The 109,385-nt window shown below is 44.5% G+C and overlaps 1 long non-coding RNA gene across 1 annotated transcript; it reads left to right on the top strand.

Moving 5' to 3' along the window:
* The first annotated feature begins 44,914 nt into the window (after nt 1-44,914).
* Nucleotides 44,915-88,530, top strand: LOC147017357 (uncharacterized). Its single transcript, XR_015049460.1, has 3 exons — nt 44,915-44,986; nt 63,241-63,431; nt 82,909-88,530. It is a non-coding gene; the product is annotated as an uncharacterized LOC147017357 (long non-coding RNA).
* The last annotated feature ends 20,855 nt before the right edge of the window (nt 88,531-109,385 follow it).

Here is a 109,385-nt window from a genome sequence, read left to right as displayed (position 1 = left end):
TTTGTCCACACTGTTAGAAGTTTCAGATAAATTACAGTCCTTTTTGGCATCGTATATGTATTATGTATTTACTGAAGCTCTGTTTTATGGAGGGAGAGAGGGAGTTAGGGCTGGAAGAGCAGGGCCAAAATTTCTGCCACATTTGCCTCCATAATAAACAGATAGCCCTTTTGAGCACAGCTCCACCAATAATACGGAACTTTTGAAATGACGTAATCCGCCCAAAAACGCTCAGTGTGCATGCACAGAAGCCCTCAGGAAGCTGAAGAGTTTGGGGCAAAATAAAATGTATGATGTGTCTGGGATAAGGAAAGGATTGTTACTTGGAATGGCCCACCAAGCTTCTGAAAAAAGCCAAAATACTTGGAAAAATAACTCAGAGAAAGGGCTGTCCCTCTGCACAACAAAAGACTTGGAGAACTTTCTCAGCTCACCGAACGGGTAGTTGCTCGTACTGCAAACTCCTGACCATGTGGGCTGATACAAGGCCCGAGTGGACGGTCATTTGTTACACAACACCCCGACAGATCGCTACCACTGAATGGACTCTGTTTCTGGATTAGGTTCTTTTGAACACTGATGGGAAGGACATATCTGGGGCTTGTGCATGTACAGGTTAAGATTAAAATGATATTTACTGTTAATCATATGTGGAGGGGGGAAGTGAGAGGGACTGGAGCAGTGAGGGATTTTATAAATATACCAGTGTAAACCCGTCAAAATTGACGGGATCAAGAGCACCCTCAGTCCCCTTCCATCACCACCATCACAGGTCAGGTCAGGTATGGGAGCATGTGCCAGAACAGCGCGTCGCTGCGTCCACTTTCCGCCGGTACTCCAGGGGCCTCCGTCTGGCCTTACTCCAGGCAGATGCCAGGCCCATCCCCATCTCCTTGAGATGCTGGTCAACCTGCTGCAACCACGAGGCACGTGGTCGGCCCACTGGCCTCCTCCACTCACGAGACTCCCTCGCTGAGAGAATCTGGTGAGCAGGATCAGCGTCAGGAAAACGAGCCGCAAGTCCATACAGCCGCAACTGACGCTCACGGACCATGCAGGTAACAAATCTCATCCGAGTCTCTCTCAGCAACCGCTCGTTGGATACAAAATCTGACCAGCGATAGCCAAGGATTCTCCGAAGAGACCTGGTACCAAAGGCATTAAGTCTCCGTCTCAGATCCTTGGTCCTCAGGTCTCAGATCTCAGAACCAAATCATGACCTTGGTCAGAGTCCAAGTCTCGCATCCATAGAGCAAGACTGGAAGCACCAAGGACCTGAAGACTCGGACTTTCGTCCTCCCGCACAGGTACCGGCAGCGCCACACCCCATGATCCAGTGAATCCATGACTCCCCAGGCCCGACCCAGACGTCTATTGACCTCTGCTGGCTGTGAGTCAGAGGTCAATAGACCATCACAGCACAGTTGTTTAGGAATATAATTCACAGGCTTGTGGATTTACTTTTGTTTCATGAATAAAAGTATGATTATGTTAGAAATATATTTATTTTCAAAGTGCTAACGGAATTGCAAATGACTGAGTGAAATTACTCACTTGTATATGTTTTTACTGCAAATAGAAAGCCTGGTGTTGGCGTAACAGTTAAGATGGCTAGTTTAAGATCTTAAGTTCTTGAGTTCAAGCCGCTGTTGTGCCATTGAAATAACACCAGGTGGGTTGATTTAGCCTATCATCCGTCTGAGGTTGGCAAAATGAGTACCACCTTTCTGGTAAGAGGGGCACTAAATCAGTGTCACAGCCAAGCTTCCAGGAAAAACGATGTAACCAGCAGCCACAGGCTGCCCACAAAACAACTGGCAATAAAAATGACGAATGTCTCACCTCTAGTGTTGTAGTTGTGAAAACAATTGGAATGGTGACACAATCAACCCAAATTCAGATGTGTAGAGTAAAAGTTTTGGATGGCATAAATTCATCGTTCCTGAGTGGAAACAAAATGGTGAATGGCGCCAACACTCATATTGCATGTCTTTCGTTTCAGTGATGAACGTGAGGTCACCTCCTCCGTGACAGAGAATTTTTTTTTTGTATACATTGTCGAGGCTCATATGAGAGCGAACACACAATGTGCAGAAAGGCGGGCATGAGACAAGAGGGCTGGGAGAGGTAAGGACAAAACTGTGGGGGAACAGAGACATTAGGAGATCTGTGGAAGGGAGAGGGATGGGGATTTGAATTGAAGATCTGTGGAAATGAAAGATAAATTACATGAGATTTTTGCTACCATTGCTAAAAATTGAAGTGTGTGTGTGTGTGTGTGTGTGTGTGTGTGTGTGTGTGTGTGTGTGTGTGTGTGTGTGTGTGTGTGTGTGTTAAATATTAATGGCCGACGCTAGAATGTACTAACAGGAAATGGTACAAACCCGACACCTCTCAATCAAGGATATGTCTCATTTTTCTATATCTCCCTGAGATTTGCATTCATGAACACAACAATTATGGTTAACCATTCAGAAATTTCCACTTTATTTTTTACATCACACATTTTTCACGAGCATTGGCATGTTAAAAGTGCTCAGCCTGGCCAGCACCTTTGCTCCCTGTCCACTGTGTAATACCTGGCTCCACCTGATTAATATTTTTCTGGTTGAGCCAAGGATTCCAGTATAGTCTGAGAAAATCTCCGAGTCTGCTCGTTTCGTTTTAAACCCATCAGGAACCTGTAACTCTGTCTTCCTTTATTTGGCCGAGCAAAGGGAGGCCGAGCCCATTTATTCCTCATGTGTGAAACACCCTGCAACCCACATTTGCAGAAAACACACTTTTTGGGATACCGGCAGCATTTTTCGTCCAATAATCCTGTGACTTTGTTAAAACATTCTCCATGCGTCATCGCTCCTATGCTGGAAGTTTTGTGTCAATCGTTCAAGTGGTTCCGGAAAAAAAAACGAATTTAAAAGCGAACTAGAAAGAGCAATCGGAGAATGCAGACCCTCGACAGAACTAGTAATGTGTGGTGTATTTTGTGTGGTGTTTGTGTACTGGTGTGCTAAGAAACTAATAAGAGACATAATTAGAACTGCCAATTTGTAACTGCTGGCAGTGATGACCGGGTACCAAGACGTCCCGCTTTGATGCAACCCCGCTCTGATTAGACACCTGTTCCTGACCCATGACGTTTATTATTATTCTTTTGAATTTAGAATGGGATTAAAATAAATTCAATTCAAATCAAATGGAAAACCAAATAGGTACAGTCCTGCATTGGACTAATCAGAAGGAACCCAAACAAGCAAAAAGAAAAGATGAAGTCATCAGGAGGAACCTGGATAGGATTCGCACTTCAGCTGCTACTCCTCCACCCATCCAGGTGCAGCCAAGTGAGCCTTATTCAAAAAACCCCAAAACATCAAGAAGAACCCAGATCAAGAATATCAAATAATTATGGCTGCCAAACCATGTGTCTGATCAAGTTCAAATTTAAAACATGTATTCCCCATCACTACTGCATCATAATTGTGAAGTATTATGTTGATTGATTAAACATTCCAGAGAAACATAATTTAATATTTTTGTTCAATCCAATATGGCTGCCAAACGATGTGTGTTCTTTAACAAACTTGTACACGCATTGCTTGGGGAACATTTCCGTGAATTTTACCCTCAATCTGTCCAGCTGTTCTGGACAAGAAGATTTTTTTTTTATAGGTTTGAGGGTAAATCCAATATGGCTGCCAAACCATGTGACCTATGACATCATATGTGTGAACCTTTTGATCCTCATGGATAGGTGGTCATACATGTAAAGTTTCACCTCGATCTGTTCAGCCACTTCAGCGAAGAAGATTCTTGAAGGTTTTTTTTAAAAAAAATAAAGAAAATGGCTGCTGACTCACATGACCGTTGACATCATCAAATTTATATTCTTTGGACCATTTTATCCCGAGATGATGCTTAAATGTTTTCTTACTAATTGGATGTAGCGTTCTACGTATGCAATTATGACGTCATAACAAAGGCACCTATGATGTCCTGAAAATATCACGCACATTCCCCGTGTGCCAAGTTTCAATTTTTTCCTTGGTGCAGTTTCAGAGATACAGAGGTCCAAATTTTCCCGTTTTTCCAACATGGATGCCACACCACGTGATCTATGACGTCATAATTATCATTAAAGCATTCCACATGGGTAGTCGCACCAATGGTGAAGATTTCGTCTCAATCCGACAAACGGTTGCAGAGAAAAACACGAAAGTTCTGAAAAACACAAACAAACAAAGGGACCCAAATGCAATATCCTCTCCTTCGGCGAGGGTAAAAATCAATGAATTTGATCCAAATGCATGTTGTGTTGCAGAAAATCTTTCCAGCTTTATGTCTCAACGATTATTGCAAAATGATCAAATATAAGTCCCTTCTTCACTGCTATGGGACCAGGAACTGGCCATGCCGCATCTAAACAAGCTCACCAATAGGAAGTGTCGACCACGCACCATCAACCTGTCTGTGATCCACACAAGCATCATGGTATGGAGGCAGCCGGTACAATTTCCCATTCTATAAGCATAAGCTCTTCCAGCGTTGTCAGCCTGCACTAAGCCGGAAGAGATAATGCTTTCCAATGTATTATTGCAAGTTTTAGGTTTGGTGCTGAAAACAGTCCCCAAAACAACTTTTAAAAAGCTTTTCATCCAACTTTCCCCTTCCTTTGCAAGGCACGCAACATTCATTTTGAAAAGTATCAAATTTCCGACTCCAGTTGTTTGATCCTCTGTTGTTCTCAAATTCCAAATAACTGTAATCAGCCAACTTGTGGGTAATCATTGTTCAGTCCGGACACCCTTTATACCATAGTGCGTGTTTGAAAAGCTGCAAATTACGATGCTGCCTATTCTGCCAAGGGCACAGGCTGTAAGAGGACCAAATTTGATCAGCACTCATCAGGACAGGTCAGAGTGAACTCAACGACCCACATGAGCTTGCATCATGGTAAGGAAACGTTTTTGCTTTCTAAAGACACAAAAGCATGCAGAACTGTTGACAGGTGGACATCAACAACAATGATTTATGCAACAAAGCACGCATATAATTGTCCCTCTTGCCCAGCAATTTGTCAAAGGCCTTTTCTTTTTATCCAAGAATGTACGATTTTCACTTTTATATTTTTACAATGCCCATATATGCACGTAAGCTTGCAGGGTATAGTCATCTATGAGCAGACTAGCCTGGGTTTGAATCTCAACCCAGCAGGAAACTGTCACCCTGGTGTTTCACAGGCAGGGTGAGACATCAATATTCATGACCTCCCTCCATTGGAAGAACATTAAGCCAGAGGACCAGCCTGCCAGCACCAGTCACTGGTGGACGTTAAACATGCCATTGTGATTTCTTTTGTGAAGAGCAGTGGAGTTATCGTCAGAGGCCGAAGCAAATTACAAATTTCTCCTACCTTCAGTTGATTATCCAATGACTTTGTGATAATATCCATGCAGGATTGTTTCTTGGCTTGGAACGTTTCTTGACTTGTCATGAACTCCCCAAAGGTCTATGAAGAGTCTCCCAAAGCTCTGGGAGAGCAGCCATTCTGGCTGGTACCCAATTGATTTAAGGAGTACAGTCCAGGATAGGTCGCCACTCTGACACAGGTTACACCAAATGGTTATTACCCCAGTAAGCTGGTGTTCATTTCACCAACCTCAGAAGGATGATAGGCTGAGTCAACTCCATCTGGTGTTAATTCAACGCTAAAAAAACAGGTTTTGAACTCAGGACTCCAAAGTGCCAAGCCAACCACCTTAAGCACTAAGCCAACACCAGGCTGTGTTCCTATTAATATTATTATTATTATTATATATGTGCATATCATTCTTCCTTACATGAAATTCCACAAACTTTGTGAAATTCGAAAAGAGTAATTCTCAAATGATCAAACATCTTTCAGCAAAACACACAACCAGTTGCACAGAAGACCAATGTGTCCGAGCTCAGAGTGACTCTCTTTTGCTGGAAGTTTTCTCTTTGGGAAATAACCCTTCCTGCCAAAGGTGGAAATATTAGTGTTATGGTTATGTCTAACCCTAACCCTCACCTTAACAGAAAAAGTGATTAAAAATTTTTTTTTCTATGTTTATTCTTTCCTGTGAAATATGAAGAGGCCGGTTGGTCGATCATTTCTTTGCTGTATCCACGGCTCATAAACTTTATCATTTCACCCATTCTCTCCGAGCAGGGGCTACCCTGCACTGCCCGGCTGGGTGAGCTTTTCTCGATGGTGGTTTTGGGACGTGCTGGAGATTGGAAAGCTATGGAGTTGTCGGCCTCATGGTGGTTATTTTTTGCCTGCGGTCTGGCAGCACTGGTTGATCCCACATCCAAATATACACTTTGTAGTGGCCTTTGGTGGCTTCAAAACGGATGTCAAGGTCAACGTGCGGTCGCTTAAAACCTTGCCGAGATTCTGAAGTAGACCCAACATTTGGGGCCTCATGGTACTATGGTTCGGCCGTGAAAGAATACCATACAAACGCACAAACAAACACTTGAAAATATTTACAAGATGTACGGACCTCATTGTTACTACTACAGGTAGGGTTATGGAAAACCACCGATTTGATATCCTTCGCCATGAGACTGCTTTGAAGCACCAATTGCTCTTGAAAGAGTATCGACTCCTGGCCACCAACCTCATTCTTACCATTCACTTAATCTACTTAACATCATTCTATTATCATTTAATGTACTATACACAAGCAGGGATTTCAACCAGCTTGTTGGTATGCAATGGCCTACTTTTCTCAGGAGAGAGCGACAGTAATGGATATCCACCATCCACAAACTAAATATTGGTGGGACAACTGATGTTACGTTCTCAATCAGTGGACTACTGTTGCTCACAAAGTTAAAAGTGCAGGTGGGAATTTTTGTTTCTTATACTACTGGATCATTTTTTTATGGTGTTTTGCTCTGACCAAATCCTTTTTCGATTTTAAGGGATAGAATTCTGGAAAATAGAACAAGATTATAATGCAATTCGCTGATCTCCATTTTAGTTCCAATTTTGTTTGGTGTCACGACAAAAGTGGAGAGTTACCCGTTATATTTGCCAGATGGCCAGCAGTGTCGTCACAGTGCAAGTGGTACAGCACAACCAAGAAATACATAATTATCCAGTGAAAATTGCCGGCAGTGATGCTTGACAGAAATGAAACCACGTGTAACACTTTTTTTTTTAATCCAAAGATGGCATGCAAAGTCCCTGTGAAGATTTGCTTCTGGGATGAAGCAGACACCGAAAGCATGTGGCAACCACATGGCTGCAACACTTTGATTCCACCCCCCTCTCTCCCTCTCTCTCTTTCATGACTAAGAACTGGGATGAAAGTACTGGGTCTGTGCAAACAGAAAATTAAGACCTTTTGGGTTTTTTTTTTTAAGCTTGTGGACCACATTTACCCTGCACCTGCCCGTTTTTATGTTTATTGATTGGCCATATCTTTAGAAGTCCCTTCTGCACCTATCTCTGTTCGTTTGTTCCCATATTTTTTCACTTTTGGAACTTGCACTCGTATCTCTTCCAGCTTGGTGCCTCTGTTCGATTCTTTCAATCCTTCTGCTGTGTCCATCTTGTTTGTTTTCCTTACTGTCCTCACATCAGGAAAGGTTCAAGGTCTTGCAGAACCCATGATGAGGAGGAACACTTCACTGTGGTTAGAGAGTTGTCAAGAAAATATGAAACTGATAAATGACACCGACTTAATGTCACCATGATGGGTTAGTGCTTGAGCATCACGTCTTCGTGAAGAACTATAGTTTTCACTTATGGTGATCACATACCCTTGACGGAGAATCGTGGCCATTCAGGAATGGTGCCCACATCGAGTGAGAAAAGGCCAGTTGTCAATTCTTTGGCGTTTTCATGTTTTAGAAATAAAACACCTCATCTGTTGATACCTTTACCATGATAAAACGAAACTTGTGCAGAATAGTGACCTTAAGGATGGTCCTGAAGAAATCAATTCTTCGGTATTCTGTGGACCTAGGAAGTGATACCAAGCTTAGGCATGGGGCCAAAACAGCAACTCTCACCGCTGTACTCCCTAAACCCTCAAGCATTACTCTAATCTCCTTTCCAAACCGTCGGAACATGTTTTCTCACAATAATACTTGTCCGTAAAATCACTTGCCTGCTGCAAACATTCGATGGATATGCCGAGATGCCTTGTGCCACTCGTCCTTACAACAAGATGGATGGGGCGACATGCCCGAGGCGAGAGGTCTGCATGGTGACAGCTTCATTATTCATGACTGTCGGGGTGGCTGTGCAAATAGTCATTTCAGCGTCTGCTTGTAATTATCCCGGCTTGATATACATCACCCAAACATGCGTCTGCTGGACAAAGCGGCTCCAACGATCGATTGTCATGAACATCATCATTTTATGGACCAACTTTTTTTGAAATTGCCATTCGCCAGCCTTGGCGATGTAATGATTGGATCATCCACTCTGGGTCTGGGGCGTCAGCAATTTGAACCCGGACTAGGTCATACCTAATACTTTAAACATGGTATGTGCTGCTTTCTTGCTTGACATTCAGCATTTGAAAATGATACAGCACAGACAAACAACCATAAGTCGGTAATAACAGCACAGGCTTTGATGGGCCTAATGGCTTCCTCCTGCATCATGGTTCCTTGCAAGAGAACTCATATTATATTATTAACATCACGTGTCTTGACTTCATGAGGAGCATGCAGCAATGCAGCATCTACCAATATTGCAGAATTTATGAGCCCTGTGAAGTAGGTTGCACATTTAGACAAGAGACAACTTGCACAGCCTTTTTATGCAGTGACAGATGGCTCGAGTGTGGGACTAGTTGCTGGATGTAGTGAAAACAGTGTCTGACTCGGAACATTTCAATGGACTCTGTTATATCATGTTGTATTTTCTCTTTTTACCCCACGCGCATAAAGTGAAAAGCAGGGTTAAGCAATTGGTTCACTTTGTCGGTCTGTCTGTTTGTTTGTCTACAAATGCCAATTTATGATTGAGGAATAACCAACTCTCAATTGAACGTTATATATTGAACACAAATCGGACCATAAAGCGGAAAACGAACCTGCAGTTTAGCAGTACTTTGTCTCTGAATTTGGCCTGATCGCACATACGCAGAGAGAAGTGAGATAGTATTTTTACTCTCTCTGTTTGGAAGTCAAACAAAATTGAAAATCATTCCAAACAGGAAACTTACTGCTTTTAGGGATATCATAAAGGGCACAAACAACAAGTCTGAATAACCAATTTAACATGATAGATAGGGTGGTGGGGAAGTCAGTGGATCAACGGCGGTAAACTTCCGAAAAAACGTTTTCTTTTTACAACTTTTTCAATCTTTATCTTATTTCAATTTAATTATATAGTTGAACACTGGAGAACACCAATCGCCTTCTTGTCACTTTCAAAACCCTTTCGTTTAGCAGTTATTGGACAAAATAATTTAGCATTTTTACATCATCCCAACCAATCAAACTTGCCGTTCACAGACCCCGCTCCTATCCTTTTTATCAAGACTGTGTGGGGTTAGGTGATCTTTCAACTGTCGGTGTTGTTTTGTTTTTAATCATTATACCTAACCTATTCTTTTAATGTGGGGTGTTGATCTTTTTGTTGATGTATTTCATGAGTGTTTATGCAACTCATGCAAATAATTCATGAACCATCATAAATAGTGCAACAGCACAGTTGTGTTACATCTTACAGTATGTGAAGGTCATGGTGGAGCTCGTATAGTACATATGAAATGTATGTTATAGGAATAATTTTATTCGATCCATATATTATATACGGAAGAATTTCTGAACTTCTTGAAAACTCCTGCAATTTCCCTGAATATCCCTTGCTTCCATAATATTGTTGTGGTTGACGAAATTCGCAAACCACCATTCAGGTCCCTTAGGTGAGATATCTCGGTAAGTATATGTGTAGTTAGGCCCAAACCCGTTGTCTAGAGGGAATAAATGTCATTCACTCGGGCTGCGACTCTTCAGGATAGCCGTTTTTCTTTTACTATCTTTATTTTGGACCAGCCGCCATTATTACCACCACCAACCACGTCTTCACAACCATCACACAACAACCACCAACCACAACGCCGCTTCACAACAACAACCACCAACCACAACGCCGCTTCACAACAACGACCACCAACCACAACGCCGCTTCACAACAACAACCACCAACCACAACGCCGCTTCACCACAACCGCCACGACCTTTACCGTCACAACTCGCCACCATCGCATCCACACCATCTCGCGCCACTCGTGGGCACCGATACTGGACTCGTGCGGGGCGCGCACCGAGCAGCGTGTTCAGAGACATCACAGACTTTCCGAAGAAAAACGGATCAAAAACGACTCACGCCCACTTCTGTTCCGTCCTATCGGTGAGCGAGGGGCGATTTGGCCCCGCCTCCAGGGCGTTGGAGGGCGGTCGCTATATGCAAATTCATGGACCAAAAAGCATTCACGCCCACTTTTCCTCGGTCCAATGGGGAGCCAGTTAGAGGTGAAGGGTCGGAGGCAAAGGGTCAAGGGTGAAAGAGCGAAGCCACGGGGCTTATATAAACGGCTGCGTTCGTCAGGCAGTTGAGTTGCAGTTGTGCGGAGTTCAAGAGAGTCGTCGGTGGAGCTGGAAAGAAGTGGGAGAAGTCAAGAGTGAAGAGTTGGGACGAGCCAAGAGAGGAGACGGAGAGGGCGAGTAGACGGAGCTGTGGAGAGGTGGCGGCGGCGAAGGCGGACGAGGGGGTGCTCGCGTCGGTGCCGGGAGCTGCAGAGGGAGAGGCCAGCAACGCGACCGAGGTCGAGGAGGAGACGCTCGCCGCGGGACCCGAGACAGGGTGATATCCTCCTTCCCCCGAGCATCAGCAACCCCCTCCTGTTTCCCCCCGCGCTGAGATAGTGCGACAAAGGGGGCCCCTTTCCCACCCCCTACCAGACACTGTCCGTGAGGCCCGCGGAGTTGAGGCACCACCGCCGCTCTGCATCTCATCATCAGACGGGTAGGCCCGACACGGTCTCGGCCCCAGGCCCGCCTACCCCCCTCATCCTGGAGGGTGGTTCTCTTTTCTTTTGCTTTGGGAATATGTGTTGTCGGCGCCGTCTGTGAAGTAAAATTGTATAAGTGTTGCCGTGTGCTCGGTAGTCGGATAGCTCTGCATTGTGTTTCCTCTTTTATATTTGCTTTTTGTGTAATATTGCATTGTCTTCTTCTTTTACATGTGCTTTTGGTGGAATTGTATATGTGTGCTTTCCGTTCATCGTGAAATAAATGTAAATTATGTTGAACTGTTTTCCCGCTTCGCTTCGTCTTTTCTTTCATTGAATCTCCATCTTGCTTCACGTAAAGGGTTGGTCGTGGGCTAAAACGCCCGATAATTAATCGAACCGTCGAGGCCGACGAATAACACCGCTCGGTTATCCCGATAGTACGGAACGGGTCGCTTAAAGTGGCCCGTGTCCGAAGTCGACCTGCGGCGAGGTGCGATCGCCCGGTCTACCCTCCGTGTGGGTACTTAGGTAGGTCGAATTTGGCGAGCAACCCTATCCCACGCGGGGGCCGATTGGCACGATCGTGGTGAGACCGAAAGGTCCACCCGTGACTGGTTCCCGGCGTTAGTCCGAGAGGGTCACGACTGGATTGTCCGTCCGGTGGGCGACGTGCCGCGATTCGAGTTACGTGGCCATCCGCATGCCGGCGGGCGCGAATCCGCAACAATATCTTCCCCAAAAATGTTTTGTTCAATGTTTCACTCACCCAACACCTCCCTCTCCCACTCCCACCAAACCGAACCCCACCGCCTCCCTTTTGTGTAACATTATTGGCGAATGGCCCCAAAGGCAGCAAAGCTGAATAGCATTGATTTCATTAGTTGATTGCTGGAAAAGTAGATGCAAACTTGTAATCCCCATGCTTTTTGAAACAAACAGGGGGATATTGTAATTGGCTCCGTCTGTCTGTGTGTCCATCCGTCACACTATCTCCTAAAAGGTGGGGCAGAAATTCACCAATCTTGGTAGTTATAATCTCCGCATGGCGAGAAGGTGCGAGAGCAGTATCATTTTGGCCCTTCCTTCTGGGGTAGGGTCAAAGCGTCAAATAACGAAAAATGCAATTATGGGTACATTTTAAAATGAAATTACATATAATACAATCAATATTTGGAGACGCATGAAATATGCAACGATTTTTTGGGGATTTGACTCCGGGTGTTGGGACTTAGGGTTACAGGGTCACGGGGTCAAAACAGGGAAAAAATATATAACTCAAAATTTGACATTGGGTCATTCCTGGTGGAACTTTTGCCATCTTTCAACTTTGCTATTGGTGGAAAGCATGGGGATCTGTGATGGTCCCCATTGACTTCGCTGTAGTGTAAACATATTTTCTGATGTGATGGTAGTAAAGACATTCTGTCCTTTAAAACAGATGTTAAGTCAGCCCTCCCATCTGCATTTAGGTGAATATAAAAGAACATGTGGTGCTTTTTGCAAGAGGACGTCTTGCGGGTAACATCATGGGCAGAACTCGGCCGGTAGATTAAAGCAATGTGATGTGGGTGTAACGCTGGTACAATAGGCCAAACGTTTGCCACATTTTCTTGTCTCCCGTTGATTAAAATTTATTGTGTTCATCAACAAATTCACCCTTACCTCAGTCAATAAGTTCATCGGTGTTATGCCCTTTAGTTGACAACTGCTTTTGATGAAAACGAATGCACAGTCACCATTTGAGCATATACAAATTTAGCATTTCCAGATATAACAGAAGGAACTGGAAAAAAATTAATTCCAAATAGTCTTTTCATTTCAATGAGCAAGCAATAAAGGTTTTAGTTCCCTTACCTAAAAATATTTCATGCGAAACCTAAAACAGTTTTCTCTGTTTTATTTATGAATAAAAAAAATCAAAGCTTTCTTTACATTAAAATTTCTTCCTTTAAAATAAAAAACCAAAAAACTAGAGAGTTCACAGAACACATTATCCTGCGTAGTCTTGAGAAACAAGAACATGGGCGGGGTCGACAAACAGCAAATTTGATTGGTCGTGATGACGTAAAATGCTGTAATGTTTTGTCCAAGTCCTGCTTAAATGGAAGGTTTTTGAAAGTGCCAAAAATGTGATTTGTGTTCTGCAGTGTTAAAGTATATAATTCAATTGAAATAAAATAAACATTATAAAGGTTGCAAAAAAAAAAAGACTTCGGAAGTTTACCGCCGTTGATGCAGCGTATTTTACACCACTTTATTGAACACATTCCATCAGTTAACTGTGCCAGTTTTTGTGTCCTTTATGACATCATTAAAAAAGATTAAGTTTCCTGTTTGGAAATATTTTCAATTTTGTTTGATTGCCAGACCAGGCAGACAAAGTAAAAATATTATCTCACTCCTCTATTAATATCTCAATATTAATATGCATGTGTGATTGGGACAAATTCAGAGACAAAGTACTGTTAAACTACAGGATTGTTTTATGATTCATGTTCAAAATATTACATTCAATTGAAAATAAATTGTTCCTCAATCTTAAACTGATGTTTGTAGACAGACAGACAGACAGAGTGAACCAATTGCCAACTCCACTTTTCACTTCACATGCATGCGGGTTAAAAAAATACTTGCTACTAACTTTCTATAACCTTAGTAATTACAACTTGTGCTATTTTAATATCTTACAAACACATAAATTGACATAATACTGAGCAAATAGCGTTGGAAATATTTTTGCAATTTTTATATAAATTAAATAAATTTTTATGTAAATTTTATTATATCTTCCACTCAATTGATCATTTTAACCCTGGCCTATCTACAAGGTTCTGCTACTATGACTACCACCAGCAGCAACATCACTCAATTATTCCCACCTTATTGTTAGATCGGTGAAGGAACGTTTTGTCTTATGTCTTTCACGAACCGGCTGGCCAAGCCTGACCTTTGACTGAAGGTGACAGCTGTTTGTATTTAGATAATAGTGTCTGCGATAACTCACCTACTCTTCATAAAAGACCATGGAATCTTTAATGCCCACCAACGCCCGGTGCTGGCAGACGGGCCTTCCAGCTCAACGTCGTTCTGATAAACGGTGTACACAATCAATGCCAAACACCCTGCTTGTGAAACACCAGGGCAACAGTTTATAGCTGTGGCGAGATTCAAACCCAGGCTAGAGAGCTTAAATGAGAGAGTGCAATTCATCCAGAGTCTAGGCTATCCTGACAGCCCTCCACAAAGTTCTACCCTGGGAATGAAAAGTCATATTGGGTTGCAGGTCATAATTTCAAGTGTCCTCGGTGAGAAGAAGCTTCAAACATCCAAATACAGGCCAGTCCCTCATAAATCTCCCATACTTACTCGACAAGAGTAGACTGCTGAGTTTGAGCTTCAAATGGAGAAAATGCACCGGTGAACTATTTATATTTGATCATTCTCTGCACAACAAGTCTACAGATACTTCATAAAATCCTGGCTATTACATTACAGTGAAGCCACAGAGCCTGCAGCAGATAAATCGTGTTACACAAATCAGACAATGATTGGAGTTGTAGCACAGCAAGCACCACCATAATCACAGCACTTTGGGAATCTCGGGAAAAGTCTCAAGACACCTCTAGCCATCATGGAAGCACACACAGATGGTGAATCCGAATACCAAACGTACCGTTTTTCAGCATCACCCTTGCAGAGGAATGCTGGTCAGCAACAATGACCCCCACAGCTATAAAGGTCAAATGTGCGTGGTATTAACCGTTGTCTGACCTTTTAGTCCCTGTTGGTTGATGAAATGCTGTTCTAATGGATTGCTGCAATCATATAGAGGCAAACTTGGCTTCCTGCTGCTTGCACTCCCTTGCTGTGTTCAACTCGAACCAGCATGTAATATTTGAAAAATATAGCATTCCAAGTATTCAGCATGTCTGCTCACATAAACACAGCAAATAATGCTGTCCCTTTACTGAATCACTACAACACGGCCAAACGCTGTTCATCCACAAAGAGACAAGCCATGACTGCCTCCACCAGGTAGATATATCAAATCACTTTCTGGTTCTCTTACCTCCATGTAATCGCCTACTCCCCCAACAATAGCCATTGGGGATGTTGAAAAGTGCAAGTTCTGCCTCAATTATTAAGGATAGTCTTGAAGATGATGTGGTCAAATTATATCATGAGCTGTCCACACGTATCTATGGTCATGTGGTTATCCTTTAGTAGCAAGATAAGTCCATTAAGAAAAGACTATCTTCATCAATCTCTTGTGAGCAACAAGAATGTGAGCAACAAGAATGTGAGCAACAATTCTGGGGATAGTTCGAGTGAAAGTTACACTTTTACAAACTTTATGAAAACCCTGATTATTCGAGAGTATAGTTCCATGCTCCAAATGCCAATGTACACTTCTTCAGTGAGATCTCTCACTTGCAGGTAACCTCCATAGCATCAGAATTCATTTCATCGCTTCTTCTGCTTTTGATCCCCGAACCGCGTCTCCACCACCCCCAACTCAGCCTTCTTTTATTAGACTGGCACCGGGAAGTTCATTGTTATCAATACTTTAATTATCTAATTTAAGCTAACCAAACTATGTTCCAGGCCTGCAAATAATTTTGTGGAATTTGCCTTCCTTGTCGCAAGAAACGGTGTCTGTTTTCACCATATCCTGAGAGCACCGACACCATGGGCCTCGATATTCTTTACAGGACACTTCAGTGCAACTAGAGATGTGTCTGTGCTCATTGGGAAGACGTGATGTTGCAAGCACCGCCAGGTATCAACAAGTGCCACTTTCACTCAAAACATGACCTCACGGCATTCAGTAATGTCAGGATTCAAAATTAAACATTTTTTTTTCTTCATTTAAACACACACAGATGAAAGTTGTGAAGTCTCCTGCCATAGTGGAATGCCTTATCATCTGATTTATGGAGTACTCACCCTTTTAGGCTCAAAAAAACATCACCTTGATGATGCATCAATTGAAGTTGGTGAATAAGGATTATCTGTCTTGGCTCTTGTGAAATAAACATGGATTCCGTTTTTCATCTATAAAGTGTGCCGGTACATTGTTTTTCTGCTTCCGATAAGGATTTGAGTTTTTCTGCAGTGCTATAAGCTTGGTCGGCATGTGGCCGTGGCTCGAGATAAACCAAAGGCTTTGCTTGCGTGTGTTGGTTTCTATTCGGCGCAGAACTTGATATCTTAGACATAAACACAGAAAACCTGGAATAACAAAGAAACAAACATATAATTGACAGAGCTAAGCTCGTCGTGGCACAGGAATCTCCTTGCACTTGGCTACGGAAAGTAAAAAGAGGTCACAACCTGTTTTTTTTTTTTTTTCAATCTGCAGGTGCTGAGGGAGGGGAAAAGAAAGGTCCATGAACAATAGAGCCGGGTGTAACTCAACGAGTTGGGGAAGCACTTACTCCATGTATTAGATAAGAGAGAATGATTATACTTTTTAAAAGTCTATTGGTTGACAGGTGTAAGTGTTCTGTTTCCTGACTTCCAAGACAACTTATTAAAGGAAAGTGTCTTTCCATTGATGAAATACTTCCTCTGCTCATTTTGAGGCACCAATGATGATGTGTATGCGTGTGTGTGTGTGTGTGTGTGTGTGTGTGTGTGTGTGTGTGTGTGTGTGTGTGTGTGTGTGTGTGTGTGTGTGTGTGTGTGTGTGTGTGTGTATACACACGACCGGTCAAAAGTTTTACAACACCCCCATTTTCCAGTTTTTACTGAAATTTAAGGAGTTCAAGTCCAGTGAATAACCTCAAATGGTACAAAGCTAAGCGGTAAACTCCCAGAGGTTAAAAAAGTTTACGTTACCAAAAACTGAAAAATAATGTAAATTTCAGAGTTTTTAAAAAAGGCCCTTTTCAGGAAACAAGTAATGGGTTAGCAACTGCAGCTGTTCTGCAGCAATGGAAGTAAATTAAGCCTTGAAAGTTGATGCAAACAATTCCTCCAGGTGTCCCAACTTTTGTTGATTAGTTACAAACCCTCTGTCTGTATAAAAACAGTGTTGGAACAGTCTGTGTTGCTACACCCTCTGAAGCATCACTTGGAAAATATTGCACTGCAGGAAGTAGTATATTGCTATCATAATGATGAAAAAAAGACAATTAACAAAGGAAGAGAGACAGACCATTATGACCCTTAAATGTGTAGGTCTTTCCTTCAGAGAAATTGCAAAGTAAGCCAAGGTGTCAGTGAGTACAGTTTCCTCCACCACCAAAAGGCACTTGGAAACTGGAGGAAACTCTGACAGGAAGAGGTCTGGCAGATCCAAAGCCACAACACAATCAGAAGACAAGTTTCTGAGAGTCAACAGCTTGCGTGATAGGCGGCTCACAGGACAGCAGCTTCAAGCACAGCTTAACACTGGTCGAAGTAAGGAAGTCTCAGTTTCAATTGTGAAGGGAAGTCTTCGAGCTGCAGGTTTGACAGGTCGAGTGGCAGTAAGAAAGCCATTGCTAAGATGGCAAAATAAGAAAAAGAGGCTTGCCTGGGCCATGAAGCACCGCCAGTGGACAACTGAAAACTGGAAGAAGGTGTTATGGACCGATGAATCAAAATTTGAAATCTTCGGTTCATCACACAGGGTTTTTGTATACCGTCGAGTAGGCGAAAGGATGGTGCCTCAGTGTGTGACACCAACTGTCAAACATGGAGGAGGAAGCGTGATGATCTGGGGCTCTTTTGCTGGATCCAGAGTCGGCGACTTGCACAGAGTGACTGGCACTCTGAACCAAAAGGGCGACCACAGTATTTTGCAGCGCAATGCAATACCCTCTGGTCGACGCCTAGTTGGTCAGGGGTTCATCCTACAGCAAGATAACGACCCAAAACATACCTCCAGGCTATGTCAGAACTACCTTAGAAGAAAAGAACAAGACGGTCGGCTTCAAATCACGGAATGGCCAGCACAGTCTCCAGACTTAAACCCCATCGAGCTGGTTTGGGATGAACTGGACAGAAGGGTGAAAGCAAAGCAACCTACAAGTGCAACACATTTGTGGGAACTTCTGCAACAGTGTTGGGAAGAACTTTCCGAACAATATTTGATTTCCATTGTAGAAAGAATGCCAAGAGTATGTTCGGCTGTGATATATACAAAAGGTGGCTACTTTGACGAGTCAAAATTTTAGGTGAAATTTTGTTCAACAAAAAGATTCCATGGTTTTTTTTTTAATCTGAAATTGTTTATTTGTTCTATTCTTTAATTTCATAGTACATTGAAACATTAAACTGCTTAAATTTCAGTAAAAACTAGAAAAATGGGGGTGTTCTAAAACTTTTGAACGGTGTGTGTGTGTGTGTGTGTGTGTGTGTGTGTGTGTGTGTGTGTGTGTGTGTGTGTGTGTGTGTGTGTGTGTGTGTGTGTGTGTGTGTGTGTGTGTTACTCCATCCCACTCAGTTTGGGAGCACTAGGACACCCTGACTGGCAATGAACGTTTTCAGAGCTGCAAAGTTGCCCTCAATATGTCACCACTTCATCACCAGGTGTTGTTAAAACAGCCCTAATTAAATAAGGGAACCGGCATGCATTGGCCTACTCTTTTTGAACAGTGCAGTTGGTTATTTGACATCCCCAAGAAAATGCTTGCACGTCGGACAGCTAACTCGATGTTTCCTCTAAGGGACGGTGCAGTCATTGATGTAACACCTCACCTGCGAAGCACCAGAGTGACAGTTTACAACCGGGTCAGGAATGGAACATCGAACTGACTGCTCATGGGCGAGCATGCTATCTGAGATATCACGTCATCCCACTGGTTACATTCCTGTGAAACGTCAAAAAAATCGTTCTGTCGAATTAAAATGAGCCTCCCTTATAGAGTACCAGAAGCATTCACAAACTGATGCATGACAAGGTAAACAGAACAAGATATTAGACAGAAACATGTGAATATCATCAAATTTATGCAAAATAACATTTCCAAAGGGCAAAACCTCATATAGCTCTTACTTTCTGTGAGTGAGAGAGGAGGAGATTGGGACCATACTCTGTGCAGAGCGTTGGTGCTGCCGAAGCAGTCTCCTTGGCTCTTGGGCACAATCCTGGACGGGACGCCACTCCGACACAGTGAGTGAGGGAGGAACAGTAAAAGATACCGGAGGCCTAAAGTTGGTCTAAAATCCAATTCCTGGACTTTATGTCCTCCTTATCCAAGACTTGCCGGCTTCAAATCCAGTTCTAAGTACACCTCCAAACATAAAACGATAGGTTGTCTCCAAAGTTGACCGTAGATGAGTGACAGACCTTCAGCCATATATTAATCCCACTCGGTGAACTCAAGGTGGACCACCCATATAGGAAAGTCCTGGAACAATGCAAATAAATAAATAAATAAATAAATAATACTACCGCCAGTAACCTATGGAAAGCCTTACGCCACGGAAATCCGTGTACTCGTAACTCACAAAAAGTCATGTAATGAAGTAACAATGAAGCTGATAAAACCAACCCAGCATTCCAGAATCACCTCGCCTGAGTGCAATCAAAACCTGCCGAGACCTCAAACAGACGTCAAAACATTTTACACGCTACCTTAAACCGGGGCCTTTATAACGAGGGATTACAGCAGAGCCTTTGAGATCTCAGTTAATGACCTGCCAGGCGACTCCTTGGCCCACTTGGTAAGCAGCTTTCAAGCAAGCTGAACTGGCTGGGTGGTCGTTCTCGCGAGCACAAAAAAGACTGCTGAAGAGTTTCGAAGGTCTCCTTTGGTCCTAAAAGATGGTGCGTCTTGAGATGCTTTTACACACATCATATACTTCACCATCAGCACTGCAATCGTGTACAACGTGTTGGTAACTTGTCGAAAGGACGTGACGTGATGATCAGAGTGTGCATGTGCAGGGCATTGCACATCATGTGACTCTCCCACTGATCTGTATAACATGGATAGATTAAACACTTGGCGAAACCACCCAGCCGCCATCTTAGCCAGCTCAAGGACACCCAATCGACTATTGATAGAGGTCGTTTAGCATCCCATTGGTGGAGAAGGGGAGCGGGATAGTTCTCCTTTATATGCCTGCCTCACTGTGAAGAGAAAAGTGATGCCACAAGATGGCGTCACCACAACCCAGAATGCACTGGGGAGTGCGGTCACTTCCACAAAGGCCATCAGCTGTATTTGTCTGAAGTCAAGTCAGGAGTGTGGTGTTTCCTAGTGTCTGTCTGCATGTCACTGTTCCTGTTTGAGCATTGGAACATGTAAAACAAGCAAAAGCGAACAAAGAATGTACTCAGTTTTTTTCTTACTCTGGTAATTATACCTTAATAGTATGTTCATGTTACCTCTGCCATCAAAGGTGGATGGAGGTTATGTTTTCACCCTTGTTACCTCCACCACCGAAGGTGAACGAGGTGATGTTTTTCCACTTTCTGTCTGTTTGTTTATCTGTTTGTGCACAGGATATCTCAAAAAGCTGTGGATTTATAAGGATGAAATTTTGTGCACAGGTTCCATGTGAGACAAGGACAAACTGAGTAGATTTACGTGAAGATCCGGATCCAGATCCGACTACGAGAAATTTTTTTTAATGATTCTTCACCATTGAGAGGTGGGGCCAAAAACGATGTATAGCACGATATCTCAAAAAAAAATTTTGGACGGATATGGATTAAACTGGGTGGACATGCTGGGTGTATCGCAAGGCCGAATTTAATCGATTTTGGTGAAGATCGGAATCCGGATCTGGAAATGAGAATTATTTAATTTTTAAATTGATTCTTCACCCTTGAAAGATGGAACCAAAGAACGATATAATCCGAAATAGCATGATATTTAAAAAATGTATTGGGCCTGATATGATCTCGTGGATCAGGGTTTACGTGGCGGAGGTATGCGCTCTACCGAATGACCTTCTAGTTTGTTTATTTGTCTGTCTGTGAGCATGATATCTCAAAAAGTTATGGAACAATTTGGATGAAACTATGATGAAAGGTTGGGTATGTGATAAGGACGGTTTTAGTTGGGTATGTGATAAGGACGGTTTTGGTTGGGCATGTGATAAGGACGGTTTTGGTTGGGCATGTGATAAGGACGGTTTTGGTTGGGTATGTGATAAGGACGGTTTGGTTGGGTATGTGATAAGGACGGTTTTGGTTGGGTATGTGATAAGGATGGTTTTGGTTGGGTATGTCAGAAGGACGGTTTTGGTTGGGTATGTCAGAAGGACGGTTTTGGTTGGGTATGTCAGAAGGACGGTTTTGGTTGGGTATGTCATAAGGACGGTTTTGTTTGGTTATGTGAAAAGGACGGTTTTGGTTGGGTATGTGATAAGGACGGTTTTGGTTGGGTATGTGATAACGACGGTTTTGGTTGGGTATGTGATAAGGACGGTTTTGGTTGGGTATGTGATAAGGACGGTTTTGGTTAGGAATGTGATAAGGACGGATTTGGTTGGGTATGTGATAAGGACGGATTTGGTTGGGTATGTGATAAGGACAGTTTTGGTTGGGTATGTCATCAGGACGGTTTTGGTTGGGTATGTCATCAGGAGGGTTTTGGTGGGGTATGTGATAGGACGGTTTTGGTTGGGTATGTCATAAGGACGGTTTGGGTGGGGTATGTGATAAGGACGGTTTTGGTTGGGTATGTGATAAGCACGGTTTTGGTTGGGTATGTCATAAGGACGGTTTTGGTTGGGTATGTGATAAGGACGGTTTTGGTTGGGTATGTGATAAGGACAGTTTTGGTTGGGTATGTGATAAGGACGGTTTGGTTGGGTATGTGATAAGGACGGTTTTGGTTGGGTATGTGATAAGGATGGTTTTGGTTGGGTATGTCAGAAGGACGGTTTTGGTTGGGTATGTCAGAAGGACGGTTTTGGTTGGGTATGTCAGAAGGACGGTTTTGGTTGGGTATGTCATAAGGACGGTTTTGTTTGGTTATGTGATAAGGACGGTTTTGGTTGGGTATGTGATAAGGACGGTTTTGGTTGGGTATGTGATAACGACGGTTTTGGTTGGGTATGTGATAAGGACGGTTTTGGTTGGGTATGTGATAAGGACGGTTTTGGTTAGGAATGTGATAAGGACGGATTTGGTTGGGTATGTGATAAGGACGGATTTGGTTGGGTATGTGATAAGGACAGTTTTGGTTGGGTATGTCATCAGGACGGTTTTGGTTGGGTATGTCATCAGGACGGTTTTGGTTGGGTATGTGATAGGACGGTTTTGGTTGGGTATGTCATAAGGACGGTTTTGGTTGGGTATGTGATAAGGACGGTTTTGGTTGGGTATGTGATAAGGACGGTTTTGGTTGGGTATGTCATAAGGACGGTTTTGGTTGGGTATGTGATAAGGACGGTTTTGGTTGGGTATGTGATAAGGACAGTTTTGGTTGGGTATGTGATAAGGACAGTTTTGGTTGGGTATGTGATAAGGACGGTTTTGGTTGGGTATGTGATAAGGACAGTTTTGGTTGGGTATGTGATAAGGACAGTTTTGGTTGGGTATGTGATAAGGACAGTTTTGGTTGGGTGTGTGATAAGGATGGTTTTGGTTGGGTATGTGATAAGGACGGTTTTGGTTGGGTATGTGATAAGGACGGTTTTGGTTGGGTATGTCATCAGGACGGTTTTGGTTGGGTATGTGATAAGGACGGTTTTGGTTGGGTATGTCAGAAGGACGGTTTTGGTTGGGTATGTCAGAAGGACGGTTTTGGTTGGGTATGTCATAAGGACGGTTTTGTTTGGTTATGTGATAAGGACGGTTTTGGTTGGGTATGTGATAAGGACGGTTTTGGTTGGGTATGTGATAACGACGGTTTTGGTTGGGTATGTGATAAGGACGGTTTTGGTTGGGTATGTGATAAGGACGGTTTTGGTTAGGAATGTGATAAGGACGGATTTGGTTGGGTATGTGATAAGGACGGATTTGGTTGGGTATGTGATAAGGACAGTTTTGGTTGGGTATGTCATCAGGATGGTTTTGGTTGGGTATGTCATCAGGACGGTTTTGGTTGGGTATGTCATCAGGACGGTTTTGGTTGGGTATGTCATAAGGACGGTTTTGGTTGGGTATGTCATAAGGACGGTTTTGGTTGGGTATGTGATAAGGACGGTTTTGGTTGGGTATGTGATAAGGACAGTTTTGGTTGGGTATGTGATAAGGACAGTTTTGGTTGGGTATGTGATAAGGACGGTTTTGGTTGGGTATGTGATAAGGACAGTTTTGGTTGGGTATGTGATAAGGACAGTTTTGGTTGGGTATGTGATAAGGACAGTTTTGGTTGGGTGTGGGATAAGCATGGTTTTGGTTGGGTATGTGATAAGGACGGGTTTGGTTGGGTATGTGATAAGGACGGTTTTGGTTGGGTATGTCATCAGGACGGTTTTGGTTGGGTATGTGATAAGGACGGTTTTGGTTGGGTATGTCAGAAGGACGGTTTTGGTTGGGTATGTCAGAAGGACGGTTTTGGTTGGGTATGTCATAAGGACGGTTTTGTTTGGTAATGTGATAAGGACGGTTTTGGTTGGGTATGTGATAAGGACGGTTTTGGTTGGGTATGTGATAACGACGGTTTTGGTTGGGTATGTCATCAGGACGGTTTTGGTTGGGTATGTGATAAGGACGGTTTTGGTTAGGAATGTGATAAGGACGGATTTGGTTGGGTATGTGATAAGGACGGATTTGGTTGGGTATGTGATAAGGACAGTTTTGGTTGGGTATGTCATCAGGACGGTTTTGGTTGGGTATGTCATCAGGACGGTTTTGGTTGGGTATGTCATAAGGACGGTTTTGGTTGGGTATGTGATAGGACGGTTTTGGTTGGGTATGTCATAAGGACGGTTTTGGTTGGGTATGTGATAAGGACGGTTTTGGTTGGGTATGTGATAAGGACGGTTTTGGTTGGGTATGTGATAAGGACGGTTTTGGTTGGGTATGTCATAAGGACGGTTTTGGTTGCATATATGATAAGTACGGTTTTGGTTGGGGATGTGAAAAGGACGGTTTTGGTTGAGTATGTCATAAGGACGGCATTGGTTGGGTATGTGATAAGGACGGTTTTGGTTAGATATGTGATAAGGACAGTTTTGGTTGGATATGTGATAAGGACAGTTTTGGTTGGGTATGTGATAAGGACAGTTTTGGTTGGGCGTGTGATAAGGATGGTTTTGGTTGGGTATGTGATAAGGACGGTTTTGGTTGGGTATGTGATAAGGACGGTTTTGGTTGGGTATGTCATCAGGACGGTTTTGGTTGGGTATGTGATAAGGACGGTTTTGGTTGGGTATGTCAGAAGGACGGTTTTGGTTGGGTATGTCAGAAGGACGGTTTTGGTTGGGTATGTCATAAGGACGGTTTTGTTTGGTTATGTGATAAGGACGGTTTTGGTTGGGTATGTGATAAGGACGGTTTTGGTTGGGTATGTGATAACGACGGTTTTGGTTGGGTATGTGATAAGGACGGTTTTGGTTGGGTATGTGATAAGGACGGTTTTGGTTAGGAATGTGATAAGGACGGATTTGGTTGGGTATGTGATAAGGACGGATTTGGTTGGGTATGTGATAAGGACAGTTTTGGTTGGGTATGTCATCAGGACGGTTTTGGTTGGGTATGTCATCAGGACGGTTTTGGTTGGGTATGTCATCAGGACGGTTTTGGTTGGGTATGTCATAAGGACGGTTTTGGTTGGGTATGCCATAAGGACGGTTTTGGTTGGGTATGTGATAAGGACGGTTTTGGTTGGGTATGTGATAAGGACAGTTTTGGTTGGGTATGTGATAAGGACAGTTTTGGTTGGGTGTGTGATAAGGAAGGTTTTGGTTGGGTATGTGATAAGCACGGTTTTGGTTGGGTATGTGATAAGGACGGTTTTGGTTGGGTATGTCCTCAGGACGGTTTTGGTTGGGTATGTGATAAGGACGGTTTTGGTTGGGTATGTCAGAAGGACGGTTTTGGTTGGGTATGTCATAAGGACGGTTTTGTTTGGTTATGTGATAAGGCCGGTTTTGGTTGGGTATGTGATAAGGACGGTTTTGGTTGGGTATGTGATAACGACGGTTTTGGTTGGGTATGTGATAAGGACGGTTTTGGTTGGGTATGTGATAAGGACGGTTTTGGTTAGGAATGTGATAAGGACGGATTTGGTTGGGTATGTGATAAGGACGGATTTGGTTGGGTATGTGATAAGGACAGTTTTGGTTGGGTATGTCATCAGGACGGTTTTGGTTGGGTATGTCATCAGGACGGTTTTGGTTGGGTATGTCATCAGGACGGTTTTGGTTGGGTATGTCATAAGGACGGTTTTGGTTGGGTATGTGATAAGGACGGTTTTGGTTGGGTATGTCATAAGGACGGTTTTGGTTGGGTATGTGATAAGGACGGTTTTGGTTGGGTATGTGATAAGGACGGTTTTGGTTGGGTATGTCATAAGGACGGTTTTGGTTGGGTATGTGATAAGGACGGTTTTGGTTGGGTATGTGATAAGGACAGTTTTGGTTGGGTATGTGATAAGGACAGTTTTGGTTGGGTATGTGATAAGGATGGTTTTGGTTGGGTATGTGATAAGGACAGTTTTGGTTGGGTATGTGATAAGGACAGTTTTGGTTGGGTATGTGATAAGGACAGTTTTGGTTGGGTGTGTGATAAGGATGGTTTTGGTTGGGTATGTGATAAGGACGGTTTTGGTTGGGTATGTGATAAGGACGGTTTTGGTTGGGTATGTCATCAGGACGGTTTTGGTTGGGTATGTCATAAGGACGGTTTTGGTTGGGTATGTGATAAGGACAGTTTTGGTTGGGTATGTCATCAGGACGGTTTTGGTTAGGTATGTCATCAGGACGGTTTTGGTTGGGTATGTGATAAGGACAGTTTTGGTTGGGTATGTGATAAGGACAGTTTTGGTTGGGTATGTGATAAGGACAGTTTTGGTTGGGTATGTGATAAGGACAGTTTTGGTTGGGTGTGTGATAAGGATGGTTTTGGTTGGGTATGTGATAAGGACGGTTTTGGTTGGGTATGTGATAAGGACGGTTTTGCTTGGGTATCTCATCAGGACGGTTTTGGTTGGGTATGTGATAAGGACGGTTTTGGTTGGGTATGTCAGAAGGACGGTTTTGGTTGGGTATGTCAGAAGGACGGTTTTGGTTGGGTATGTCATAAGGACGGTTTTGTTTGGTTATGTGATAAGGACGGTTTTGGTTGGGTATGTGATAAGGACGGTTTTGGTTGGGTATGTGATAACGACGGTTTTGGTTGGGTATGTGATAAGGACGGTTTTGGTTGGGTATGTGATAAGGACGGTTTTGGTTAGGAATGTGATAAGGACGGATTTGGTTGGGTATGTGATAAGGACGGATTTGGTTGGGTATGTGATAAGGACAGTTTTGGTTGGGTATGTCATCAGGATGGTTTTGGTTGGGTATGTCATCAGGACGGTTTTGGTTGGGTATGTCATCAGGACGGTTTTGGTTGGGTATGTCATAAGGACGGTTTTGGTTGGGTATGTCATAAGGACGGTTTTGGTTGGGTATGTGATAAGGACGGTTTTGGTTGGGTATGTGATAAGGACAGTTTTGGTTGGGTATGTGATAAGGACAGTTTTGGTTGGGTATGTGATAAGGACGGTTTTGGTTGGGTATGTGATAAGGACAGTTTTGGTTGGGTATGTGATAAGGACAGTTTTGGTTGGGTATGTGATAAGGACAGTTTTGGTTGGGTGTGTGATAAGGATGGTTTTGGTTGGGTATGTGATAAGGACGGTTTTGGTTGGGTATGTGATAAGGACGGTTTTGGTTGGGTATGTCATCAGGACGGTTTTGGTTGGGTATGTGATAAGGACGGTTTTGGTTGGGTATGTCAGAAGGACGGTTTTGGTTGGGTATGTCAGAAGGACGGTTTTGGTTGGGTATGTCATAAGGACGGTTTTGTTTGGTAATGTGATAAGGACGGTTTTGGTTGGGTATGTGATAAGGACGGTTTTGGTTGGGTATGTGATAACGACGGTTTTGGTTGGGTATGTCATCAGGACGGTTTTGGTTGGGTATGTGATAAGGACGGTTTTGGTTAGGAATGTGATAAGGACGGATTTGGTTGGGTATGTGATAAGGACGGATTTGGTTGGGTATGTGATAAGGACAGTTTTGGTTGGGTATGTCATCAGGACGGTTTTGGTTGGGTATGTCATCAGGACGGTTTTGGTTGGGTATGTCATAAGGACGGTTTTGGTTGGGTATGTGATAGGACGGTTTTGGTTGGGTATGTCATAAGGACGGTTTTGGTTGGGTATGTGATAAGGACGGTTTTGGTTGGGTATGTGATAAGGACGATTTTGGTTGGGTATGTGATAAGGACGGTTTTGGTTGGGTATGTCATAAGGACGGTTTTGGTTGGGTATGTGATAAGGACGGTTTTGGTTGGGTATGTGATAAGGACAGTTTTGGTTGGGTATGTGATAAGGACAGTTTTGGTTGGGTATGTGATAAGGACGGTTTTGGTTGGGTATGTGATAAGGACAGTTTTGGTTGGGTATGTGATAAGGACAGTTTTGGTTGGGTATGTGATAAGGACAGTTTTGGTTGGGTGTGTGATAAGGATGGTTTTGGTTGGGTATGTGATAAGGACGGTTTTGGTTGGGTATGTGATAAGGACGGTTTTGGTTGGGTATGTCATCAGGACGGTTTTGGTTGGGTATGTGATAAGGACGGTTTTGGTTGGGTATGTCAGAAGGACGGTTTTGGTTGGGTATGTCAGAAGGACGGTTTTGGTTGGGTATGTCATAAGGACGGTTTTGTTTGGTTATGTGATAAGGACGGTTTTGGTTGGGTATGTGATAAGGACGGTTTTGGTTGGGTATGTGATAACGACGGTTTTGGTTGGGTATGTGATAAGGACGGTTTTGGTTGGGTATGTCATAAGGACGGTTTTGGTTGGGTATGTGATAAGGACAGTTTTGGTTGGGTATGTCATCAGGACGGTTTTGGTTAGGTATGTCATCAGGACGGTTTTGGTTGGGTATATCATCAGGACGGTTTTGGTTGGGTATGTCATAAGGACGGTTTTGGTTGGGTATGTGATAAGGACAGTTTTGGTTGGGTATGTGATAAGGACGGTTTTGGTTGGGTATGTGATAAGGACAGTTTTGGTTGGGTATGTGATAAGGACAGTTTTGGTTGGGTGTGTGATAAGGAAGGTTTTGGTTGGGTATGTGATAAGGACGGTTTTGGTTGGGTATGTGATAAGGACGGTTTTGGTTGGGTATGTCATCAGGACGGTTTTGGTTGGGTATGTGATAAGGACGGTTTTGGTTGGGTATGTCAGAAGGACGGTTTTGGTTGGGTATGTCATAAGGACGGTTTTGTTTGGTTATGTGATAAGGACGGTTTTGGTTGGGTATGTGATAAGGACGGTTTTGGTTGGGTATGTGATAACGACGGTTTTGGTTGGGTATGTGATAAGGACGGTTTTGGTTGGGTATGTGATAAGGACGGTTTTGGTTAGGAATGTGATAAGGACGGATTTGGTTGGGTATGTGATAAGGACGGATTTGGTTGGGTATGTGATAAGGACAGTTTTGGTTGGGTATGTCATCAGGACGGTTTTGGTTGGGTATGTCATCAGGACGGTTTTGGTTGGGTATGTCATCAGGACGGTTTTGGTTGGGTATGTCATAAGGACGGTTTTGGTTGGGTATGTGATAAGGACGGTTTTGGTTGGGTATGTGATAAGGACAGTTTTGGTTGGGTATGTGATAAGGACAGTTTTGGTTGGGTATGTGATAAGGATGGTTTTGGTTGGGTATGTGATAAGGACAGTTTTGGTTGGGTATGTGATAAGGACAGTTTTGGTTGGGTATGTGATAAGGACAGTTTTGGTTGGGTGTGTGATAAGGATGGTTTTGGTTGGGTATGTGATAAGGACGGTTTTGGTTGGGTATGTGATAAGGACGGTTTTGGTTGGGTATGTCATCAGGACGGTTTTGGTTGGGTATGTCATAAGGACGGTTTTGGTTGGGTATGTGATAAGGACAGTTTTGGTTGGGTATGTCATCAGGACGGTTTTGGTTAGGTATGTCATCAGGACGGTTTTGGTTGGGTATGTGATAAGGACAGTTTTGGTTGGGTATGTGATAAGGACAGTTTTGGTTGGGTATGTGATAAGGACAGTTTTGGTTGGGTATGTGATAAGGACAGTTTTGGTTGGGTGTGTGATAAGGATGGTTTTGGTTGGGTATGTGATAAGCACGGTTTTGGTTGGGTATGTGATAAGGACGGTTTTGGTTGGGTATGTCATCAGTGCGGTTTTGGTTGGGTATGTGATAAGGACGGTGTTGGTTGGGTATGTCAGAAGGACGGTTTTGGTTGGGTATGTCAGAAGGACGGTTTTGGTTGGGTATGTCATAAGGACGGTTTTGTTTGGTTATGTGATAAGGACGGTTTTGGTTGGGTATGTGATAAGGACGGTTTTGGTTGGGTATGTGATAACGACGGTTTTGGTTGGGTATGTGATAAGGACGGTTTTGGTTGGGTATGTGATAAGGACGGTTTTGGTTAGGAATGTGATAAGGACGGATTTGGTTGGGTATGTGATAAGGACGGATTTGGTTGGGTATGTGATAAGGACAGTTTTGGTTGGGTATGTCATCAGGATGGTTTTGGTTGGGTATGTCATCAGGACGGTTTTGGTTGGGTATGTCATCAGGACGGTTTTGGTTGGGTATGTCATAAGGACGGTTTTGGTTGGGTATGTCATAAGGACGGTTTTGGTTGGGTATGTGATAAGGACGGTTTTGGTTGGGTATGTGATAAGGACAGTTTTGGTTGGGTATGTGATAAGGACAGTTTTGGTTGGGTATGTGATAAGGACGGTTTTGGTTGGGTATGTGATAAGGACAGTTTTGGTTGGGTATGTGATAAGGACAGTTTTGGTTGGGTATGTGATAAGGACAGTTTTGGTTGGGTGTGTGATAAGGATGGTTTTGGTTGGGTATGTGATAAGGACGGTTTTGGTTGGGTATGTGATAAGGACGGTTTTGGTTGGGTGTGTCATCAGGACGGTTTTGGTTGGTTATGTGATAAGGACGGTTTTGGTTGGGTATGTCAGAAGGACGGTTTTGGTTGGGTATGTCAGAAGGACGGTTTTGGTTGGGTATGTCATAAGGACGGTTTTGTTTGGTAATGTGATAAGGACGGTTTTGGTTGGGTATGTGATAAGGACGGTTTTGGTTGGGTATGTGATAACGACGGTTTTGGTTGGGTATGTCATCAGGACGGTTTTGGTTGGGTATGTGATAAGGACGGTTTTGGTTAGGAATGTGATAAGGACGGATTTGGTTGGGTATGTGATAAGGACGGATTTGGTTGGGTATGTGATAAGGACAGTTTTGGTTGGGTATGTCATCAGGACGGTTTTGGTTGGGTATGTCATCAGGACGGTTTTGGTTGGGTATGTCATAAGGACGGTTTTGGTTGGGTATGTGATAGGACGGTTTTGGTTGGGTATGTCATAAGGACGGTTTTGGTTGGGTATGTGATAAGGACGGTTTTGGTTGGGTATGTGATAAGGACGGTTTTGGTTGGGTATGTGATAAGGACGGTTTTGGTTGGGTATGTCATAAGGACGGTTTTGGTTGGGTATGTGATAAGGACGGTTTTGGTTGGGTATGTGATAAGGACAGTTTTGGTTGGGTATGTGATAAGGACAGTTTTGGTTGGGTATGTGATAAGGACGGTTTTGGTTGGGTATGTGATAAGGACAGTTTTGGTTGGGTATGTGATAAGGACAGTTTTGGTTGGGTATGTGATAAGGACAGTTTTGGTTGGGCGTGTGATAAGGATGGTTTTGGTTGGGTATGTGATAAGGACGGTTTTGGTTGGGTATGTGATAAGGACGGTTTTGGTTGGGTATGTCATCAGGACGGTTTTGGTTGGGTATGTGATAAGGACGGTTTTGGTTGGGTATGTCAGAAGGACGGTTTTGGTTGGGTATGTCAGAAGGACGGTTTTGGTTGGGTATGTCATAAGGACGGTTTTGTTTGGTTATGTGATAAGGACGGTTTTGGTTGGGTATGTGATAAGGACGGTTTTGGTTGGGTATGTGATAACGACGGTTTTGGTTGGGTATGTGATAAGGACGGTTTTGGTTGGGTATGTGATAAGGACGGTTTTGGTTAGGAATGTGATAAGGACGGATTTGGTTGGGTATGTGATAAGGACGGATTTGGTTGGGTATGTGATAAGGACAGTTTTGGTTGGGTATGTCATCAGGACGGTTTTGGTTGGGTATGTCATCAGGACGGTTTTGGTTGGGTATGTCATCAGGACGGTTTTGGTTGGGTATGTCATAAGGACGGTTTTGGTTGGGTATGTCATAAGGACGGTTTTGGTTGGGTATGTCATAAGGACGGTTTTGGTTGGGTATGTGATAAGGACGGTTTTGGTTGGGTATGTGATAAGGACAGTTTTGGTTGGGTATGTGATAAGGACAGTTTTGGTTGGGTGTGTGATAAGGAAGGTTTTGGTTGGGTATGTGATAAGGACGGTTTTGGTTGGGTATGTGATAAGGACGGTTTTGGTTGGGTATGTCATCAGGACGGTTTTGGTTGGGTATGTGATAAGGACGGTTTTGGTTGGGTATGTCAGAAGGACGGTTTTGGTTGGGTATGTCATAAGGACGGTTTTGTTTGGTTATGTGATAAGGACGGTTTTGGTTGGGTATGTGATAAGGACGGTTTTGGTTGGGTATGTGATAACGACGGTTTTGGTTGGGTATGTGATAAGGACGGTTTTGGTTGGGTATGTGATAAGGACGGTTTTGGTTAGGAATGTGATAAGGACGGATTTGGTTGGGTATGTGATAAGGACGGATTTGGTTGGGTATGTGATAAGGACAGTTTTGGTTGGGTATGTCATCAGGACGGTTTTGGTTGGGTATGTCATCAGGACGGTTTTGGTTGGGTATGTCATCAGGACGGTTTTGGTTGGGTATGTCATAAGGACGGTTTTGGTTGGGTATGTGATAAGGACGGTTTTGGTTGGGTATGTCATAAGGACGGTTTTGGTTGGGTATGTGATAAGGACGGTTTTGGTTGGGTATGTGATAAGGACGGTTTTGGTTGGGTATGTCATAAGGACGGTTTTGGTTGGGTATGTGATAAGGACTGTTTTGGTTGGGTATGTGATAAGGACAGTTTTGGTTGGGTATGTGATAAGGACAGTTTTGGTTGGGTATGTGATAAGGATGGTTTTGGTTGGGTATGTGATAAGGACAGTTTTGGTTGGGTATGTGATAAGGACAGTTTTGGTTGGGTATGTGATAAGGACAGTTTTGGTTGGGTGTGTGATAAGGATGGTTTTGGTTGGGTATGTGATAAGGACGGTTTTGGTTGGGTATGTGATAAGGACGGTTTTGGTTGGGTATGTCATCAGGACGGTTTTGGTTGGGTATGTCATAAGGACGGTTTTGGTTGGGTATGTGATAAGGACAGTTTTGGTTGGGTATGTCATCAGGACGGTTTTGGTTAGGTATGTCATCAGGACGGTTTTGGTTGGGTATGTGATAAGGACAGTTTTGGTTGGGTATGTGATAAGGACAGTTTTGGTTGGGTATGTGATAAGGACAGTTTTGGTTGGGTATGTGATAAGGACAGTTTTGGTTGGGTGTGTGATAAGGATGGTTTTGGTTGGGTATGTGATAAGGACGGTTTTGGTTGGGTATGTGATAAGGACGGTTTTGGTTGGGTATGTCATCAGGACGGTTTTGGTTGGGTATGTGATAAGGACGGTTTTGGTTGGGTATGTCAGAAGGACGGTTTTGGTTGGGTATGTCAGAAGGACGGTTTTGGTTGGGTATGTCATAAGGACGGTTTTGTTTGGTTATGTGATAAGGACGGTTTTGGTTGGGTATGTGATAAGGACGGTTTTGGTTGGGTATGTGATAACGACGGTTTTGGTTGGGTATGTGATAAGGACGGTTTTGGTTGGGTATGTGATAAGGACGGTTTTGGTTAGGAATGTGATAAGGACGGATTTGGTTGGGTATGTGATAAGGACGGATTTGGTTGGGTATGTGATAAGGACAGTTTTGGTTGGGTATGTCATCAGGATGGTTTTGGTTGGGTATGTCATCAGGACGGTTTTGGTTGGGTATGTCATCAGGACGGTTTTGGTTGGGTATGTCATAAGGACGGTTTTGGTTGGGTATGTCATAAGGACGGTTTTGGTTGGGTATGTGATAAGGACGGTTTTGGTTGGGTATGTGATAAGGACAGTTTTGGTTGGGTATGTGATAAGGACAGTTTTGGTTGGGTATGTGATAAGGACGGTTTTGGTTGGGTATGTGATAAGGACAGTTTTGGTTGGGTATGTGATAAGGACAGTTTTGGTTGGGTATGTGATAAGGACAGTTTTGGTTGGGTGTGTGATAAGGATGGTTTTGGTTGGGTATGTGATAAGGACGGTTTTGGTTGGGTATGTGATAAGGACGGTTTTGGTTGGGTATGTCATCAGGACGGTTTTGGTTGGGTATGTGATAAGGACGGTTTTGGTTGGGTATGTCAGAAGGACGGTTTTGGTTGGGTATGTCAGAAGGACGGTTTTGGTTGGGTATGTCATAAGGACGGTTTTGTTTGGTAATGTGATAAGGACGGTTTTGGTTGGGTATGTGATAAGGACGGTTTTGGTTGGGTATGTGATAACGACGGTTTTGGTTGGGTATGTCATCAGGACGGTTTTGGTTGGGTATGTGATAAGGACGGTTTTGGTTAGGAATGTGATAAGGACGGATTTGGTTGGGTATGTGATAAGGACGGATTTGGTTGGGTATGTGACAAGGACAGTTTTGGTTGGGTATGTCATCAGGACGGATTTGGTTGGGTATGTCATCAGGACGGATTTGGTTGGGTATGTCATAAGGACGGTTTTGGTTGGGTATGTCATAAGGACGGTTTTGGTTGGGTATGTCATAAGGACGGTTTTGGTTGGGTATGTGATAAGGACGGTTTTGGCTCGCTATGTGATAAGGACGGTTTTGGTTGGGTATGTGATAAGGACGGTTTTGGTTGGGTATGTCATAAGGACGGTTTTGGTTGGGTATGTGATAAGGACGGTTTTGGTTGGGTATGTGATAAGGACAGTTTTGGTTGGGTATGTGATAAGGACAGTTTTGGTTGGGTATGTGATAAGGACGGTTTTGGTTGGGTATGTGATAAGGACAGTTTTGGTTGGGTATGTGATAAGGACAGTTTTGGTTGGGTATGTGATAAGGACAGTTTTGGTTGGGCGTGTGATAAGGATGGTTTTGGTTGGGTATGTGATAAGGACGGTTTTGGTTGGGTATGTGATAAGGACGGTTTTGGTTGGGTATGTCATCAGGACGGTTTTGGTTGGGTATGTGATAAGGACGGTTTTGGTTGGGTATGTCAGAAGGACGGTTTTGGTTGGGTATGTCAGAAGGACGGTTTTGGTTGGGTATGTCATAAGGACGGTTTTGTTTGGTTATGTGATAAGGACGGTTTTGGTTGGGTATGTGATAAGGACGGTTTTGGTTGGGTATGTGATAAGGACGGTTTTGGTTGGGTATGTGATAAGGACGGTTTTGGTTGGGTATGTGATAAGGACGGTTTTGGTTAGGAATGTGATAAGGACGGATTTGGTTGGGTATGTGATAAGGACGGATTTGGTTGGGTATGTGATAAGGACAGTTTTGGTTGGGTATGTCATCAGGACGGTTTTGGTTGGGTATGTCATCAGGACGGTTTTGGTTGGGTATGTCATCAGGACGGTTTTGGTTGGGTATGTCATAAGGACGGTTTTGGTTGGGTATGTCATAAGGACGGTTTTGGTTGGGTATGTGATAAGGACGGTTTTGGTTGGGTATGTGATAAGGACAGTTTTGGTTGGGTATGTGATAAGGACGGTTTTGGTTGGGTATGTGATAAGGACAGTTTTGGTTGGGTATGTGATAAGGACAGTTTTGGTTGGGTATGTCATCAGGACGGTTTTGGTTGGGTATGTCATCAGGACAGTTTTGGTTGGGTATGTCATCAGGACGGTTTTGGTTGGGTATGTCATAAGGACGGTTTTGGTTGGGTATGTGATAAGGACGCGTTTGGTTGGGTATGTCATAAGGACGGTTTTGGTTGCGTATGTGATAAGGACGGTTTTGGTTGGGTATGTGATAAGGACGGTTTTGGTTGGGTATGTCATAAGGACGGTTTTGGTTGGGTATGTGATAAGGACGGTTTTGGTTGGGTATGTGATAAGGACAGTTTTGGTTGGGTATGTGATAAGGACAGTTTTGGTTGGGTATGTGATAAGGATGGTTTTGGTTGGGTATGTGATAAGGACAGTTTTGGTTGGGTATGTGATAAGGACAGTTTTGGTTGGGTATGTGATAAGGACAGTTTTGGTTGGGTGTGTGATAAGGATGGTTTTGGTTGGGTATGTGATAAGGACGGTTTTGGTTGGGTATGTGATAAGGACGGTTTTGGTTGGGTATGTCATCAGGACGGTTTTGGTTGGGTATGTCATAAGGACGGTTTTGGTTGGGTATGTGATAAGGACAGTTTTGGTTGGGTATGTCATCAGGACGGTTTTGGTTAGGTATGTCATCAGGACGGTTTTGGTTGGGTATGTGATAAGGACAGTTTTGGTTGGGTATGTGATAAGGACAGTTTTGGTTGGGTATGTGATAAGGACAGTTTTGGTTGGGTGTGTGAAAAGGACGGTTTTGGTTGGGTATGTGATAAGGACGGTTTTGGTTGGGTATGTGATAAGGACGGTTTTGGTTGGGTATGTCATCAGGACGGTTTTGGTTGGGTATGTCATAAGGACGGTTTTGGTTGGGTATGTGATAAGGACGGTTTTGGTTGGGTATGTCATCAGGACGGTTTTGGTTGGGTATGTCATCAGGACGGTTTTGGTTGGGTATGTGATAAGGACAGTTTTGGTTGGGTATGTGATAAGGATGGTTTTGGTTGGGTATGTCATAAGGACGATTTTGGTTGGGTATGTGATAAGGACAGTTTTGGTTGGGTATGTGATAAGGACGGTTTTGGTTGGGTATGTGATAAGGACAGTTTTGGTTGGGTGTGTGATAAGGACGGTTTTGGTTGGGCATGTGATAAGGACGGTTTTGGTTGGGTATGTGATAAGGACGGTTTTGGTTGGGTATGTGATAAGGACGGTTTTGGTTGGGTATGTGATAAGGACGGTTTTGGTTGGGTATGTGATAAGGACGGTTTTGGTTGGGTATGTGATAAGGACGGTTTTGGTTGGGTATGTGATAAAGACGGTTTTGGTTGGGTATGTGATAAGGACGGTTTTGGTTGGGTATGTGATAAGGACGGTTTTGGTTGGGTATGTGATAAGGACAGTTTTGGTTGGATATGTGATAAGGACAGTTTTGGTTGGGTCTGTGATAAGGACAGTTTTGGTTGGGTGTGTGACAAGGACAGTTTTGGTTGGGTATGTGATAAGGACGGTTTTGGTTGGGTATGTGATAAGGACGGTTTTGGTTAGGAATGTGATAAGGACGGATTTGGTTGGGTATGTGATAAGGACGGATTTGGTTGGGTCTGTGATAAGGACAGTTTTGGTTGGGTATGTCATCAGGACGGTTTTGGTTGGGTATATCATCAGGACGGTTTTGGTTGGGTATGTCATAAGGACGGTTTTGGTTGGGTATGTGATAAGGACAGTTTTGGTTGGGTATGTGATAAGGACGGTTTTGGTTGGGTATGTCATAAGGACGATTTTGGTTGGGTATGTGATAAGGACAGTTTTGGTTGGGTATGTGATAAGGACGGTTTTGGTTGGGTGTGTGATAAGGACGGTTTTGGTTGGGTATGTGATAAGGACGGTTTTGGTTGGGTATGTCATAAGGACGGTTTTGGTTGGGTATGTGATAAGGACAGTTTTGGTTGGGTATGTGATAAGGACGGTTTTGGTTGGGTATGTGATAAGGACGGTTTTGGTTGGGTATGTGATAAGGACAGTTTTGGTTGGATATGTGATCAGGACAGTTTTGGTTGGGTCTGTGATAAGGACAGTTTTGGTTGGGTGTGTGACAAGGACGGTTTTGGTTGGGTATGTGATAAGGACGGTTTTGGTTGGGTATGTGATAAGGACGGTTTTGGTTGGGGATGTGATAAGGACGGTTTTGGTTAGGAATGTGATAAGGACGGATTTGGTTGGGTATGTGATAAGGACGGATTTGGTTGGGTATGTGATAAGGACAGTTTTGGTTGGGTATGTCATCAGGACGGTTTTGGTTGGGTATATCATCAGGACGGTTTTGGTTGGGTATGTCATAAGGACGGTTTTGGTTGGGTATGTGATAAGGACAGTTTTGGTTGGGTATGTGATAAGGACGGTTTTGGTTGGGTATGTCATAAGGACGATTTTGGTTGGGTATGTGATAAGGACAGTTTTGGTTGGGTATGTGATAAGGATGGTTTTGGTTGGGTGTGTGATAAGGACGGTTTTGGTTGGGTATGTGATAAGGACGGTTTTGGTTGGGTATGTCATAAGGACGGTTTTGGTTGGGTATGTGATAAGGACGGTTTTGGTTGGGTATGTCATCAGGACGGTTTTGGTTGGGTATGTCATAAGGACGGTTTTGGTTGGGTATGTGATAAGGACAGTTTTGGTTGGGTATGTCATCAGGACGGTTTTGGTTAGGTATGTCATCAGGACGGTTTTGGTTGGGTATATCATCAGGACGGTTTTGGTTGGGTATGTCATAAGGACGGTTTTGGTTGGGTATGTGATAAGGACAGTTTTGGTTGGGTATGTGATAAGGACGGTTTTGGTTGGGTATGTCATAAGGACGATTTTGGTTGGGTATGTGATAAGGACAGTTTTGGTTGGGTATGTGATAAGGACGGTTTTGGTTGGGTGTGTGATAAGGACGGTTTTGGTTGGGTATGTGATAAGGACGGTTTTGGTTGGGTATGTCATAAGGACGGTTTTGGTTGGGTATGTGATAAGGACAGTTTTGGTTGGGTTTGTGATAAGGACGGTTTTGGTTGGGTATGTGATAAGGACGGTTTTGGTTGGGTGTGTGATAAGGACGGTTTTGGTTGGGTATGTGATAAGGACAGTTTTGGTTGGCTATGTGATAAGGACAGTTTTGGTTGGGTGTGTGATAAGGACGGTTTTGGTTGGGTATGTGATAAGGACGGTTTTGGTTGGGTATGTCATCGGGACAGTTTTGGTTGGGTATGTGATAAGGACGGTTTTGGTTGGGTTTGTGATAAGGACGGTTTTGCTTGGGTGTGTGATAAGAATTGATTTGATTTTGGTTGGGTCTGTGATATGAATTGATTTGATTTTGGTGAAGATCCGGATCCGGATAGTATATTTTTTTTAAAATTTGAAGTGATTTTTCACCATTGAGAGATGGGGTCAAAAACAATATATGGCATGATATCTCAGAAGGTTGTCGAACCATTATGACAAAAATATGTGGATGAGTTTGGGAAGGTAACAAGAACAAACCGATTAGATTTTGGTTGAGGTCCACCTGTAGATCCGGCCTATCAGACTGATAAATAATGTAAACTGTTCAGCCTGGCGGAGGTGTGCGTTCGACTGAATGCCGTTTTAGTTTGTGTCTCAGAAGTACAATGATGCAGTATAGCAAATCGAATAGTAAAATAAGTGAATAGTTTTGATGACACGAAACAGCAGTAGTGCAGTATGACGAATGAGTAACTGCATTGCACACCTCACTGTCTTTTGTCACCATTAAAGCCATATATATTGTTGTGGTTACCAAATTCGCAAACCACCATTCAGGTCCCTTAGGTGAGGTATCTCGGTAAGTACATGTGTAGTTAGGTCCAAACCCGTTGTCTAGTGGGAATACATGTCATTTATGCGAGCTGCGACTCTTCAGGATAGCCGTTTTTCTTTCACTATCTTTATTTTGGACCAACCGCCATGATCACAACCACAACATCAACCACCGACCACAACCACCGCTTCACCACAACCGCCACGACCTTCACGTCACACCTCGCAACCGTAGCATCGCCACCGTTCTTGCCCCGCTGTGGGTACCGGTGTTGGATTCGTGCAGAGCGCGCGTCGAACCGCGTGTACAAAATCACGGATTTTGTGCTTCAAAAACGGATCAAAAACGACACACGCCCACTTTTTGCCGTCCAATCGGTGAGCGAGGGGCGAATTGGCCCCGCCCCCAGGGCGATCGATATATGCAAATTTGTGGATCAAAAAGCCTTCACGCCCACTTTTTCTCGGGCCAATGGGGAGCGAGGTGAAAGGTCAAAGGGAGGGGGTCAAAGGCGAAGTTACGGGGGGATAAAAGGACGGTGTTCGTCAGTCAGAAAAAGAAAAAGGAGAACGAGAACGAGAAGGAGAAGGAGTCGGAACGGAGGGGACGAGTGTGGAAGTCTGGAGCCCGAAGCCTGCAGTGGCTGGAGAAGCTGAAGAGAGTCGGACGAGGGGGTGCTCGCGTCGGTGCCAGGAGCTGCACGCCCGAGGGAGGCCGGCAGCGCGACCTGGCCGAGGTGGAGACGCACACCAGGGATAATAAAGATCCTCTATACCCCGAGCATCAGCAACCCCCTCCTGTTTCCCCCCGCGCTGAGATAGTGCGACCAAGGGGGCCCCGTTCCCACCCCCTACCAGACACCGTCCACGAGGCCCGCGGGTTGCGGGGCCATCGCCGCTCCGCGTCTCATCACCAGACGGGTAGGCCCGACCCGGTCTCGGCCTCAGGCCCGCCTCATTCTTGAGGATATTCTTTTCCTTGGTTTTGGGTATGTGTTGTCGGCGCCGACTGTGAAGTAGAATTGTATAAGTGTTGCCGTGTGCTCGGTAGTCGGTATTAGCTCTGCACTGTGTTTTCACTTTTATATTTGCTTTTTGTGTAAATGGAAGTGTTTTCTTTTTTTTGTGTGCATTTGGTGGAATTGTATTTGTGTGCTTCCCGTGTGCCGCGAATAAATGTGCTTTATTGTTGAACTGTTCTCCCGCTTCGCTTCGTCTTTTCCTCCATTGAATCCTCATCTTGCTTCACGTAAAGGGTTGGTAGTGGGCTGAGTACGCCCGATAATTAATCGAACCGTCGAGGTCGACGATAACACCGCTTGGTTATTCTGATAGTACGGAACGGGTCGCTTAAGTGGCCCGTGTCCGAAGTCGACCTGCGGCGAGGTGCGATCGCCCGGTCTACCCTCCGCGTGGGTACTTAGGTAGGTCGAATTTGGCGAGCAACCCTATCCCACGCGGGGGCTGATTGGCTCGATCGCGGTGAGACCAAAAGGTCCACCCGTGACTGGTTCCCGGCGTTAGTCCGAGAGGGTCACGACTGGATTGTCCGTCCGGTGGGCGACGTGCCGCGATTCGAGTTACGTGGCCGTTCGCACGCCGGCGGGCGCGAATACCGCAACAATATGTATATATGTGTATATATATATATATATATATATATATATATATATATATATATATATATATATATATATATTTCTTCTTCTTCTTTCGGCTGCTCCCGTTAGGGGTCGCCACAGCGGATCATCCGTATGATCCGCATCGTGATTTGGCACATGTTTTACGCCGGATGCCCTTCCTGACACAACCCTGGTCACCTCTTACGACACAGGGATATAGTACACCTATTTTAACCGGGGTATACACCGGCCCAGTATACTGGTACTCATTTCGTCGACCTCGGAAGGATGACAGGCTGAGTCAACCCCTTGGTGTATTAATTCAGTGGCCCAACGGGGCTTGAACTCAGGACCTTTTGGATCCCAAGCCACTGCCCTAACCACTGCGCCAACACCAGGCATATATATATATATATATATATATATATATATATATATATATATATATATATATATATATATATATATATATATATATATATATATATATATATATATATATATATATATATATATATATATATATATATATATATATATATATATATATATATATATATATATATATATATATATATATATATATATATATATATATATATTGGTATGGCCACGGGTTTGCCACCGGACACCAGTTTGTTACTCAGGGGGTTTAATCCCCAGTTGTCCTCCGAAGAGCCGGACTTGGGGCCACTGCTCACAATTAACGTTGTGGTGTGGTGGGTTGCTTTAGAATAATGAACGCCACCTAGTTAACCACGAGTTGTCCGTACTTGAACCCCGACCCGTAATAATATTTTATATATATATATATATATATATATATATATATATATGTAGTCACGTCCCCTGGGGGAGCTACGAGGGAGGGGCTGTCCCTAGTTCCTCTCTGGACTTACCAGGAATCGCAGGCTGTCACACACGAATAACTTCGTGTCGTGGTGGGGTCGCGAATCGACCGCAAACACCATTAACTTTACCACGCGACCCAGTGTCCTCCGTCTGACAACCGTTTAACTAGGAATTCGTGGTCACGTTATCGGTGAATCACGCCATCGATGCGAACTTGCTTAACCGACCGTATCAGGTGCAGCCGAGTGGAGCTGTCAAGTACGCACTGGCGAAGAAGCAGATTTTGGGGTATAATGTCCCTGCTATACTGTGGTGTGAACCATGCTAGAACAATGGAAGAAAATACAAAAACGAATTGGGTACATATTCAACAAAGCAAGGAAAGTTATGTGGCACAGTGAAGGATTTATTCACACATGTACAGCAGGGGAAGGAAAAGAATTGTGGGTGTAGCAAAAGAAATGCAATAATTACAAAAGAAGAAGGCACAGTTCAGAGTTACTCCAAATATGCTTCTGCAGTCTTAACTTATGCTATGACAGGTGCCATCACACACACACACACACACACACACACACACACACACACACACACACACACACACACACACACACACACAAACCTGAGGAAAGTTAGAGATAGCCCAGAGAGATAAGAAGCAGTGGAGGATTATCAACCTCTCAATACCTGGCGTGGTCAGCGGACTTGCGCAATCTAAATGCTTGGGAAGGGGGAAGGAGGGAGAGATACTGAGTGTGTCTATGGTGTGGGAGTGTGAGGTGCGAGTGTAGTGCAACGTGGGGTGGAGTGTGGTATCAGAAGAAGATGTGAGGTGCGAATCAATAAGGTTCACTCTGCCACGAATGGTGGCTTCACTCTGGTCTGACATCTCCGAGGTCCTCCAAAGTCTGTCTAATCTGAGCTGAGTTCACTCTTTTTATGAGCCCCTTGTGAGGAAGGAGCTCAGAACTGGATCAAGTGGGGCTGTTGGTGATTTCTAGCTTCCCTATTGGCCCATAGTGATTGTCCTGCACTGTAGCCACGCCCTGCCAGGCCCCGAACCGAATAATGGCCTCACTTGCTGGCTGACTACCCATGCATCGGAGCTTGAAGATGAACATGGGGCCAGAGCTTTTGGAAGCACTCTCTGGCCCCAAACGTGCGCCGGTCTCCATTCAAATGTGGTATTTTAGGGAAATCCCCATGCTACCTGTACGTCCTTGAAAGAACTCCAGCGCACGTTTGCGCTTCGAGTCATGCCCTAAAATAACCTGACTCTCATTCCTTCAGCGTCCTTCGAGGCTGTGGTGAGTGTTCAACGAATCGGTGGCAGTTGCGGCGGTTGTAGAGAGGTGGGAGTGCGTTGTGGCATTTTGTCGTGAAGAGATTGTAATGTGGCGTTGCGGCAAAGAGGGAGAGGTTTGTTGCTGTGGTGTTTGTAGTGAAGATGTGAACGTAAGATGTTGCAAGTATTTTTTGGGAGACATGTGGAATTGTTGTGGTGAGCATGGTAGAGTTGTGGAGAGCAGAATGGTCTGAGGTGAGATGGAAGTTGGAAATTGGCGTGCAATTTTGAATGGGAAATGGCACGCAGATGCAAATGAGCCTCACGGTGCTTTGCTTGCTTGGTGTCGTTGTTGTTGTCTGTGTGTGTGTGCTTGCTTGCGTGGTTCGTGAGAGAGACAAAGCCGGGCAAAAGAGTGGAAGAAGTGCAAGGATTGAAGATAGGAGACCGAACTAAAGGAGCACTACACAGCACATCTTTCCCATTTACCCACTAGACATATGGAAAGGACTAACTAAACAAATACTATTGAAACAACTGCCTTGGGACCGCTCGATGTTGTGTGCCATTGCCTCGGAGGAGTGCAGTTTTACAGAACTGCAATAATATTATATAATATCTGTACTAGCGGGTTATGCTTACACATTGTAAGCAATGAGCCGTGCTTCCCATTGTCTCAGCTCACTCACCTGCATTTGATTTTTCATTTATTCATTTTATTTTATTTATATTTTCATTCACGAAGGCCTTCCGTAAATTCCCAGATCAAATTTCTGTAAATTCCATAAATTTCCGAATTTACGCATCTTTTCCTATTGACATTTTTGTGATTTTTCCTGGTGCATTGGCTTCGATGTCCATCAGCACGCAAAATTACCGTGTTTCTCCATTGTCTCGGGCCGCTCACTTGCATTTGATTTTTCATTTATTTATTTTATTTTATTTATATTTTAATTTCTGAATGCTTTCCATAAATTTCCAGATAAAAATTCCGTAAATTCCATAAATTTCCGAATTTACGGATCTTTTCCTATTGACATTTTTGTGATTTTTCCTGGTGCATTGGCTTCGATGTCCATCAGCACACAAAATTACCCTGTTTCTCCATTGTCTCGGGCCGCTCACTTGCATTTGATTTTTCATTTATTAATTTTATTTTATTTATGTTTTCATTTATGAATGCTTTCCATAAATTCCCAGATCAAATTTCTGTAAATTCCATAAATTTCCGAATTTATGGATCTTTTCCTATTGACATTTTTGTGATTTTTCCTGGTGCATTGGCTTCGATGTCCATCAGCACGCAAAATTACCGTGTTTCTCCATTGTCTTGCGTCGCTCACCTGCATTTGTTTTTCATTTATTATTTTCACCTATTATTTTCATTTATTTATGTTTTCTGACGGTTCTGTGATTTTCCCCAGTGTACTGGCTTTGATATCCACTGGCATACAAAATTTCAGCTTTCTACATTACCCAGAAGATACCGATCTTTAATATCAGTCAGTCAGTGAGTCAGTGGTTACAAAGAGCTTATAATATTTGATTATATATATATATATATATATATATATATATATATATATATATATATATATATATATATATATATATATATATATAGTCAAAGATGCCTCACTGATAGGGAATGGTAAGATCCGAAATGAATCCTGGGGCAGCAAAACCTGACTGCCACTCTAGCACAATGTCTTTCCCCACCAGCCTCCAACAGGGTGTGTTGCAGTCAAACATCTATGATGATAAGGCAATTTAATGCATAACACGACACATCAAGACCGTCGTGTCCTCTTTCATTGCAAAGCAGAAATGCATTTCACCATGACTCTCGGCTCGCAGTGCAAATTATGATTGTTACCGGTTGATGAAAAGGCGAAGCTACCGACCGGTTTCAGCCTTGTTGGCCCATCATCACGGCAGCAGATCACATTGCCAACCACTAAATGTCACAATGGTTATATAGGAGGCCATTAGGCTCCTCAAAACATTGCAATGATTGTTTGTCCATGGTCTATTCTTTTAAAATATTGAGCATCATGCAAGGAAGCAGCACGTTCCATCTTTAGTCTTTGGTATGACCCAGCCATGGCTCGAACCACTGACCTCCTAGACTCAGAGTGGATGCTCGAAGTATTCTTGATGCCTTCTTTTATTGCAGTTGAAAGGCTCTATGAAATACAATTTGTACTTTGGTATTCAATGTGTTCCATTCTCTTGTGAGATGTTGTTGCCAATGGCCGCCCTTCCTATGACGTGTTTACAATTTCTCTTCAGTGATCTCATCTCGTCAATCACCTGCATTCCTTCTCTCCCATCTTCTTTTGCTTATGGAATTCCCTCCCTCTCTCCGTTAGGGTCCTGCCTCCTGCCCCTGCCAAAAGTCATTCAAGCAAGACACTCATTGCACCTGTATCTATACCCGACCTATGGTAAGTGGATATTTACACTCCTTAAATGGTTATGTCAAATAACTCCTCAATGACAACACAAGATTTATCCATTTTATCAACCGCACAGTCTCTTGGGAATGTCAACTCGCACAGGGCATGCTACATGAAACAGGTGTCGATATAAATATATGGAGGAGTTATACTTATGTCTGCCCGTTTGTCTGTGTGATCTCTTTGCCAGGAACCCATGGTTGCAGATAGTTTTGTACAACAGGACGAATTGGTATTTCTTTATACGTGACATAAAGACCCTACAATGAAACTCTTTGTATGAACGCAATAACAAACGCCCATTCTCTGGCATTGGGTAACTAATATGGAATGCACAGACTGGTTTAAGTATTTTTAGTTTACAAAGGGATCATTTAATTCAACTCTCAAATTCCTAACAACGCTCCAAGTTTGGAGCCTTTTAAGGATGTCCAAGAAATCTTTCCTCCTCCACTTACAAAGGTGCACATACCCTTGGGCCTCTCCAATATTGTGCATCCTTTTAAAAATGCTTTTAAAAAAATGTTCCTTTGTGCCCTGTAACATACAACTATAAATATACTGTCGTGGCGATGGGTCTGACTAACGTCACCCATCGTGCCAGGAGGTTTGGCTACTTCTGACGATCTCTGATCTTACCAAATTCACACTGTGTTCAGTTTACTGTTCTTTACCATTTACTAAACCCCAAGGATCGTCCCAATCCAAGGCCAAAATTGGTGCTGCAACGAGCGTGAGGCAAAAATGCAAGGAAATGTCTCATAATTAAACTGGTTTTGTTCAAAGAGAATATGGGAAAAGGGAAGATAAGATGCTATTAATAAATAAAAGGGGACAGACCAGGTGCTCAAAGGACAAGCGATTAGGGAGGCACACACACTTATGCACAATCAAAAGAAACAAATATAACATACCCCACTAATGGCACCAAATACCAGGAATCGCACACCAATGGGGAGTGAGTGAGGGCTTGGGCAAGACACAAGCTAGTTGTGGGTCCAGCATGACCCGAGCAAGCTGGTGGGGCACAGGGCTGAAGGATGGCGACGAGGAGAGGGATGCTGCTTCTACAATGGTCCGATTACAACTCCAAATGCCATGTGCAGCGCACAGCAAGGCTACGGCACTTTTAAACCTTGGGGCTACCCTCATACAGGACGAGTCCCTCTCATTGGCTGCCTGCTAGTGTGGGTGTCACCTTCGTTCGCACCATCCCACCCTGCGGGGCAGGCCCCATTAAAAGTGTTCTTCACTCAGCCAGGGCTCCACAGCCGACTTCGCCACCATTGTCCGTGTGCTGTTCAAACAGTCTGTGCTGTTTCATCGTAAAGCGAAATGCACTTTCTGGTTGTCCCTTTGTGCCCAAGTCCTCACCAGGCCTCACTCAGGCCGAAGTCACATTTGCTCTATGGCTAGGATATGGCGGTTGTACCCCCCTGAATTTACAGAAACGTGCGACAGCCGCAGAGTTTCTGAGGTGGCCTCAGGGTGGCTATATTTTACAGGCCGTAGGGGTCGCCGTGGAATTATAACACGGAGTTATAACTTTTTGGATTTCTATGTTGGCCATAGCAATTCGTCATGCCGTAGCCGTGACGTAGATGTGTTCCACGTCGACCGTACGTAGGGCGTACGGTGGGCTTGTGTTATTTGTACAGCTGCCGTAGGCTCTTATCAATGAAAAATGAATTTTGCCAACCCCCAAAAAATTGTGGTGGCCGCACTATTTCCATAGTCGCCGTACGGTGGCCTTGCGATCTGTGTGACTTCCTGCGGGCAACGCAGGGTCGACCGTGCGTCCACCGTGCGCTACCGCTTGAAATCGGAGTATAGGTGTTTGCCTATACAGTGGTGCCCCCAGAATCCGAATTTAATTCGTTCCAGGAGGCTGTTCGGATTGCAAAAAAGTTCGGATTCCAAAACTATTTTCCCAATAAGAAATAATGGAAAGTGAATTAATCCGTTCGTGGACCCAAAGAAAACCCACTTTCAAGACACTTTAAACTGAAATTTCCCATGTTTAAGGTAAAATAAGATGAGTAAATGACCTTCGGTGGCGGTGTATTGTATGTAAACTGGTACAATCACCGCATCCAAAGGTCCACACAGGCTCGTGCTCCGGCCTGGGTTCCGATCGCTCGCACACTCTGCGAGAGCGCTGCCCCCCGGGGCAGCTCGAACATGATGCCCCCAGAACCACAATCACTTTCATCAAACGCATCGGGCTGAGGTAATCATGGACATTCCAAAATACAACCGGTTTTTCTGTGAAATTAAATCCTTGCCCGACAGTCCGTCACACCACGTGATCGAATTGCTTTTTAACCTTCGACATCTTCGAAGATGGATGGAGATTACTGTTTTCACCCCTTTCTGTTTGTTTGTTTGTTTGTGAACAGTATTACGGAAAAACTCTTCGACGGATTTCGACGAAACTTGGTGGGGGGGGGGGGTTAGGTATGGTCCAAGGATCATGCCATTAGATTTTGGACTTGGTCCCCCCCCCCCAAAAAAACTGTTAGAGAAATTTTTTTTTTTGCATTTCTACATGTTTTATAAGTGATTTCCAACCCCCCCCCCCAAATTTTTTTTTTACCCCCCAAAAAAAAGAGATTTTTTTTTTTGCATTTCTACATGTTTTAAGTGATTTCCAACCCCCAAAAAAATTGTTACCCCCCCCAAAAAATTGTTAGACGAATTTTTTTTGCATTTCTACATGTTTTAAGTGATTTCCAACCCCCCCCCAAAAAAAAATTGTTACCCCTCCCCAAAAAGAGAATTTTTTTTTGCATTTCTACATGTTTTAAGTGATTTCCAACCACCCCAAAATTGTTACCCCCCCCAAAAAAAAATTGGAGATTATTTTTTTTTTTTTTTTGCATTTCTACATATTTTAAGTGATTTCCAACCCTCCCCCCCAAAAAAAATTGTTTGATTTTTTTTGCATTTCTACATGTTTTAAGTGATTTCCAACCCCCCCAAAGAAAATTGTTACCCCCCCCCAAAAAAAATTGTTAGACGAATTTTTTTTGCATTTCTACATGTTTTAAGTGATTTCCAACCCCCCCAAAAAAATTGTTACCCCTCCCCAAAAAATAGAGAATTTTTTTTTGCATTTCTACATGTTTTAAGTGATTTCCAACCACCCCAAAATTGTTACCCCCCAAAAAAAAATTGGAGAATTTTTTTATTGCATTTCTACATATTTTAAGCGATTTCCAACCCCCTCCCAAAAAACTGTTAGAGAAAAAAAAAATTTTTGCAACTTTTTTTTCAACAAAATTTCGATTTTTTTTTGGCATTTTTACATGTTTTAAGTGATTTCCAACCCCCCCCCCCCCCAAATATTGGAGAAAAGAACTATAACTGTCAGCACTGTTAACATATTTAATGAATAAGATATAAGGTTCACTTGAGTGACCCAGCAGTATTGGCGGAGGAGGTTTTGCACTCTCCCGAGTGCTCCCCCTCTAGTATGTTATTAATTAAAACACAAGATGAGTATAAAAAAACAGCACAAATCAAGGTGAAAACAGGAGGTAAAGTAGCGATCGACACACGAGAGATGCTTTCACGAGGACTTCCACCGACGAACTGAACGAACAAAGCGCGAAGATGCGGGGGTCGAACAGGTGGGGGAGACACATGAACAAACATGAACGCTACGTTGTGTTCGGTTTTTGAAAATGTGTTCGGTTTTTAGGGCAAAATTTTCTCGAAAAAATAGTTCGGATTCCAATTTGTTCAAACAATGGGGCGTTCGGATTCTGGGGTCACCACAGAACTCCGAACTGGTATATTCAGATATATATATATATATATATATATATATATATATATATATATATATATATATATATATATATATATATATATATATATATATATATATATATATATATATATATATATTGTTGTGGTTGACGAAATTCGCAAACCACCATTCAGGTCCCTTAGGTGAGATATCTCTGTAAGTATATGTGTAGTTAGGCCCAAACCCGTTGTTTAAAGGGAATAAATGTCATTCATGCGGGCTGCGACCCTTTTAGATAGCCGTTTTTCATTTACTATCTTTATTTTGGACCAGCCGCCATTACTACCACCACCAACCACGTCTCAACAGCCATCACACAACAACCACCAGCCGCAACGCCGCTTCACAACAACAACAACGCCAACAGCCACGACCTTTACCGTCACATCTCGCTCTCGCAACCATCGCATCACCACCATTCTTGCGCCACTTGTGGGCACCGATACTGGACTCGTGCAGGGCACGCACCGAGCAGCGTGTTCAGAAACATCACAGACTTTCCGAAGAAAACGGATCAAAAACGATTCACGCCCACTTTTCCTCGGTCCAATGGGGAGCCAGTTAGAGGTGAAGGGTCGGAGGTAAAGGGTCAAAGGTAAAGGGGCGAAGCCACGGGGCATATAAACGGCTGCGTTCGTCAGTCAAAGCAGTTCGGAGGGGAGAAGTTGGCAGTTGGCAGTTGGGAGTTCGCGGAGCCAGTGAAGAGTTGGGACGAGTCAAGAGAGGAGACGGAGAGGGCGATCGGACGAAGCTGTGGAGAGGCGGCGGCGGCGAAGGCGGTTGAGGGGTGCTCGCGTTGGAGTCGGGGAGCTGCGGAGGGAGAGGCCGGCGGCGCGACCGAGATCGTGGTGGAGACGCTCGTCGCGGGACCCGAGACAGGGAGATATCCTCCTTTCCCCCGAGCATCAACAACCCCCTCCTGTTTCCCCCCGCGCTGAGATAGTGCGACAAGGGGGCCCCTTTCCCACCCCCTACCAGACACTATCCGCGAGGCCCGCGGAGTTGGGGCGCCACCGCCACTTTGCGTCTCATCATCAGACGGATAGGCCCGACGCGGTCTCGGCCCCAGGCCCGCCTCATCCTTGAGGGTGGTCCTTTTCTTTTGCTTTGGGTATATGTGTTGTCGGCGCCGTCTGTGAAGTAAAATTGTATGTGTTGCCGTGTGCTCGGTAGTCGGATAGCTCTGCATTGTCTTCTTCTTTTATATTTGCTTTTTGTGTAATATTGTGTGTTTCTTCTCCATTTACATTTGCTTTTGGTGTAATTGTATATGTGTGCTTTCCGTGTGCCATCGCGAAATAAATGTAAATTATGTTGAACTGTTTTCCCGTTTCGCTTCGTCTTTTCCTCTATTGAATCTCCATCTTACTTCACGTAAAGGGTTGGTCGTGGGCTAAAACGCCCGATAATTAATCGAACCGTCCAGGTTGACGATAACACCGCTCGGTTATCCCGATAGTACGGAACGGGTCGCTTAAAGTGGCCCATGTCCGAAGTCGACCTGCGGCGGGGTGCGGTCGCCCGGTCTACCCTCCGTGTGGGTACTTAGGTAGGTCGAATTTGGCGAGCAACCCTATCCCACGCGGGGGCCGATTGGCACGATCGTGGTGAGGCCGAAAGGTCCACCCGTGACTAGTTCCCGGCGTTAGTCCGAGAGGGTCACGACGGGATTGTCCGTCCGGTGGGCGACGTGCCGCGATTCGAGTTACGTGGCCGTTCGCACGCCGGCGGGCGCGAATCCGCAATACTGGTGTCAGGTCGTGCGATACAAACTCATCGCCCTCCTCGCGGCACTGGTATTGGAGAACGGGAAAACGGGCTCTCCTGTCTCCAGCTAAATTCACGGGAATCGGTCCAGGGGTGAGAGGAGCGACCCCCGATTCCCTTCAAATTACGAGCGAGCTAAATTAACCCTTTACGAGAAGCAAGATGGCGTCTCAAGGCGAGCGGGAGCCGGGGGTATTAGAAATGGATGTAGAATGTGTAGAATCCATGGCTCAGGACGAAATCCCCGTGCAGGAAATGTTGGTTGTACAGGAAAACGAACTCGCCCAACTGAACCCAGAGCCCGAAAAAGGTGCGGCAGCGGCCGCGGTGTATGACACCTCCCTTCCCCCCCTCCGCCAAAACCCCCCGATCTTTGCCGAAACGGCTCACCCAAGCGCACCCGACATGGCCCAGCTATTCGCCATGCTGGCGGCAATGACAGCGAGGATGGATGCAAATACACAAAAGATGGATGCGAATACACAAAAGATGGATGCGAATACACAAAAGATGGATGCGAATACACAACAAATGATCGAAAAGATGGATGCAAACACAACTGAAATTATAAACGAAATAAAACGCATGAAAACTAATATGGAAACAAATGCGCAAGGAATGAAAGAGCTGCGGGGTGAGACGCGGAACATGGGCCGAAGCCTGCAGGCGGGCATGAAGGCAGTAACCGCGGAGCTCAAAATGGCGACTCCACGTGTGGGAGCGAACGAGCTGGGAGGGGGTGCAACGGCTGTCGGGCCCGCGGTGGAGGCGGGTGACAAAATAATTCGGGGGGCGTGTTGGGCGAGGGTCGTGACAGAAAAAGTGACGGTAACCGAGAGGGACAAACTAATTGGGGTGACGGAGACGTGCACGAGGGAGATAACAAGGGAAGAGACGGAAATGATAGTTGAGACAAGGGAGATAAAGGGTGAAGAGGTGACTGAGTTGGCAGAGACACGGGAGATGGGAACGATAGAGGGAAGACTACACGATGAAGACGGGGTAAGTGACGCGCACACACACACACGGAGGTAGTGGAGGATAGTGAGGGTGAGCTCGCGGACTGGGTGGAGGCCCGGTGCGAGCAGCTGGGTGGCCTCCTCCAGGAACGAGGGGAGGGAGTATGCCCCCTTGAGGCGACTCACGACCAGGTGGGTTCGGTCCTGCTTTGCGAGGTCGAGGGGAGGAGTGCTGTGGACAGGTGCACGGAAAGATTGGGGAGTATAGAGGCCCCGGAGCCCCTTGTGGGGACACGAATCCCCAGTGTGGTTGTCCCGGTGTGTGTGATGCAAGGTGTGAGTGCGTCCCCGTGTGTGGAAGCGACCCCGTGTGTGAGTGGTGTGGCGATTGTGCCGGAGTACGTGCTTCCCAGCACGCCGTGCGTAAAAGGGGCACCGCAAGTGGAAGAGGCCGTGTGTGTGAGTGAAACGGCCAGTGTGAATGGAGCACCATGTGTGAGTGGTGTGGTGGCGAGTGTGCCGGAGTGTGTGCTTCCCAGCACGCCGTGTATGGATGAAACACCGCGGTTGAGTGCCCCCGCGTGTGTGAGTGAGGGACGGTGTGTGGATGAGGTACCGCGGGTGAGTGCCCCCGCGTGTGTGAGTGGTGTGGTTTGTGTGAGGAAAATGGCACGAGTGAGTGGAAGGCCGCGAGTGAGGGGAGCCACGTGTGCAAGGGTAATGGCATGCGTGAGTGAACGGCCGAGTGCAAGGGAGACCGTGTGTGTGAGAGAGCGGTATGTAAGGGAGATGTCGGTGGGCATGTGTGAACATGCAGCCGCGTCTCCCGGGGTGAATTTAATGGTGAGGTGTGTGAGCGTCGTAACACGCGGGAGTGCGTGTGTCGAATGGCGACGACGGCGACATGTGAGGAAAGAGAGCCGCGTAGCGGCTGTAGCTGTTTCGGGGACCGTGCCAGGTTCACCCAGCAGTCAGCACGAGGTCCGTGCTGTGCAACGCACGAGGCCCCCACGTGCTCGCTTGCGAGAGTGAAGTCCCGGTCCGGAAACGCCAGCGGTGGATTTTCCGATCCCGCGGACGGACAAAGTTTAGGCAGGATTTCGGATTTGGACCGGACGGGTTCTCCACGCGATCGTGGTGTTAAGCTCCAACGGGCAAAGCACATGTGTTCGCGTGGGGAACCCCTCGGGACGTGGGGCTTGTGTTTTTTTTATGCGCACGGTGACGCCATGGCTGCACGTGGGGTTGGAATCCGGCACGAGGGGTATCCCTGCCGGATGGTACCGTCCAAGGAGGGACGAGGAACACGTGCAGCTGCATGACGTCACGGGCAGGTGCAAAGTGCGCGAGCTGTGAGTTGCCGCGCTGGTGCTGCGCATGTGGAAAAAAAAAAGCAAGCCTCACTTTCGGGTGAACAGGATTCCTGGGCAAGGGGTGGAAGACCCCCTTACCTGGGCACAGGATGGAAACTAGTTAGGGGGAAGGGTTAGCTTAGTTAGACCGACTTCATGGGGCAGGGGTAAGTCCTCATGGAGTCCGTGGAATGGATTAGGTAGAGGGATTTAGTGAGCTTTAGGTTGGGAAATAAAATGATTTATTTGGAGACAGTGATAGCCTTTGGATGTGTAGAGTTGACATAGTTTAGCTACGTAGTGTTAAAAGGAACGTGCTACTAGTTTAAGGGACGACGTGGGAGCACGAGTTAGTTAGGGGAGGTAGTTCGAAAGATGGCAGAGTTCAGTGGTGTGTGTGTTGAAGAGTTGTTGGTGAGTGAGTGAGGCCAGCGGGTCTGTGTGAGTGGAGCGAATGGGGAATGCATGGTGCGATGAGTGATTGGGGGGAGGAGTGACTCCCGCCCAAGGGACCCCGGGGTCAGTGTAGACTGAATTAGGGGGTTAGTCAAATTAACAAAAATGGAGGTCGTTTTGTTGTTGGTGGGAGTGTAGGCTCGAAACCCGTTTGGAGGGGTGCAGGAGCCCTGTTGACGGGCTGGGAGCGTGGCTGCGAAAAGTGAGTATCGCTGAGTGGGTACCCCGGGCACCAGGCTAGTCGGCCGTAGTAGGCCAAGGGCCCATGGGGGGCCGGGATAGCGTAGTGGGCACGGGTGCGCCTGCTTGGTGCGGGGGCCCGGGGCGTCATTAGCCGCGTGGGCAGTGTTGTGGGCACGGGTGACCCTCGGAAAGGGGCCTGAGAAGCCAGCCTGCCACGTGTGCGTTTCAGGGGAGGTGCCATGGGGGGCACTCCCCGGTGTTTAGGGAGCTGGTAGGCTCGGAGGCAGTGTCGTGCCCGGGGGTGCCATAGCGGGAGATTCGGCAGAGGGTCGTGCCTGCCAAAGGGAGCCACGTGTCCCAGCCATGAGACCGTGTGAGGGCACGGAGAGAAAATTGGGGGGGGGCGAGGCCCGAGATTGTGAGGACAACCAACACAGGCGACGGGAATCTCGGTTGTTAGAACCAATAGCTTAAGCGCGAGGCGCTTGTTGAAAGCCCCGGGGTAGTTTAACAGTTAAATGGATAGGGTAGATTAGGAAGTGTACCCCTCCGCACCATCCATCCCCTCGCTCTCGTTGTGGGCCGCTGGACCCACTTTGGTTATAGATCACTGAACTCTGGGGAGGCCATCTTGAGGCTTGAATTGGGCCTCGGCACAGGACGTTAGCTCTCCCTTATTCCCCTCCGGGAAGGGAACGTAGGGGTTGGGAGTAGGCTAGGTGACAGGATAGGTTAGCCGGACAAAGACGATAAAGGGGGTTAGGGGACGATTTATAGTGGGAAAAGAAAAAAATAATAATAAAAAAAAATAAGTTGGGGCTAAATTGGGGTTTGACAAATTAAGGGAGTGGGTATAGACAGTGACAGGCAAAGGCGATAGGTTGGGAGGGAGACCGTAGGGTAGGTCCGAGCCCGCCTTCCGAGTGGCCAGCACCACCGCACTCCCTCCACCAACCTCCACTGAACGGCAAAGGCTGGCCAGCTTCATCTGCTGGCTGCGTTGCTGCAAGGCAAAGGCCGGCCCACTTCATCGGCAGCTGTTGTTTTGCTGCGAGGCCTGTGCCGGCTGGATCGTCTGCAGCTGCTGTGCTGCAAGGCCTGTGCCGGTCGGATTGTCTGCAGCTGCTGTGCTTCAAGGCCTGTGCCAGCTAGATCGTCTGCCGGCTGTGTTTGCCTGCAGCGGCCTTCTTCTGCGGGCCGTGTTTGCCTGCTGCCTTTGCCATGCCATGCCCACTGCCCCTGTTCACCAGCCCCCGTTCAATTTTTGCTTTGCCCCCCCCCCCTGTTCATTGCCATGTGCGCCGGGATCCGCAAGGCAACAGTTTGCAAGCTGCGAGAACTGCCCTGTTGGCAGCTACAACACGGGCCTGCAGTGGCGGCCCGTGCACCGTGTTTGCGTCCATCCATTCATCCATCCATTCGTTGTGTTCATTGCGTGTGCCACTTGAGCTGGCACGGAGACTGCGTTTGTGCAGCCCATGCACCGTTGTGGTTCACTGCGTTCAGTTCAAAAGGGAAGGCCTAGGACTGCGTGTGAGCAGCTGGCCACGTTCCCTGTCACCTGCATTGTCTGAGTCAGAGACTGCATGCGAGCAGCCTGGCTCCCTGCTAACTGCTTTCTTTTTGCAGAGTTCATTGATCCTGGGCCATGGTTTAGTGTAAAATTTGTAAGTTAAGGTAAGATGTACTGTAAATATGAGTGCGCCCCCGGCATGTCTGTCCTAGCGCCGGCAATTTTATTTAAGTCGTCCGTGTGAGTGAGTTTGTTTAGGTAGTTACTCAGCCCTCAGGTTATTTATTTTGGGGACACGAATACCATGAATGTCGCACTCAGGGATCCGTAGGTAAAATGTACTAGGGGAAAACTACACATGATGGCACACGAAAATTTGACGACTCGGGACGAGTCTGTAAAGAGGGGAGGGGGTAGTGTTGTGGTTGACGAAATTCGCAAACCACCATTCAGGTCCCTTAGGTGAGATATCTCTGTAAGTATATGTGTAGTTAGGCCCAAACCCGTTGTTTAAAGGGAATAAATGTCATTCATGCGGGCTGCGACCCTTTTAGATAGCCGTTTTTCTTTTACTATCTTTATTTTGGACCAGCCGCCATTACTACCACCACCAACCACGTCTCAACAGCCATCACACAACAACCACCAGCCGCAACGCCACTTCACAACAACAACAACGCCAACAGCCACGACCTTTACTGTCACATCTCGCTCTCGCAACCATCGCATCACCACCATTCTTGCGCCACTTGTGGGCACCGATACTGGACTCGTGCAGGGCGCGCACCGAGCAGCGTGTTCAGAAACATCACAGACTTTCCGAAGAAAACGGATCAAAAACGATTCACGCCCACTTTTCCTCGGTCCAATGGGGAGCCAGTTAGAGGTGAAGGGTCGGAGGTAAAGGGTCAAAGGTAAAGGGGCGAAGCCACGGGGCATATAAACGGCTGCGTTCGTCAGTCAAGGCAGTTCGGAGGGGAGAAGTTGGCAGTTGGCAGTTGGGAGTTCGCGGAGCCAGTGAAGAGTTGGGACGAGTCAAGAGCGGAGACGGAGAGGGCGATCGGACGAAGCTGTGGAGAGGCGGCGGCGGCGAAGGCGGTTGAGGGGTGCTCACGTCGGAGTCGGGGAGCTGCGGAGGGAGAGGCCGGCGGCGCGACCGAGGTCGTGGTGGAGACGCTCCTCGTGGGACCCGAGACAGGGAGATATCCTCCTTTCCCCCGAGCATCAACAACCCCCTCCTGTTTCCCCCCGCGCTGAGATAGTGCGACAAGGGGGCCCCTTTCCCACCCCCTACCAGACACTGTCCGCGAGTCCCGTGGAGTTGGGGCGCCACCGCCACTTTGCGTCTCATCAGACGGGTAGGCCCGACGCGGTCTCGGCCCCAGGCCCGCCTCATCCTTGAGGGTGGTCCTTTTCTTTTGCTTTGGCTATATGTGTTGTCGGCGCCGTCTGTGAAGTAAAATTGTATAAGTGTTGCCGTGTGCTCGGTAGTCGGATAGCTCTGCATTGTCTTCTTCTTTTACATTTGCTTTTTGTGTAATATTGTGTGTTTCTTCTCCTTTTACATTTGCTTTTGGTGTAATTGTATATGTGTGCTTTCCGTGTGCCATCGCGAAATAAATGTGAATTATGTTGAACTGTTTTCCCGTCTTTTCCTTTATTGAATCTCCATCTTACTTCACGTAAAGGGTTGGTAGTGGGCTGAATACGCCCGATAATTAATCGAACCGTCGAGGCCGACGATAACACCGCTCGGTTATCCCGATAGTACGGAACGGGTCGCTTAAAGTGGCCCGTGTCCGAAGTCGACCTGCGGCGAGGTGCGATCGCCCGGTCTACCCTCCGTGTGGGTACTTAGGTAGGTCGAATTTGGCGAGCAACCCTATCCCACGCGGGGGGCCGATTGGCACGATCGTGGTGAGGCCGAAAGGTCCACCCGCGACTGGTTCCCGGCGTTAGTCCGAGAGGGTCACGACTGGATTGTCCGTCCGGTGGGCGACGTGCCGCGATTCGAGTTACGTGGCCGTTCGCACGCCGGCGGGCGCGAATCCGCAACAATATATATATATATATATATATATATATATATATATATATATATATATATATATATATATATATATATATATATATATATATATATATATATATATATATAGTTAGGGTATATTCAGTTATATATACTGGTATATTCCGAACTGTTATATTTTTATTTCAGTAAAAAAAGAACTGGTATATATACCCACTCGTTACCGTCCGTCTGGCCGCACGTTCGCCTTAGGGCCCCCCCTGCGGTCGCCTTGCAGGCACCTTAAGGCTACCTTGCGTCTGCCTTGAAAATTCTATGGCTGCCGCAGGGATGCCCTAAGGTCACCGTGCGACATCAAATCAAAGACCGGACGGCAACCCCACGTTTTCGGTCACCACAATTTCTAAATATGCCGTGCGGCTCCCCGAAAAATAAAAACATATGTGACTGCTACATTGTGTGACAGTGGAAATACTGCGGCCGCCCTATAATTGCTAGTGGCCGTAGATTCTGTAGACCTGACTGCCGCCGTGCCAAATGTGACTTAGGCCTCAATAACAGGAGTTTTTACACAACAAACACTGTCATAAAGCTCACACTTGCTGCCTCCTCAGTGCAGGTTTTATAATACCAGTTACTCTGACATTTTCTCTGTTACAAGAGTAATCTAACCTCCGTGGACATATGGGCCACACGAGTTCTTAATAAAATCGAGCGATGGATTCCCCCCTTTGCACGTAACAACTGGAAGGGCACTCGGTAGAGCACATACCTCCGCCACGTAATACGTGATCCACGAGAACACATCGGGACCAATCAATACATTTTCGAAATTTCAGTCTATATATATCGTTTTTGCCCCAATCTCTCAATGGTGAAGAATCTCTTTAAGAATTAAATAATTCTCCCATTCAGATCCGGATTCGGATCTTCACCAAAATCTAAGCAGTTCGTCCTTGTCACACACCCAACCTGTACACAAAATTTCATCCGGATCCGTGCACAACTTTTTGAGATATCCTGTACACGGACAAACAAATAAACAGAGACAAGCCGGTAGGTGGCGATGGGTCGCCGAGCATGGAAACTATAAGATATAGAGCAAAATGGATGTCATATGGCGGATAGAGAATCACCTTAAGATTATGCATATCAAATCTCATCCAGTTCCATCTACTGAGAAGTACTCTGTATCCATTTGAATGAAAGTACCGAAAATGCGGTTTGAAATCAGAAATCCCCAAAGTTTGAGGGGGTGCTGTGGGTGAACAAAGATCTAAATCAAAAATCCGGCTCGATCGTTTGTGCACAATGTATTCCGGACGATTAGTGTGAATTTTCATGACCATCCGACCATAACCCTAGGAGGAGTAGCATTTGGCGCGAAGGCACCTCCAGCTCTCGCATATTATCGATTTTTGCACTAATTGACCTTTGACCCCTGACCTAAGCGAAATCGGTCAATATGTCCCGAGGCAAAGTTGTAGTACTCATTGAGTACCATGAACCTGCAACGTTTCATTCGTATCGATGCACTCACCTGGTCGCGAGGGGGCCTTCAATTTTCGCCAATTTTCGCGCATACCCTACTTGTAGGGGGCGCTGCGTGTAAACTATTCCATATATCACAAAAACCGGAATATATTTGATAGAGCATCACCTGTAGATGATTCGTGCCAATTTTCATAACCCTACGTGCGATAATGGCTTTCGGAATTGATTTCGCGTGAACGGTACCGATTTTGAAGGTTTTCGGTTGTTGCTAGGGAACCAAAGCGCCCCTAGCAACCATCACAATTTCCAAAGCACTAGGTCATAAGATGTACCTACCACCCGAGTTTGGTCAAAATCCGCCCACGCTTACTACCAATTATGCTGATGACAAACGAACAAACATCCAAACAAACGGATAGAATTACTGACAATAAGCGTCACTTATTTCGGCGACCCAATATTTTGGCGACCCAACAAACAGTCAAACAGCAAGAAAGGGGTGAAAACATAATCTCCTTCACCTTCTGTGGTGGAGGTAAATACTTTGTGGTTTAAATACAAGTTCAAATTTGTTTTCTTATCAACTAAAAGCTGAAGATATCCACAGGAATCAAACGATATTTTGCTTACGTAGTAAATTGTTTGAAGAAATCCCTGCGTTCTTGAGAGCAATCATTTAGGAAGATCAAATTATCTAATCTACCTGTGTTTTTAACTTTATCAATATTCTTTCATTATAATCAACTATGATGTCATACAATCATCCTGAAAGAACAGCATATCCTCGAAAGACAGTTCAACTCGCTCTTTACGAAGTTACTTTTAAGGCTAGTTTGGAATTGGCGTCTTCACCTGTTGATCACATGGTCTTTCGAGTTCATCTTTCATTGTCCTCCTGAAACCATCTTTCATTAAAATCAGACTATTAGTTCAATTGGAGCTGAAGACTGGACACCTAGCTTAACATCCATCTGAAGAACGACACCCTGCTTGGGAACCAGCAATGCGACAGTTCATAGTCGGGTCGGGAATCAACCCCTGACTAAACAGCTCAAAGGTAATTGTGCTACCTCTGCACTCTCCTGTTGGATGATGCAGTGGATTCGGAGAGTGTGCAGTTTGAATATGATGAGTGGGGAAGAATTAAAGAGAAAGGAAGTTAGGGAAAATCGTTTCATTATTTTACTGAGCACAAGAATTAAATAAAAAAGCAAAAATTACATTAATTACAGATAGTAGTGTTTTTGCAATCTCTGCCATATTCTGCCACCTATGGAACTACCTTCCAGAGGCTGCTCTTTCCTACTCTTCCCTCCAGGGCTTAAAGCAAGCATTGCGTCACCACCTCATGTTATCCCCCATCTTCACACATGATCTTTATTACCCCCACTGACCTTTCCAAACCCAAGCCCTCTGACTTTCTCGTTTTAGTGTTTTCTCTTTCTCTTTCTCTTTTCCCTTTCTATTCATTCCCTTGCTGCCTGTTGTTGGCTTAACGGTTAAGGTAGCTGGCTTAAGGTCTTAGGGCCTTGAATTGGAATCCCTGTTCCGTTAAATAACACCAGGTGGGTTGACTCAGCCTGTCATCATTCTGAGGTCGGGAGACTGAGTACCAGCTTACTGGTAAAGGGACACTGCATCAGCGGCACAGCCACACTCCCAGCAATGATTCAACCAGCAGCAACAAGATGTATACAAAATAATAATAATAATAATAATAATAATAATAATAATTCCCTTGCCAGTTGTGCCCAATTGCTACCCTGCAACCCCACGATCAATTCAACCTTGCTCTTTCATGAGCCTCACTCTTGTATAGATGTTTCCGTGAACTACAAAATGAAAAAAGAAATGAAATGCAGCTGAGGTGGAGCAGATATACTATGTATGTACATATATATATATATATATATATATATATATATATATATATATATATATATATATATATATATATATATATATATATATATATACATATATACATATATACATATATGTACATACATAAAGATACATATTGATATATATATATATATATATATATATATATATATATATATATATATTACAGTATATTAGCAGAGTGTGCTTACACAATAGGAACCATGCTTCCCAATTGTCTCAGGTCGCTCACCTGCATTTGATTTTTCATTTATTTATTTTCATTTATTTATCTATCTATAATTCCAGCAATCTGTGTGTGTGTGTGTGTGTGTGTGTGTGTGTGTGTGTGTGTGTGTGTGTGTGTGTGTGTGTGTGACCGCTGTTTCTCGACAACCTCTGGTCCAATCTCATTGAAACTTGCCAGGTATATTGCTGGGGACCTGAGGATGTGCCTTTTCAAGGTTTGATATTAATCGGACAAGTGGTTCCCAAGTTATGGCCATTTATTTACCAACCAATGACAGGACACATTGCTACATAGGCCGGTGCGCGGCCGGCCAACGATGACGTCACGTGCCGTGCCGGTTACGATGTGGATAGATCGGTGCCTTAGTTCCCGTGGCGTAGGAGTGGCAATGGTCTATGGCAGCGAATGTCATGGCGAGCAAAGACAGGGAGGTAAACTTGATTTTAATTTGGATTTTAATTAACCCTGTGTGTGTAAGTATCACAGCAGTTGTTAGTTCAATGCAAGCGATAATATAATTCGTGGAATGCAGGTGAACATTCTGTACGGGCACACACTACTTCCGGATGGTGATAACAATGTATTCTAATAATTTCTCAATTTCTTATGCGCATTTATAGATAAACACAATGCCCCAATCCAGTCGTCGTTTACGAGAGCAAAGGAACGGCCTGTGTGGTTGTTTCTGGCTCATGGTTTGAAAGTTTATTTTATTTTTTTTTTTGGGGGGGGGGGGGGTTGCACGTACGGGCACGCGAGAGCGAAGGAACGGCCTGTGTGGTTGTTGTTTCTGGCTCGTGGTTTGAATGTTTTTTTGTTTTTTTTTGCACGTTAGGGTTAGTACTAGTATTTTCAATTCTGGATGCTTTCCTATGGTTCTATGATTTTTCCTGGTGTATCAGCTTCGATGTCCATCAGCACGCAAAATTACCGTGCTTCCCCATTGTCTCAGGTCACTCACCTGCATTTTTTTTTACTTTTTTTTCATTTTATATCTTTCATTTATGGATGTTGTTCGACGATTCTGTGAATTTTTCCGGCATACTGGCATCAATTTCCATCGGCACATAAAATTTCAACTTTCTACGTCACACGGAAGACACCAATCTTTCATATCAGTGAGTTAGTCAGTCAGTCGGTGGTTAGAAATACATACATATATATATATATATATATATATATATATATATATATATATATATATATATATATATGTGTGTGTGTGTATATATATATATATATGTGTGTGTGTGTGTATATATATATATATATATATATATGTGTGTGTGTATATATATATATATATATATATATATATATATATATATATATATATATATATATATATATATATATATATATATATATATATATATATCACTTGAATAGCAAAATGAAACAAATAGATCAAAAGGAAAATCAATGGGAATTGTTGCCAGATGACAAAGAGACACTTTTGATGCTTTGAGCACCGAAGTATCTTTGATGTTCACCTGCAGTGTGTCCATCCATCCATTGGGACCATACTCTGTGCAGAGCGTTGGTGCTGCCTAAGCAGTCTCCTTGGTTATTGGGCACAATCCTGGACGGGTCGCCACTCCAACACGGTATACCTGCATGCTGGCACTCATTTTGCCGACCTCAGAAGGGTGACAGGCAGTCAACCCCACCTGGTATTAATTCAACAGCTGAGCAGGATTTGAACTCAGGACCCAAGGATCCAAAGCCCACCACCCTAATCATCAAGCAATGTGTGGTTGTTCCAGAATTTAGGCTTACACGTTATCTATAAAAGGTTACCGATCGCAGAACATCTTGTATTACTTCCTCAATCCTGGAAAAAATATATTTGGGCCGAATGTTTGTTTGTGGCCCTGTTGCTTTACTTTCAGCTCATTTAAGGTTTGAAATATCACACCTGGGCCCTCTGTTCAAATGAAGATGCTAGTTGCCAAACTCAAGGACTCTTACTGAGTCATGAACTTGGCCGCTTGCTAATCACACAAGTAACTGAAAAGAGAATCTTCCTTTTTGAGCAAACCAGGTACTTTGGCTTTCCATATGAAAGCTTTTCTTGTGAAAGTAAATCAACGGCCAATGTACCTTACACACGTGAGTGTGAAGAGAAATTCACTTCATTCCAGCCAACGAGGAAGATAATTTCCTTGTTTAGCCCCTTTGTAAGGCCTGTGTTTCCTTATTCTGCACCACTGTAAGGCCTGTGTTCTACATGAAAGTGTCAATCTTTTCCATTGAGATTGAAATGTCCTGTTGCAGAGGGCAAGTTGGGTGGACAACTTCCATAAAGAGGTAAAGTTATGGCGTGTGTGTGGGGGGGGGGGGGGGAAGGGGGAGGAATAGTGAGGGTCGCACTTTGCTGCAATATTACTGTTATATTGATCTTAACCCATGCACATAGTCTTTCTTCACATCCCTAAAGTAGTTCAACGTATAATCATGACTTGAAAAAGACAACACACTGAAGGAAATGACAATTTCCGACCACGCCATTCCTGCGGTGTGTTCCCACATCCCCCACAGGCCGAAAATCACCACAAAGAAGCATCTACTGCATTTTTGAGACTCCTGTTCAGGGGTTATCATGAAGAGACAGCAGCTGGTACGGGCTGTGCTGTCCCTCTCACCCTGCATGCCGGAATGTGGCCCAGCATGTGCACGGAATAAAGGCCGAGGCCGCGCAGCTTGCGGCAGGGCAGCGAGGCGGCCCTTCGGTTTGTAAAATGTGTGCAACCTGACACCCGATGCAGCTCAGCTTGCACAAACACACTACGGAAGCACAGCATGCCACCCGTAGCCACCTCTTGCATGTCGCACTCCACGCAGCACAATCCATGGAGCGTGCTCTCCTCATAGGCAAGGAATACAACAAAGCTCTGGCACAATAATGGCCCTCGTGGCTCTTCTCGCTTGAGTCGTAATATCTCTTGTTGTATTATAAAGCCACCTTTATGAATGTGGTACATTTTAGAGTATATATATATATATATATATATATATATATATATATATATATATATATATATATATATATATATATATTTTTTTTTTTTTTTACCATAAGACAGATATCCAATGAATTTATGAAGATAAGGATACCAAACTAGCATAGCTGCTTCGCCATCAAGAGAGCATTGCCTCAGGTGGAGTGCGATGCATTTGTATCCGAGTGGATGTTTTAAACTAGGTCCGACTCTATAACTTCATATTTACCTTTAGAGCCCCTTTTGCTTATTTATCGGTTCACCTATAAAATTTCAAGCAGCGATCATTGATGAGTCGTCAACATTCTTCATTTGTTGATGACAACTCAAGATTGCCTGCAGCTCCACTTACCGACCGATCCTGGAAACATACTGATGGTAGGAGATTTCAACATACATATTGAAGACCGACGTGATCCGCTTTCACAATTGGTGGATATTTTAAATTGACGACAGCACATTATCCGTCCTGAGTCACAACCGTGTACATGGTCATACTCATTATATCCCACCATTTTGATTTTACAATAATCCACCTTTCTAACCACTCGTTCAGCAATTTTATCTTCCTTTTGTTGAAATCTTCAAATGCATTGAATCCGATTGTACAATAACTCCGTGGCTATTTAACACTTTGGCAAGAAATTAAGAACTCTTTCTGCCTCATCATCTACCAATACATCCTTCTGTTTAAATTACTTCTCATTTGTCAGTCAAGATGTGGTCCAGACAATCATCAGTCACTAAAAGTAAACTTATTTACTTGATCCAGTTCCATCAACTTTGTATCCTTACTTTTAGTTCTCTCTCTATTTGTAGAGAAATCCATGAATTCCTCTGGTGCATAATTTTCAAGCTTGAGGAAACTTTTACCGGACACAAACTAAATTCAAAATCACAAACGACCCTTAGACCTTGAATAAAAATGTGTGGCGTCTGTCTGTGCATTTGTATGTTCGCAAGTTCGGCTGTCTCCCATTTCTGGCAGCTGCTTCCCGCGCTGCTTTTGAAAAGCTCGGCATTCCACCAGATTAAATGTATGACACCAAATGCGATACATTTTAAACGTTATAAATACAACATGGAATTGCAGTTTGTTTATTAACAGTGCGTTTAGATATGACCTCGGCTGACAAGATGGCCCCGAGGTATGCACACTCCCCTCGAAGCTGAACCATCGTCCCGGTGTTTCACAGACTGGGTGAATCATCGATGTGTGTACGGTCCCTCTGATGGACGTGAAACTGGGCGTCACATCTACCGACATTAGTTGATGGATGTTAAAGATCCCCAAGGTGTCCTTCCCGAAGAGTAGGCGAGCTTTAGCCGGCACCGTGGCCAAATTCCTGCTGGGAAGGCAATGGCAAACCACCTAGTATAACCCAAGCTCAGGAGGCTACTTCAGAGGCACCACCACTCTGTGATAGAGTATGAGAATTAGCACAAAGTTGAACAAACCATTTCGCCATTGTTAGTAACAGTAGCCCACACTGAAAGTCTTTGAACAAAGGTTGCAGTGCAAAGCAATTATTTAATTAAAGAAAAAACTCCATTTAGCATTGTGACCTAAAAATAACGTTTCATAATGAACTTCAAAGAGCTTCCACATAAGTTGAAATATAATTATTGGTGGACTCGATGACGTAATTCGTTAAAAGTCGAGGAGTTTGGCGTTTCAATCCCCAGCCAAGTATCGAGTTATTTGAAAGACTTTAAATACGATGCACATGTTGCTTCCTTGCTTGATACTCAATGTTTTAAAAGGATAGAGCCGGACATATAGAGAGAGGGGTGGGGGGTAAGGGAGGAGAGCGAGAGGGGAGTGGGGAAGGGAGGGAAGGGGAAGAGGGGAGGGGGAGAGAGAGAGAGAGAGGGGAGCAGGAGAGATGGGAGGGAGCAAAGAGAGGGGGGGAGAGAGCGAGGAGGTGGAGGGAGAGAGTAGGGGGGAAGAAGTTTCCTTTTGTGTCCATCCTGTCCACCCCATTCCTCCCCAAAGTCTTCCTCTGTTTTGTCCTTCAACTATGCTGTTGGTGCCCCCTCCCCCTTTCCTCTACTGTTCCTTTTGTCCTATTACATCATGATCTGTTCAGTGTTCTTAGCTCTTCCCTGAGCCTTTACTCCATAAAAAACTGTCATAGGTTGGCAACCATTGTACAATCCTCATGGGCCAAATGGTCTCTTTCTGTGTTGAAGTTCATTGGAAGGTAAGTCATCTATTATAGATTGCGAACCACATGGTGTCTGTCCGTATGTTCGTCTGTCTCCAATTTACGGTAGCCGCTTCCTGTGCTACGTTTGAAAAGCTCAACATTCACTTTTGAAATGACGGGAGAACAGGCATGAGTAATGTTGATGCCATATTTTATTTCTCAACAAGGATATTTTTCACTCTTTTGAGACAAATCCAACTTCTGCCACCCTGTATTGCACCAACATTTTGTGATGGACGGTATAAGTAGCTCAGAGCTTTGGCTCAATGCGACACAATTAACCTTTTAAAAGTCCATTAAATATTATTCAAATTTATAGATTAACATAAACTTTTCCCGTCACTGTGACGGATACTTTTGCTTGCTTTTCCTGTCACTGGGGATGCGTACTCTTCCTAGTGGTTACATAAAGCCAAGACTGCCCTCTCGATGGCCATAAATTATATTTTACACAAAGTAGACCAGGGATCAAATAAAATTGTGATGCTTCTTGACTTAGCAGTTGCTTTTGATACAGTTGATCCCAATATATTGTTGTGGGCCGGGTTCAGTGGCGATAAACGACCACCAGGGGGAGCAGTAGGGTCGTCTCCACCGAACACCCAGAATTTAGGTCGTGACTCTCGGATAAGTCTGAAGGTCACGGGTCCCATAGCGGACCATGGTCGCCAATATTTCAACGGTGTGGGGTAGAGTTAATTGCCTAATTTCAATATACCTAAGTACCCACGTCGTCTAACTACCGGGGAAAACCACACCCTCGACGGACCTCAGGCGGAACGGGCCATTTACCGAGCCCGATCCGGGTGTAAACTGAGCGGGGATTACCATGATCCGTCAGTCCAAATGAACAATTACAGCAACAAGGCCTCCCTAATTCCCAGTATGCACCATGCTAAACCAACGAAAGAAAGTGACAACACGCTGGTACATTGAACAATTGGGGGCTTATTTATAATGGGGCAGGAGAGCACGAAAAGAGCAGAGTTAAACCGACTATCAGAAATACAATTTAATGTACAAGGCACTTAAACAGTTTCTACTTACAGGACTGGCGCCACCGACACACACACACACACACACACACACACACACACACACACACACACACACACACACACACACACACACCCAAAACAAATGGGGCCGGTTGGGCACCTTTCCGCCTCGTGCAGTCTGGTCGAGATGAGCTGGTTCGGGGGGGGGACTCGAACCCACACCTTTGTCGCCGCACCAAGCACCAGGGACTGCGCTCTCCAACCAGCCATGCACCAACGAACCAAGACCAAGGAGAAGATCAGAGACGACGATGACCCAGGATCAGACGAACCAGCCAGCACCAAGACCCGCGACCCCCCAAGACCAGCGCTCCGGAACCTGGCGTTCCTTTATTCATTTCTTGTGCGGGGTGAGAAAATCACCATCTGTGGCAATCTCAACCCTCATTGGCCAGGGTGTCGTGGGAAAGTCGCCCTCTGTGGCAATCTCAACCCTCATTGGCGGGGGTGTCGTGGGAAAGTCGCCCTCTGTGGCAATCTCAAGCCTCATTGGCCGGGGTGTCGTGGGAAAGTCGCCCTCTGTGGCAATCTCAACCCTCATTGGCCGGGGTGTCATGGGAAAGTCGCCCTCTGTGGCAATCTCAACCCTCATTGGCGGGGGTGTCGTGGGAAAGTCGCCCTCTGTGCGTGATTGGACAAGGGGCATGCCCTTGCCTTTCTGGGCGGAGTCTCGATCTGAGGCGGTGGACATCTCCGCCCACGTACGTGGCTGGACACGCGTGTGTAATGGCGCGATGTGCGAAGTGAAGGAGTGATGGTTTTGGTTGGCTGGAGGCTCGATTTGTATTGCAAATACCCCGACTAAAAAAGTAACTCGCAGCGCACACATGTAATTCCATTAGACACAGGTAGGGGACCCTAACTATAAACACATACTTATCAAAATAACTAAGCTGAGGGACTGCTGTCTGTGTGCAAATGGTTTCCAGATTCGTAACAATATTACTTGACTTGCTTCAACCTTGTCTTTGCTGGACCTGCTTTTAGATAGTTTAAGTCTTATCTTGTAATTTACTGCAAACATTTCTGGCTATTCATAAGATGCACTTCATCTATCTGTAGGTGTTTCTCAGATCAGATCTGTTCCTGATCCACTTTTGCTTTCCCCTTATCAACATCCACTTGGTACCATTTTATCAAATTTGCATGTAATCAGCATTCATTGCTGCATTGATAACATTCAGATATACCTGGATACCTGTTCATTGAATTTGATGATTTGCTCATTTATACAACTTTGAATTACAGTCTCTCTTAAATTCGAACATTGATCTCCTTCGACATTTTCAAATGCAGTGCTGTTAAGAATGGCAGGCTGGATATTGGCCCCTCATCCTTTCTTAAAAAGCTTCAACCCCAGATAGTAATACTTCGGGATTACCACCTGATCTCCGCTTCCACTGTTGCAAATCTAGGTGCTACAATTGACCCAGCTCTTTCCTCAATTCTGTAAATTGCTAAAATCTGTAAATCGATTTTCTTCCATCTGTACCATATTGCCCTAATCCACTCATGCTTAAATCAGAAGATAACTGAAGATCTGGATCATGCTCTCATAAGGTCTCACATGGAATGCCGCAACTCACTCTGAACAGGCTTACCTGCCTCTCCTCTCAAGTCCTTACACCTTATTCAAAATATGGTAGCCAAGCTGACATTGAGAACCTACTCGTAGTTCCATGCACTCTCAGATGAAGACTTTTCACAATTGAGCATTCCTCAAATATCCAACTCAGTTGTGAGAATCGCTGCCTTTTCAAATCTTCACAGCATCATCAATTACCAGTTTTATATCTCTCTTAAAAGACCAACTTTTTACAATTACTTTTTCCTTAATGTCAACTTTTCTTACCTCCTATTTCTTTGTAAAGTTCCTTGAGACTTTAGTTCTAAATTAAAAGTGTGGTCCAAAACATTTGATTGATTACTTGATTGGTATATTGATGATATATTGATGTTTATCCTAAATCCTAAGAGCTGAGTTGCCTGTGTGGATGAAGTATATGTTGCCTACGACATCATATGACAGTAGATATACAACAGATTTTCCTTACCGTCATATATACCCACTCCCCTTTCCTTCCACTCTTTCATGCCAAGTTTATGGAAGTTGACTACTTGCCATCTCAACAGCAAATTATGCTTGCCCGACTGGTGGAAAGTGACTCATGTTCACATGACGAGTAATAAATCTATTCTGGCAAAATAGAAATTTACTATTGATAAAAGAAGAAAAAAAAGGTCAGTTGCATTCTGTAAATATCCAAGATAAACAACCATTCAATTTGGAGTTTACCAATCAGTATGAACCAATCAAGCAGACCCCAATCTTTTCACAATCTAACTCCAGTGTATACTATTAACCCCTAACGTGCATTTGCCATTGCATACAATGTTAATGGAAGGTCAAATATCAATCGGTGCGAGATTGACAGCGTATTAGCCATATAAGTATCCGCAGGTTAAAGTAATACGGTAGATGCCACGACAGGCATAACCCGGTAGGTGAACACACGGCTGTGGGCTTATACAGAAGTATCGGTAGCACAGGGTTGGGATCTGTCTGGTTGGCTTGAGGTCAATCTGTAGTTTGTAAGAAAGGGTGAATACATAGCTCACTAACAACATAAAGTTGACAAAGCATGGCAACCATGAGGTAACATCTTCTTCATATGAATACATTTCGATTAGAAAAAGGAATGGCATGGTTGATTAATCCAAGAGTATCATATGTCAGTATCAGACCACAACTGAACATGCGGTGGCACACTCATCTCTAAGCTGTCGAGCCTGGGTTTGAATCCCAACACCACTATAAACTGTCATCCCAGTGTTTCACAGTCAGGGTGGTTCATCAGTGTGTGTGTGTGCCGTCCCTCGGATGGACGTTAAAACGGATGCCACATCTGTCAGCATTAGTTGGTGGACGTTAAAGATCTCACGGTGTCCTTCGGGAAGAGTAGACGAGTTATCGCCAGCACCCTGGCCAAATTACAAATTCCTGTTCTAACTTCCCTGTTGGAGTGATGACCCATCCAGGATTGTATCCCTACCCAATGAAACTGACTCGGCAGCCCTATGTGCCTGACGACATGAGAAGGATCATTCATCCATCCATCCATCCATCCATCATGCGGTGCGGGTGCTCAACAGGTTTTTTGTTTTTTTAAACAAACAACTGAATGTACAGTCCATCAATCTACAGTATCCACGATACTTCAGGGCGTTTCAGGGATCGCATTCATCAAACCCCATGGAATTTAAAGAATAAACGGATTACCACCACAGCAACATATCCGCAAGACCACGATGCCGTGCACCACATGGCAAGGTCTGTGGCATTCCCCACATCGCGTGACGACTAAAACACAACCAATTTTCCTTAGCATCAACTATTTTATCAAGAATAACCAATCGTTTGAAATTTCCAATAAAAACACAATAAAATGACAATGACTATAGTACAACAAATTCAACTTAACTCACCACTCAACAACACGGGCAAGAGAGATAACTCGTCCCTACAACAAAACCAAACAAATCACTGGAATTGAACCACACAAACAACGAGTGTGAATGACCAATGTGATGCGCCAGATAGGTTGGTGTAATAGACGCTGCATCAACAGTGGTCAACTTTCAGAATTCACTTTTTATACGACCTTTACAAATTTTATTTTATTTAAATATAATTATATACTTCAGCACTGCAGAATACAAATTGCCTCATTATTGCTTCCAAAAAGCCTGATGTTGGCTTTATGGTTAAGGTGGTTCCGGCTTAAGATCAAAAGGATCTTGAGTTTGAGCCCATGTTGTGCCGATGAAATAACACCAAGTGGGTTGACTCAGCTGGTCATCCTTTTGAGGTTGGCAAAACGAGTACCAGCTTACTAGTAACAGCCAACAGGGGCAAGGCATCAGCAGTACAGCCATGCTTTGAGAAAATGATGCAACCAGCAGCAACAGGCTGCATATGAAACAACAACATTGCTTTGCAAAACCTCCAGTTTTGCAGTACAGTACTTGGATAAGTGATATATGGTGGTGTATAAGACTGAATCAACAGTTGTAAACCTCCAGAAATCCTTTTATATGACTGGTAATATTATTAATATATTTCAATTTAATTATTTACCTGAACACTCTATAGGGGAAGGTGTTCTATGAACTCTTGATTCCACTTTATACTGTTGTGCATTCCATGATTTAGCTCTCTTCTCTCCCTCTCTCTACATGTCTCCCTCTCCCTATCTCTCTCCTCCTCTGTCCTCCCTCCTCTCTCTCTCCCCACCTTTCTCTACGTCTCTCTCTCTCTCTCTCTCTCTCTCTCTCTCTCTCTCTCTCTCGGTCTCTCTCTCTCTCTCTTTCTCTCTCTCTCTCTCTCTCTCTCTCTCTCTCTCTCTCTCTCTCTCTCTCTCTCTCTCTCTCTCTCATCACGAGATAGTTTTGATGATGATCAATACAAACTCGATTGCAAAGCAGACGTCATGTTCGAATCAAAGCCGAATGGGTCAAAGTGTTGTTCATAGCCTTATGGTCTCTGAAATACTTTGCAAGTGCCAGTAATTGCTCTCGCCAGTTGTTGTTGTTCCACCGCTTATGAAAGAGGGAACAATGTTTTGAGTCTAAACAGTGCAAGCACGAGCACAACGGAAAGTTCAGTGTTTTTGGGTGCTTATGAAATGTTTGTGCAGTCAAGGATAAAAGGCAGTCAGAACACACCAAGATATAAAGGTCTCACAAGTTCTCCTCCCTTTGCGATAACTCGTCAAAGCCAGCTGTTTCGTATTCCAATACAAACCTCGCGCAGTACAGAAGGGCGGCATGTTTGCTGATTTGATCTGAGCACTTGGCTCAAAATGTTGTGAAGTGTAACATTTAAATCCCATCGACTATGCCTATTTGTCAATTGTCTCCTAATTCCCTTGCTCTTCCCGTGCTTTTATATGTGTTGAAACGTATATCTCCTACTTTAAAAATAGGACGGAGTGTCCTGAAGCTCACCTGGATCAGGAGCAACAGTCACTGAACCCCGCCGAACCTTTTAGACCCTGATTTTTTTTGATTATTTGAACAAACTTTGGTACATCCCGGGTGATGAAGGTTGTGGTCAAGTTTCATCGAAATCGTGTGTGTAGTTTCGGAGAGTAGATCAAATACCTATTTTGGGGTGGGAGCGGGTCAACCTCCCCCCCCAGCCCCCCCGCCGGAGACCCCCTCAATGAGAGCACATGTTGATGCGGTAGATACACCTTTGTTAGGCATCAGATATTAAGCTTGTGTTTCATCAAAATCGTGTGTTTGGTTTAAGGGATATTGACTGAAGTGTTTACAGACTGACTCACTCCCTCAGACCTACACACACACTGCTCGATCGCATAAGCTCACCTGACTAAAGTCCAGGTGAGCTCAAAACGAAACCAAACGTAAATTTTATGAATTCAGAATTTTCTCTTTTGTACACTGAAGCATGATATTTATATTTTTTGATACAATATCTAAATTCACTCCAGAAATGGTATCAATATCTTGCGGAGTCATGTAGTGATTGAATATAGCAATGATGCACGTGTGTTTTTTAGACTCCTTGGAAGAATTTCGAAAATATATCGGGCCAGAAGATGCTATGACTAGTTCCTCTTTATCAGGTACTACTACGATAAGTGAAACACGAGGTTTTTAAAATTTAGCACTTGGGATTAGTGCCATGAAAGTAATGCAGATGCTGCAACCAACCATTCAGTCCAACCATGGATTGCTCTGAGCAGAAAGCAAATGGGGCATTGGCAGGCCACAACGATGTGACCTTGTGCTCAACACCACATTTGGGAATTGACTTCGCAGAAAAAGAAAAAAAGGGGGGGGGACAGCGAAACAATGCACGGCTGTCAGGGCCTTTTCCGTGAAGGCATGGGACCTTCAAGTGAGGTGGAGTTGGTGAGCAGGAAAAGGAATGGGTGTGGGTGAATACTTTGCGTCTTGGCCCTGGCAGGTCATAGCGCTTGGACCGAATGTTGCTGCCTTTCAATCCTGCCCCCAACCCTTCCCTCTCCCAATCCTTCAACCCCCCTGGCCCTAACTCTCATCACCTCCCCAAATTCCCTCTAAACCCACTCAACCTACACCATCCCAGCCCCTCTAAAGTTTGCCAAGGCTTTGGCTCGGAATCAAATTCTCTTGTAACCTCAGATATTGACGTTTTTGGTAACAACTTCCATACAGCTGACCGACCACCTTACAGGGGTTTTCCATGCGTCAGAGATCTGGCCCTGTGCCTGTACTAATCACATTACGCTATGGTCTTCGTTTTTCGAGACCTTTCTTCCTTTCCTGACATCGAAATTTCCTGTAAATGCGGTAATTCGATAACCACATGTTTTCTTCCATTCGTCAGTTCATACCATGTCGTTTGCAGGGTTTTTTTTGCTCTTCCGCACAATCTGCGGAGATATGCAGTTTGGCACGATATCGATTTCTTATACAATGGAGGTTTTCAATCCAGCTGGTGATGATGACATTTCTCTCTGAAGACCTGAAGACCATTTGAAACTGATTAATAGAAGGTTAGCAGATGGACCTGGATTTGGTGATGTAGTTGAGAGATTGGATTATGTAAGATCCGCCGTGCTGTCGTGTAGTGCTCAAGGGATGCCGTGTGGTGAAGCGCTATGATGAAGGGCCAAGGGATGGAGGATGGCCACCCAGGCCAAAGTCAGGTCCCATTAGCTCATCATGAACTGGTCAATGATGAAATGGGGTCAAACAGGAATCATTCCTTCATCTTGAGGGATGTTGGTAAGGGCTATAAGCCTTTGATATGTTTCCGAAACCAGAACAGGAAGGTAAAAATTATTTCTCGACAATTGTGATAAATAAGTGACATTTAGGCCAACAACTTCACTTCCTTCCTTTTATTCACAGTATACATTGTAGCTTTTACCCCTTTGAACCCTCCACCATTATACCTCACCCACTCCAACCAAACTATTATCAAAGAACAGTTTGTACATGTAATGAGAGAATTAAACAAAGAACCTCTCTCTCTTTCTCTCTCTCTCTCTCTCTCTCTCTCTCTCTCTCTCTCTCTGAAAGGACTGTATGACAATCCCCCCCAGTCCCCTTCCCCCCACCTCCATATACTTTCTCAACAATTCTCTTGAGGAAGTTCAGTCCTTCAAACTCCTGGGTCTCACGATCAGCCATGCTCTTTCTTGAGCAAACCACACTTCAAAGTTGGCCTCCAAAGCCAGCTGCCACCTCGGCATCCTCCATCGTATAAAGTCCTTCCTTGACACACCTGAACTCCTATCCACCTACAAGGCCTTCGTCAGCAGCTTGATGGGGGTACTGCTCTACCCTCTGGGCAGGCTCCCCGACCTCACATCTTGCTTAGCTTGTCGCTGTGAAAACCAAGGCCGTAAAGGTTATTGGATTCTCCCCGTGATGAAGCCGAGCCTGTAGGCATATCACGTCACCATTGCAGACAGGTCGGTCGTCTCTCAGTCTTCTACTGCCTCTTTTCTGGTCTTGCATCCTCTGCCTTTTCCATGCTTTGTCCAGTCCCCCCCCCCAAGGTTTCTGTAGGACTAACATGGTCCACCATCAAACCCCTTCTGGTTGAACTACCTAAATCCAGGATCACTGTTCACTTCCCACTCTTTCATTCCTCTTTTTTCCCACCTGTGAAACCAACTTCCACATTCTCTTCAATCTCATTCTTTCCTATAGGTCATCAAGACAGCTGTGCACCACCATCTCAAGTCGTCCCCAATCCGAAACCATAATCGTTTCTACCCTCGTTACCCCACCTCCCATCTCCTTCCAAATTTCGAGTTTTTTTCTTCCTGAGAGTTTGCTTCTGCATCCATCTTGTCCACCCCGTGCCTCCTCCCCGACCCCTCATTCTTTCCCACACCCATTATTTGTCCAAGTCTCCCTCTGTGTTGTCCTTCAACCCTGATGTTGGAGTTCCCCCCTCTTTCTGATGTTCCGTTCGTTAAGTTGCGTCCTGATCAGTTCAGTGTCCTCGCTCTTCCATGAGCTTTCACTTTGTATACAAAACAACAAAAAATTGCATCAACAACTGCACAGGAGAAATCACAAAACCACAACCAATTTGAGGCTGTGACAAAGAATAAAATAAATAAAGGCTTCAAAAGTCCATCGTTTCGGCAATAAAATATCTGACCTGATGAAGGCCACTCCATCCCTGGTTGAAAGGTCGGACTTTCTGAGCCAAGAGTGAAGGTTCACTTGGTTGTGCTTTTGCTTTGCGGTTGTTGCTGCAATTTTGTGGGTTTTTGTCCCTCACCTTACCTTTACCCACATCTTGCTTGGAGCCTATACTTATCAAATCCAAATTACTGCTGAAAATGCTGCGAATTCACATTTGTTTTGTCAAGTCATTTGGTGTCATTATGTGTGCCAATTACGATTTGTCGCTCAAAGTAAAAGTTCCAGTCGTGTTCAAACAGCATTGTGAATTGTTAAGCGAAACAGCCATATGTTATTTTTTCAAATCAGTCATGACTGGAAAGGGGGCAGCGCAATAGAGGTGAGGGTGGTGGGAGAGATAGGGGGAGGAAATCCAAGAGCACTGTGAATGCCTATTCGAACGCAGAGCCACAGATATTGCAGCTTCAGATGTGAAAACATCAGGTGGACCTTTTGGATATGGAACTCTTCATCAGTCGGAAGTATCAATAACCGATGAAGATTATTATGGAATAGGCAAAGCCTAGAAGCGAATGTAGAATTCTTTTTACATTCGATGCTGCAATTTCCGGTTACTTTGGCCTAGATTCGGGATCAGCGATCAAATAATGTAAATCACGATTAAAAATTATTTTTTGATGATGCGGGAGATATCTTTATTAAAATTAGGTAAACTTAAAATTGCTAGAGTATTTACTATCGAATCTTGTTGTTAATTTTTTAGTCATAAAGGTGTGATTGGGTATACGATAGATCAAATTAATTATTTGTGCATTTATATAACCGTGATAACACTACTGCATATTACCTCAACATTACATTCACAACAACAACTACACTGCCTAGAACAGGATCTCATCTGAAAAAATTAATATTACCTCAACATTACCTTCACAACGACAACTACACCGCCTAGAACAGGATCTCATCTGAAAAAATAAATATTACCTCAACATTATCTTCACAACGACAACTACACCGCCTAGAACAAGATCTCATCTGAAAAAATAAATATTACCTCAACATTACCTTCACAACAACAACTACACCGCCTAGAACAGGATCTCATCAAAAAAAATAAATATTACCTCAACATTACCTTCACAACGACAACTACACCGCCGAGAACAGGATCTCATCTGAAAAAATAAATATTACCTCAACATTATCTTCACAACAACAACTACACTGCCTAGAACAGGATCTCATCTAAAAATATATATATATATATATATATATATATATATATATATATATATATATTACCTCAACATTACCTTCACAACGACAACTACACCGCCGAGAACAGGATCTCATCTTAAAAAATAAATATTACCTCAACATTACCTTCACAACAACAACTACACCGCCTAGAACAGGATCTCATCAAAAAAATAAATATTATCTCAACATTACCTTCACAACAACAACTACACCACCTAGAACAGGATCTCATCAAAAAAAAATATATTACCTCAACATTACCTTCACAACAACAACCACACCGCCTAGAACAGGATCTCATCTGAAAAAATTAATATTACCTCAACATTACCTTCACAACAACAACTACACCACCTAGAACAGGATCTCATCTGAAAAAATAAATATTACCTCAACATTACCTTCACAACAAGTACACCGCCGAGAACAGGATCTCATCTGAAAAAATAAATATTACCTCAACATTACCTTCACAACAACAACTACACCGCCTAGAACAGGATCTCATCTGAAAAAAAAATCCTCAACATTTCCTTCACAACGACAACTACACCGCCTAAAACAGGATCTCATCTTAAAAAATTAATATCACCTCAACATTACCTTCACAACGACAACTACACTGCCTAGAATAGGATCTCATCTAAAAAATTAATATTACCTCAACATTACCTTCACAACAACTACACCGCCTATAACAGGATCTCATCTTAAAAAATTAATATTACCTCAACATTACCTTCACAACGACAACTACACCGCCTAGAACAGAATCTCATCTAAAAAAATAAATATTACCTCAACATTACCTTCACAACAACTACACCGCCTAGAACAGGATCTCATCAAAAAAAATAAATATTATCTCAACATTACCTTCACAACAACAACTACACCACCTAGAACAGGATCTCATCAAAAAAAAAATATTACCTCAACATTACCTTCACAACAACAACCACACTGCCTAGAACAGGATCTCATCTGAAAAAAATTAATATTACCTCAACATTACCTTCACAACAACAACTACACCGCCTAGAACAGGATCTCATCAAAAAAAATAAATATTACCTCAACATTACCTTCACAACGACAACTACACCGCCGAGAACAGGATCTCATCTGAAAAAATAAATATTACCTCAACATTATCTTCACAACAACAACTACACTGCCTAGAACAGGATCTCATCTAAAAAAATATATATATATATTACCTCAACATTACCTTCACAACGACAACTACACCGCCGAGAACAGGATCTCATCTTAAAAAATAAATATTACCTCAACATTACCTTCACAACAACAACTACACCGCCTAGAACAGGATCTCATCAAAAAAATAAATATTATCTCAACATTACCTTCACAACAACAACTACACCACCTAGAACAGGATCTCATCAAAAAAAAATATATTACCTCAACATTACCTTCACAACAACAACCACACCGCCTAGAACAGGATCTCATCTGAAAAAATTAATATTACCTCAACATTACCTTCACAACAACAACCACACTGCCTAGAACAGGATCTCATCTGAAAAAATAAATATTACCTCAACATTACCTTCACAACAACTACACCGCCGAGAACAGGATCTCATCTGAAAAAATAAATATTACCTCAACATTACCTTCACAACAACAACTACACCGCCTAGAACAGGATCTCATAAAAAAAATATTACCTCAACATTACCTTCACAACGACAACTACACCGCCGAGAACAGGATCTCATCTTAAAAAATTAATATTACCTCAACATTACCTTCACAACGACAACTACACTGCCTAGAATAGGATCTCATCTAAAAAAATTAATATTACCTCAACATTACCTTCACAACAACTACACCGCCTATAACAGGATCTCATCTTAAAAAATTAATATTACCTCAACATTACCTTCACAACGACAACTACACCGCCTAGAACAGAATCTCATCTAAAAAAATAAATATTACCTCAACATTACCTTCACAACAACTACACCGCCTAGAACAGGATCTCATCAAAAAAAATAAATATTATCTCAACATTACCTTCACAACAACAACTACACCACCTAGAACAGGATCTCATCAAAAAAAAAATATTACCTCAACATTACCTTCACAACAACAACCACACTGCCTAGAACAGGATCTCATCTGAAAAAAATTAATATTACCTCAACATTACCTTCACAACAACAACCACACTGCCTAGAACAGGATCTCATCTAAAAAAAAAAATATTACCTCAACATTACTTTCACAACGACAACTACACTGCCTAGAAAAGGATATCATCTAAAAAAATTAATATTACCTCAACATTATACCTCAACATTACCTTCACAACAACTACACCGCCGAGAACAGGATCTCATCTAAAAAAAATATATATATTACCTCAACATTACCTTCACAACAACTCCACCGCCAAGAAAAGGATATCATCTAAAAAAATTAATATTACCTCAACATTACCTTCATAACAACAACCACACCGCCTACAACAGGATCTCATCTGAAAAAAAAAATTCCACAACATTACCTTCACAACGACAACTACACCGCCTAGAACAGGATCTCATCTAAAAAAAAAGATATATATATATATATATATATATATATATATATATATATATATATATATATATATATATATATATATATATATACTAGAAGCGAACGTAGAATTCTTCTTACATTCGCTTCTGACTTTACCTATAACTTGTTCACAACTGTATACGCAATTTCCGGTTAATTCGGCCTGGATTCGGGATCAGCGATCAAATAATGTAAATCACGATTAAAAATTATTTTTTGATGATGCGGGAGATATCTTTATTAAAATCAGTGGAGGAAATATTCACTATGTCTGATATTTGGGTCTTTCATGTCTCCGACGATGACTTTATCTCCCGGCATGCATCATTCCCCATGACAAAAACCGGAAGCAAAAAAAAAACCGGAAGCAAAAGGGTCATAGGCAACGACACGGATTCCAAATTGCCAGGGTATTGTGTTGTTGTTGTTTCCTATTATCTCATGTGCACGCGTTAAGTATGAAGCTCACTACGTTCGCTATTACTCTGTACTCGCGAACTTAAAGCAGGGTTAAGCGATGGGTAACGTACATACATATGTCGTATGTCGGACGTCGTTCATGTCGACATTTTGTTAAGAGCGTACAATGAAAACCGTTCAGCGGAGGAAATGAAAACTTTACCACATGTTGCATGACCATGTGATACAGCAGTCACTCTTTTGAAGTCAATATAGGCCAATTTTTTTTAAATCCCCAATTTTCATCCGATTGGCTTGGAATTTGTAGAGGATTTGCACATTTGGTCAATGATTTCAACTCCCAATTATTTTTGAGGTCAACATCGGCTAGAAGGTCATAGGCCATAATTTTTAAAATTGTCAATTTTCATACAATTGACTTGAAATTTGAATAGCATTTTCATATCACCTCACTGACTTCAACCGCCAATTATTTTTGAGGTCAACATCGGCCAAAATGTCAACATAGGCCAAATTTCTGAAATACTCAGTTTTCATCCGATTGGCTTGAAATTTGAACAGCATTTTCATATCAGCTCACTAAATTCAACCACCAATTATTTTTGAGGTAAACATGAGCCAAAAGATCAACATAGGCCAAATTTCTGAAATCCTCAATTTTCATCCAATTGACTTGAAATTTGAACAGGATTTGATTATTTGAAAAATGACCATCACGTGTCACGTTGTCTGGCAACCATGTTGGAGCTAAGGGAAAATCTTTGAAAATCCTCGTAGGAAAAACCACTTAACCGATCAATCCAAAATTTAACTAATGGGTCAACTTCCGATGGGAAATATGGTTTGATAAAGATGACATCATTGGTCACGTGGTCTGGCAGCCATATTGGATCAAAGGGGGAAAAAAAACTGAAAAAACAAAAGAGTTGGCTCACACCAAGTCCTTCTCAAGCCTGTGTGGGGTATGTATTCCATGAATACCAACCATCTCGTTTGAGAATGTGATGAAACAGCAGTTCACGGACAGAACTCATGTGTCAACTCTTTCTACCATTTAATGCTATCTCATTTAAGATTGCAAGCTGAGATGACTGTATTTCACCATCTTCATTCCAAAGGAAAGACAGACATCATCTGCCATGTCAGTTCGACACGGTAGTGTGACCCATCTGTATCTACTTCTCAACACAGATGTTGTTGCATAGGTCGTTAGTTTTCTTTTCTATACCATAAATTATGACAACTATCATAAGATAAAGCATTCATGCCAATAATATAAGTATAGTGTGTTATTCTCCCCACAGATAGACTTTGACCAGACTTGGGGGTGTAATGGTTGGAGCATCTGCTCCGAGTATGGGAGGTCCACAGTTTGCACCCCAGCTGAGTCATACCAAAGACTAAAAAAGTGGTACATTTTGCTTCCTTGCTTGACAATCAGTATTTAAAAAGGATAGATCATGGACAAACCACTATACGTTAGCAACCATAGCACAGGCTTTGATGGGCCTAATGGCATCCTCCTGTGTTGAAGTTCCTGACAAAGGAACTCGTGTTATACTCTATATGAGCAAATACAATTCGTTGATTCGCTGAGGGGAGGGAAAGAGGAGGGAGAGAGGATGAAGGGGAGAGGAGAGAGAGAGGAGGGATAAGGGGTGGGGAGGGAGGGGAGGGAGGAGGGGTAGGGGTCGAAGAGAGGGAGAGGCATGGGATAGGGGTGAGAGAGGCAGAGAGAGGGGTGAGAGCGGGAGGAGGGGGATAGGAGGGGGAATTCCGCGAGATATGATGTCCAGTTTAACGTCCATCCAAGAGGGCACACACATTAATGAATCACCCTGTCTGTGAAACACCAAGATGACAGTTTAGAGCGAGTATGTGTACTTCTCGGCTATCCTGCCATGATGTGGCAATTCATTGCTTTGTCACTGAAAACATTTTTTACTCATTGTAATCATCCAATTTATTTTGCCTTCTTAACGCCATAGATGGCCACATGGACAACCTGCCGCAGTATCGCCATGGAAACTTGGAGAGATCGAAGCTTGAAGAGCGCTCCAATATACAGTAGCACTCCAACGACATGGTTGAAAAATATTTTTTAAACGAAGCATTTAATATTTTTATATGTAATTAGAAATGAACAGAATAAAATTATCATCATAAAAACATGTTGAAAAATTACAGGCCCAGACCAGGAATTAAACCCAGGTCCTCTGGCAAACCACACCAGTGCTCTGCCCACACCAGTGCTCGGCTATCTGAGCTATCTGAGTGACCCATGAGCTGAACAATGTGATTCTTCCACAAAAACAAGTGCCACTCTCTTTCCCCCACTGCTTCCAGGGCACTCGTTGCCAACCATAGGAGCAGCTAGGGCCTGCTCTCGAGAAGGTCGAGCGCCAAGCTGCTCCTACAGTATGGTTGGCAGCAAGTGCCCCGGAAGCAGTGGGGGAAAGAATGGCACTTGTATATGTGGAAGAATTGCGTGGCTCACCCAGCATTTGCCCAGTTAGCTCAGATGGCAGAGCACTTGTGCAGCTTGCTCGGGGACCTGGGTTTGATTCCTGATTTTGGCCTGTAATTTTTCCACATATATTGATGAGATTTTTAAATGTATTTGTCTCTGCCGAAGTGATGGGTTCATGTCATGAAAGATCATCGTACAAAAAAGAGGAGACGTGGTTTAAAATAAAATTGCACTTTTTCAGTGAGCTAGCCACCATCGGATGCACCACAGAACAACGCGGGGCCAATGCAGGCGAGTGCAGTCCAGCGGAAATGTGAAAAAGCATGTTGTGGCATCATTATGAAGTTTTTTTGGTTGATTCATCATCTCTGAACTATCCTGAATCAGAATCAGCCGGGCGCCAGACTCGAACCCTTGAGGAATTTTTTTAGAGGCGAAAAACAAAATGGCTGCCACCGACTTTCGATAAATTCTGTTTTGGGCTATATCTTCACTTCTGATGCACTTACAAACACAATTTTGGTGTCGACTACTATGTTTTCATGATCAAGGAATCCGATAATGATAAAAATGAAGGTGTATATATAAGACCTGTCTCATATTTTCAAGATGGCCACCATTTTAACATGAAAATGGCAATTTTGCAGTTCCACTGATCACTTCGAGTAAGAAATTGAATTTGATGAACCCTCAAATATTAATACAACGTACAATAATAGTCAATGACGGCTGAAGTAACTTACTTGCAATGATCAATGAATTGATGATTATATTGGAATACGATTTTTACACAAATATATCCGGATACGTGTGGATAGTTGACTATGACTTTGGGTTATGTCTTAAAGTAAGGATGTACATTATATGATTTTGAAATTACCTTCTATTTTTAGGCAAACAAATATTAACTTTGTTAAGGATGCAATGTTCTCCATTATGTTCAATCTTCATCATCGTCATCGTGATTAGAAGCTACTGCCCTTGTCTGTGCGTTACAACAGTCTGATCCAGCGTTACAACTGCAAAACGTCGAACATGACATCTGTGCTGCCACACAACCACACCTCCCAGTGGAACATGGCCGGCTGGTGGAGCATCCACACTTGATCAGCTGCAGAATGGTGACTGGTGCAGCAGACACATCAGATGGAAGTGTGGTTGGACACAATGTCGCACCGTCCTCACCTTCTTGTCATCCATACTTGATGGGATCCAAGTTTGGAGGGTCTGACTGAGCGGGCGATTTCCATGTAATGACTTTATGATGAGCGCGATGCACATGTTGAACAAAGGCATCATGCGATGGGGGCAACGACTTCAATTTCGGAGCAGAGGTAATCTTGGAGTTAGCCATCTTAGACTTTCACAACTGATACCGGTGTGTGGACATATCACCTTCGACTTTGGAACCATAACAGGCAGCAATGAAGGTAGTTGCCTCAAATATCATCTTTTCCTCATCTGCTTCCAGCTGACCAAGTAAGGTGGGATGATGTCCGCCCATTAGTACCTTCAGCGCTGTGGCCTTTCCAATGCCAAACAAATACGACACAGTATCGCATCCGGTCAGAGCATGTACAGCAGGCAGATAATTGGCGATGCTTTTGTGTTTCAGTGCTGTTTGGCGAATGTCTACGTTCGCCCTCCCAGCACACGGACTCTCCATGCTGACATCCACAGTCATCTTTTCCTCAAGGTAGAAATGAATCAACTGTATCGTCACAGACCACTTTGATGTGTGAGTTACCACTGACACCTGACACAATTATAACTAAGTGATGGATGATGATGACATCTGCTTCTTCATGGTGTGTTTTCAGATCCTGTCTCTGGCGAGTGGAATTGTTCCATACTTGGACTGGTGTAGGATCTTTTCCGGTGATCACCAGTTTGGTCTGGTTGTCCACAATGTGGGTCATCAGATACTGACAGATCAAATCGATCAGTTGTACTTTGTTGTAGGCTACATTTAGGACCACGTTTTGTGCTGGAAGTGTTGTGTGAAAGTTGAGTTGATGTTTTCGACTTGAATCATGACCTGTGTGACTGGATCTCGTCATTTGTTTCATGCTCATTTTGATGTACCTGTCGAAAATCAGGTATACGTCACAACACTCCAGGTGGTATTTGATGATTCCCATGAAGTTGATCACAGAATCCTCAACTGTACCATTTGTGGGCCAATGTACAGTCCATAACATGGCACATCCATTGAAGATGACATCATCTGGAACACCTTTGATTCGACTTGATTGCTCAACTTGGAGTTTCGTCTTCAGGATTGCTTTCGACTGAGCCCGCATCACACCGCTCTCATCAAACAAGGATTCTGGGACAGGGGACAGTTCATAAGCGAGACGATCCTTGATATCAATATCCCTGTGTTGTTGGAGACATATGGCTCGGGTGTAGATCAATTCGGTATCATATACTGGCCTTCCATCCAGCTTGATGCTCTTTTTGGTCGAAGTCATCAGGGTCACTTTCTTGGTTAGTGTCTTGTTGAAGCTTGTTGTCCATCCAGATTCAAATTCCGCCATCTGTTGTCATCCAATCTTGAGAGAATCATCAACGTTTACCTTGTCTGTCGCATGAAACATAGTAGTAGACACCAAAATTGTGTACGTGTAAGTGCATTAGAGTTGAAGATATAGCCCAAAACAGAATTTATCGAAAGTCGGTGGCGGCCATTTTGTTTTTCGCCTCTAAAAAAAAAATTCCTCAAGGGTGCCAGTCTGGCACCCGGCTGATTCTGATTCAGAATAGCTCAGAGATAATGAATCAACCAAAAAAACTTCATAATGACGCTAAAGCATGCTTTGCCCTGAAATAGCTGTTTGGCATCTTATCGAGACGAGTAGACCCTGAACTTTGTTCAAGTTCAACCCAGGTCCTTGTGTGCACGATATCTCAAAAAGTTGAAGATTGATTCGGATGAAACTTGGTGGACAGGTTGAGTGTGTGACCACAACGATTTGATTCGATCTTGGTGAAGATCCGGATCCGGATCTGGATATGAGAATTAATTAATTTTTCAAGTGATTCTTCACCATTGAGAGGTCGAGCCAAAAACGATACAGTACTGTCTCGCATGACATTTCAAAAATGTATTGGGCCTGATATGTTCTCATGGATCAGGCATCATGAGGTGGAGGTATGCACTCTACCGAGTGCCCTCCCAGTTAATGGTATTAGTATTATTATTATATAAACCATGGATGTACAATAAGATGAAAATGAAGTCATTGTAGCATTTCATGTGTTCACCAGTTCCCTGACCATTGCAGAAATTGCACTGGAACTGCCCAGTAGAGAGGGTGACATGGGATTACAAAATGGTCCTTCCTTCAATTCTGGATGCCGACATGCAGAGCCAAAACACGTTGGTGTTTTAACAGGGATTTTCTTTGCTCGTATTTTCCTCCCTCGAGCATCTTCAACCCCCACATGCCCTCCCCTCCCCTTCCCCATAACCATGCTGACCGACGCAGCCTCAGCAGGCTCTTCTCGTCTTTCATATCCCCTACGCTAACGCAAGCCAGAGGGTGGCAAGTATACGTCCCTGGCGTACCAGACACTGTCCAGCTTAGCTTTGTGGCCCATGCGCCTGTTTCTTACTCACAACCAACCTTTCTGTTTCTCGTCTTGAATATTTGAGGTTTATTGTTCTTTCTTATTGATTGATATATTTTTACAAGATTGGTGGAAAAAAAAGTTTGATAAACTCGTCGGCAGCACCAAGAGGAAATGGAGATGATGGAACAAGATTATTCCCCTTTTACAAAGTGCTTCACTCTGGTTTTACAGCATCCATCGTATTTAATGTCCACATACGTACTTGGAACATTGTATCCATTACATCGGGCGGTCATTCTCGAAGATGTTTGCTTTATTTTTCAAAGAAGCAAGCAGTCTTCGTTTACAAAGATGCAGATTGTTTTGATGGACTGATTTTTTTTAACGTCTTTGAGATCATGTCTCGAATTTAAAAGTTATCCATTCATTTTGTAAAGGGCTTTGTAACCAGTCAGTTGTTTGGCCTGGCTTTGTTTGAGCAGGGATGGCAGGGAGTAAATTGAAGGGATTTGAGGAAATGGGAATAGACAGAGGGTAAAATGGCAATCGACTTAGAAAGGGGGCAGTGGGGCCACAGTTTGACACAACGAGAGAGAGAGAGAGAGACAGAGACCGAGAGAGAGACAGAGACCGAGAGAGAGACAGAGACCGAGACCGAGAGAGAGACCGACACACACACACACACACACACACACACACACACACACACACACACACACACACACACCGTAATCTGCCATTCACAGGGTTGAGTTCGATATGGTTAATGGGTGTAGAAAATATCATTTTCTTCCCCCATTTGGATATGTTGGTTCACTGCTTGTTTGAAGCTCTCAAGGAAGAGTGCAATTGAACAGTCTGTCGAAGGAGGTTCAATAAACAGAAGAAAAGAGAAGTAAAACAGTTGAGGTGTGCAGAAAGTCTGGATTTTGAGGGGTTAACCCCTGGACCAGTCGGGGGTTACTTGAGGGACACATGCATCTACGATGAGCTGGATTGGGACAGAGGATTGAGAGAGCAGAGGGAGGCAGAGAAGAGAGGCCACTGACGTGTGTGCAATGTGAAGGCAACAGGTCTTGTGATTCAGCTTCATGCTGTGAGATTCCAAAAGTGTTGAGAGATTTGGATTCCACAGAATCCAGAAGAGACAAATGTTTTGCTGGGGCCCCAGGCTGAAGGGGAGAATAGTACTCCATTGACTAATAATGGAAATATATAGGTGTGTTTCTTTCATTATTAGAGCAGTACTCCATTGGCTAATAATGGGAATAGATAGGTGTGTTTGTTTGATTATTAGAACAGTACATCATCGGCTAATAATGTAAATAGATAGGTGTGTTTGTTAGATTTATTAGAACAGCACATCTTTGCCTAATAATGTAAATAGATAGGTGTGTTTGTTAGATTTATTAGAACAGCACATCTTTGCCTAATAATGTAAATAGATAGGTGTGTTTGTTTGATTATTAGAACAGTACATCATCGGCTAATAATGTAAATAGATAGGTGTGTTTGTTAGATTTATTAGAACAGCACATCTTTGCCTAATAATGTAAATAGATAGGTGTGTTTGTTAGATTTATTAGAACAGCACATCTTTGCCTAATAATGTAAATAGATAGGTGTGTTTGTTTCATTGTTCGAGCAGTACTCCATTGGCTAATAATGTAAGCAGATAGGTATGCTTGTTTGATTATTCGAACAGCTCTCCATTGGCTAATAATGGAAATAGATAGGTATGTTTTTTTGATTTAATTATTCAAATAGTTCTCCATTGGCTAATAATGGAAATAGATAGGTTTGTTTGTTTGATTATATAATTAGAACAGTACTCCAATGGTAATAATGGAAATAGGTGTGGTTGATTATTAGGGCAGTATATAATTTGCCAATAATGGAAATAGATAGGGGTGTTTGTTTGATTGTTATAACAGTACATAATTGGCTAATGATGGAAATAGATAAGTATGTTTGTTTGATAATAAGAACAGTACTCCACTGGCTAATAATGGAAATAGATAGGTGTGTTTGTTTGATAATAATAACAGTACATCATTGGCTAATAATGGAAATAGTAAGGTATTGTTACGGCTGTGGAAATTCGCAATACACCATAAAGGGTCCTCAGATCAGTTATGACGCGAAGTTCATGTGTAGTTAGTCCACACCTGTTGTTTAGAGGGAATATGTGTGATTCATCCGGGCTGCAACGCTTTGAGTTAGCCATTTTTCTATCTCTATCGTTATTTTGGATCCAACAACCTCAAACCAACCATTGACAACGGCAAAAAAAGAAACCTGCGCTAGTGCGCGGGTTTGCGCACCCCTTTGCAGTGCCAAGGCTGACAAGGGAAGGGGGCAGGGCGGCTCCCTCCCCATTGGTGGAGGCCCGGCGTGAGGGGGTCGGAGTGGGGGCATGCCCCCCTTCGAGAGCCTTCTGGAAAAGCCTCGAAGGGAGGTGGAGCCGCGAAAGGGGGCGGAGCCCCACGCGGCAAAGGGCGGGGCCCCGCCTTACAAAAGGCAAACGGACGCGAGGCTCTCTCTCTGATCGTGGCTCATGTTGGCTGTAGCCCTCTCCGAAAAAGGCACCAGCTCTCTCTCGAAAAAGGCTCGCTCTCTCTCCTTGGGTCTCGCTCTCCAAAGCGCTCCCTTCCTCCTCTCTCGTTGCCCGGCGCGGCCTGTTGGTGGAGACGCGGACGGGAGGCGCCGCAGTGCAGCCTGTGGTGGACCTGATCGTCCGGATGAGGGGTGCCGTAGAGGGTTCGCCGGCCACGTGGGAGGCCGGAACCAGGCGCGACCGCGCTGACGGTAGTAGGAGAGGAGGACTCGATGGTCCATGAGGGAAGTCACTTCTTTTCTTTTCTTTTCGGGCTTTTGTATGTGTGTTTGTGGCGTCAGCCCGACAAGTAAAACCTGTATAAGTGACTGTGCTGTAAATAATTGCCTTTTATTCGGTAGTAGTGCTTTCCTTTGTTCCTATTTGCCTGCTTTTGTTCCTATTTGCCTGCTTACGTGTGTGAAATAAAGTGCTTGCTTGTTGAACTGTTCCCCCGTTTCGCTTCGTCCTTTCCTTTGTTGAATCTCCATCTTGCATCACGTAAGGTATTGATAGTGGGTTTAAAACACCCGGTAACCAATCTGAACCGTCAAGGTCGACGATTACTCCGCTCGGTTATCCCTGTAGCACGGAATGAGCTGCTTCAGCGGTTCGTGTCCGGAGTCGACCTGTGGCGTGGTACAACCCTCGGTAGGTTACCCGTGCGAGTACTTAGGTATATCGACTTTTGGCGATTCACCCTATTTCGCGCGGGTAGAATGCGGACTGGGTTGTGGTGAGGTTAAACCCCCACCCGTGACTAGCTCCTTGGCGATAGTTCCAGGAGGGTCACGACTGAATTGTCCGTTCCGGTGGGCGACACGTCGCGATTCGAGTTACGTGGCCGATTGCACGCCGGGCGGGCGGAATTCGTAACAGTATGTTTGTTTGATAATCTTTCTGGAGTGATAGGGTAAGACATTGAAATTTACTCACAAAGACATCTTCCATTTCTTAGACGAACATCCAATTAATTTGCGATCAGCAAAGAGTGAGGAAGCTGATGTTTGCCTGTTCGTGGATTGTCTTATTATATGACACAACATTAAGTCATCTGCAAAAAGAAAGGGAAGAGGTTTTCCAAAGCATGAGAGATCATTTATGTTTCTTGTACAACTTAATAAACATCAGTGTCTGTTCCATGCAATAAGGAAACATCTGAATAGCATGATCTATATTTCCTTTGAGCCACCATTTTGTCTGAATCTCGATATTCCCCTTTGCTGAGAGAGTGACACATTTGATTGCTCGAGATGGCGTAAAATGGCATAATATTTTGTCCAATTACTGCTAAAGTGGAGGTTTTTGAAAGTAGAAAAAGGCAGTTTGTGTTCTTCAAGTGTTCAATTATATAATTAAATTTAAATAAAATAAAAGTTTTCAAGACTGGAGAAAAAAATAAAACTTTTTTCAGAAGTTTACTGCAGTTTATGCAGCATCTTCTACACCACCTCATTTAACATGTTACATTAGTTATTCGTGCCTGTTGTTTGCGTCCTTTCTGACGTCCTTAAAAACAGTAAGTTTCCTGTTTGGAACGATTTTTGTGCACTTGGGACGAGATTCTATACAATTTGCCAAATTCAGAGCCAAAGTACTGCTAAACTGCAGGTTTATGTTTCGACTCATGATTCATTCATGAATACTGTGTTCTGAAGTGTTCAAAATGTAAGATTAAATTGAAATGAAATAGTTCCTCAATCACGTACTGACGTCTGTACACAGCCAGACAGACAAAGTAAACCTATTGCTTGACCCCACTTTGTGCTATGTGCATGGGAGTAAAAAAAAGATGTGGTTAAAAAAAAACACATTGTTCAACAATCTGAAATATCGATGGTTGAAAAAAATATTTCTGGAGGGAGAAAACATTCAAATGGTACAATTTTTAGGAGATGGCCACCTGGCTGTAAAAGTCTGGTGTTGGCTGTGAAGACTTTCTAGGCCCGTGATCAAAGCATTTTCTCGAGGTACTATTTCCTAAGATAACATCCTTCCTTCATAACCACCCACATCTGCTCACCAATTCCCTCTCACACCTCAATATGATATCAACGCAACCTCCTCTTCGCACGACAAATTCTTCAAGGGAGGGCCTTTTGCAGAAACACCTGGCCTTACCCTCTTACCTGTCTGTCTTGAACAGAATATGCCTGTGAAATTGCTATTCTAAATTATTCTTTTAGCCCAAATCGTTAAAATTGAGATCACAAAAATGAAAAAGTCTGTACAACAGTATTGTTTTGATTACCATCATGGCAATGTGGGATAAAGCTATTCGCACAAGTTTCTCATATTGTACAAATCATGGTCAGAAGCCACACTGCAGGTCACCAGTACACCGACCGTGCTTTCCCTTGAATCCCTGTTGGAGCTGATGAAATGTAAATATGCTGCTGGCAAAGAGCTGCATCGTGAGGCACACAATTTTTCGGAGGGGAAGATTAGCTGGCTGTCTTATGGATGCAAATATATTCCATGATATCCTTTGGACAGTGTTACCTTCATGAAAGTAACTTAGTAATTAAACTCTTATGGTAAGTTCAGAAAAATGTGATGTGTGAAATGCCATGCGAATATGACAGGTGAAATTGGTATGAAAACGAATACGACAGGTGAGATTGATAAAATGGCGAACTAAAATTTATTCTTACCCTTTGGAATTACCGTGTGATCACTTTGGATCAAATCGTAATTCAAGACCTGTTACTGCTGTGGATTATACATGCTGCTGAATGCAGAATGAACAAAGATTTAATTACAGATTTGCTCTTTTGGTTGCATCATTAATGAAGTGTGTGCTGTGCCAGTGATGCACCTGTAGATTGGAGGAGGAATCTAACATTTCGCCAAGGTAACAAACCAAAATAGCCAACACTTTTATTAATGTGGTTGTGGGATATTCAACTAAAAATTAGCAGACAGTACAGCTCAGCTCGCTTGTGAAGGATGGTGTACAATAGGCAACGCCCTGTCTGTGAAGCATGGTATTGAGAGTTTATAGTTGGAAGTCAGGAATCAAACTCGGAGCAGATTGCTCAAAATTGAGTACGCAGCAAACTGAGCTATCCTGTTAGCCTGATTATGTGCTGAGATACAGCTCTTACTCTAAACATTTATACATCAGCACAGTGCTCATTTGCACGGTGGTGAGAGGTCACTGTTGGTGTAATGATGTAAAACATCCACATACAAACAGATTGGAAGGGTCCAAGTGTGGATTGATAATGGGAGGTTCTCTGAAAACATGGCCACTAAGGCATAGTTCTCAACATTTTGTTTTTGGTTGGCTGGTTTAGTGTTCATATCTGACCCAATGGCTCATGAAGTAGGGAATCCACATTCAAATCGCATCCACGGTCTTGATTTGGCCATGGTCGACCGACGTCCTTACAATTCACAGTGAAATACACCGACATCTACTGCTGTTAATGTCCTGCAAATGGCTTATGTACAAGCTCTTCCAAAGACCAAGGTGTGAGACTATATTTCAGGAGCCTCAAAAACAATATATACATTTACATATACTGTATATACAACAGCATGTTGAAAGGTAATGCCTCCTATTCTTTTTCTTCAAACCAAGTAAAATATTTGAAACAAGGACAGATACCAAAATAAATCATAATTCCACCATGGTGCATATGTATTTCTCAACATAAACACCACTGCGATCCACACATTTCTGCCAACATCAACGTAGTTTTGTGATGCCCTAATGAGAGAACTGTGCATTCTGCTAACTTAACCAACACTTCACAGTGGCCTTGACATCATAGTGGGAAGGAAAATGTTCTCCACGATGGTGTTCCTTAAGTTTGGGGAAGACATGAACATCTTACGGAGCCAAGTCGGCCCTGGTGATTCTTTGTGGTGGTCCTCCATTGACCGTCTCTTACTCTTTGGATGATAATGGTGCACCCAACTCTCATCTTGAGGCAGTCATCCAAACTCTTATCACCAGCACTTCACAGTACAGATTATGTTGTGCTGTTTTCTGCCATCTTAACTGACATAGCAATGAGAGCGCTGGAGTCAGAATGAAGAAACGTCACACCCAGTGGTGGAAAAAACTAATGTGCAGACTGCACCTTGTTTCATATGAATATCTTGACCTGCTTTGGAGAAAAAGAAGAGGAGGCATTACATTTCAACATGCCCATGTGAATATAGTGTGTATAAAAAAAATCTACACCCCCATTCCAATTTTTCACCTTTTGTTGCCTTATAGCCTGGAATTAAATCAGACTTTTCCCACGTTATTTACACCTCGTAATCAACAACTTTCAAGTGAAAAAAAATTCGACAAATTTCAGAAAAGTAATTTAAAATACAATATATATATACATATATACATATATATATATATATATATATATATATATATATATATATATATATATATATATATATATTATCCCCGTGTCGTAAGGCCTAAGTCACATTTGCTCTACGGCGAGGATACAGCGGCTGTACGCCCTCTGAATTGACGGAAACGTGCGGCGGCCGCAGAGTTTCTGAGGTGGCCTCAGGATGGCCCGACGCCGTATGGCTATATTTTACAAGCCGTAGGGTCGTCGTGGAATTATAGCACGGGGTTATAACTTTTTTAATTTCAACATTCGCTGCAGCAATTCGACAAGCCAAAACAAAAGAACTGGTTAAAAAATAAAAAAAATAAAAAAAAACCCACTCGTTACCGTCCGTCTGGCCGCACGTTCGCCTTAGGGTCCTCCTGCGGTCCCCCTGCGGTCGCCTTGTGGTCACCTGGCGGGCACCTTGCGTCTGCCTTGAAAATTATATGGCCGCCGCAGGAACGCTCTAAGGTCACCATGCGACATGAAATCAAAGACCGTATGGCACCCCCACGTTTTCGGTCTCCACAATTTATAAATACGCCATGTGGCTCCCCGAAAAATAAAAACATATGTGACTGCTTCATTGTGTGACCGTGGAAATACTGCAGCCGCCGTATAATTGCGAGTGGCCGTAGATTTTGGAGACCCCACAGCCGCCGTGGCAAATGTGACTTAGGCCTAAGAGGCGACCAGGGTTGCATCAGGAAGGGCATCCAGCATAAAACCTGTGCCAAATCAATATGCAGATCATAACGGATGATCCGCTGTGGCGACCCCTAACGGGAGCAGCCGAAAGACGAAGAAGATTATATATATATATATATATATATATATATATATACATACATACATACATATGTGTATGGATACGTGTGGATACAAACAAACAAACACGACATAATAGTGACCAAAGCTTTTCGTGCTGCACTCTTCAGGGTAAAAATCGCACCAAGTGAAGGAGAAAGTGAAGGCGTGTGCTTCATACGCAGGTCTCAATGAGGTAGACACTGATTGGTTCAACCGTAATGATGTCACGGTTAATCCAAACGCCCATTGGTGGGCTCATCATTTTCACCTCGAGCTCCCATTGGCTGGAACAGAGTTCGTCGCTGATTGAAGTTTGCAACCACATCCTGGAGAGAGGGGGGAGGGGTTTCCCCTAAGGTCCATTCACCATTTGTTCCCGTACTTCCCTTGATCTTTCCATGCTGAAAGAGACACAGAGATCGTACAAATTCCTTTTGACGACATAATATTGGATCGGTGGTAAGGATGACGGTTACTTCCAACGTACGTAAATGAAACGAGCTCCGACCTCGGCTCAATATCCTGAACATATCTGCATTGTACTGGTCTGTACAGATCGGGTTGGCAAACAGGTGCTGTGCAATGGCAGATGAAGCAGGTACAGTGTCCGGTGGTTGTTGTATATTTCTACATGCTCGCACTGGTTGTGTTCCAACCCTCACAATCTTTCCTCGAATCACCAAGGGGACGTGTTGTTTGATCCGATCAGTCAATCTTAGTGTTGTGCGGCCCACGAACCGAGCTTCACATCGGCACTTAAACTCATAAATAACATTGCTGGTTTGTGAGCTGGGGAGCACATCCTTGTTGACTGACGTCAGCAAACGGCGAGAGGTAAAGATTACTCGGGTTTGCACAGCCAGAAACGTGTTGGACACAATATGTTTGATTTGTACTTCAAACCTTGTAACCCTTTCCAGGGCATCCTGATATGGACTGGACATTTGTCTGGGCCAATCTTCCGATCTCTTGTTGTGTTTAGAAACTTGTGTATGTATCTCTTAACTATATGCTCAGGATAACCATTCTCACCGAGTATATTCATGATTTTGTCAATTTCAGCAGGAAGATTACAAGATGAACAAATCCTCTGTGCTCTGTTAATCAGGATATTGATCAAGGCAATTTTGTTTCTCGTGGAGCTGTCGGAGTCCCACCGAGTATACTGCCCTGTGAGAGTCGGCTTCCAGTAGACGGATGTTGTGAAACCAAGGTTGGATCTATCAACCAACACGTCCAAAAACGGTAACGTAAAACGGAGAAGTAAACACCGATGTGAAGCTCGGTTCGTGGGCCGCACAACACTAAGATTGACTGATCGGATCAAACAACACGTCCCCTTGGTGATTCGAGGAAAGATTGTGAGGGTGAGAACACAACCAGTGTGAGCATGTAGAAATATACAACAACCACCGGCCATTGTACCTGCTTCATCTGCCATTGCGCAGCACCTGGTTGCCAACCCGATCTGTACAGACCAGTACAATGCAGATATGTTCAGGATATTGAGCCGAGGTCGGAGCTTGTTTCATTTATGTATGTTGGAAGCAACCTTCATCCTTATCACCGATCCAATACTATGTCGTCAAAAGGAATTTGTACGATCTGTGTCTCTTTCAGCATGAGCAGATCAAGGGAAGTACGGTAACAAATGGTGAATGGACCTTTGGGGAAACCCATCCCCCCTCTCTCCAGGATGTGGTTGCAAACGTCAATCATCGACGAACTCTGTTCCAGCCAATGGGAGCTCGAGGTGAAGATGATGAGCCGACCAATGGGTGTTCGGATTAACCGTGACGTCATTACGGTTGAACCAATCAGCGTCTACCTTATTGAGACTGCATATAAAGTACACGCCTTCACTTCCTTCACTTGCTGCGATTTTTACCTTGAAGAGTGCAGCACGAAAAGCTTCGGTCACTATTATGTCATGTTTGTTTGTATCCACATTAAAGTTCTGTAGTACGAAACATCTGTGTGTATGTATATATATATATATATATATATATATATCTTCTTCTTCTTTCGGCTGGTCCCGTTCGAGGTCGCCACAGCGGATCATCCGTATGATCCGCATAGTGATTTGGCACATGTTTTACGCCGGATGCCCTTCCTGACGCAACCCTGGTCGCCTCTTACGACACAGGGATATGGTACACCTATTTTAACCGGGGTATACACCGGCCCAGTACACTGGTACTCATTTCGCCGACCTCGGAAGGATGACAGGCTGAGTGAACCCCCCGGTGTATTAATGCAGTGGCCCAACGGGGATTGAACTATATATATATATATATATATATATATATATATATATATATATATATATATATATATATATATATATATATATATATATATATATATATATGCACTTCCAGCCTCGGACTGTCTGTGTGGTTGAGTGGTTCAATACTTGTATCTTTCTCCAACTGGTGTGGGTTAAATTTCCTCATTTGCTATCTCGCATTAACCAGTCATTGCCAAGTGTGAGTTGAGGAAGGCCTTCATCTTGAAGTGGACTGTAAATAAGAACAGAGTTCAATTTGTTCGACCACTTTATTAGCGTGGAACGACAATAATCAAACAAGTATTGAACAGGTTGAAACACCCACAACATCCCTGGCTCCGGGTCAGGCTGCGCATGCGCACTGGCACAGGGAACCGTCGATATGTAGAATTACCGTAAAGTACAATGTTCTCTATCTCCCTCCGAGTCTTTATTATGTTAATAGATAAAGGCTGAGAAAATATTAAGTTTAATGAATGAACAAAAGTTTATATCGCCCATCGTGTGACTATTCCATGGAGTAGTCCTTGTGCCAGGCAGGCACGCTGGTCGCTCTGGTGGATCGGCGTTGACCTATCGCTGGTGCTGGTGGTGTCACATCGGGCCCCAGTGGGGATGGGGCTCTCGGGGTTTCAGGGGCCGATGGTGGCGTCTGAAGGATCGCGCGCCTCGGTGTGCCTCGTCCTGGTGCTGCTGGCGTGTCAAAAACGGGTGTCGTCTTGCGCCGGGGTGTGCATACTGACGTCAGTGCCGGCGTGGGCCCCGTTGGCGTCGCAGATGTCACGGGTTCGCTGGCCGGGTCAGGCAGTTGCGGTGTTACAACGGGTGCAGGTACAGTGATTCGGGTTGCTAGATCATCATAGATAGACCGGGGTGGCAGCTGGTCATTGCGAACTGGGCTAAACTTGCGCAGGAATTTCCTGTTCCGAAGTGTGACTCTGCCCGAGCCATCGATCTTGATCACGTATTGGTCGTGTTGGCGTACCTCCACGATACTGCCTGTCTTGTCCCATTTTTTTGGGTGGAATCCTGTCTGATTCTGTACGCGGACTTGGTCCCCTACAGCAAGTGGCAGAAGGCGTTTGGTGTGTTCTGCCCAGGTGTCGGCTGTGCGGATATGACGTTTGCGGAGGGCCTCCTCCCTCGCTTTCAGGGTCTCATGCCAAGTGTCGTGCGGTCTGTACTTCCCGGGGATAATTGGGATGAAATCGCGTATCGGGCGGCCGAAGACACACATTGCCGGGGAGATCTTCGTGTCAGGGTCAGGCGTGTTACGATATTGTAGTATCGCTCTCTGCACAGCGTCAGTGTCAAGTTCTCCCTGCGGGCTGGTGTTGTCCGTGATAAGTCGTTTCATTGTCTTAACTCCAATCTCCGCGCGACAGTTGCTGTGAGGGAAGGCCACCGATGACAAGCGGTGGTGTACGCCCCATCTGTGCAGGAATGACCTGGTCTCGGTGGAGGTGAACTCCGGTCCCCATCCGACGCGAGCTCTTCTGGTGTCCCGTACGTCACGAAGGCGCGACGTAAGTGGTTTATGAGTCCGGCGGCGCCACCCGTCGACTTTGAGATGATCGGCCAGTTCGAGTATCTGTCCACTGTCACAAGGTAGTGTGCACCCCTGTGTACAAAGAAGTCCGAGCACACTGCCTGAAAGGGGTAAACGCGCGCAATAGGTGAAGTTGGTGGCGATCCAGGCTGTGATGGGGCCATCCGGTGGCAGGGTTCGGAGTTTGTCGGAGTGGCGCTGATGTCGGCCGACATGCCTGGCCAGAATACAGAGGATTCTGCGCGGGCGGTCATCATTGATACGCCCTGGTGGGCAGCGTGTAGGGCGCTCAGCACATCGCCGCGGAGTGAGGGTGGTATGACTACTCGGTCCTTGTATGGGGTCTCTGCCTCTGTCGATGTAATGTGCTTGCGGTACTGGTGATGCTCGCGAATCGTCTCTGGCATCTCGATTTTTGAGTCGGGGATGCCGTTCATTGTCATTCCCTCCAATATGTGCATATCGCCATCGCTGCTGGTGGCTTCCCTGACGCGATCCCATGTTACTGATCGCAATGATTCGAGGCCCGCGGCACACCATGCCAGGTTGTCCTCGGCGTCGTCGTCATACTCCGGCTCAGTTTGGCGTAGGAGGGACAGGACGTCGGTGTGCGTGCTTGGTTGGAGGTGGGTCGCTATGGTGGCATTGTCATCTGGAAGGTTCATGAGTGGAGGTCGCGTGGTGCCAACTGGCCTGCGCGACATGGCATCTGCCGCCTTGTTCTTCATTCCCGGGATATGTATGATGCGGAAGCGATAACGCAGGGTCTTCTCCTTGAGGTTCCTGAGGCGGGGGTTGGGTATGTCGTCAAGTGCTCTGTCCGAAAGGAGTTTCAGCAGTGGTTTGTGGTCTACCGCAACGATCAGGTTCTCGCAGCCCAGTACGAAGTAGCGCGCTTTGTCCAAGGCGTCCGCGACTGCGAGAGCCTCGCCCTCTATGGGCGCGTATCTGGATTCTGCCGCGTGTGTAAATCTGCTGCCGACCAGGGTTATTTTCCATCCATCAGTGCAGCAGAATGGTCTAACTGGCACGCATCGGCAGTGCTTTTGAAGCAACCAGAATCCGATTCCCTCCTTCGACCAGTCCGTGGCGATGCATGTTGGCTTAGTTTTGTCAAATATGCGGACACCGTGTTCGATTTCTTGTACGATCACGTCTTTCGACTCGCGGAATATGTCCTCTAACTCCATGGACCACTGGAAGCGTTCTCCACTTTTCAGGAGCTTCCGGAATGGCTGCATTCGTTCGGCCATACTAAAGGCGTATGCCACCTGGTTGACAAGCCCGAACCACGATCTGACGTCGGTGATGTTACGCGGTTGTGGGAAATCGTGGATTGCTTCCAGGTAGCGGCTGCACGGTCGCACGTCGGTCATGGTGATGGTGAAGCCCGCGAAGTCCACCGTGGGTGCGCTGAAGACAAACTTCTCCGGGTTGAGGATGATTCCATTCCGGCCGCATATATCCAGCCATTGGACCGCCTGGAAGTAGCTCCCCTCAATCGTGTCTGACCATAGGAGCGTGTCATCTACGCACTTGGTCTTGTTACCAATGTCCGCGACGATCTCATCGTATCGTCGTGAGTAACCGTCCCCCGATGCCATATACCCTTGTGGGGCAGATAGGTACCGGTAGCGCCCCCATGGAGTGATGAAGGTCGTCTTGTGGCGGTCGTCCTCGTGTAGGCGGACGCTATGGTAACCGTTCCATGCGTCGAATACTGTCTTGCGCTTCCCGTTAGGTGCAGCGTCTCGCCTGGTGGAACGGGGATTGGGTGTGGTGGGTCTCGCGGAACGCATGCTTGTTCAAGGCCTGAAAGTCGACGGTGCGTCGCGGCTTGCCATTCTTTTTCGCGCAAATTACCATGCGGTGACACCATGTCACCGGCGTGCCGACGGGTACTTCCTCCAACACGCCGAGCCGAACGTCCTGGTCGAGGCCTGCTTTTACCTCATCTTGCCAATGTATGGCCACGGAGATGGGAGTGTGATGGGCAACCGGTGTCGCGTTCTCACTGAGCATAAGACGTAGTGGCGGGCCGGTCATTCTCGGTAGTGGCTGGTGTGGGCACGTGTTGAATGTGCTCTGAGCATACATCCTGAGTAAATGTGACTGTAGTGCCTCTCTGTTGGCCTCGGTCGCTGGCATGGGGAGTGCGGTCGGCTTGGTCGGCGGCTCCGCGCGTCGCGGGCAGTCGCACAATTCCGAGGTCGTCAGATTCACCTCTCCGAGTGTCGGGAATCTGTCCGAGATCATTCCCAGGTCCATGCAGGCCGCGCGAGAGAGAGGAATATGCGGTCCGAAGAGTCCGTCACGGACGCGATTTGGCGAGTCTCCAATCTCCGAGCGTCATCACTGTTACCGGCGAATCTGACTACCACGGCTAAGAGGATACGAATTCCTTTGTTGTTTGCGGCCTTCATGGCCATGGATACAGGTATGAGGTCCTCAGTACTCAGGCCCATTTGTTGGACGACTTTAATGCCGATCAGGCAGCTCTGGCACCCCGTGTCTGCCATAGCGGGTAGGGTTACCGCGCGGGTGTGTTTCAGGAGGTTAAAACCCAGCGCTTTGTAATCCTCGCGCTTGTTGGTGAGAGTGAGGTTGACGTATGGCTGCGGGTCGGATATGCGTTTCATCCACTTATCGCACATATCATCGTACAGGTGGTGAGCGAGGGGAAGCGTGCGCATTTCGTCCTCTGTGCTGGCCATGGTGACCGTGCATAGCTCGACGAAGGCTGCCGTCTGCTCGTCGTACATCCCGTCGGTCTCCTTAGATGGGGTCTTGCCGATCGGCCGCCCAGGCACGCCTTGTCGAGGTGATTCTGGCGGTCACACTTCCGGCACTTTTTACCGTATCCGGGGCACTCAGCGCGTCTGGCGCGCCATTGAGGCGTTTTGCCGTGGCCCACCTCGCCGCAGTAGATGCATACTCCTTCGGGCTTGGCCTTCCGTTTTTCCGGCCTGGCTCCTACTCTGGCGTGGACGTCCTGTCGCTTTCCCCGCCGATACGAACTACTGATCGCGTCCGTGCTCTGAGTGTCAAGCAGGCGCGATGCCGAGCGTTTTCCAGACTCTTTGGCCTCGATATACTCTATCATGTCCTTTAATGGCATGTCCTGGTTCTTCTCACCGAGTAGGTCAAGTTGTATTGCTTGGTCCGCGATGCCACGGGCAACCACGTTGCGCAATATCTCTTCCGTGAAGTCGTTGACCTGATCGCACCCCGCCTTGGTGCACTTCATTTCATACTTGCACGTGTCCGCCTGCCCCTTGATGCGGGCGTGGAACGACCGGACGGGCTCCTCGTGTCCCTGCCGCATGTTAGACAGGGCCACTCGAGCTACCATCGTGTTCTCCGTCCGGACGGCGGCGCCTTCATGGCGGCGAGGACGTCTTCTTCATCGCTGCCCACGAGGCTCCTACCCGCCGCGCGAGTGAGGTCCTTTCTCAGCTCCTCCTCACAGCACTCCAGTAGCTGCGCGACTATGTCGGGTCCGACAAGCTTAGTACCTGTTTTGTATTCGCCCCAGCGGGTTATGAAGTACGACCAGGCCTCGCCCGTTCCGGCCAGTGCTATGGAGGGACGCTTGAGTTTCTCCATCTTGGCATTCAAGCTCGCCGCCCTGGGGCGCGGCGTGCACAGTGGCGTGTATACTCAACATGGCGGCCACCACTGCCGCCTCTGCGTGTGTAGCCATATAGTCACAACCCTCGATCCGGGCACTCTTCTGCTTCCACCGGCGCCATAGGAACAGTTATTCTGGAGTAAACGTTCTATGTTCGGTGATGCACACGTGTGTACAGTGTCCTGGGGGCGAAGATTGGGTACAGAACCCGAGAAATCCAAACTCACTGTCGACGTTCTCGTGGTCCGTTTTCACCCAGTCGCGTCCTCCTCAGCACCGACGATCTTTACTCGACTGCATCAAGTTGTTTGATTATAAATAAGAACAGAGTTCAATTTGTTCGACCACTTTATTAGCGTGGAACGACAATAATCAAACAAGTATTGAACAGGTTGAAACACCCACAACATCCCTGGCTCCGGGTCAGGCTGCGCATGCGCACTGGCACAGGGAACCGTCGATATGTAGAATTACCGTAAAGTACAATGTTCTCTAGACTGGAAGAGGGTCATTTATAATTTTATCATTTCCATCATAGCTGAAACATTCTGTTATTCATCAACTATCTTCCTGAATTCATTGTTGCAAGCTCTTACGTTCAATATTTTAAATCTGCTATCCCACTGCCAACTCATGGTATTTCCCATTCCCACCACTAAACTTTACGACATCCTCTGAGATATTGTCCTTACACTTCTCTTGCAATTCCTTTCCATGTGATGCGGTGCATCTCTTCTTCCATGTCGCCTATTTTGTTTATTTATCCATATCCTCCTGTCGTTCTGCCCTTCCACAAGCCTCACTTAGCACCTGTGCACATGTAAGTAAATACATGGTGTCCCCTAAAAAATAATTCCCTCAATCACATCAAATTCTGGTAACGTCTTCAAAACATACTTATATGCAGGTCAGAAATTGCATCTCGGCGGATACTTGACATATTCTTGCGACAAGCCACTACTTCATGCACAGTGAAAAGCAAAACGCAATCGGGAAGAGGTTCGAAATAATAATTCCGAACATTAAAATGTTTCCATTAGCAGTTTAAATGTGTGGTTATAATGGTTATAGTATTGGTGTTTTTATTATTGCGTTATCCTCCTGCACATCCTCCAGTCTCCCGGAAGGTCGTTTTTATTGATTCATAAAACAAGTGTCTAATTAAACTTGCTCTTTGCCCAACATTTGTGTGTCCTTTCTTTATGCCTGAGTTGTGGTGGGACTGGCCAGCAAAAACACGTCTTGGCACAGAAATCACTCTGCCTGCATTTTCTTTTTATCTTGCATTGCAGTTCCAAAGGTAAACACAATCTGGCCACCGCCTACTGGTATTATATTTTATTTTATACTCCAGCTGATACCTTTTGATTTATATGAAAAATGCTAACCTGATAGCAGTTGGGAGTTATTGGTAAGAGAGAAGATAAGGTGGAGGAAACTATCGGTTTGATGGAGTGAAACATGACTGTTAGTGTCGTCTTGTCACATTCATATTATTCTGGCTCTTTATTCCAATTCATATTTTATCTTTAGATCCCTAAAAGTTTATTATATGAACAAGTAGTTTTTGTGGATTCCACAACTACCTGTGCTGAGGATATTTAAAGTTTTAACATTTGCTTTACTTTAAAACCATTAAGTTTATGGGTTAGGGTTAGTTGATATTCAAATTACAGGGAGAGACAGCCCAGGACAGCCTGTAATCTCCTTTCCTTTAAAGTTCTTGTGAAACCTTAAAATGAGAGTAGTCCGTAAAATTGTACCGTGTTTGCATCACTTTAAAAGCTCGCAGAACTAACTGCAATGGAACCAGAGTAATTAGCTCCTCCAAGTTTTTATTACTCTTTTGTTTTTCCATTTCCTGACTGTTTGGAACAGTCAGGATAATTGACCCTAAAGATAGCAGAGCAAGGAAACGACTTGATGATCTATTGTAAAACTTGGATATTTCAGTTAGGATCGACAAATATACCATGGTGTTTCAAAAGAAACAGTGCAGTAGAAACTTAACACCTCTTGTGCAAAAAGATGAATTTCAGAGAAGAGTGTTTCTTGTCAAATACAAAGGAAGACATATCAGAGGTAACAGAAGATTTGATTTTGAAAATCCTTCAACAGTTGTAGCATACATTTTAATTTAAAAATTAACAAACACATCAGCACGAGTATTTCGTTCAGTACATTGTTATATTAGAAACAGCTCATCTGGGAGGGATATATCACCACTATAAATTTTTCGGCGGCACCAATTATTCTGATCATCTTGTGGGCTCGGCCGGGGAAGGTCTTGCCCAAATCTTTCAAGAACTGTCTGGCTCGGCTTGATGTTCAGCTGAAGGTAGAAGGAATTGGGAATTTGTTCAGAGTTCCAGGGAGAATTCGCCAACTCTGCGAAAAACATCAAGGGATCGTTTACATCCAATAATGACCAGTGCTGCAGATGGGACATCCAACTTAACGTCCATCTGAAGGACAGTACACTTTGTGGTACAATGCCCAGCCTCGGAAAGATCAATCCAAAAGTTTACAGTCGGGTCAGTAATCTAATTCACACTCGATAGCTCAAAGGATAAGTGTGCTACCTTTGTGCCATCCCGTTGGACCGAGGTGAATATCCCTTATTGATCCACAACAACTATCAGGACAAATTATAACGAGATTAATAACACTTTGTCTGTGTGATGAGAAATCATACTTGGGAAATTTGCAACTGCCTCACCACAGGATTCTGTGTACCTGAGTGGGAAGAAGGGTGGGAAAACTGAAGATGAGAATGGATGGATCTGTGAATAAGAGAGAGAGAGAGCAGACTTTTGTTAGAGAATTCTCAGGCTGAGTTAATATCGGGGGTAGTAGATTTTGGAGACAGTCCTGAAGTGTAATGGCTGTCTGCAGTCCCTGCCAATCTTCTAAACTTGCCGGCGGAGGCAGTTCTCTGAGAATAGCCAGCGAGATGTTGCCTTTCACAAGCATATGATCAGATTAATCAATTAGAGCAGAGGAAGAGCAGGATATATTTTCATGGAAAATTGTCATCAAGTCCAGAAAGGAGGATTTTATTTTGGAAGAAATCTGGGTGGGAAAGTTCACAGATTAAGTCGGTGTCATTGAGTCACAGAAGCTGCTGAAGTGCCATGGCTGGTGAGAAAGGTAACAACACACAGCCGATTTACATGGTGACAATTGAAATTGTCACATATGAGGAAGAGAGAGTTGAGATGAGTGGTTAATAGTTGGCCCATTTGTCAGAGAGACAGAGACGTAGATAGAGGCATCATTGTTTGTAGGACGGTACAACATACAGACAAATAAGAGGTGGGAGTGGAGTTGAAGTTGCAGCCAAAGGTACTTCTGGGAGTTGTGAGGTGTAAGATCAGGACACACGGAGAGTGGGAAATTGAGTTCTTGACTTAAAGTGCAAGTCCCTGCCAGGACGGGGTTCAAGCCTATAAAATCGGAGGAGACAATAGCGAGGGAGAGACACTAAGAAGTCAGGGATGTCCTGTGGGAGGAAGAATTCTGTTAAACAGATGAAGTCCGGTTTATCAGCTGCAGCCTGGATTGAGAGACCTGTCAGGTTGGAGCGGAGGCCTTGGAGGTTTGAGGTACACACAGTGGGGGACAGGGGAGGAGGCGTTGGGAGGATGAGGGATGTGGGGTCAAGATGGGAGGATACAGGACAAGGAGGCAGCTGAGAAGAGGTGGGGTGAGGGGGAAGCTGAGATTGGGCAAGACATGGGAGGAGGGGGTGAAATCTGCGAGTGGGCAGGATGGGGAGGGGGAGATCCGACATGGATTCCTTCAGGCCCATATTTTCCCAAGGAACAATATTACCTCGTTTTTCCTTAATCAAAACAATAATTTATAAAAACACTTTTTCGTTGAAGGAATGACACTTTGCTAACAAACTGTAACCCAAACCCTCTTCTAAGCCATGTTTCTTGTGCTGTTACATGTCTGCCAAAAATATTAAGCACTTTGGTACCCAGTGTAGAACAATATGACAGTTCAGTCCTATTTATGCAAACGTCTGTTGCCGCTTCCTGCAAACTTGTTTCCTTTCTCCCTACCGTCTCCTCCAGCTGGAGGTTTTCCTGCGTCTCCGTGCAGGCATTTCATTCTGCACATTTGGTTTTAACTTGATGTTGTGGTTGTTTCGTTGTGTTAAAATCAAGAGGGTGGAGTGAAAGAGGCTAGATGGGTCAGGGAGGAGGTGGGTGGTGGGAGTCTCAAGGCTGTTATACATTTTCCTTCTTAATTACATTTAGGTAGTTATGTCACGACTGAATGCCAGCAGCTTTTTCAGCTTCGTTGCTAATTTTGGCTGAGGATGTTATCTGAAATGTGGCAAGTTGAGAGAGATCAACACAAGGCAGTGCAATGTTGCAATTTTTTTTTTTTTTTCAGGAAAACAATGTGAACGATTTCCTCCGAGAGTAAACATTGCATGATGTGTGCAGTCCTTTTGCAAAGCAATAGTTGTACAACATGAGGGGTTACATGAGCAAGGGTCCTTCAAACACTTTGTTTTCTTTCTTTGCCATTGAGAACAAGCTTTGTACTGTATTATAGAGAAGTATTAAAAAGAAAAAGAAAAGTATTAAGTCAACTTTAATTTTATTTGTATTTTCGTTGAGAAATTAATCTTTTTCACTTTGTATGGTTATCAAAGTAATAATGACATTTTTCATTAATTTCACGAATTAGTTAGTCATTAATTTTCACACATTACAATTGCAGTAACACATTGGGCTGGCTGGATAGCTTGGAGGTGACCAGTGGCCTGTGCCATAGATGACTCGCTTTAAACAGTGTGCTTCGTACATTGTAAGGACATTACACTAGATCACCTGTCTGCTAGTAATGGAAGTGGTGGGGGATGTTAAATATCCCAGTGTCTTTCACAAAGATGAGGTGAGGTATTGTCATCAGCACCTTGAACAAATTACAAATTATATTTCATCTGTTTATCGAAGAAAATAGTCACCAAACTACAATCGTCTAGTGTCGGTGAATAAACCGGCTCCCCACCCACCCCCTCCCCGCACCTTCCAACCAGGTCCTCCTGGTGAGGAGGGTACATAGATATGGACACCCAACAGGATTAAAAACAAAACCTGTCAAATGCTGGAGGTGCTTCTTGTGAGCCAGCAGCCATCCATATCTAGTGCCCAACTGAACTGCGTCTGCGGACGTCCTCCTGCACCGGGCACATGTTTCCCATGAGGTTGGTGGCAGGATTTGCACTCTGGCCACCATAAAAGCACTTCACTCAGCAAAAACACACAAAGTGGTGTGTGACAGGGTAGTACTGAGGTATCATCCACTCGATGGCAGTCTCCTCAGGTTAACCTGTGGTGGTCCCTTCAGGTAGGTGCCTTGGATGGCCTATCCCAAAGAGATGGAGATGGGCCAGGCATCTGCCTGAAGGGTGGCCAGATGGAGGCCCCTGGAGTCCCAGCGGAAAGTGGACACAGTGACATGCTGTGGCACATGCTCCCCATGTATGTATGCATTTTGACTTCAATCAATAGTTTCGCTTCATATGGAGTTGACTATTCTGGATGAAGGAGAGGCATCAGGTATTCGTCTTATCCCTCCAAAGAGGAAGAAATATACAAACTTTGATCGTTGTGTTAGCTGTCAGACAGATAATGACAAGACTCTGAGAAGACCACGAGTCATCACTGAAGACTCTTATTTCAGCATTGGCACGACGTGATGATGACGTCTTTGATGGCTTAGGCCTAAGTCACATTTGCTCTACGGCAAGGATATGGCGGCCGTACGCCCCCTGAATTGACAGAAATGTGCGGTGGCCGCAGAGTTTCTGCGGTGGCCTCAGGGTGGCCCTACGCCGTTTGGCTATCTTTTACAGGCCGTAGGGGTCGCCGTGGAATTATAACGCGGAGTTATAACTTTTTTCATTTCTACGTTCGCCGTAGCAATTCGACAAGCCGAGACAAAAAAACTGGTTAAAATAAATAAATAAATAAAAACCCACTCGTTACCGTTCGTCTGGTCGCACGTTCGCCTTAGGGCCCCCTGCGGTCGCCTTGCGGGCACCTTGAGGCTACCTTGCATCTGCCTTGAAAATTCTATGGCCGCCACAGGGCCCCCTTCAGGTCACCGTGCGACATCAGATCAAAGACAGTACGGCAACCCCACGTTTTCAGTCTCCACAATTTGTAAATACGCCGTGCGGCTCCCCGAAAAATAAAAACATATGTGACAGCGACATTGTGTGACCGTGGAAATACTGCGGCCGCCGTATAATTGCTAGTGGCCGTAGATTTTGGAGACCCCACGGCCGCCATGGCAAATGTGACTTAGGCCTTACGACCAGATGCAAGCCATCTTACGACCCATTCTTTGGCATTACACGTGTTACGAATCATGTCCAAGTGCACAGAATTTGCACTCTGTTCAACGACAAAAGCATGCTTCATCTCCAAGGCTATCAGAAGCTGTCTGTTCAGGAGACCCTGTAAAATTGACCGGGAACGTGGCAGAACTTGAATTACAATTTACCACATTCAAGAAGAATGCCGTCGCAAGTCATACCTGTTTGCTTTCTGGGATGACTACATTGCCATGGTCAAATTGCTTCTCCAGTTTATCAGAGCTGAGAGGACCAGTGACTAGCATCTTCATGTGATGGTAAGTGCTGCGATGATGCCTCACTTTTTCACAATGGACAGGCAAAACTATTCCCGATGGTTACCTGTCTACATCGTTGACATGAATCAGCTGCAGGAGACACACACTGTTGTTCACCATGAGTTCATGAATGGAAATCATGCAGTCAGTCGGTCCAGTGAGATATTTGCTCAGGTGTGGACTGACATGGTCCTGGATCAATCCATCAACCTGGACTCAAAGACCGACGGTGGTATCATTGGGATAAGTCAAAAACCAGGGGCACTCAAACACTGGTTCTTAACAAGACATGAATGAGCTGTCATCACAACAGCAATGGAGGATATGTGCGGCTTGCAAGATTATGATCAGGTGGGCTTCACACAAGGAAGGAAGCTGACAAAGACAAGAACGATGAAGGAGATGTTCTTTAGTTGCTGTCCACCATCGCATGAGGCCTCATGACCAACTTTTTCTAATTTGATGGAGAAGAAAATGGTGACGAAGCCCTGCCACTGGTCAACATTGCCACATGAGTGGTAATGCCGCCAGATCATGCAAAGCACTGACTCCAATCATACGAGTTAGGTGAAGCACATATGAAGACGTTTGTCCAACAAAGGCTTAAAACAAGCAAAGTGGTTTTCTGGAATTCCATACCAAATCTCAAGGTCCATACATTAGACGTTCTGGCAAAGAATAAAGTAATGTCTACCAATGACAAAGCCATCACCATGGCTGCAGACCGTGATCGATTTTGGATGTCTTGTCGTCTCTGAAAAGTCCACTGATTAAACCTGAAAGAGGTCCTCAGTTATGAACTTGCAACGGTTCCTTACTATATTGCACATTCAGATGGTGGTCTTAGAAAAACGACAAAAAAAGTGTTCTTCTCTCAGAGAGACAAAGAAGGTGCAAGTGGAGGTGAAACTCCCATCACTGACTCAGAGCATGCCAGCAGCACATCTGATTTATGTCATGGCTGGTGGTACATCAACCGCCAGTGTGATGGTTAGCAAACACTACTACCTTATAACGGCCCCTTTATGAAAGAATGGGTGCACACATGTTGAGGTAGTCTTTGACCAGTACACTGCTAAGTCGATTGAGGCTGGAGAGCGAGCAAAACGAGGAGCATCCGTGGCCTTGGAGGTCAAAATCAAAGGTCCCTCAACACAAATTCCTCAACAGTGGCCAAAATACATTGCAAATCCAAAGAACAAAAACCAATCTCTGTGCGTTTACGGCTGAACGTTGGTGCCAGATGGCACAAGAGAATCTGCCAGTGGGACAGCAAATTGTTCTTGGTGGTGGCTTCATGGACGGCAGACGGACGGTTCTATTGACCAAAGGGGGATGTGGGGATTTGGTACCACGACACTATGAGGAAGCAAATACCAGAATACTGCTGCATGCAGATCATGCGGCACGTGATGACAAAAGGATAGCGATTTCATTCCATTGACACTGATGTGGCTGTACAGTGTAGTGCACACTTTGACAGTTGGTTCTGATAAACTGTGGTTCCACACTGGTGTTAAGGACAAACTAAGATACTTCCCCATACACAAGTTGGTTGCTGCATTGGATCCCCATTTGTGTGATGCTCTGCTTGCATCTCATGCACTGAATGGGTGTGATTCGACCAGGTCAATGTCTGGGATTTGCAAGAAGAAAGCTTTTCACATAATATGTGGGAACAAACAGCATCAGAGTAGAGTATCTAAGTTGGACAAAAATACTACAGTTGGGCAAGACACCATCTCAGGATGTGAAGCTCTCATCGACTAAAGTGTATATGTAAAATTGTAGACACGTTACCTTTTGACCTGGAGCGACCTCATACCAGGGTCAACGTTAGAGTCGTCATGAACTGTCCTTGTGTATTAAAAGGTAAATTCAACGCCACCAAAATCACCACAATTGGTTGAAGAATACCAAAGATATAGGCAATTGAGTTTCCCCGACTCCAATTTTTCAGTTAACCCCTCACACCCCTTCGCCAACAAAATGGCTTCCAGATAAAAACTGA

The sequence above is a fragment of the Eptatretus burgeri genome, chromosome 11 (genome assembly GCF_056783735.1).
Source record: "Eptatretus burgeri isolate ZD-2024b chromosome 11, Ebu_testis_v1, whole genome shotgun sequence".
Lineage (NCBI taxonomy): Eukaryota > Metazoa > Chordata > Myxini > Myxiniformes > Myxinidae > Eptatretus > Eptatretus burgeri.
This window is presented reverse-complemented; position numbering and strand designations above follow the sequence as displayed.